This window comes from Amblyomma mixtum, chromosome 5, assembly GCF_055824585.1.
Source record: "Amblyomma mixtum isolate Tamu chromosome 5, ASM5582458v1, whole genome shotgun sequence".
NCBI classification, from domain to species: Eukaryota; Metazoa; Arthropoda; class Arachnida; order Ixodida; family Ixodidae; genus Amblyomma; species Amblyomma mixtum.
Window position 1 is genome coordinate 117,999,384 of NC_143016.1, and position 144,179 is coordinate 118,143,562.

General features: G+C 46.4%; 3 protein-coding genes and 1 pseudogene across 3 annotated transcripts in view; 3 read left to right on the top strand and 1 right to left on the bottom strand.

The window, feature by feature from the left end:
* Positions 1-2,724: 2,724 nt before the first annotated feature.
* LOC149343452 (cystathionine gamma-lyase-like) lies at positions 2,725-78,109 on the bottom strand (annotated as a pseudogene).
* Positions 78,110-84,797: 6,688 nt separating this feature from the next.
* Positions 84,798-97,645, top strand: LOC149343453 (cystathionine gamma-lyase-like). Its single transcript, XM_089542395.1, has 11 exons — positions 84,798-85,128; positions 86,715-86,796; positions 89,890-89,985; positions 90,133-90,242; positions 91,454-91,585; positions 91,906-91,963; positions 93,293-93,370; positions 93,869-94,021; positions 94,712-94,886; positions 97,207-97,345; positions 97,454-97,645. Exons 1-11 carry the CDS (start codon positions 84,937-84,939, stop codon positions 97,463-97,465), a joined length of 1,227 nt encoding a protein of 408 aa, XP_089398521.1. The 5' UTR covers positions 84,798-84,936; the 3' UTR covers positions 97,466-97,645.
* A 16,190-nt stretch (positions 97,646-113,835) lies between these two features.
* On the top strand, positions 113,836-127,920 carry LOC149343454 (uncharacterized). The gene is made up of 5 exons (XM_089545928.1): positions 113,836-113,985; positions 119,280-119,625; positions 121,341-121,585; positions 123,000-123,501; positions 127,592-127,920. The coding sequence occupies exons 1-5, from the start codon at positions 113,931-113,933 to the stop codon at positions 127,824-127,826; spliced, it is 1,383 nt and encodes a 460-aa protein (XP_089402054.1). The 5' UTR covers positions 113,836-113,930; the 3' UTR covers positions 127,827-127,920.
* Positions 127,921-142,482: 14,562 nt separating this feature from the next.
* The window catches only part of LOC149343455 (uncharacterized), a 14,549-nt gene continuing 12,852 nt past the window's right edge, over positions 142,483-144,179 (top strand). Inside the window, exon 1 of the mRNA XM_089542396.1 lies at positions 142,483-142,823. Coding sequence (XP_089398522.1) covers positions 142,510-142,823 — 314 coding nt within the window. The 5' untranslated portion in view covers positions 142,483-142,509. The remainder of the gene's footprint in view (positions 142,824-144,179) is intronic.

Genomic DNA, 144,179 nt, shown 5'->3' on the forward strand with positions numbered 1-144,179 from the left:
GCCAATTCTCCCGGTCTGAGGAAAGTAACCCAAGTGGAAGGAAGAATTAAAGAGGGAGACGAAAAACAAGGGATGAGCGTTAAAGAAGGCGCCAACAAAACGAGGAGAGATAAGATCAGGCCCTAGAGAAGACGGAAAATCTAATGAATTGATGACAGCTTCGATCTCCGCAGCAGTGAACGGTAAATCTTGGACTGAGTTATTGTAAGGCTGCGCAGTAATGTCCCGAAGATGAGTATGAAAAGGGAGATCACGGGAAGGATCATCTGTAGCGACGTGAGTACGAAGGAGCAACTGTATAGCTTCAGGAAGCGTTTCAGTATATGTGCGATCAGCGTACCGTAGAGGAGGGATAATGGAAGGGCACCTGAGCTTGCCAAAAGCATGTTTATATGGCTTACCAAAGAGAGATTTACGTGTAGCTGTGGAGCAGATCTCTTTTATATAACTATCATGTGTGGTTCTGATGTTAGAGCGATACTTAGCAAGAGCTTTATAATAAATTGAACGGTGAAGAATTCTCAGCTGTGGGTCTGAAATGCGTTGAAAACGACGACGAAGAGCGCGCACACGGGACCTCTCCATGCTCAAATCAGCCGTCCACAAATGGAACCCTCGGGAAAATGTGGTTTAACCAAACGCAAAGTTTTTCTTGTAAAGTGATATAAAGGTGGAGTTAAATTTTGAGAGGACATGATCAAGAGCACACGCCGAATGAAACTGATAATTGTAAAAAAATTTGAACCAAGGCAGTGAAGTTAACTGGGGCAGTTAAGCGGCTGGAACTGGCTCTGGTGAGCCGCTTGAACTGCGACAACGGTTGGGAAAGAAAAGAGTATGTAATAAATCTGTGTTCGGAAAGAGATAAATCAGGAATTACTTCCCAGGAGTAGCCCTTTGCAAGCAAACTAGGTGAAGCAAAACTAATGTCAATCCAACTGGAAGCGTATGGAGTTTCATAAGTTGGTAAAGAGTCCGGATTATTCAGAACAACCAGGGCATTAGAAGCCGCGAAAGCTTCAACATGAGTTCCTCTAGCATCAGTGGTATTGCCACCCCATAAAATGTTTTTTGCATTAAAATCACCGCAAATGATAATTTTGTCAGTGGGTGAAGTCTGGATACAAGTGGTGAGCAAAGCCAGAGATACTGTGATATCCGCACGAGGCGGTACATATACTGCTACAAAAAGGAATTGATCAGTCGATGTCGAACATAAGATGGAAACAACTTCAGGAGAAATTAAAGTAGGGAAGATATCAACGGTAGGATTGTGTAGCAATATGACACACCGAGGGTTTTTAGGAGACAGGATTTTGTAAAAAGTGGAGGGAATTCCTACAAATTCGTTATGGGTAGTAATATACGGATCTCCGACAGTGGTGATTGTGATATTATTGTCCAAAATATATTTAACCACCGGGGCAGTCGCACACCGGGTGCGATCCAAATTGACTTGGAGAAAATTGATGCGGTCGGGCGGAGGACACGGGGTTACATGAGGAGCGCTACGAGCCATAATTAGTGCGGAAACGGATTCTCTCCGTACGTTCACGCAAGAGTGAACAAGAGACATGCCCCACAGAATGATCGGACGGGCGACCGGCGGCCGCGCAAGGGGCGCACTTCCGTTGGGGATCCTGGATAGAAGTTGGGCAGGCCGCCAAGGCATGTGCAACACAGCGGGTGCAACAAGCCTTTGAAGAATCATTTTTCATCGTGCAAGCCGTCAAAGCGTGGCCATATTGAGCGCAATAAGTGCAGAGCGGCACATGCAGGTCTTCGCGCACCTCAACTGAAGTCCACCCGAGGGTAACGCGACGTGCCTCGCATAGACGGACGAAGGCAGGGGGATCCACCTCGAGGACGTGGACGAACTGTCCGGATCTTTGGGAAAATGAAAGTCTAACCTTACAGGAGGATGGGTCCAGATGAAGGTTAGGGTTCCGGCGATTGAGTGCCATAACTAGGTCTTGTGGCCCCACGACGGGGTCGACCCCTGCCACGCGAATGTGCGGGTTTTTCTGTCGCGGGACACGGACCTTGATCGCGGTTATAGTGGCTTCGATGCGGGTAATGGCGGCCTTGAGGCGGTCCAGGTCTGCAGGGTCACTGGAAGCAACCGTGAGGGCACGAGGGGAAGGCCGAAGGGCAACAGCCCCGATACCCTCGGCCTCGGGATCGATGTTTTCCCTAATCAATGCAGCCACCTCACGGCCGACGTCTGCTGAGGCCGCGACGGAAGTTAAAAACATCTGATGCGGCAGGGGATTCGGTCGGGTGTTCCCAGCAGGTCGAGGCTGTGGCGGGCCAGAGGTCGCGTCCAGGGCTGAAATTCCGATGTCCCTCTGAATCGGAACCGGAGCACCACGCAGGGCATCTGCGAAAGTCCGGGGGACCAATGCCTCCTGCCTCAGGTCGCGAACTTCCGCCTCAGCCGCGGTGACCCTAGCAGACATCTCCGCAAGCTGTACTTTAACGGCGTCCAGCTCGCGCTCTCTGGCTTCCAAAGAGGTCTGCAGCGTCCTTGACAATTTGGTCTCGGCGACCGCGCACGGAAAAAAAATGCGCCGTTTGGCGGTACAGGTCGCAAACCAGAGACAGTAGAACTGCGCGAGCTGCAGGACCTATCTTATTGTCTTTGTCCAAGATCGCTGTCATTATCTGTTCGTGAGCCCGCATGGCATCAGCGTCCGTGCCCAACTCCAAGCGGGCGGGTTGAGGCTACTCCGGAAGCCTTGCTGGCTGCAAGAGACCAGGCGACCATAAGACCTGGGAGACTCTAGGTTCTACGGGGGCACAGGCGCCTCCGGAATGGTGGGCAAGGGCAGGATCCTGAAGCACGCCAGCGTGCAAAGGGATGTCCGTGTGGTGGTCCGAGGACTTGTCCGAGGTAGATCCAGGATTTGCCGCACACGAAGAAGAGCCGCTCGGGGATGGCGGGCCATCTGGAGTAACCCGATCGGCCATGAACAAGCTGGCAGCTGGTAGGCCTAACCAGCTAGCCGCCAGAGACCACAAGCCGCCGAAAATGCGAAAAGAAAACACGGACCTCAAAGGAGGAGGCCACTCGGAGGGTCCCCGACGTCTTACAGAGCCCCTCCGAGTAATAGGATGTGCCAAGAGGCCGTGAAACTGCAAAAAAGGCAGACGTGCAAGAGCAGCGAAATAAACCACAGCCTCTTCTTCTTCAGCTCCCCATCCGACCCCCCGAAAGGAATGGACACCACAGTACAGGTCTCTAAAGCAACCTTCTAAGACAGCACCGTATTCGCTACACGCGCGTCTTTTCCTCCGCCTCCGTACAGGCAGTGTGTGGACGTCCGAACGTCTCCACCGTTATCGTGGTGCTCCCAGTGCATTGCGTGCGAACTGCGACAGCCATGAAGTCAAAACAAGCGTAACTGAACCTTTTCGCTTGTATATCCAGGCTTAACTGCAGCTAAGCCAGTGCCAATTTTTTTAATCCCTTATGAGAACAACAGAATGTTCTGTGAAACGCGGAAAACGGCGTGATGCGATCAGCTGCGTCTATGGCTAATTTTGTCAACGTTCTTGGTAGCAGTCGCTTTGAAGATGCTGGCTCACCATGCGACTTTAGTTCAGAGGGCGAAGAACACCCTAGGAGCACGCCCGGAATATCAGTCGCAGCGCCTCGTTCAGTTTAAATGAGCCCATCTTGCTCGACTCAGCGGCCTTTTCGAAAGGGTATAGATTCCTGTTACGCTTCGCAGTTACGTTGAAACACCCGCCAAAGATATAGCTCATACCGAACTCGCGCAACATTGCAGCCGGATTAGGTGCGATGCCAGTGGGCATTAAACATCCCCAGGTGGTCGAAAATATTCCGGACCCTTCCACTATGGCACCTCTTTGTCCCTTTCTTCCTTCACACCCCGCCCCTTTCCTGTCTGTAAGATCGCGCCTAGTACACGACCTCGCTGGCTCTCCCCTTTGTACTTCCCGCGTGGCTCGCGCAGTGCAGCAACAAATGCGGAAGCGATTACCGGCATGGGGAGGACGCCACTTTGGAACGCAGCCGTGACGCCTCGGGCAGAGGGCGCGCGTGCGGCGTGGCCTTGCCGTCCCGAAAGGGGTGGTCTCCCTCCCACCGCGACTGATCAAAGGACTGATCGGCTGACTGATAGTGTTGTAGCCATGCGGGGAGGTAAACAAAGGTCTTCCGGTTGGACACAGCACGAGAGGGTGGCCGCCTTGAGGCAGTTACGCACGTGCATGCACTTAAGATGAAAAGTGCGTTCTTGGGGGAAGGCGAGGGTGTTGCGTGGAGAGCGTTTTACGAATGTTTTCTTGATTTGTTTGTTTTATTTATTCGAGCCCTAGTTTCGAGGCTGTGCCCAGCCCACAAGGCCGTGGCTACTGCGAAATTAAGTAGCGATTGGTTGATCAAAGACTGGGGCGGGTCAAGAGAAATGACCGCCCCAGCGCCTTTGTTTATGTAGGAAATAAAAACAGAAGGAAAAGCCAGGAGTGGCAGTCGCAACGAGGCTCCGTGCTTAGCACGTACGGAAAACCTCTAGGCTCTAACCGAGACCGCCGGTCGATGAGTAAGATTTTCCCCGCAGTTGTATCTCTGTGTGAGATAGTATCTCTGTGTGAGATAAGTACCCTCTAAGTTACAGTACTTGAACGTCTGTGTGACTTCACGCTTCTGCAACTGAGCTTGCCTTGTATATACTCTGTAAATATAATTTCCCTTTCGTACCTTCTGCTTCTGGACTCCTGTACTTCAAAACACCACCGAACTACTCACGTTTGGAGGAGGCTGAACTCCCCCGAAGAAAAGCAAATGAACCTGAAGAAGGAAGAGAATTTACTCTGTCTTTCCTCTCAGCGCAGTTAATGTTTTCATCAAGATCCGAAAACAGTTACTGCCCCCTTCCTTGCTTCAAAAACAACGTTTACTGCGCTACAAGTTTACAAGTTTTCTGCGCTAGCATGCTCGTTTGACTTTTCGGGCACTTGTACTTTACGTTCCAACAGTCAGACGGTGCCTACGATGCCACAACATTGAACTCACGTCAGGCGGAGAAATGGGAAAAGATAAAGCTGTGTTTCCAGTAGCTGCTATCCCGTCTCCGTCGGCACGCTTGCAGAAAGTTGACGAGGATTAAAGCGACGAACCTGTGAGTCTGACTACGACTCTAGTAGACGCGTTGCTCATCACTGCTTTAGATGCCCAGTTAACGACACATGGAAGAACAGAATTCCTTCGTCGCTGGTCGTGCCACTGCCAAAGTCGAAGAAAGAGTAGTAAAGCTGTTGGTCAATTTTCTACATTTCGGGCACTGACGTGCGGTAAATCTGCCAGCTTCTTGCGACTCTTAGTCCTCATTTAGGTCTACCCCTTCTTCCTATCCTCTGCCAGCCGCATTTTTTTAAATAATCAAAGCCCCATTTGAACGGTGCCATATTATATTCTCTTCAATTAAAAGTTCTTTACAGTTTTCGTATGTTGGTTTGTTTGTATGTTCCTCTGTAGTGTTTATCAGTTTTTTTTTTATTTTTGAGGGTGCCTCAATTGCTTCTACGCTGGTTTTAATTGCATATAATTTTGGTTTTTGTTATGTGGAAACCGCCGGGTCTCTTTGCAACAAATTTCCCTGATTGCTCGAGGTGATCCCGACGTCATCATCACCGCCAAATTTGAACATCTAAGGACTAGAATGTTCGAGTACCTTCAATCGGAATATATGAGATTACACTAACCGGTCTAACTCTTCCGAACAGTGTAATGTGCGAGGTCAAGTGCCCGTTAATGAACCTCAGGTGGTCGAAATTTCCAGAGCCCTTCACTACAGCTTCCCTCATAGCTTGAGTCACTTTGGGACCTTAAACCCCCATAAACCCTAAACAACTCTTCCAGCCTAATATACCTTAATCCACCCACTAAACCGCACTAATCCACCTTAATTCTTTTTCTAGGGTGGGCCTACTTCCTAAATTTGGAGAATCCTTTGCAATATTTGAGAGTGGGCTAACTTCCAAATGCTATCAAACTTTCTTTAAGAATGTGGTTAAGAAGGCCTTAAGTTTCTGTTTGGGTGCAGTTTCAATTAAAGAACCTTGGTTAGGGATGGTTGCTCTTGTATACTGTGTCGGTTCACAGTCTAACATAGCACTGAAAGGTATCGCATCTACACCAGATTAGAATTACGCTTTCCAGTCAAGCATTATTTCACTTTCGTCCGTGATGTCACCTGAGTGTGCATTGATAGATGTGCTTTTTTGTCGTACCATGACGTACACATACCTTCTTTTTATACACAGAATTTGTCGGATATTTTTTCCTGTTTTTAAGCTGTATCATTTTCTTGTGACTTACTCCCATTTCTAATGCTTTGGTGCTTCAGAGTGCGTGAAATAAACACAATAAAGAACAATGAGAGAAGAAAGCATGTAGATTTGAAACTAGCCTGATCATAGGTGTCATCTTTTCCGATTTGTCCAAGCGTCTTCCATCATATCTTTTTTCAGACTCGGTCATACTTCGCACTTTTTAGCTCTGCCAGTAGTTTGTGAAATACGCTGCTTTTTTTATTTGCACGTAAAATGCACAAAGCAGCAGAATGGAAAGTTGGGCGAGTTAGAAGCTGTTCATGATGGAAAAGGGGGCGCAAACAAAACGGAGACAAGGAAGGAAGGCGTTCGTCCTGTTGTCTTCTGTCCTTGTCTCCGTTTTGTTTGCGCCCCCTTTTTAATCATGAAGCACAAATCAGTTTGGGCGGTAAAGGACGTCAGCAGGCTTTCATGGCGCATCCGTCAATTAGAGGCGTACCTGAAAAAGAAAGAAAACATCTTAAAGGGTGCGCTCAAGGTCGATATTTGGATTTTAGAAGTTAAATTCCAGAAGGAGTTCGCATTGAATAAACTTGTCGTACTGCTTTCTTGAGGGCTTGATCAATGTCATTTATCAGGTAGTCGCAGTTCTCGATGCCAACAGAGAGCCTTATCAAGTTGTCGGTGATGCCCTGTAACTTTAGCTGCTCCTCTGGCATACTTGCGGAAGCCATTCTTGCACTGAAGAAATCTATTTTGTTTTGGTGACAAAGTGCATCGCGTGCATTTTTATTACTTCCACTACTTTCTCAATTCATACATTTCCGGCGTTCACTTAAAAATATACGGTTTTGTAGAACAGCATGTGCGGTGAATGACAGCGCTGAGCAGTTTCAGATTTTAGAAACTTAGTGGATGAAAGGATATTTTGAATAGACTTCATTCTTGCTCCTGTCATCAATGGAACAACTGACTCAATTGGTGCCCAATTTAAACTGTTAGTTCAAGTTTTATACTTGATTAGACAAACGTTGCATTCACCTATTCTAGGCATGTAAGCATGCTGTGCAGCTAGAGTGCAAGTATTAGGCCCTCGTTCCTTGCGCTGAGCGTCGCTACTGTAGGCATGGACCGTCGGCGTAACCGGCATAGCGACTGCAGGGAGGTCATTATCACAGTAACCGGGTGGGACTGCGTGGTTACCCTGGACGGTTACCGTAAAAGGAGCAAAGAATGACGACAGTGGAGGGGCGTGCCACGCTCCGTCTGCGGCGGCTGCTGCGAAGCGCACCATCCGTGGTGCATGGGGGGGGGGGGGGGGGGGGGCTCAGCGGTGTAGGTGTCGCACGCTTGGCGCTGCTTACCGGAGAGGCGAGCTAGTCGAAGGAGGTGTATGTGTGGAACACTAAAAATACTGCTCTGCTGCTGCAAATATACGTCTATCTCTCTGAAATTATTTAGGTGAATATGACGCAGAATCAACACACCTCTGCAGCTTCACGGAAAATTCGCTTTACTGAGAGTCGTAATCGCCTAGTGCTACTTATTATACTGTGTGCAGACGGGACTCCGATAATGCAAATTATCCTGCTGCAGGTACAGAGTTCCAGTTTTCAATGTTTAAAGAATAGCATCGCGTACTTTGCAGGTACTATACAAACAACTACTGGCGAGAACACGTAAGTGTGTGATCACCGTTACTGTCAGCACATTTAGTGCAGCAACAAGCAGCCAGCTTATACGCGCAATATGCGTCAGACACTCTCAGAACATATACTCGGAATACAGGCAATGCGCATAGACATATGCACACATTTTCTACTTGGTGAAAGACTGAATGGTTCGCAGTTTCCTCTCTTTATTTCATACTTTTTTCAGCATTTTGTTAAGATTAACTTGACCTTAAGCACCGGAAGTAAGTGAAAAGTTTTAATCCCGAAGTGGAGTAGCGTGAAAACAGATAAGCCCGTATTTCCAAGCATACTGCTTGAGTTTGAACGCACTTTTCACGCTTTCAAAAGAACCGCGCGACACACTGGAGGACAGCCAAATGGTAATTCCTCGCTGACGATGAAAAAGACAGCGGCGGCTACGCTAGCTTGGGCACGCAACGTGCACGGCCAATCCTGGAACGTTGACAAGCGTTCGATGCCCAAATCAGCGCTTTTGATGCGAAGAGAACACGGAAAAAAAATTTCATGCTTTTTTTTTGCTGCAAAGCCGCTGCTACACAAATTGCGCGTTTTGCGGTTAGTTTTTGGTTCATTCGACTGTTGGAGTAATACCTTGCTCTTTATGGAACGCTTCGAAAGGTTAATGCATTAGTTTTGAAATAATTAATGCGAGCTGTACTTATTGCACCACAGTGCTGCTAGATTAAATTTCCCACATCTCGTAGTCGGTTTCTGAAATCTTTCTCAAGTACAGTAGCTGCGACTCCCTGTACAGTATTCTTAATTTAAAAATGCGTGAGCGATTCATACAAGACTGGAGCACCTTTCTGGATAAGCAGCTTGGAGATCCTCGTTAAGCTTCCCAACAGTCTGATGACCTAATTTGTTGTATCCAGGCAGTGGTCCTAATGTCCGAGATTAGTGCACTTTGTAACCCTGGTTGGCCTCGAGCGCAAGCGCGTCTGACTCTCCTTAAACCGTAGTGTGAACAGCTGTGTCAACAAACGAGCCGATAGAAGTGAAGACGTGCTGGTTCTTCTTGGAAACAAAAGTTAATAGCGATCGCGGTAAATCGTGCAATAAATTTTAACCTCTTGGTGGAGTAAACGAAAGGCCATTCTGATTTTACTGAGCTAAAGCCAAGATTTTGGAGCGATTAAACAAAACTGAGGGATTCCATGACAGCTCTGTTTAAACAATGTGCGGAGGTTTCGTGCCGTTTCCCGCGGCTGAATAGGAAAATCGCCCGATGAGCACAACTCTGTAGCAAGCCACTCACGGCACTTGTGCGACGCTCTCAGTGGAACCGAGACTCCCGGCCAGGGCGACGATTTTCAGACTTTTAAGGAAAAGGGAGGCCTCCTCGAAGCCACCTTTGATCAGGAACGCCACCATGCCACTAAAGCCTGAACATTGGCGCTTCGCCACATCATGCTGCGGGTGGCTGGCTAGACGTGCGTATTTGAATGGTAACATTATGCGACAACGTTTCACTCAGTCGTTTTTTTTTTTAACTTGTGCTCCAATTTCTGGAAAACTTACGGTGGCGTTCCTTCTGCAATGTTCTGGACTGCTGCGTGATTTTTTTTAGCTTTTCATCTTTGTTTACTTAAATTTCAACAAGCGTTGAAAACTAAGCTATTGGAATTGTTCTGAATGACTTTTTGCGCTTTACGCAGGAAATGTTCCTGTTCGTCAGACCAAATCCCTATACTCCAAGGATTGGTGGATTACTAGAAAATTTGCTTCTGCATTGACGTTATTTTGAAGCCCAGAGTTACATGAAAAACTTTATTGTAAAGATCACAACCAAAAATATCTTACTTGGAGGCTTTCAAAATTAACCTTCTTACTTTAAAGCCGGCATTGTGCTGGCTATTTGGACCGACCAGCCACTACTTCTCTACATAGGCTTCGTGACTCTTAGCATCAAGCTTCATACACAGCCTTCGTACATGATTTTCTGGACTAAGTTAGTGCGTGCAGCGAGTAGGTCTTGCAATCATTCAGCTGTCTCAACTGGGTGGAATACTTTCTCGATCAGAGGGTGTGCCTCAAGGAACTTTGCTACCTTGAGGCCATTCTGCATGTGGCGCTCCATGCGAACCTGCAGAGTCTTGAGGCCACGGATCACAAGGAAGCAGTCGAAGGGCGAGGGAACGGCTCCAGCAGCTGAATATAAATCACAAAATTAAATAGGTTTTTTGCTGACTGCCTTTCACTTTTGCCTCGTGTTCCTTATATATCACCCACGTACATAGTTTTCTGAGTGCAGTTGCATCGCTCATGAAGTCTTTCGCAAGAACATTTCCAACTTTTCGGATCGGAAGGGTGCATACTACTTTGGTCAACCTGATGAAAACCGCTCCTGATCGCTTAATAGCCACATTGTTTTCTTCATTTCTTTTTGCTTGCCCACGGAAGAAGCAGCCTGATGTGTTTAAAAAAGCGAATTGAAAGCTTTGAAACGGAGTTATGTACTCGTTAAAATAAATCTTGAATTCCCTAATAAGCACTTATCATCGTGAAATTACCGCTACTGCGACCGATTAGTCGTGAACTAGCAGTGTCGGTTACTTCACATTGTCGTCATAGTAAGCTTACCTTTTCGAAAGAACCGCAATCTGTCGCAAATTTCTTTGTCGTTTGTCGCCGAACAACAGTCGCAGCTCTGTTTGTTTGCCGAACAACAGTCGCAGCTCTGATGGGAGGTGGCCACTTGGCGGCCCATGGCCGCAAGTGCAACACAAAGAAAGGTGTGCAAAATAGAGGAGGAAGAGTGCACCCCTCTTTTGCGCAGAACTTGCGTGCTGAAGCGATTCGCTAAGCAGGTCGTTAGGGAAATATTTGAGGCTCTTTGTACTCATAAAGCAGGAGAGAAGTGCGTGACCACCCCTTCAGTAGTACTCATGAGTGAAGAAATTGCATACCTGGTAAAAAGCGCGCGCTTCAACCTACTGTTAATTAACTTTTCTTATTTGTATTCTGCGTGGTACGGCGATAACCTGCGATCGTGTTAATCAAAGAAAAGTCATGTCTCGAGCATGCGCAGATGCTTATAGCTAGTTCTTTGCATAACTATAGTTTTCTGCTCGCATAGTTTTTCTGCTCGCTGTCCTTTGTGTGTATTTTAGCGCTAGTAATATGTCGCTGTGAATTTTAAAACCTTTGCTGCGAATTTTAAAACCTTTGCTGGATTAACATTTATTTCGCGATGCTCGAAATTAGAGTCGTGTCAATGGAATTTGACTGCGCCCCATGATACTTACGGCACATTTCAGTTTTTTTGTTCATTTTCCAGGAAGTGTCAGCCTATGCCACAAGTTTCTGCAGTCGTTGCTACATGGCCGGTGCAACAAAGGTTAGTGCGTGTATTTTTTTAGATATAGTTGGCAATGGTAATTTTAAAGGCAACGCTTGCTAACCTTTCTGTCATCAGCATACCGATTGCTGGATTCACCCTTGTCTAAATTTTGCCCCGGTTTCACGACCTATTTCGAGAATTTTATACATCAGTGGCCTGACTGGGCATGTGTTGAGCGGATCTTTGACAAATTGCACAAAAACTAAAGATCGAAATGCTAGCAGAAACGATGTCATTTATTACATGTTATGTTATGAACATTGAAACAAAAAAGTTCAAAAACTATGAACCGTTAACATTCTGTTTCTTTAAGCAAATAATCTACTGAGTACGTACAGCCTAGATAAGCGAAAAAACAAAGGTATGTGCGGCTAAACGGATATGTTAAACAATCACCCACCACATTTTAGTCTTTTAAAATGGTCGCGATGTATTAAGCTCCTTTCCTGAGGGAAATTATATATTTGTGCCTGAGGGAACAATGTGCCGATCTAAATATTCCTGCGTATAACTAATATTTACAAGCTGACAGCAGCATCAATTTAAAGATGCAATTGCAGGGTATTGGGATGGAAAGAAATTTTTTTGTACAATGTTGTCTTTACCAATAAGAAAGCATGTGTACCAAGAGTTCATCGAAAGACTTCCGATCATAAACAATAAAGAAAAGGACGTCATGTGACAACTACTGGCTACATATATGAATGGCCTACAACAGTGAAATGTGAAAGGGGCTACCTCACTAAAGGAATGCAACGTCTCGAACCCACCATTTACTTTTAGTGCGTTTGCTGTCACCTACCGAAAGCCAAGTGAAGGCACAAGACATTAATATTATTACAGGCGCAAAAGCTTTGCTCAAGGTCGGTTCACGCCAGGCGTAGCAGGCGTACCAAGTCGGTTCCTGATGGCGTCCAGCCGACCCCTCATCCACCACGTGGATGTCGGTGGATTCTAAGATCTACCGCGCGTCGGCAGCTCGCCATTCTAAAGCAGAATACGAATTCTGAGGTTGCAATTTTCTCCGCCACTGCTGCACAGAGGGCTGCGAGTGGTGAAAGCACAAATAAGGTTGCTAAGAAGGAACAAACAGCGCGACGAAACACGGACACACGTAGAAAAGACACACAAACTAGCCCGGAACCTTGCTCTTCTGAACTTCATCTCTTGTTCTTCGGGCTCTATTAATTGTTTCACCTCTGACCCAAGTTTCATCTGCTCTCACAGCGCTCGTGTGTGTGTGTGTCTTTTCTACGTGTGTCCGTGTTTCGTCGCGCTGTTTGTTCCTTCAAATGCATTACCAACTAGCCCGGAACCTTGCTCTTCTGAAGGTTGCTAAGGCCAGCTCTAAGCCACATTTAAATGCATCGGGCATCCATTCTAGAAGGGTAAAGTGAATTCCCAAGGCGACGCCGCTGCCAGATACTCGGCGGCGGCCTCGTGTCCGTTCAGAGCGCCCGCGATCACATGATCACCCTGCGCACATAGCCCGCAGCCCGTGTCTTGCAGTTTGCCTTCATCAAGCGGGGCGCAAGGTCGAAAAAGATGCCCCAGACGCCTTGAGAGGCTCCAAACGAAAACAGCCTGCAGTGACTGGGCAGCGCCGAACCACGCGCGCCTGCGCAGTAACAGCCACCGCATTTATCATTAGCTTTACAAAAGAGCTATGCATGAAGCCAAGGCGATGTGCCGTGTTCTGAACACCACTTGCATTCGGGAGGATACAGCCACAAACGTGCGGAAGGCGATGGGAGGACGAACGCTCTCCGTACACTTCCTAGAGACGTGCATTACGACACGATGTATAAATCCGTGCCGAAACGTATCTCATGCATAAATCAGCGATTACAACCTTCCCAAAACTGAAACACAATTGGCATGCACTGATGCGTGGTAGCAGCATTCAAAACAAGTGCCACGGTTGTAAACACACAATGCGGGCTAGATAGTCCTGATCATCCCAATTATTAGGGTGTAATTTTCAATTTTTTCTCTCGCAGTTTCTCTTGAATCATTTCTTTTCCGCCTGAGGAGAAATCTGTAATCTGGCGTGTGCGAACCAGGCATTAAAATCGTTTTAATGGATTCTCGGCATCCAGCAGAGCCTATATAGAGATGTTCATATTAGAAAGGAGACACACCAGTGCTTTTTCTGGATGGACATTGCTTTCTTAATCCAGTACTTCTTTAAGCACCGAGGGATCGGTGCGCTGTGTCGTTGACGAACATAACGAGAAAATGCTGCCAAGCACACAGGTCGTTTATTCACACTGTTCAGCAAAACGTGGTGGCTATGTATAAGACACGCACTGTACTGTGTTTGTTTATCATCTCTTTCTTCCGCGTGAATAATGCACGAAGATCCGGAGCTGTGCGTATCTGCACAGTGTACCAGCATTTTATCTGGTAATGTAGTGGAGGCGGCTCTCACTTTTATTTAAACGTTAATTTGTGCTGTACCCACTAATGGCCAAGGGCTGCTACATCGCTCCAGAGCCCCCATCCTAAAACTTACAAATTAATCCACTTTTTTCTCCTTCGCTCAGCCTTTTTTTGCTTGACTGCCCAGGTGTTAGTAAAAAAAACGATTTACCTGCTCTGTACAGCGAGTTTCAGTAAGTACGCTGTGATCCTCGAGATATGTGTTCCATAAAACGTTTTGCTGGGCGAGTTGGTTCATTTTGCTTGAGGGGATGTTTGTAGCGCGACAAAAACTGACAAGGGACAGAAGACGAACGGGACAAGCGCTATGGAAAGCACGAAAGAAGAAGGGCCCACTGTACAAGAAATGAAGTTCAATAAAACTTTTTGCTGGGCGAGTTGGTTCATTTTCCTTGAGGGGTTGTTTGTGTTGCACTGTGTACCACTCACTGTGTTCCACTCAGGGGATGTGTTCCACTCACTCATTACGCATGCAGAATCCGGCGGTACCGCCATCTCTCAATGAGCAGTACCTCTTCCGGATTAGCGCAGTCCTGTTCACTGCTTTTTTTACTAGTGCTCAGCTTTTTACTAGTGTTCACCAATAAAAGCTCGTTCTCTAACTGCGATACTATATTTTCCTCCGGAAATTGAGTTCGGCTAGCTAAAAATAAAAACACGGTCTGAGCTGCGCGATAGACTCCTGATAACGTCTGCTCCCTACGGTCGGGGATCTCTTTTGTAGCGATGAAAATGAAGCCGAGAAACACTCGTCTACCGGTTAGCGAGAACACGCCAACATCGAACCCGTGGGCCGTGTCCTGGGTCCTCTTGGAGGTGAGAAAGAGCATTACAATCGCATTGCAGTTTTTTATTCTCATTTCACTCCGTATTTTTTGGGCAACAACATCTACTCATTAACGCCTACATATTTTTCGGCACGCGTCCCTCATAGCCTGGGTCGCTTTGGGACATTAAACAAAACAAACCCTGTTACCGCTATTTTGATGCGCTGTACCACTTGGCACGTCTTTAAATAGAAGACTTCTGATTTCAAACCATGTTCGTATATTTCGCAACAAAATAGTTCGGACAAAAATTCTGTTTGACGCAAAATATGAAATTTTCAAACGCCTCTGGCTAGGATTCAGAGCCTTCTACAATAGTGCCACAGGCCAACGCATAGCTGGCGTCTTTATTCCTCTCTTTCACCGCAACATTTTCGAAGATTAAACAATCGCTGCGGCCTAATTTTTTTTTTTGCTGGTTTCGTGCGGCGCGAAAATGATCCCATAAAATTTGCTGATGCCTGCACTTGTTTAAAACCGGAGCCGGTATTTTGGAACCACTTCTTTCCTGCTTCGTAGTATTATACTTTTTGAGAATTGATGACTAACGACTTTACAGCTAACATCTGGCCAACTTTGAGCCCCTTCGGCTTTACTATTCTGAGGCGCTGACCAGTATCATTATAGTAAAAGAATAAATTTAAAAAATCAGTGTTGGCAAGCATTATTACGGTTCCGCTGCCTTCTTCACGGGGATGGCTCTTTTTCATTGTTGACAGTAGCAAACAGGAGCAAAACGACAGCAGTAGTTTCGCATATTCTAAAAAACGACCAAGAGGCACGATGGTCACTTCCTTTGACGACTTGAAAATTGGATGTAACGTTATGGGGTTGAATGTCCCAAAGGGACTCAGGCTATGAGGGTCGGAGTAACGTTAGCGTCAGTTTTTCGCAAAGGCTACGAAAAATGTGGCAAAGTAATAGAAGTTGAATTCCGTGAAGTTCAAAGAAATGGCTCCTCTTAGACGTAAATTAAAGGATGTTTGTAAATAAAAATGCTTCACCTTGCCGACTTTCAAGTTCGCAGTAGCACCTGGTGACGTTGAGGCGCTTTGTAGACGACGATACGTTTGTGACTATTGCTAACCAAGAAAAAAGAATCTAAGCTAAATCTATAAAGAATACTTTAAGACCGCTTGCCTCATTGAATTCAAAGATTTTCTTTTCTGCTTGCTAAGCCAAAAATTGTAATAAATTTTACCCATTTTGCAGATGGTAACGACATGCTCAAAACCGTTAACGTGGCTGTGTATACATTTTTCGAGTTACGAAAAAGAAAAACATTTCACTTCTGTCCGTATTGTCTTGTGAACTCAAAAGCTCGTAACAAGTGCCATCCCATACTGCGACGCGTGCTAAATGGTTTACAGCATGGCGCTGTCTTCTAAAAATGTGCCACATGGGATACGATTTTTCCTTAAAAGTTATTTTGAATCCTAGGTATTACATTGAGGCATGTCGCATATGTACTATTAGGCCGGAATGAAACGCGAACACGGGAACGCATGGCTTGTGGTGGATTCTGGTACAGGGCGTGCCGTCTAGCAGCGTCCGCGATAAGCTCCTAACGTGCTCTCTGGGTTTGTGGCTTCTTCAACAGCCACTCTATGTGCAGCCTTCGCTCAACTTGCAGCAGTTTGGCTATCCCCGCCTAGCGCCGGCATGGCACTAGCAGCACTGCCTATATGTCAGTTCACTGTCTGGGCGAGGGGGATGACGTTGCAACCAGACGTATTTCCATGTAGGCACTATAATTCCTGGAGAGGAGGTACTGTAGCGTTTGAACACATGGTTTCCAAAAGTAGTCTGGTCACTGTGTCATCAGCGACTGAAAAAGGACAGTTCAGAATGAGGTATGCCTTACCAAAAATGCCGTAGCGTTAGTGTTCAGAGCATTGCGAATGTCCGACTTTACGCCGCAAACCTCTAGAGCAGCTGGACTACGCCCGCAGAGAGGGCCAGGCACTGAAACGGTCAGTTAGGTCGCGGCTCAATGGCTTATGTAGCCTACCAAGTAATGCGAAATGCTGTTAAGAGCAAGATACTTAAAATATAAGAATGGTTATTGTACGTACATAGTCAGATATAGAGTGGTCAGATTTTGATATACGCAAAAGAGTGTAGCGTGCACAACATTGGAAATTGATCTCGAACTTTGCGCCACATACTCGAATCTCGAATGCTTGCACACTTGAGTACTCCAAACTTTGTTTTCGAACAAAATTTCCTCTTACTACCAGCCATAAATATAGAATCCGGTTAAGAATGTATAAGTACACTGCTGTTTAAGAATTGCGATGTAGGTACACAAGGCTATGTGGTTACTGTTATGTTTTATGATATGTGCCTTACTATACCCAATAGATGCGATTTGTTTTCCTAATACAGAAGATTCTGGTACAGCCTTGGACTGCGGGCCCTTTCTGCGCAGTATAGTCATTTCGGTTCTTAGGTAACATAAAAATACATTCTCATTCCGATCATGAATAAAAACACGGGGTTGCTGCAACAGATTTTCTGTTTTGTTCGTCTACGCAGTTTTTAGTGCACTTTGCTTACGAATTCCTTCTAAAAGTGCAGAGAAACGTTCAGACGCGGCGTGATATCATTATTCTGGTATTCTCGAGCAAAATTCTCTGGATCGACCGCCCTGGAGACGATTTTTTTTTGGCAATAAGGCCGAAAAACATCGCAGTTATCGTTGCCATTTAAAATCTACGAGTTAGTCAAGAAAGTAAAATTCTGGCTTTAATTCACCACAAAAGCTACATGATTTGAATATAACGCTAGGAACGAAAGTGTAGCTGCATATTTTTTCCTTCGTACTGCGTAACTAGCGGCGTTCTCGTCACGCCTTTCCAGCGCCGTTGTTGGCATTTATGAGCCTCAGCTCTGCACTCGTGTCGCCGAGGGCATTCTTTGCGACGCAGCTGTAAAGGTCGATATCCTTCTGCTGCACTCGGCGCAAGTAGGCGGTGCGCCGAGCTTCGTCGTTTTCATGCATTTCCACTTCGGCGTTTTCTCTCAACGAACCAGAGTGCCCGCGTTTAGTCCAGTAAACAACGGGCGCAGGATGGCCTCGAGCCCCGCAGGAGAGTGTTGCAGTGTCCGAACCTCCTGATTCTGTCCCTTCAAAGTTGATTGCCACAATCTGTGGTGGGTCTAGATGGGGAAAAAGTAAAAAAAGCTAAGTGAGCACATATTGTCTTTGCTACATAATATTATAGCTCTAGAGATATAACCAAAGTCAGTGGTTATTTTAACATTTCTTTTCTACTTAGAAGCAGGGTCCTTTATTTAAGAAAACACAGATGTTATCTTCTCTACTGACAGTATTCTTACTGCCTTCATTCTACCTCATGTCCCTTTTGGATTAGGGCTGTCAGATTTATGCGAGCATTTTTACCTACAGACTCAGCAGTTTGAGGCCGATGAGGATAGAACAGGTTTTTTAATCAGACATATATAGAATTTTGCTGCTTATATGCGGTACAAACTACTAAGCCCAGATCTTGCAGGAATAAAGACATTTCCGCATTATTCGGACTTCAAAATTCGATATAGGCTTCAAGAACTATTATTTATATCATGCTGCTGAGTACACATTTTTGAACTAATAGGATATAAATAGAAGTTTGCTCCTTATAATCGGTAGGAACTACTGCATTCATATTGTGCAGCCAACGAATATTTTGGCATTCATCGGCCATAAATAGTCGTTCGCTGCATATAAACCGTACATACAATTCCATTCGTATCGTGTAGCAACGTATGTATTTACTCATTTGTTCCTAACATTTGATTCCTCAATGCTTTGTATTATTCGTTTTATTGCAGTTTAAATATATCAGGTGGTGGTTCAGAAAATAACCATGCATATTACCATATCTCATCGTAACTGCTTGTATTGCCAGTGATACCTCTGAACATTTAGTGTTCGCGATATATACCCCTATTATGCCAGCGCACGTAGTCACCGCAGTTGTGGCAATCAAACTTCTGGGGGCATTTAGCTTCGAATAAGTTCCCCATTTAGCAGCCGGAATTATTATTTCCCTAGAGGACTGGGTCCACAGGGCATTAGAGGTAATCACTCGAAAGTGCTTTTTTTTTCAAGATATCAGAAGAGTAAGATTATCTGCGGAAATACGTTCTCCATTCTAGGCAAATAATTCTTTTGTTTGTGCTCTGCCACAAATTTAAATTTTGTTGTGTTTTATTGTTGTCAAGCGAAAGTCAGAGCTACTATTATTTCCTCTGTAACTTCTCTCCCTTTTTGCCCACTGATTTTTCTTGTGTAGGTACTTACAGAATATTTCCAGAGAAATTCGTCGATATGCGGTTGCAGAGGCGCTGTTCCCCACAGTACATACGTATAAGCCAGCATCTCCTCTGCTTAGGGTGGTTATATTCAGCCATTCGCCTTTTGCAAGGTCAGCAGCTGAAATTAAGAAATTACAGATCATTAAGAGAAAGCAGAACTTGTGCACCGAAGGAAAAGGTCCACAGGTCGTAGCTACTGCAAATTTCCTACAAGATCCACTTGCCAACTATCTAGCCATGCACTCCCAATCAGGCTGAAGAAAAGCTTAAAATCAAACAGCAAAGCAATGCAGGGTTTCGAAAAAAAAGGAAACAGGAACAGGATCTGAGCAAAGCGAGCCCAGCATGTACTGGCAACTGGGAAGTGGTATTCATTTTTATTTTACGACGCAGCCAGTTGATTAAGCTGTAGGGATGTGCGAGTCTCCAAGATTTTCTCCAAGATGAATGTTAAAAACGTTCGCAAGTGGTGAAGGGAGTTCGCAGCTGGTCGCACTGAAATTCACGATGAAGAAAGAAGTGGAAGACCGTCAATTTCTGATAAGAGAGTCGCGAAGGTCGAAGAAATGATGCGGCAATATCAGAGGATCACACTTGACGAACTCTGCATTTTGGTTCCTGGCGTTTCTAGAAGCACTATTCATAGGCTTTTGACAGCATAGTTGAAATATCGGAAGGTATGCGCAAGATGTGTTCCGCGAATGCTCACAGACGACCATCAGAGGCAACGCGTTGACTCCCCCCGCGAATTTCTTCGGCGTTGTAAAGATGAAAAGGAGACCTTTTTGGATTCTATTCTTACGGGTGACGAAACCTGGGTATTCCACGTCACACCTCAGATTAAACAAGACTCATGTGAGTGGCTGCGCTCCTCTTCGCCCTAGCCGCGAAAATTCAAGCGAACACAGTGTGCCGGCAAAGCCATGGCAACTGTGTTTTGGGATCAGAAAGGGGTATTGTTGTTAGACTTCATGGCTCCTGGCACGACAGTAAACGCGGACACATATTGTGAGAACCTTAAGAAACTAAGACGGGCGATTCAAAATCGCAGAAGAGAAATGCTGAGCAAGGGCGTGAATCTTCTTCACGATAACGCTCGCCCCCACGTTGCCTGCCAAACCGTCGCTCTCTTGCAGCAGTTTGGATGGGACGTCATCAGCGACCCACCCTACAGTCCGGACTTCGTATCAGGTGACTACCACTTGTTTCTAAAGCTAAATAAACATCTCGCTGGAAGGCGCTTCACCGATGATGACGAAGTGGAAGATGCGGTCAAACGCTTCCTCAACGGCATGGCGGCGAGCTGGTATGACAAGAACATACAAAAACTGCCCCAGCGTGTGCAAAAATGCATAGACCGCAACTGCGATTATGTGGAAAAGTACAATAATGTTCTGCCTTTTAAGTGAGGTTTAAATTGCTTAAAATAAACATTTCTTTCGATTTATAAAAGAACTGGAGACTTTAATTTTAGGACGACCCTCGTAGCACTTGCCACAAGACAGTGGTATATGGTAGGCCACTTCAATTATGCGGTTTACAAATATTGTGGTGTGTTTGGTTCCGCAGGCTATGTATTTGGGCTCTTAAATATGCGGCGCATCCTGGACATTTTCAGCGGCACCGAAAAAACGACGCGTACGCCACACTTTCCGGCAATGGCACAGGCTATGGCCGAGGTTGCGCATGTAGGGCACAGACGCAAGACAAGACGTTCCTGGGGACCATCACTGCTGAGGCGTGATGACTTAGGTCTTTTTAGGCCTTAGCGCTTTCACAAGACTCTCAGTAACGGACGTGAGAGCGCTGTCTGGGAAGCCAGAGCTGCTCAGGCGGAGAGCCTGTTCATCAACACTCAAGTTTACCTTGTGTTCGCTGGATTTCTGAAGGGTGGCTCTTAAGCAGCTCAAAGCTATTCGTCTCTTAACAATTGTTGAATGGGCAGAATTGTAGCTTAGAATTGGCTTTTTTTGACCGAGGACAATAGGTCAATAGGTCCAACACACCAAACGATCATTAAAGGATGTGTAGAAGAAAGAGAAGTTTATGGACCGTAGATCTGCAAGGGGACCACCGTCCTGCAGGCAAACCTCAACTGGGACTTCACGAGTAAATTTCAGTCTCACCACGCATTCTTTAAAAATGCCAAAAACGACTTCCACAACGCCATATCTTCCACAGGCGCCACTGCTTTTAACAGAACAAGATAATCGTCAACATATCTAAAGATGTTTGCAACAGAAGTCTTGTCAGTGAACGAAAAAATTTCTTCTTCGATACAGGGTAAAAAAGGTCACTTAAAACACGTGCAGTGCATGAATCAATGAACATACCTTGCTACTGTACGAAGGAGTCCTACTACTGTACGAAGGAGTCGGAGGAGGGAAGAAGAAAATAAAGACGCTGCCTGGCTGTGGCACGTGAAGCCATGGCTAAGAGTTCTGTTCTGGCTTGGATCCGAATCAGCTGTCTCGTTCCTTTCCCCCTGAGGCATAAGCCTGCAACGTCCTTTAAGATGCGCCTGGCGCAACCAGAACTGACGCCTGTTTATATAGGCCGCGTTATACGGGGCTATATAACCGTTGTAGTATGGATAGCCACCTTGCGATAGCATAGAGCGGTACGCGGCTGCGGTACGCTGAGAACTTTACTTTGGGTTTCTGATCTACAAAAATGTATTCATTGAAGTACATGAGGCATATACTTCATAAAAGTGTTTCAGTGTCGCACAGAAAAATGCATAATGGCTGCGTTGCAAGAAGGAGCGGGAACGGTCAGATAACAGTGCACTGACCCGTAAGCACAGAGCATATATTACATCAATTGTTCACAGTTTCGCCTCTGATTGGTCGTGGCTTAAACTGAAAGCTTAGATTTCTCCTAAATCGCACTCTGCCATGACGATATGAAGAATTCGCTTGGTACTTGCCCCTTCACCGACGTAAAAATCAGCGAAATAAACTTCCACGCCTTAGGTCCTAAGGCACCTAATGTCGCTATTTGTGCGCTTAGTTTCTACTGTATGTTTTATCAAAAGATAGTTTTCATTCTCAGATGACACTGCGAAAGTCGGCGCACGAATGCACCTCTCTTCGAACGCGGGGTTCGAGAAGAAAAGACACTTCTTCGCGGCAGTAATTATCTCATTGCAAACAAATTGTCGCTGCAGGTCCAGCACTGAGAAGCTGACTTCAGCAGTGGCGCTTGAAGGGTGCGACAGGTTTGGGGATCCTGGTTCGTGAACACCCCAGCCGATAGTTATTAGCGTCTGTATTTTGTAAAAACAAAACATGAACCCTGCAGGGAATATGCGTTCATTGATGACCGCTCCTACCGAAGGCATTTGATTCGCCCTCCCAACTCTGTTGGCAGGAATCTCGCTGCGCACCACCTCCCCTTCGCGCCTCTTGTTTCTGAATACAAAAAAAAACGAATTTGAAAACATTCCTCGTTTCGTCTCAGCTGAAGAAATACTAAAATATACCATGTAAGTGCTGTTATGAAGAGTAACTTATTCCATGGAATCTACGGCAGAAACGTAATGCCCGATTCATATTCCGCTCTTCAGGAAAAGCCGACAAACTGCTGAGCAAAGGAATACGGAAGAGCCGTCAGTGATGATGCAAGTCGCCGCGCACAAACATGCACAGCCTTTGTCAAAACCAATAAGCCAAGGCGGTTTGCCTCCCGGACCCGATATCCAACTCGTTATGAATGACAGCGTTCCAAAATTTAGAGCTCGGGGCCTCAGCCTTGCGAGATTAGGATTTCCACCGACGGCTAACAAAGAAATCTCTTTCAAAGTGAGATTCTCAGAAAAGCTGTTTGCACTGCTTGCTAGTGCTGTGTTAATTTTTTTACTCAGCTCGATATCGGCGCCGAAATTTAAGGTAAACCTCAAGTTAATACAAGTTTCAGGCTGAGAGCAATGCCCTGTCTTAAAGGGGCACTGCGATGATTTCCTCAGTGCCGGTTAATATTATTAAATGGATTCATCATGCGTTCCACATACCAGGGCAAAAAGAATTATTGAAATCGGAGCATGCAAACGAAAGTATTTCCACTTTGAAAATTCACAATGAAAAGCTCAGATGAAAACACATTTCACTAGCAAATTTCACTCACCCAGTACCGAGATTGGGCGGTACCAATCATAACCGCGCCTAGCGCACGCGCAGCGGAAGCGTGCGTGCAATTGTTGCTTTGTCGGGGGTGCAGACAGCCGCGCATTTTGACGGCGTCTTCCCACCGTGTACGCGTAGTCAGGGCACGGGTGACTGAAAACAAAAGAAGCACCCCGATGTTTCTTTCGTAGTCGGCCTGCATGGCTGTCGGCAGTATCCCCGTCCGCCCTCAAACTCGCCTCCCGTCTCCTGTCCGGCCTTCCTCTTCACAATTTTGGACAAGGTGTGTCGACTGAGCTTTTTTTTCGGTGCCCTTTTCGTGTGCTTTGAACCAACGTTTTTTGAACAGCGCTGTCCCCCACGAAGGTTTGAAGCGGAATGGGAAGTGTCGCCCCTAGCTTTATTCTTGTAAGTTTTCGCTCCCTTTCCCTGCTTCTTTCCAGTTTTTGTGGCATGCGAAAAGCTTTCAGTACTCAGAGACATAACATTTTGGATCCATTTCCCGAGTATAAAGGAACAATATGTAAGCTGGACCCCCAACCAATGAGAAAGGCAGCGCCCAATCTGGATGCCACCCCATTTCCGCTGCCGCAAATGGCCGCCGCGTTGCGACACCATCGGCTCGAAACAAGCATTTCTGGCGAAGATTAAAATATCAAATATCAAGATTTCGGCGAAGTGTCCCTTACTCTGCATACAAAGAAGAAAGTTCTCGTGCTTTATCTACGTCGCAGGGAACCTTTAAAGCATGCCGCCATTACTTAACACAGTGAACATAACGTCCTCTCAAAAACATGTGCATGTCGCATTCGAGAAAGGCATGCCGTTGACCTTTCTTGATAAATGCGACACTATGACAGACGTGCGGTCATAATTTTGACATAGTGCATAATTAGAACCTTATTTGTCCTTCTTTTCAGCACCGAGGGGGCTACAATTCCACGTTATCTTAAGAGTGACTGGCGACAATATAATGCAGTTTTGCAGTTTTGTCTTTTAAAGCAGCCGTGTACGCCGAATGACGGAGCTTGTGTGATCATGCAGCGCTCATTATTTCCTTGCGCTCTACGCATATGTCTTCTTTTGCGACTGTAACCAGCGATTAAGGCGTCTTGTACACCGATGCCATTAAAAAATTCTAAGAAAGGTTACGATACAAAGATGCGATACGATGCAAAATTTCAGCTCAGCTCTGAAGGTGTTGTGATTTTGCGATATATTGAAGGATAGAATTTCAGAGGTACGTATATGCATGTACAGTTATCAAGCACTCCTTCGCTTCCACATATACTATTTCTTCAGGTAATTCCTTTCTCAGTCTTTCAGTGTCATGAAGGTGGCTTTCTGGTCGGAGAAATGGATGGAGATATGTTCAACCTGCTACACAAATGCACGGTTCTCTAAGAAGAGGTCTGTACAAGTGTTTTGCGAGGTGATCACAGTAGTGAGAATAGTTACGAGGGAGAGGAACGGGATATTCTCAGACTGTTCATACCAGGAAGACAACGCTGTGCGTGGCGTAGCCGACGCGGCCAATCTGTACGCAACCTGCAATGGCCAGGCGGCACCACTGGAGGGCATCATTCAGCGCCACCAACGCCGGCGTTGGCAACCTTGGACTGGCCGGAGGGGCTAGGTTGGCTTGGAAGCAGCCGTCGGACAGTTGAGCAAGGCGATTCATAATGTTGCGGTGATCGTTTCTATAAGGTTTTAAGGCCACTAAGGGTTCTTTCGACCGTCATCAACCGCCGTTTTTGCCTTCAGGACGTCGCCTCGTTAAAAACGGTCACATATACAGCGTTCAAGAAACGAATTCGGCAAGGGATCCATAATGAAGAGCTTGTCGCAATGAAATAAGCACACGTGCGATGTTGCACTTAACAGTGTATTTTATTTACGCTATTATATTTCCACGATTTATGTCTGTAGCCTCAATAGCCTCAATGTATCAGTATGATGTTTACCTCAGAAAATATTGGCAGTGCGAACGAAGTTAAAGCGATAGTAATTGCTTCTTCTTGTGGTGTTTTTCGCTACAGCATATACAGTTCCTCGCAACTTCTTCCTGTAATTTAACATCATCACTGATATTTGAGCTCACTTCTCCCAGCTTGCGACAACGACGCAAAGGTCAGAGACAGGCAAGTGCAGTTGCGTACACGCTTGCTTTGACTGTAATCACTGGATGGAATTAGCGTGCTCTGTTATTAAGCCCGAACGGGTGCCTTGAACCCAGCTTGACGCAAGCGTTGGAGAAGCCGGTCGATACGCAAAGGCTCACTGATAGAGCGTTCACCAGAGAGCTCTTTGAAGATGTGATGAACATGGTTTAACGATCGAGCGCAGAATCACCCGCCGCGAGGCAATATAGAATATTGCCTGCTATAACACAGCTGTGCACCTCCTCTCTCTGCTGCATCTTCTTTTTGCACCAGGTCGCCTGCTTATGTCGTGATTATGATTAGCTTGCCATCAAATCTCAGTAGCCTCTGACCACTCGCTGCACACTTGACGCCTCAGAATTCACAATATAAACATGATAGAGGACGTTACACCACACACACCACAGCAAACCAACCTATGCCTTATACTTATTGACCAGTTATCATCTTAAACCTAGCTTTAGCAATAATTAAGGCCTTTCGTAGGCAGAAGAACGGAGATGAACTATCGCCACGTGACGTACTTAACCACTGCAAGGGTATTGAGTCCTTTCACAGCTGTTTTAAGACAAGGAGTAAGAAGTGGGTAAACCAGGCAAATGACGCATAGCCGCACTGCAAATCTGTCGCAAGCACGTTGGTTGTAATCACGGCCTCATCGACGTTGTGCATGACTGCGCACCCCTGCTTCGTCTAACGCTAATACTACTACCCCGCTCCACAAACCACATCACTTGTTACTGCACCGGTAAATTCTAAAACCTCCAGCAAAACACACAGTGTTTTGTTTACGCGTGCTCTAATGCGGGTACAATTTACGCGTGCTCTAATACGAATGGGCAGAGACAAAATAAATAGGCAAGATTTACATTGCTTTGCCTGAGTATTGCTACTTATACTTCAAAGCCAGATCACACTCAATAATACTTTTCTTTTTCCGTGTTTGTACAATCTTCCGCAGCATGCCTCCCCTGAATACCTACACCTGAAGGTTTGCGCGAGTGAAGACAAGCTGTAATATATATTTTTTTTGCTCGGCAGGTTGAGTTGCTCAATTATGGAGAGAGAGAGAGAAGCCGGCGTTTGTACATCGCTGCATGCTATTCTCCGTAGGGCAGCGATTTCGGGAATAATCGCAGAAGGAGAGCGTTGCGTAAAGGTTAAAATAAAAGGAATAATAAGAGATCTAACGTGGATTGGTGAAGACCACTGGGGGTTACAGTTTGCATTTTGCCATATAAGAGGAGCATTTGTTGCAGTGAAGTTTTCTTTGAAGTCTGAACAAACAGGCTGTCTGTGGGCACGTTTGAAAGGTATTTAACCTTAAGGCTTTCTGAAGATGCGAAATCTATTTCCAGGCATTGGTATCGCTCCGGCCTCATACTTTTCTTTGTTTTCGGCTGCATTTGCAATGCGGATATGATTAATTTTACTCCTTGTTCAACCACCCATAGCCGTTTCTTATTTTGCGCCGCGGGCGAACGCCATGCGCGTCAAGTCACTGAAATTGAATTTAAGGTGCGGATGCCTGGGAGGTCGCTTAATCTCATATTTGACCTTCATGATGATGCCAGTCTTCGAGAGATGTTCGAGTCTAGTTGAACGCGTGCAAGAGCTGGCTGCTGCTGCAAAAGCACTGAATGTACTGTGGAAAATATAAACTTTTCGAACGTGTCAATGCTCTCAGTGCAGCCATTAAAAAGGCCTGAATTGTAGAAAGGAATCAAGAATAATTTGAGCTCAAAGGCGCCTTATATTCACGTTCAGTGAGCTTATCCATACACTTTTCTACATTGTTACTTATCACATCTGAAGAACGAGCCGGAAAATGTTTTGCTCAGGTATTTATTTTTCGAAATGACTGCCTAATCTGTCTGTTGCAAAATGAATTCTGTACGAGAGAAATCAGTGCGAAATCACAGACTAATTTGTAGAGGATACCAAATAATGCCCTGTGCTTTCCTTGCCACCATGTTTTTACCATTCTTAAAGGTTAAGGAAAATTTACTGAAACGGCGTTTTTTTTGGGATATTCGTAAAAGGGTGGCTCCTCATATATCTGGCTAAAAACATTACAGTTGAGCAGGGAGACGCAAAGATTGAAAGATGTGATCGTGATCATTTCAACGTTCGTGCTCTTAAAAATAGAGCAATCGTCTGAGAAGAGTGCGACACACAATCAGAGGCAGCAGTCTGCAAATGCTTAAAGTAAATGACAAACCCAGCGTACGTAGCACACTCCCCTGAGGTAAACATGGCGTATAATGAAGCGCCTAGAAAACAGCCTGCAGCCATTACACTACCGCACCTTCACGTGAGATTCAGATAGGCTTTAATGCATATAACAGGACAAGGAAGAACACCAGTGTATTAAAGTTTATAGAGCATACTTAGGAGCTCTCTGTCAAAAGCTTTGCGAAAAAAGGAAAGAAATACATAAGCCTACGCTACTTCATCAAGAACTTTTGCCAGCTCATTATCTGCCGTAACTAGTAGTGTTCTCCTGGACATTTCGTTCCAAAAGCCCTGTTCAAGAGCAAAAGGAATACTTTTAATAAAAACAATTATGGCACCTTCTTTTATTCAGTACACCAAACAAACGAGGACGGAGCACGGGGACGTACGGCGACACACAAGCATTGATTATGCTTTTGTTGTTATTTTTATTCTGCGGAACCTTGAAGCACATACTCTTGGACATAAATACTTAACTGTTTTTAGAAACTTCTAAGACTTCAGAAATTTATTTCTATTTTATTTACTGCCATGTGCCTTGTGTCAAGAACGCAGTTAGTTGTGCTTTGCAACAAATAGGGATGTAGTATTCGCCCACTTCACTTGAATACACCACAGCATGGCATTAATGCTATGCTCTGACGCTCTGAAAATGCCATGCTCAGAAATTACAAATAGCCCAACTCGACGGCAAACTTTCCACACCATTTAAACGAGCCTCCCCAGATGGGCCATCCCTTCAAACACGAATTTTTTTCTTATTCTTTCTCTTTCGCTATAGCGTACGCTTCGTGGCAGAGTAAAAACTGACCTCCAAAAGAAAAAAAAAGCCCACAGCTGCATAAGTCTAAAAACTTGCCATTATCTCTGTCTAATCTATTCTCGACAAAGGTCATTGGGATTAGGCGTAAGCTCTGACGAAGGCCTATAATTAGGTATTAACCGTTAGATAAACCAACGCAGAAATCCGGCCAAATGCTTATTTATTGAGGGTACAGTGGAGAAATAAGAAATCTATTCAGGGCGTGAAAGCAAAGTCACATGCTCACCAATTCAGATTCATATATCTGGCCGCCTAGAAGCTGGTGGACACTAGAATGGGTAATCATCAGTCACGACATTCAGCACAGCCTGGCTGTTTTTTGCCGTAGAGCGAAGCTTTACTGGGACAAGGTAAAAGTGAGCGGTACGATATACTTATCCCTGCAACTTACACGCGCAGAGGGAGACGAAATGTAATTTGGTTTGTACAACGTAAGATACTCTAGCTCGCTGTAGCGGGGTTCAGTGTTCAAGGACTCAGTGTTTTAGCGTTTGGCTGTTTACCTCAAGGTGACGGCTCCTATACGGGCCACAGAGGGCGCATTGCAGTGGAGGTGAAATGCAAAAAAAAAAAAACGCTTTGTGCGCTTTCAGATGTCAGCGCACGTTCATGGCAGCCCAGAAGGTATGTAATAACCTGGTGCCCACCACTGGGCGTCCTTCAGAGCCCATGAGTAGCTTCCGGATTTTAAACTCCAGATACCACCAGCACAGCCGGCATTGCATTATTCGTGACACTTCTGCCTTTGAATGCAAGTCACGTTATGCCACAATGACAAGAAGGTTTGGGACCATTGTATTTGCGAAAAAAACGGCAACGAGCAAACCATGAAATCGAATAATAAGACTGTTCTGATGAAATAAACATTGAGGCTGCAGTGCCGGTAGGGCAGCACGTTAGAATATTAGGTGCTGATGCGGTAATGCAGCGCTACATGTCGAAGGCTAGAGTGGTTTTATATGCACAAAAACGAATACATGCACCTCTCATGTGTATTTGATAGTGACGGCCGGCCCACGCCCGTTGTAAAAATGGAAATATTTTGTCACTGTCTGCAAACTGCACTCACTGCAAGATCTATTTTTCATGCCAGCTCTTAGGCAATGCAACTGCGTTTTGAGCTTACTGATGTCCGGCTCAAACAGAGTTGTTCAGGGAAGTCGCGACTGGGTGGCAACGTCCTACACGAGGAGCCCTGCGAAGGGTTCGGTCAAGGGCCTTTCACAGGTTCCGCTGCAACTGTGTTGACCAGGTGGCACTTTTGTTAACTTCCAAATGTGCATACCGACGGAAGTAGAAAGGCACCATTCTCTGTGGAATTGATACCTTGGCACTGTCTTAACAAAGGCGAAGAAACACAGCGGGGCCCAATTTTCTGAAAATTGATAAGGATTCCTTTTTTCCCCTGCACAGCTGTAGCACTATCGTTCACAAAATTTTACAGGTTGTTTACCGATTTTGCATCCTGAATTCCTTATGAAAATACTTGTGACAAATTTTGTTTCCTGCGCAGAAACCACTCTAAGCTAGTAAAGGTAGTAAAAATACTTACTGTAAAACAGTAGTCTTAAAATACGCGTGAGCGTGTCAACTTCCGGCGCTCACCGTTTCGGACGCCGGATGTCAAGAAAATTGCCGCCATTGCTAGTAATCAATTCAATGCGCCTCTGTCAGGCTTGTCTGTTCTTAGCGTGAGTGCTGAAGCTGGGTTTCAGCACTGTTTAAAGGCATTATAGCCCTCAAAAAGGGAACCTTGCTTCATTCTTCCTCCGGAAGTGAACTCGCCTCTAAGCAAAGATCGGTTTAGTTTGATTTATAGGGGCTTAACGTCCCATAGCGACTCAGGCTATGAGGCACGCCATAGTGCAGGGCTGCGGAAGTTTTGAACACCCGGGATTCTTCACTGTACACTGACATCGCACATTACACGAGCCTCTAGAATTCCGCCTCCATCGAAATTCGACGACCGCGGCCGAAATCGAAAGACCTTGAAGGTGTGCAGAAGCACTTCAGCATGGTTCAGTTTCTTGCAACCATAGAAGAAACGAAACTGCGTAAAGCTCCTGGTTCGAATGGGCATATAGTGCAAGATGAAACTTCAAAGTTATTTTTGTATTTAGCTTTGGTGCTATTTTGAGGAATGTGCAAAAATTACAAGCTTTTGCAGCAATACCCCCTCCTAAAGAAGCATCGATGTGATCCTTTAAAACAGAATGAAAGCCGGCCAGAAATAAACTCGCACAATGCGAAGTAAACACTCAAAGCGAAAACACAGAGCGTTCATTACTGCGCATGGCACGGACAATTTCTGGGGTGCGTGTCGTAACTGGGATGCTGTCATTCGATGAATAGCAACTCCATAGTTCAGTTTACCAAGTCGAATAAGGATTTTAGACGGGCCGAAAGAGCGGCACAAATGTTTTACACTTAATCTGCGGCGGTGACTTGGCGTGCAAACCAAAACACAGTGTCTGTCCTGTTTTGTATTCGATCTCAATATTCGTGCGATGTACCCTCTGGCGTCGGCCCACTGCTGAGTGCTATTTCGTCGTCGGGCTGCTTCTGCGCACTGCACGTAGGTAGCAACGTCAAAGATGTCTTCTGCGGCAACATTGAGCAGCATGGCGTCAAACGCAGCTGTTGATTCACTGACGTGGAGTAGCCTAAAAGGCGTCATCTGGATTGGCACCATCGTATTGTAGGCGAACACCGCGTAGGGATTGACGAGATCCCAGGTCTTGTGTTCAGCACCGACATGCATAGCAAGCATGTCAGCAATGCCCTTCTTCAAGCACTCTCTGAGGCTATTTTGCCGATCGCAAGCTGTTTTCCTTCGATTACTTCTCGGACTGTAGCGCAAGATTGTTTGATTTAGCTGCACTGTGAACGCTGTTCCCTGTCCGTGATGGGGGCGCCGCTTCGGGGTCGCCGATTCGTAAGAACATAGGTACAGTCTTTGTCAAAAGTAACCAGGCTGCATGGTTTGCTTCTGGCTCGTACAATGGAGCCCTTACAGCTCCCCTGAAGCTGCAATGGTCGTCAAAGGTAAGGACTGGGGGTCTTCTTACCTTCCAACACCTTTTGATCTTTAGGAAAGCCACAAAGGCTCCCCTATACAAGCTACAAGCAAACCATGCAGCCTGGTTACATTTGACAAAGACTGTACATGCGGTCCACGGAATACTTCGCGCCTTCCTCCACTGTGCCTTTAAGTAGGGCTTTTGTTTCGGAGTAGCGGGTCAGTCGCCACGGTGGTGCATTTGTTCCTAGAAAACGACTTGGGGAAGGGCCAGTCTGGTCTATGCCGATCTGTTGAAAGCGCAGTGATGCTCGTTCAATAGGTCGGTGACGTATTTGGTTGCTTAGAATCTCGAACAGATACAGATACAGAGACAGGGGAAAGGCAGGGATGTTAACCAGTAAGGTTTTCGCTTGGGTACCCTGCACAGAGTAAGGGAATGGGGGGTTAATTTTACGTGCCGTGCGACATTGGTGCACACTTCTGGCCAGTAAAATTTGACGTGAATTCAGGGTGCAGGTAAATCCGAGCTGCCCAGCAGTCGGTTCGTAGTGAGAAGTGTGCCGGATTTCTTACCGAAGGATTGCAGGTAGAGCAAGAAAGTAAGGGCTTGAGTTAGGTGCTAACTTCTTTACGAGAACGTCATTCTTTACACAGAAGGAAGGCAGTCCGTGCGTGAAAGGCGCTGGGGGTGAGGAAGCCTTGCCTACTAAGTAATCGATGACGTTTTGAAGGTCGGGGTCTGAGCCTTGGTGCTTCGAGAAGTCAATGCTGCTTATCGGTTCTAAAAAAATGTCCGCAGCGTCCTCAGAATACCGATTGTAGTATTAAATGTTCGATAGGAAACCTCATGCTCTAATTTTCTGCAACAAGAGAAATATTTTTTGAGGTTGAGCGCGCTTGGCAAAGTATGAACCCATTCTGTGCTCCGCAGCTTTGAATGACGAATCAGACAGCGGACGCCTCGAGGTTTTCACAGGGCTGAATTAGCATGCTATTAGAAGGATTACCAACTGAACAGCCGTATTTAAATATACTTCGAACGATGCTCAGAAAATCGATGCGCTTATATTCACATGTTAAATTCTTAAATTTGCGTGAATGCCTCACTGCTCTACGGGAGAATTTTTGGGTGACCTGGTTCGTGATCGCAGCAACGGAACGGCGAGAAAAACGGGACAGGAAGACAAGAGTTTACAGACACAGCGCTGACGCTTCTTGCTTCCCGTCCAGTTTTTTCGCGCTATTCGACTGCTATACTCTACGGGTCTCTGAAGCCTAGCTGTCTGCATCAGTGATCTCCACTAGGTGGCTGGATGCCTCATTCCCGCTTTCCGAGACGAGCGTAAGTGAAGCCACCGGAAGTTGGAAGGCTTGTCCCGGAAGCCGGTATCTGCTGTGTATTTCAATGCAAAAAGCCGCGTTTTTCTCCCTTTCGTTCTCAGTTTTTTGCGCTGTTCTCGTGTAATATCTGCTGTTGTATGAAAGCAACAAGCAAGCTGAACGCGAGAAATGTGAGCATTGTGTGCAGAACACTGAAATTTCTGAGAAACCGAAGAAAACAGGCATGCAGGTCTCACCCTGCCGCGGCCAAGGAGTACGCGCATTAAACACTATGTTCTTGTCTGGTTCTTGTCTTTCGAACGTAAATGAGAATAACTGGAATGCCGATGAGGCTAGCTCACCTTAAAACCGTATTTTTGTGTAGCAAAGAAAAGGCGAACAATGGCGCGGAAATCCTTACTCTCTAGGAGCCACTCGTTCTACAGCTGTAGGAGTTTCAGTTTAGAGTTTGTGGCGGACGATGACTGTTCTCACCGATGGTTGGTAATGTTTATCGCTTCAGGGTGTCATTTACCTTTCAGACGTGCTTTGAACTTAATTCCAAAGCCCAGCCACGTTTCAACCGCGCAGCGCAAGAGAAATGGCTGGCAAGACGAATGCTGCAGCCCGCGTGAGAAGCGCTGTTAGAAGTCAACTGCACCAAGCATCACCAATAAAATCCCATTCAGGCTTACCTTCCTGCAGTAAGAAACAGTACATAACACGCTCCGTCGAAAAAGCAGTATCATACCTTTCGGAGGCGCTAGTGTGAACCAACTCAACATCATCGACACTTATTCAGGTAGTAGCCTAGCCCTCGCTCCGGTTTTGTCTAAACATAGTTCGGTTAAATGGTCACTGCCAAGTCTGCTTCCTGGTGAAGGTTTCCACCTATCTTTGTTTTTAAATTTGCCTCTTAGTGACAGAATAATTTGGGCTTGAGCGCGGGAACAAGCATCACAGTAAGTAGCAAAGTTGGCGACGCTAGTGCAACGGAATGACACCTAGCTGAGCAGACGAGGTTCCATACTTGCTGCGTGTATCGACGTCCTGTCTTCTGCTAGTGCCGTCCCATTGCGATGCAATGGACCATTATTTTTTAAACATCTTTCCTGAATACTTTGCTGGTCTCCTCACTGAGTTGATAGCGCAACAGGCAGGCATTATCATAGAAAAGACGAGAACGGCGAAAATATGAAATGCTGAGCGGAAAACCATAACTTGAACTGAAAAACCGTTCTGAGGTCTAATTTCGTGCACTGCCTAAGGCTGACTTCCGCGACAAGGCCGCTTACTTCCGGTGGCTTCACTTTAGAGCGCTCGATGCGCCATCCTGCCGCCCAGTGGAGATCAGTGGTCTGTATGTGCTGTACATTCATATCATCATCATCATCAGCCTTACTATTCCTAGTGCAGGATAAACGCCTCTCCCATGTCTCTCCAATTAATCCTCTCCTTTGCCAGTTGCGGCCATCGTCTCCCATCCACCCACCTAACTTTCTGCCGCCCTCTACATGAACAACCGAAGCTAGAAGTTCCGAGATATATATGCAGACCTGCAGAGCTCAGCTTGACTTTGCGGGCCTGCCAGTTGAAAACTCAAGGACCCAGTCTCCGCAGAAGAAATAGTCTTGTGGGCCAGCGCTGACCAAATTATCGATGCATGATGCAATCACATTTCCATCGGAGTTATCAATGCACGGCTCGCCTGCAGATGTCATTCTGTACGCCATCTGGAAAAAGAAGGATAAAAAAACTGGTGCTTCGGCGGAAGGAAAAAGACGAGAATAAAGTAAACGAGACGTATTACTGTCCGAACAATCATTCATTTGCGAAAGAAAAGCAGGGTTAGGATAAGTCATCTGCTCTTAGCTTCACAGTTGCTGATCCTGCTGTTTTCATATGCGCTTCGGAGCGACTTATCCATACATCATGCAGCTCTCGGACAGGCGTGTAACATTTTGCATTAAGTGGTCAGCTGCGCTCGAACAGACGGCCAGAATTAAAGCAAGCATATGCACGGGGAGAATAGCATAGCAGTCCGAAAGTAGAAAAGGCTTACGCTCTTAAAGCTGTGGTTTCTTCTGCGCCCTTTTAACCCTTTAACTGGATGAGTACACGATCTTCTGCTTTTTACGTCAAAAGCCGTCGGAGCCATAGGTCAAAAGCCCTTCATTGCACAGTGGTGACATTTAGTAGCGAATAATCAGCCACGCCTTTCACGGACAAATATAAACCGGCAGCCACTAGTCAGTTCCCAGGTTACCAATATGGACCGCTTGTACTTCTTCAGTGCGATTTGCGTAGCCACATTGGCCGCCGGCTTCGACGTCTCTCTGGTGAGTAAGAAATCGCGGAGAAGAAACCCCGCCATGTCAGTGACCTCTGCCTCAGCGACGCGGCTTAGGAGATTGTCCGCAGCTTGCCACTTGTTCTGTCGACGAAATGATTCATACATAGAACCCGTTTCCGTGAGTGCATCTCCTTTGTCGTACCCGGGCCTGGTCGGCCCATCTCCGATGCACCCTCTTGGTTTCCATGGCCACTGCTAATCTGCAAGCGAAGTTCGTGGCAACCGGTGTCTGCGGCGCAACCGCCGCTAGTCAATCCGCTTTGCTTGTCATTTCCACGGCCGCGTGAATGCTTCCCTGCCGACGAGCCCCCTAGCACCAAAGGGAATTACTGCGACCAGGCGCTGGCACTAGACACTCTGTCTGCCACGCTGCCGCGAGCGTACACCGAGATTTACAATGCGTTTTATGATGTGCATAAGAAACCAATACAATTAGTGTGGTGAGAATGATGATGAAATACCCAGACAAGCTTCTGCGACCACTGGGCTTCCTGCCTTGTAAAATTTCTTCGAGACTTGTCTGGACTCTAGGTATTAACAGCAGCAGTATTAACTATTGTGGAAGCGTGTATGCATGACTTCTTAGAGCTGTCTGATCACAAATATGTTCCTGGAATTTCCCATCTTAATTAACAACTAAGTGTGGCTACAATGAAGCAATGGCCGCTAAAATAATCACAAGACTAATCACATCAGCGGCTTGTAACAAGCTGAACTACCCTTAGCGAAAACTAATACGTTTGGAATATACGGTGCCCTATTTAAATTGTATTTTAAACATATTTTGTATTCCTGAATGCACCAAGAATATGTAAGAAACACGTTCCTGAAATATCCGGCTGGGTATTCGAAATATATTCGTAAAATTGCCAAAAATACCTCACTTAAAGCATACTTCGAGCACTTTTCAAACACGTGAAAAATATGCATGCAGTTTTAGCATCTTGTCAATGTATTAAAAGTGCACTTTCGTAAATATAAAATTAATTCATTCGAAGTACACTTCAATTCTAACAAACGGGCAGTCATTTTAAACGTACTTGCAGCACACTTCTAGCTGCCGTTGAACAGTCGAGGGCTCGAAATCGCGTTTCCGGAAATAGCATTTGCATTTTGTCAATGTAATTGTAGTGTACTTCCGTAAATACGCAATTAATTCGTCCAAAGAATAGTTTAATTCTTGCAAACAGGCAGTCCGCATTAGCATATTTGCAGCACAATTGAAGCTGCCGTTGAAGAATCTAATGCTCAAAATCGAGTTTCGGGAAATCGCATTTTGGTGCTGGCAATGTATTTAAAGTGTACTTTCGTAAATACGCACTTAATGTGTCCAAAGTATACTTAAATTTTAACAAATGGGCAGTCCGCGTAAACATATTTGCATCACACTTCAAGCTACCGTGGAATAATCTAGGGCTCGAAATGACGTTTCAGGGAAGAGTGAAAAGTCTCCCTTTCCTGTCGTCCTTTCGTTTATGGTAACTTCTCGCAGGAAGGTAATCACCACTTATTTACACTACGTGCGGACAACTCGATAGCATTATACCGGCAAAGGCGCCTTGGGTACTTTCGGGCCCGAAAATGCCAGCGAAAAGGACCCCGACTGGCAAGGCCGACCGCCTCCCTTAGACGCCCGTGTATCTGTTGGTTGACAGTTTGACTCCTGACCTATACCTGACGCAAGTTTCAGCTAGCAATTCGGTTCTAGATTGCCCCCAGATTCGAAAGGAAGCAGTAGGACACTTCTGCTATAATTTGGGGGCCCACAGTCTTTGCGTAAAAAACGCCTCACCGCTCAAGATAGTGCGTCGCACTCGGTGGGTATATACAGGGTGTCCCAGCTAACTTGGAACAAGATTTATAAAAAAAACTAAGTGTTCTTCAGAATTGAAATCGCATGGGTGTTGTTAAGTTTTACCTACAGTTATAGTACCATTTTTTTCGCTCCTCGTATATGACTAATTAGTCGAGATAAATAAGTTAACTTTTTAAATATAGCTTGAAACGTTCAGGCGTCAATAGGAAAGTTGTGGAGCTCCACAAATATTGTCCAACCTAGGCACTTCCAACGAGATTGATTTAGCGTGGCCGTTTTTATTCAGGAAAAACGAAAGCCCGCGGAGTTTACAAAATACCACGTGACAGCGCACTGCGTGCGCCTGAACTTGCCGCGATAACAGCGCTCTCATCCGTGCTTTGTAAAAAGTAAACTCGCTTCGCGCCTTTCGGGCTGCCCAAGGCAGACCTTCGCGTTGAGCTTGGTTCCAAGATAAGTGCCAGTGGGCACGGGCAGCAGTTGAAAGAAAGCGCGGCTCCCGTTTCTGCGGCGATAATTGCGCTCTCACGTGAGCAGAATGCATGCGGAGGAACGATTACAATCTCATGAGTTCGAATTTGGGAGCAAGATCCCAACAAGCAAAGACACATTATAAGAAGCTTGATAACGTCGTGTGAATCACGATGAAAACGGAAGCCGCGCTTCCTTTCAACTGCCGCCCGAAACCACTGGCGCTTATCTTTGAACCAAGCACAACGCGAAGCCCTTTCTCGGGCAGCACGAAAGGCGCGAAGCGAGTGATGCTTTTTACAAAGCACGGATGAGAGCGCTGCAATCGCGGCGCATTCGGGCGCACGGAGCGCGCTGTCACGTGGTATTTTTTAAACCCCGCAGGCTTTCGTTTTTCCCGAATAAAAACGGCCACGCTAAATCAATCTCGCTGGAAGTTCTTCGTTTGTACAATATTTGTGGAGCTCCACAACTTTCGTATTGACGCCTGAACGTTTCAAGCTATATTTGAAAAGTTAATTTATTTATCTCGTTTAATTATTCAAATAGGAGGAGCGAAAAAAATCCTACTGTAACTTTATATAAACCCTAACAACATCCGGGCTATTTCAGTTCTGAAGAGCGCTTAGTTTTGTTTATAAATCTTGGGCCAAGTTAGCTGGGACACCCTGTATAAGACAAGACATGCATGGCACTTGTCGGAGGACTTCTTGCTTGCTGCGTCACTTTCGTCATGATTTCTTGTGTGTAGGTATATTTGCTGTTCCCATTCGGTCACGTGATCCGATAGTCTCATACACCTCTTGATTGATGATATTGTCACCAGGAAGCGGGAAGCACAGCCGTATTCTCAGACGAGGCTTCGAACCGCCGAGCACAAGCTAGACGAAGACGACGCTCCGCCATGCGCTGGCAACCAAGTTTTGGCCACCAGGTGGCGCCTGCAGAGTGTCAGCAGTGTGGCAATATCTACGCTTGTGCATTTTGATCTGCAGTTGAAGCATTAACCTGTCTCATTCTGTGAAGCCGACCAGTAGACCTTTTAAGAGCAACTAAATATGTTTGCAATGTATTCAATACGTTCTTTTAGTCTATTTGTAATGTATGTAATGCATGTCTGTAGTATATTTTTAATGCACTATAAATATACTAAGCGGGCAAAAATGTGCTTTTCATGTATTTTTAAAAACGTTAAAAAAATTATTCCTAGTATACTTAGAAAGCATTCGCAGTGCAGTTTAAGCATGGGGACAACAAAATAGGACATAAATATGAAGTTAATACAATATGTTTGAAATGCATTTTCAGCTCATCCTCTGTTTCGCTAAGGGTAAAATTACGCTATTTAAAGCACATAACGAATCTCTCGACTCAAACAAGGGCGCGTATACATAGTGGTTCATTGCCACGCCTGAAAAACATGATTTGGCCGATATTCTACCACGTGTTTATTTTTGAGAAGGAAAGGAGCAGATATAAATGGTACATTTAGTATGCATTTCCAAGTGAAATTCGCATGAAGACTGTACAACTGTTGCGACAATCTGCTGACGGAAAAGAAGAGTGCCTAACTTTGGAGCAAGTAAGAAAAAACAAGAAACGAGAGCTAAGTTGATATTAACGCAACGCGCTTGAGAGAGAGCGGGTAAAAATACGCACGCATGGGCGCTTTATGTATTCATGTTTGCTTGCATAATGCACACTTGAAGGCCAACTCCCGTCTGTGCCTACCACCTTTTCACTGTGTGCGCGTCCTTGTGTTCTGCTGGTGTCTTCTAAAGACTTCGCGGTGCACCAACTCGGCCAGCAGTTAGCGTTATTTCACCTTATTACTGCAAGCTGATACCTCATTACTACCTCGGCAGAAGACCGATTGATCCTCTCCGACTAAAAAAAAAAAGGAAAATGTAGCCGATCGCAACAGGGTCTTCGACGTCCTTCAAATTCTCGGGGCGAGACATAGTTTTACGCTATGTGTTCTTATGGGTAAATAGCACTTGCTAGCATGTAATTTGTTCGCCACCGTGGTTATGTCATGCGAACATTTATTTAGTTATTTTACAAAACTAGCAGCCACCTTTTAGCGGCCAAAACAGAAGTGAACAGAGTATAAGGTTCGTGTGCAAACTGGCGCCAGTTAAACCCAAGAAAAGGGACAACAGAATACATCAATATTCGGTTGTAATACATATAATTCATAAATTAGGTGTTCTGGGCCTACACGGCACAAACGTAAGTTCAAAAAAAGTTGAGGGGCGCTCTTACTGTCTAAAGTGCGTAGAGGCGAAAGCGTTCTCCGCAGCACATTAACTGCCTCAGTGGCGCTGGTGACGTCACCACTGGATGACGTCACGCATAATAATGACTAATTACTAAGTAATGACGAACTACGAATAATGGCTAATTACTGGTTAATTACTACACACTGATTAACTGCTAATTAATGACGCTGAAGCTTTGCCTTTAGGAGTGGAACGCGCCAGCGTGTTGAGGCTCTGCCAGGGAGTCCTTGGAAAGCCACTCCCCGTTCGGCGCGATGCTTTGCCCTTTGAACGTAACGCTTTTTGAGGAAAGGAAACCGCACCGTACAGGAAGGGAGGAAGTGGGATTGAAAGAAGAAAGAGAAAGAGGGGCCGTACTGAAGAAAATGAAAATTGCATTTGAGGAAAGGAAATTACGCAGTAACTGTCTCACATATCTCGGTGGACACCCGTCATCCATTTGTAGACGAAGGGAGGAAGTGGGAGTGAAAGAAGAGAGAGAAAGATGGGCTGTAATGTAAGAAAATGTAATGTAATTTAATGTAATGTAAGAATATGAAAGTTGTATTTGAGGAAAGGAAATTACGCAGCAACTGTCTCGAAACCGAAATGCGTGACACCTCTGCTGACAAGCTTCTGCTGACAACCTTCTGTCGACAACGATGAGGCATTAAAGGCTTTCGCCTTAAAAAACAACTTATTCCGCCTTTTAGCCGTGCACGTGAAGTATTACAACAGGTGTGCTTTCCTAAAGAAGCGCAGCTGGTTCATCATTTCTGATGAAATTGCGTAGCATCATTTTCGGCCGTTTATTGGGCACCTTATCTAGCTGACGGTTAGGCTATGTCAGTGCTTGGTATAGACTATATACTTACACAATACCGTAATATCGCCCTTGTCTACTCAAATTCAGGTTGAACTACTTTGTTAGAAATATCCTGCCTTCCACGGAGAAACGCATCAAGTGATACAGAAATGCTATTATATTTTTCAGCGAGCAGATGCGCTCCACCGTGTACAAAGAGTGTTCTTGCCCCACTGCCACTTTGTTGAATGTGTATCTCAGTGTTATTGCTGGGAGCGTAAAGTATCACAAAAACATATAGAAGGGCTGTACAAGAAATAAGGTACATTACTTTTGGGGCTTCACGCTGCGCGACTAGATCACTCGAATGAAAGGAATAACGCGAATGCCAGTTCATTCCCTGCATATTCTTTCCGTTTATGGGCTTGCACGGTACCTTATTTTCAGATCGCGAAGACAAACTCGAAATCATATGTGAAGTTTAGGAACTTCGGTTCTAACAGCGTGCACCAATGCCAATCTGCGCAAATTCTTTCTATGAGAGGCGATACCTGGCAGGTGCGTCTTCGCGCGGTTCAAGACGGATACGAAGATTTGTAAGCGAGCAGTTTTTTTCCCCTAAATATAGGAAACCAGAAAGAGATTTGAAAGGTTAAATAAATTGGCTCCGTATTTTCTAGGCAATGTTTCGATACTGAAATAAATATAACCACGGATGGGTATGGCACAGAAAAGAATGTTTTGACGTACAAGCTAGGACCTGGTAAGTGCATAACTGTTGCCTTTCCGTAGGTACGTAAAATAAATCTTCCCTTCCTACTCCTTTCATCCTCTCAGTATGGGGATAAAAGACTGCTGTAATATTTTCTGGTAACGTAGTGCTGAAAGGCACCTGATACCTGTTTTTCCGTTCATTAGAAAGCTTCTACACTCAAAACAGGAATACACCTATATGGAAGTAAAAAAGAATAAGCTTTCTTCTAGCGCTCTTCTTTTTATGAAAGGGAATGTGCTAGAGGACAGCTTACTAAAATTGGTAAATTGGTTTTCGAGGAAAGGAAATTGCGCAGTATCTGTCCCACATATCCCGGCGGGCACCTGAACCGCGCCGTAAACGAAAGTATGAAGGTAGGAGTGAAAGAAGAGAGAAAGAGATGCCGCAGTGGAGGTCTCCGGAATAATTTTGACCACTTGGGAATTTAACGTGCACTGATACTGCACAGCCCACGGGCGCCTCTTGCGTTTCGCCTCCATCGAAACGCGGCCGCCGCGGTCGGGTTCCAACCCAGGTACTCCGCCTCGGTAGACGAGCGCCTTACCACTGAGCCACCGCGGCGGGTGGCAACTTACTCCCTTTTTACCCATTCCGTTTAGAGTGTGGGGTAGTTCACAACAGGTTTTCAGCATTTCTTTAATCGTATTGAAAGAATTATTGGCTACAGCAGGAAATCAGAAACACATTACGCCAAAACTTCCAAGGCAATCACGTGACTGTCATTGTTTCCAGGCCTATTAGCGGATAGCTTTTGTTCAAACTTTTATTAGAGAAGGACACGTTGAGCACAACTCACGAGGTTATTGGTCGGAGAAAAGGACGTCACTTCCGGGGTCCCTACCCAAGACCAACAGAGCACTATCACCTAGCGGAAGTCCGCCCATTTGCCACGCATTTTTATCACCATTTATGCTTGCGATGATAGGCTCTTCGGAGAAAAATATGCAAAAATTCAATAACGTGGCAGTGCCCATTTTAAACCGAATGTCAGAACTGGAAGGACACAATTCCATTAGGCATGATCATGACGTTTGGCGTACCTTTTTAATGAGAGAACAATTACTGTTTAAAATGCACCCAAGTGCAGTTATACGGCTACAAAGAAAAGTTTACAATTTTCATAGTAATTTCGTAGTTGAAAAATTCGGCCTCGTCCGGATTCCCTGTGCAGCAGGTACGCGGGCCTCGTTTAAGTTGTCACATTTTTACATGAAATGTTTTCTGCTCAACTAAAATTTGTAACCCCTTCCTGCTTAACCTATCTGAGCGAGAAGTTTTAATTGTAGGAAAAACATTCCACGAATAAACATTTGTCCATGAGATGGGTTTCAGTAGGCCCTCCCACAACATGAGTTCCTTGTTACCAAGCCTATAGAAAGCACGAGATGAATTTGGGAAGACAAGGGGCGGGTTAATCCATGTATATTGTTACGAGGTGAATAGTCAATACCCCATAAAAACACACTACACACCTACACACGGAAGTTCCCGACGAACGTACATTCGCCATGTTCTAAGAGCCGCGCGCGCCCTCACGCTTTGGCTTTGTCTGCGCCTCCCGTGCAGGGCGCCACATTTGTCGCTCGCCATTCGCCACATTCGACGTCACACGTCCACGTCACAACAGCGGTAGCTCAGGACGTACTACGTCCGCCGCTTATGAACGTGGGTGGCGCTGATGAACACTTTCAAGGTTAGGTTATTTGTAAACATAAATATCCCCGAAAGCAGAAGATTTGACAGCCGTCGCCGTAGCTCAAAGGTAGAGCACCGGATGGGTAATTCGGAGGTCGCAAGTTCGGATACCACCGGCGGCATGTGGTTGTTTTTTCTTGTACTTTTCTAATCAATTAGCTTTAGGCGATGACATATTCAGTAATATTCTAAATTGATCGACACCACAAAATATATATATATATATATATATATATATATATATATATATATATATATATATATATATACCCTGAGGAAGGACGGTCCTCCGTCCGAAACTGTCGGTATTAAATTAAGATAATTGCAAGGTTGTGAACCCTTCTACAAGTCTTCCTGGCCCATTGAACGACAAGACCTCCTGCAACTACTATATATATATATATATATATATATATATATATATATATATATATGAGAAGCCATGAGCCACAGAAACCAAGGGACAGAGGGGATTTTTAAGTTATTTTGTGCTGGTTGTTCGATTTAGAATATTACTGAATATGTTATCGCTTAAAGCTAATTGATCAAAAAAGCACAAGAAAAAACAACCACATGCCGCCGGTGTGATCCGAACCCACGACATACGAATTACGTGTCCGGTGCTCTACCGCTGAGCTACGGCGACGGCTGTCAAATCTTCTGTTTTCGGGGGTATTTATGTTTACAAATAACTTTACCTTGAGAGTGTTCATCAGCGCCAAACACATTCTTAAGCAGCGGACGTAGCACGTCTTGAGTTACCGCTGATGTGAACTATATATATATATATATATATATATATGTAGCACAATAAGGTAAACGTACTTGGTTGCTAGTTTAAAATAAGATGCGAAATTGAGAAACGCTTCCTCACCAAGCAAAGATATCCCCCCGCCATTGTCGATGATGCAATTGAAAGGGCATCTAAACTCAACCGAGATGAAATACTAGATGTACGTCTACGCAGCGAAGAAACAGATCACCGGGCAAACTTGGTACTCACCTACACAGGTAATCCCCCCAACGTAAACAAAATCCTTAAAAAACATTTCAACATTCTCGAACAAAAGCGAGCGCCTCGCAAAAATTTTCACTACTCCCCCTCACGTAGTCTACAGACGACCGAAAAACATTCAAAACATTCTCGTACACTCAAAAACACATAACCACCTCGGGTTGGGTTGCCGACCTTGCGCCAAAAGTAGATGCCACGTCTGCAAACATATGCAAACAACCAGCTGTGCGATAAGCACAGCCTCAGGCTTTAAATGGAAAATCAATGGCGACTTTAATTGTGACTCCTCCAACGTTATCTACCTCCTAGAATGTGGTGTGTGCAGTATGCAGTACATTGGGCAGACGATTAACCCTCTACGATTTCGCTTTAACAACCACCGCGCTCATGCCCTTTCTCTACCTAATCTCCCCTTGTCAAAACACATTAATGACAAAAAACACCGATTTGAAGCACTTAAATTAACAGTCTTACAGGGTGTGTTCAACAACACCCGGGAACGGGAGCAACGCGAGTCGTACTTTATTTATAAGTTTGGAACAATTGCCCAAGGCATTAATGAGAACCTGGGCGCTTTGTCTTCAATACTCCCCCTCAAATCCAGTACTGACCTTGGAGTGCCGGCCTGACAGGCCTCGCAAGCTTTCTCCCATACGCTTACACCGATGGCCTCATCGCACACAGCGTTCTTACCTTCCCCCGTTCGACCATCTTGACGAGAGCGGCGCCGTCAAAGACCCTAAGCACCCCCGCCATTCATAGTGGCCCCACGCGACGATTCTTCCCCAAAGTCGCCTCCATTTCCGGCCTTTTCTTTTCCTTTTTTTTTGTTGCCTCTGTGAATGTGTGCAGGTACACCCCACGTGTGTCTCGTTAAATTCCACTCTGCCCACCTTGACTCATCCTGCCAAAGAAGTTTCACATGGCGGAAGTCTTTTTTTTTTTCCCCGCCCTTTTGCTCCATTGTATCTTGTTTACTCGTTTAAGTGGGCAACATTTGAGTGCATCTCAAATCTATGCTGTGCGTCAGCCACTGTTTGTCTCTATACACTTTGCTAGCTGTCCGCTGTGTTAGGACTCAGTTCTCTGTCCATATTCCCCTCCCGCTGTTCTTTTTTTTTTTCCTCCCTTTTTTTCCTTTTTTCTTTTCTCCCCGCGACCGCATACGTGGGTGGCGGGCGACGACGTTTACCCTCCCCACTCCCTGTCCCGTTTGCGTATTTTTTGTTCACTTTTTCTTTTTTTCTCTTCCCTGAGCCGTTCTTCCTTCTGCAGCGTCGGCTTGTTTTGGCTCAGGTGTCGAACACCTGTACAGATGAAGACCCTTTAAGAAAAGAAGCAAGAACCATGTAACTTCAGTCTTGAAAAAGGACAGGCTCTGTCCGAAACGTCGACTCCCAATAAACGAAGCGTTTCTCAATTTCGCATCTTATATATATATATATATATATATATATATATATATATATATATATATATATATATATATATATATATATATATATATGCAGAATTAGTCATCCTCTGCTTTGCATTCATAGACCGCGGGGAGCCGTCATAGTGGCCCAGCGGTTCAGCGATGCACTTTGCTCTTCCCGAGGACCCTCTCGCGAAAGGTCTTTAATATAGCTGCCACTGCCATAGTGCGCTAACATCACACAGCAGACGGGCGCCTTTTGCGTTCCGCCTCCATCGAAACGCGGCCGCCGCGATCGGGTTCGAACCCGGGCATTTCAGGCTCGAACCCGACCACAGCGGCAGCGTTCCGATGGAGACGAAACGCAAAAGGTGCCCGTGTGCTGTGCGATGTTAGCCCATGTTAAAAATCTCCAGGTGGTCAAAATCATTTTAGAAACCTCCACTACGGCACCTACAGTATTTCTCTTTCTTTTTTCACTCCCTCTTCCATCACTTCCCTTGCGGCGCGGTTAGCGTGTTCACCGAGATATGTGAGAAAGTTAATGCAATTTCCTTTCCTCAAAACCAAACTTTCATTTTCTCACAATCCGATGGGCATGTTGCCAGCGGCAACTGTAGGAAGGTTGTGATGACGTCACAAAACATGCGACTTGGGTGACATGTGGGCCACCTGATTATAAAGAGATGGCGTTAAGGGCCCCATTGTACAGAGCATTCGTTGTCGGCGCTGTCGGTATTGTGAGCGAGAAATCACGGGCATGGCTTTGGTAGGTGTACCCCAGAGAGCAACCTAGGATGCCACCTGGATCATGGGACCTTGCGGTATAGTCACAAATCGCCCACCGGATAATGAGCGAACTGTCCAGCGTGGCAGGTGGCTGTCAAATTCATCATTTGTCACTCAGGAAGAGCAACCGGAGCCTTACAATACCCACCGCCGGGAGCACCTGCCATTGCTAGGCAGTGGAGCATCCTTTAACCGCTCCACCACTGCGCGAAGAGGGATATGAGGACTTCCAGGGATCTATGAATGTAGAGCAGAGAATGGCCATCTTGACTACAAGAGAATTCACCCAACGCTGCCGGGTCATATCCTTAAGGCGGAGCTTATCTGTCCTCGCCATATTTTCTCGATCCGCTGCTTTGGAGTCTGTTAGGATTATCAAAGACTTGTTGCTATAGGAACTATATACAGGGCAAAATAAGCAAGGAAGCGCTGAGCATCCTCCTCGAAGCAAAGCTTCCAAATAAGACCTTAAGACACAGGATTTTCTGGATACCGGCACACACCGGGATAGAGGGTAACTCGAGGGTACACAGCCTAGTTCGCGAGATCACGAGCCGAGCAGGGCAGTCAGAAACCCTGGAGGACCCCATGACGGTGGAACCAACGTATGCAGAAATATTGAACTACCACAGAGGGCGGAGATTCAAATACCCACCGCCCCACACATCATTAACACAGCACGAGGCGGTCTGCTGGCGGAGACTGCAAGCAGGGACTTTCCACAATTTATACATGCTACATAAGATGTTCCCTACACAATGCAGTGACACATGTCCGTGGTGCGGAGCAACCCCCACGCTATATCACATCACATGGGAATGCGAACGGAACAGAGCATTTTACAAGCTAAATGACCCGAATGCGGAACAATGGGAGGGCCTGCTGACCAGCAGCGAGCTCACGGCCCAAAGGGCACTGGCGCAGCACGCCTGCGAAGCAGCAAGACTCAGCGCTGCCCTGGAATAGGGGCGCCGACCTTGTGAAGAGGCCGAAGACATGAAGACATCGGCCTACCGCTAAAATCTGATTTTTGGAGCTATAAATGTTTTTCACTCACTCATTCACTTTCTCGATGCGCCGCCTTCGCCAATATTTATGCCGCTCAGGCTGTTTTTTTCTTGCCAAGTTAGGAATTCTCGAGAATCTCTGCTGTGTTTAAAATGGAGCGCACTCTATTGTAAAAGCAGCTGCATTTAAAAGGTATCTCTTTCATATTCATCTACCCTCTCGAGATATTCAGGTTTCTTTTAGGTCGCAGGCGCAACTTTAAGAGTACGCTGCATAGACTATGAAATCTTAAAGTGCGAACCCATTGAGATGCTGGATGTTTCTAAGGTGTTATTCCGAAGAGATATAAGGCCTTATTCGCTCGGACTCAAGAAAATGAATTCAGTTGAGTCAATTTGTTTACTCATGCAGGCCAAGAGGCTCGGCAACGCAAGCTAATCTACGTGAACGACAGCGGCACGTGCTTCATTTTGCAGGATGTTACAAACAAAACGAATGAAAGTAAGTCTAATTTTCTATCGACTGTCCTCCTTAACGTTTATTTTGCTCCTTTGCACTGATGGGATACTCATTACTGCCATTACTTGCTGCAAGATGCTAATAAGGGACATGCTCAAGGGTGAATGCCGTCGGCGTCGTTGAATGCTGCAAACGAAATCTCTCCCATTTACCCACTGTCCAAAACGACGCTGCTCATATCGACTGGAGCCACGAGGCTTTGGGCAAGGAATGGGAGCATTTTTATTTTTGTGCCGCCAGTTGTCGCGTGGTCGGGTCAGGTATTAAGGTCGGTCACAGCTGTCGTTTTCACTTCTATCGCACCAAATACTTTGCTAACGTCACGAAGAGCTGGCTGTGTGGTAATTAATGCAAGGTAACTGCGCTTTCTAGAGTAAATAACCTATATCTTTCCAACTGCAAGCAGCAGCTGAAATCTAGCTATTGGTTAGGCTTCAGCCATAGTTTATAAGCAAGAGCATGAGGAGGTTTGCACTCAGCTGGTCATAAATTTAAAAATTTTCTTCTTCCCACACCTGACTAAATATGCGAAAAGAAGCTTCTATCATATTTTTCTAACGAACTCCATTTCTACATGCGGTCTTCTGAGCATAAAGTTGTAAACTTTATTTTGGAAACGACCAAGATTTCTGGTCTCCTTAAGCATAGTAATATGATCTCTGTGCGATCCCAGTAAAACGCTCGGGGCGGCATAAATAGATGCCAGCTGAGGCGTAGAGACTGTCATAAGTTGCACAGACATTTTTTCTAATAGTGACAGTTAAAATTTCTCTGGAAAACGCGGCTTAAAGGGACTATGCAATAAATAAATTAAAATTACGTAAAGCAGATGTGAGATAGGCCTTCCATCACTCGCCACCCCAGTGCAAAAATTTATGACCTAGCCTCAATAACAACGAAGTTATAGACGATTAAAAATGGCCCTCCTCCTCTCCTCCCTCAACTCGTACACGCGGGGCACCAGAAAAAAATAAAGAAAACAGCTCTGGGACTCGGCCCCGCCCATGATTACGTCATTCGCTGACGTTTGGCTTGCGACTTGCGGTTGTCGCACCCAACACCCCAGTAGCAGCGTCGGCAGCGTGTCTCCGGTCTCTCTTCGCCTTCCTGGATCGCGGCGCGCGTCGTATTTATTTGCTTGTCATTGCGACCAAGGCACTGCGAGTGGCCCCCGAGCTCCCGACAGAAACAGGCGGCAGAGGCAAATTGAAACCATATGCGCGAAGGCAATGCCCTGGCTCACGCTTGCCGGAAGGGGGTCGCGCGGCGGCACGAGCAGACAATTTTCACGGCCACCGGAAGTGTGCCCGTGACGTCGTGGCTGCCGTGGCTCCAGTGAATGACAGCGTGTGGTGGCCTGCGACGTCATGGGACTAGTGACGTCTATTTTCCCGATTTTACTTTCAAAATCGCTGACTACGAAGACACCAACCAGCCCGCGAGTTTTAAAAAACACGGTTCTTAAAAATTCGTAATAAATTGCCGGCTCAGCTCCGAAGAGTCATACTTGGTGTGTATGCTTCTTAGCATCATTTCTAAGCACTGAAAACATTGACAAGCGGCTTTTAATTCATTGCATAGTCCCTTTAAATGTTCGATAATAAAAAAATCTTGACTGCGTGAGAAAATGAACTTTTTATGTGCAGATAAGCCCTTGTGCCAGCTGATAATGACTGAAGACACCGTCGGAGGAGACGTGCCTGCGTACTGCAAGAAAAATTATACACACTACTGCGAAAAAAGAACGTCTGGAAGCTACAGGTTTAATTGCTTGGAAGAAAAAGATGACCCAAATTCCTGCCCGACAATGTCACTTCAGGGATGCTGATTCTGGATGGAGACGTTCAGGGCTCGGTATTTTCCGGGCATTGCAAGTACGGACAAATTAAATAAAACATAATTGAACACCTGGAATTTGAGCTTAAGCACCTAACCGTAAGCGCAGTGTTTGTTTCAAATCACGTGCAACACAGTAGCCGAGAAATGCATAACGTAAAATTTTATTTTAAAGAAACACAGAATTTGCCTACTTTAGCATCCCTGGTGTGTAAATATTATATTTTATTACGAAATAACTGAAACAACAAGGTGACCAGAAGTTTTTCAAAATAGCATTCTTTTACCTGTCGGGCTATAGAGTTCTTCTAATAATAACAGTTTACGAGGAAAGGAGCGGAGTTCCCAGCTCTCAGCGCTTCATCTGGCGGCGCCGCCTGCAACCAACCCAAGGTAGGCAGCTGGGCGAGGGTCGCCTCCTCTCCTTCCCCTCCTCCCTCCTCCCCCACCAGCACCGCCGAGACACAGGAACTCAAGCGCGAGCTCGCCCTCTTGCGAGCTCAAAACGAAAAACTAGCCAGCGAGCTTAACTCGCTCAAATCCCAATTCCATACTCCGCCCGCGTCGAGCGACGAGGCAGAAAACATAACAGACAGGGAGATCCCTCCTCCTGTGGAGAGTGGCGCCGCGGCCCTGGAGACCCGGGTGACCGCAATTGAAACACAATTGGCTGACCTCCCCAAAATTATCCATGACACCATCGCGCGTCAGGTGGAGAGTGTCATCGCACAGGTGACACAAGCCGTAACGCACATTATCCAAAAATGGATAAAAGATAATCCGCGCGTCCTTAAACGCGTAGGACCCATCAGGGACGCTAACCGCCCCTCAAAATTCAATAGAGCTATTCCCGATGAGTTTGACTTTTCGGAAGACTCCTGCACGTCTGCGCCGGGCACTAGCGGACTGGGGAGTCTTAACAACGTGACCCCACCCTCCGCCTCCGACCATGGCCCCCAACCCTAAGTCGCGAGCAAGAACAACTCAGCCGCTTACACTAACGCAGTGGAACTGCCGAGGTCTCAAGGACCACAAGAAGCGGACTCATCTCCGCCTCTATCTTGAGAACCTTGAGTTCCTCGTCGCCGTGGTTGCCCTTCAGGAACCCGGCGCCGGTGCCAAACTAGCAAACTACACTACATTTCAACACAACCCGCAGACATGTATACTTGTTCACAAGCGATACACTGCGCAGGAGGTCACACTTCCCACAACACCGTCTTTCCCATACACGATGGTTTCAGTGCTGCCCCTAAAGCGGTCTGACCCACCTGTACACATTCTAAATATTTACTGCCCACCGAAACTTAACAACGTCACGTTCAATGAAATTTTCACTCAAGCTATGCAGGTGGCGGGTAGGGATCCCCTCCTAATCGTCGGCGATTTCAACGCCCCGAGCAGGCTATGGGGATACCCCCGGGAGGACAGGCGTGGGAGGAAGCTTGCGGAACTTCTTTCCACACTTGGACTCACCCTGCACACTGACCCCGCCAACCCAACACGTGTCGGCAATTCCATTCAACGAGATACTTGCCCGGACCTCACATTTACACGCAACATACGACATGCCGACTGGCTGAATACAGAGGACACTCTAGGTAGTGATCACTGTATAATCAACACAACCATTTACATGCGTCCCCTGAAACGCCCACTAAAACAAGCTCGTATCCCTGACTGGACGACTTTCCGCACCTCTCTACCTATTGTAGACCCCCTCCAGTCGGGATACGACGCCTGGTCCAGATCGCTCACGTCTACACTCACACAACACGAACAGCAGATACAGCTTACAGAAACACAAACAGACGTGGACAACCACCTTCTCCACCTTTGGGAGGCCCGTCGCAGCCTCACGAAGCGATGGAAGAAACAGAAACATAACAGACGCCTAAAGAACCGCATCCTCGAACTCACACAACAGGCAGCGGAATATGCTACTCAGCTAGCCGACACTAACTGGGTGGACCGGTGCAACGCGGCTGCTCGCCAGATGTCTAGCCGCAACACGTGGCGCCTGTTCCGCGCTCTCATCGATCCAATACAAACACGCACGGAAACCCAACGCCAATTACATAGGGCCTTGCACAACTTTACAGGAACGACAAAACAACTAGCGCACACGCTCAGGGATCGCTACCTGTGCACCACTAAGGACCCCCGGCAGGCGGCGTACTCGTATGCAGGCGAAGAGAACACGGAGCTGGACAAGCCGTTCCAGCTCCACGACCTCCGGGCGGCCTTGAGCAAAATGAAGCGGGGCACTGCACCCGGGCGCGACAAGGTTACGGTCAAGCTCTTGGCCAACCTTCCCGACGCAGCCTACGCCGCGCTCCTCAAATACATCAATAGCATTTGGGACGGAGAGACTCCTCTCCCTCTCGATTGGAAATCGGCTCTCGTGACCTTTATTCCGAAAGCCGGCAAACCTATTGATGTGGAGAACCTTCGCCCCATCTCCCTCACGTCTTGTGTCGGCAAGCTGATGGAGACGATGGTGCGCGACAGACTCTCCGATTTTCTCGAAACACAGCACACTTTCGCGGACACCATGTTCGGTTTTCGCCCTCACAAGTCTGCACAGGATATACTTCTGCAGCTTCACCACGACATCTTAGATCCTGTCGAATGTCCCCACAACGACAAGGTGGTCCTGGCCTTGGATCTTAAAGGCGCATTCGACAACGTCAAACACGAAGTAATCCTGGACCACCTCAGTAACACCAACTGTGGCCACAAAACATTCAACTACATAAAACAATTTCTTACAGACCGTCAAGCCTACATACGCATACAAGATGCGGAACACGGGCCATACACCATCGGCTCGAGGGGAACACCTCAAGGCGCGGTCCTGTCTCCCCTCCTCTTCAATTTGGCAATGCTTCATCTTCCCTCCAAATTGTCCTCTTTGCCCGGGATACATCACGCTCTTTATGCGGATGACATTACAATCTGGGCCACGCAAGGTAACCTGGGCCACATGGAATCCTGCCTGCAAGCAGCGGCGACCCTAGTCGACGACTACGCGGCCTACTGCGGACTCCAGTGCGCCCCGTCTAAATCAGAATTTGTGCACATACGTCCCTCCCCTCGGGACACAACTCCGCTTTGCATCAGTCTCCCCTCGGGACCGATCCGGGAGTCCAAGGAGATCCGCGTCCTTGGTCTCTTCATACACCACCAACGCAGAGTCGACACCACCCTAGCCAAACTTCGCACGGTGGGAGACCAGGTGGGCCGCATGGTCCGCCGGGTCTCCAACAAGCGGGGCGGATTACGAAGCAAGGATGCACTGCGGCTTGCCCATGCTTTCGTAACGAGTAGAATCCTCTACTCAACCCCCTACTTGCACCTGGGCAAACATGATGATGACCAACTGGAGGTCATCCACCGGAAAGTCATCAAGCGGGCTCTCGACCTCCCGGTCACCACGTCCAACCAGCGACTTCTGGCCTTAGGCGTGGTGAACACATTTCGGGAGCTTCGAGAGGCCCACTTAGTCAACCAATACACGCGTCTTGCACAGACCACGTCCGGTCGCCGCCTCTTGGACCGGCTACACATCAAACATGACTACCATATTGAGGAAAGGGAGAGAGTGCCAGCACCCTGGAGACGCGCCCTCCGGGTCCGACCCCTTCCCCGCAACATGTCCAGAGAAGACCATAGCGGTCGTCGCCAGGCGCGCGCGGAAGCGTTGGCGCGATACTATGGTAACCAACAACATGTGTATTACGTGGACGTTGCCGGCCCACACCACGGGGTGTGGTACACGGCCGCAGTCGTACACAACACAAACACAGTCAACGGGCTCACTTTCAAAGCCTACAGCGCAACACACGCGGAGGAGATTGCCATTGCTCTTGCTCTCACTACTCCCAAGTCGAAACACATCATCACCGACTCGCTAGGGGCCTGTCGGAACTACGAGTTGGGCTGGGCTCCCCCGCTTGCCTGGCGCATACTGGAATATAGCTGTCGATCTGAAGATCCAACTCCACGCAACCTGATTTGGGCCCCCGGTCACCAGGGACTCCAGGGAAACGAACAGGCCGATCAGGCCGCCCGCGCACTCTCTCCCCGGGCTATCTCCCTGTCCTCGGAAGGGTACTCCCAATCAGACAATCTGGCCATTACATTCAAACAAATCACCGATTACTACAAGGAGGAGCACCGGCGCTACCCGGCCCCTTGTAAGGGTCTGGATCGCGCTGGCGAGCGCCTCCTCATCAAAATTCTTACCAACACTGTACTGTGCCCGGCGGTGCTTAAACATTTCAATCCATCCTTTGATGGTGCGTGCCAGTTCTGTGGGGAGGTGGCTGACACCTTCCACATGGTTTGGGCGTGTCAGTCAAACCCATCTATCCCCCCCAACCCCAACCCCACCAGAGAGGACTGGGAGGCGGCCCTGCTCGGCTGTCAGGACCTAAAGACCCAAAAGGCCTTGGTTCACCGGACGCGGGCGGCGTTGCTTGCCAATGGGGCCCCGGAATAGGGGCTCCACCTAGTATTGTTAGGGGAAAGGGCCAATAGGGCCTACCCCAATCACCTCTCTGTAAATATTTATTGCATTATAAATGTTTTTCACCACCACCAGTATATATAGTTCAACGTCATAATGCGGCTGAAAGGTGAAGAGGTACGCCGTAGTGGATGGTGGTGGTGGTGGTGAAAACTTTTAATTACTGAAATAGAGTTTGGGAGCAACAGAGTGGCCCCGCTACATGGTCGGCGTCCCTAGTCCGGGACACCGCATGACAATGCCCCGTCTCTAGCCCGTTCACCAGAGCCCTTTGGGACTCAAGCGAGGAGCAGTTGAGAAGGGCAGTCACCCATGCCTCTCTGGAAGGGGTAGGGGAAGGGGGGAGTTTGGGATTTTGAGTACATGCCCACACCATGTGGAAGATATCCCAGGTCTCCCCACAGTGTGGGCATCGCCCATCCGTGTTAGGATCGTAATGCTTTAAGATTGCAAAACAGAGTAAAGTACCTGTCTGCAGGCGCCTTAAAGTTCGCTCCTCCGTCTTACTCAGCCCTTTTGCAGGGGCCGGGAAAAGGCGGTGGATGTCGCTATAATGCGTTATAATTTCCTTGAATCGCAGCAGCGGCTGGTTAGTCTCCGAGCCAGAAGAGCTGGGATGAGGGGCCCGGTGAGTAAGCGCTCGGGCACCCGCGTCAGCGGCCTCATTACCTCGTAAGCCCTGGTGGCCAGGAGCCCAAATGATTCTTTTGGGTGTTGGATCAGTGGCAGTCCGTCTTAGAATGCAAGCAGCTAAGGGGGAGATCTCCCCTGCCAAGTAATGATCGCATGCTTTTTGGGAGTCCGTAATGATGATTCTCGAATTGGCGTGGGTGGCAGCAAGCGCTATCGCTACTTCCTCGGCTCGCATTGAATTCGGGGCTCGAAAAGAGAGTCCATCAACGTGCATTTCCTGGTGAATGACAGCGGCCGTGTAAAATCCCGTGGGCGATGGGCCTGCTACGTCTACATAATATACACCGGGTCGGGAGCCGTGCTGTCTCTCAAGAGCCCGAGCCCGCGCTTGTCGCCTGTTTACGTGCATGTCGGTGTCCATGTTACGGGGGAGCGGGGAGAATCAGAGCATATGGCGCCACAGTACTGGGATACGCTCCGCCTCCTCTGGAGTGCAGTCGTGTTGGATGTATAAGCGGTTTAGCAGGCGGCACCCAGGGGCCGTCTGCATGAGCCGCGTGTATTCGTTCACGAGGTGGGCCTCCCGCAGCTCCTGGTAGGAGTTTAGCACCCCCAATGCCTTGAGTTTGGCATTAGAGGTAGCCACCGGGAGATCCAGGGCTCGCTTAGTTGCCTTGCGGATGACGGCGTCTCTTCGCGCCTCGTCTTGCTTAGTAGTGCGGATATATGGCACGGCGTAGAGGATCTGGCTTGTCACGAAGGCATAGACGAGCCGAAGCGCGTCTCTGCCCCGCAGACCGCCCCGCTTGTTGGAAACGCGGCGGATCATGCGCCCTACCTGTTCGCCTACTCTCTTGAGTTTCGCAATAGTGGAGTCCGGTCTGAGTCTGTGGTGAATGAAAAGGCCCAGAATACGGAGCTCCTCCACCTCTCTAATAGGACCTCCTGACAGAGAGATGTGTATTGCTGTCCTATCCTTTGGGTTCGCTCTGACATGCAGAAGCTCTGATTTCGCTGGAGCACATTGGAGCCCACAGTCATTGGAGCACAGTCATTGGAGCACAGTCACAGGAGCACATTGGAGCCCGCAGCCCACATTGGAGCCCACAGTCATAGTCGATGCATACGCATCGACTATGGAAGCTGCCTGCTGAAGGCGGTCCTCCATGTCCCCAAGGCTCCCCTGAGTGGTCCAAATTGTAATATCATCTGCATATAACGCGTGTTCAATGCCTTCCACCCGGGCCAGTTGGCTTGGGAGGCGCATCATAGCTATGTTGAACAGGAGCGGTGATAACACCGCTCCCTGAGGGGTACCCCGTGTTCCCATCATGTAAGGGCCGTATTCCTCGCCCTCAATCCGAAGAAAGGCCTGGCGATTAGTCAAGAAATCTCTTACATACGCGTAGGAGCCCCACAATTGGTAGAACTCAAGTTGGCCAGGATGCTTCCGTGTTTAACATTGTCGAAAGCCCCTTTCAGATCAAGGGCGAGGATGGCTTTGTCATTGTGTTGCATAGTTGTGGGTCGTATTACATCCCTGTGCAGCTGGAGAAGGATATCCTGTGCAGACATGTGGGGGCGAAACCAGAACATGGTGACTGCAAAGAAGCCCTTACTCTCCAGGTATGGAGAGAGGCGATCCCGAACCATCGTCTCCATAAGCTTGCCCGCACATGAGGTCAGTGATATGGGCCTCAGGTTGTCCGTATTCACGGCCTTGCCTGTTTTAGGGATAAACGTCACGAGTGACGTTTTCCACTCGGGAGGGAGTGGACGCCCGTCCCAGATCTGGTTGATGTATTCTAATAAATGGAGGTAGGCTGAGTCCGGTAGGTTCGCCAACAGGTTCACTGTTATGTGATCCCGTCCCGGAGCCGTACCCCGGCGAATTTTTGCTAAGGCCGCCTTAAGGTCGTGCAACTCAAAAGGGGCATCAAGTGTTTCATTAGGCCTGCCAGAGTACATGCACTCAGGCCCAGGCGGGTCCTCCGTACGACAAAGATATCTGTCGCACAGAGTGTCCGCAAGTTGCGCCGTCGTACCTTGATACCCTTGCAGAGCCCGCCGGAGCTGCTTTTGCGTCTCCCCTCTCGTTTGAGAGGGGTCGATTAGACTGCGAAAGAGACGCCACGTCCCCTTCGAGCTCATCTGATGAGCTGCGGCGTCGCAGCGTGCTATCCAATTTGAATCTGAGAGTTCGGCAGCATACGCTGCAGCTTGCTCTGTGAGTTTGACTATGCGGTCGCGTAATTTTCGATTAGTTTTCTGCTTTTTCCACCGTTTAGTTAAGCTCCGGCGCGCCTCCCACAAATGCAGGAGGTGGGTGTCCACTGCGGGGATCTCTTCGGTGGTTTGTAGTGTTGTGACGTGTTGTTTCTGAATGTTGTATATGTGGTTAGCCCACTCCGCGTAGCCGCTGGAAAATAGTACGGGAGGGATAGTGTGATTTCGGAATTTGTGCCAATCGGTCAGCTTGGCCTGACCCCATTTTTTGCGCGCTGCCTTCGCCATGAGTGTAATTCGGAGAAGGAGGTGATCGCTGCCTAGAGAAAATCCCAAGTTCTTCCAAGCAGCCGCTCTAGCATTTTTAACGAGAGAAAGGTCTGGACACGTGTCGCGGGTTACCGAATTCCCCACTCGGGTGGGATACGCCGGGTCCGTGAGCAACGTGAGGCTGAGGGTGGAGATGAGCTCCGCCAGCTTACCTCCTCTTGCCTGTTCGAAGTGGTAGCCCCAATGAAGGCTGGGAGCATTGAAGTCTCCAACGATCACTAGAGGCTCCTTGGCTTCCATTTTTATCGCGCGAAGGAAGAAAGATTTCATTAAAAGTTACGCGCGGCTTATGCGGAGGGCAGTATATGTTGAGGATATGTATTGACGGGTCGCGGCGTCTGAGAGGCAGTACCCGGACCATTGTATATTCTTGCTCGGTACTCAAGTCTAAGTCGACCGGAACCCCGGTGTAAGCCTTATTCACCAGGTTGCACGTAGAGGGGCCCCCCTGAAAGGTGCTGTAGCCTGATAATTTAGCGTCTATGCCGGGCTCCTGCAGGGCAACGAGTGCCGGCATGTCACTTAGGGACTGCAGGTAGAGCTGGAGGTGTGACCGTTTTTTCCAAGCCCTGAAACCCCTGCAGTTCCATTGGATGATTTGGAATTTTTCAAGGTTTTTATCATTCCTATTAGATGTGCTAGCCATCTTGTTCTATTTATTTACGGGGGAGCGGTCTAGCTCTGGCCGGGAGCCAGCGCAACCCCAGCGAGGAGCCGCACCGACCCAACAGCTGCCGAGCCTGAACCGTGTTCCTTCGCTGCCTGGCGGGAGGCTGTCTTACGTTTGAGGTGAGGGGAATCGGAACTAGTGGCGTTCTGAATTTGGGTGCTGACCCAGGGCTGCACGGCTTTAAGGACCGAGTCAGTGACCTGGGCCATAAGGTCGGGAAGTGCTTGCGTTAAAGCTGCCTTGAACATGTCCTGGAAGGACTCGCGGACTGCTGACATGATTTGATTCGGGAGGGCCGCCACTTGCTCCTCCAGTTGCTCGGTTTGGCGCTGCAGTGCTTCTAGGCCGGCGACGCGACCAGCTGATCCAACTACCGTGTCCCCGCTCTGCCGTGAGACGCTAGTGAGGCAAGATGTTACGGATGATCCGTCATCTTCGTCATCTGGCTCAGCTTCTTGCATTAGTTCGGATGACCCGGCCTGTTTGGCCTCTAATTCCTGAAGTTTGCGCGCTAGAATTTGGTTCTGGCGCCTGAGATCCTCTACCTGCTGCTGTAGGGCGGTTTCGGTAGGGGAGGGACGGGTAGGGGAGGCACGGGTAGGGGGCCCAGAGACTGCCCTACTCCAACTGCTCACCTGTGATTGGACGGGTGCCAAGGGCGGGAAGTCCCTGGCGTTGAGGACCGGGGGCACCGCCTGGGTCGCGGACTTGACAGGTTTCGATGTGCCGGGTTTGGCCTTGATTTCCTGATCGGCTGGCGCTTTCTTGCCCTTGGGCGGAGGAGCCTGCTTGGGCCCCGTCGTTGTCTTCGGTTTCGATCCGGATGGGGAGCTCGGTTTGATGGCTTTCCGGAACCGCCCAGCACAGCCAGGAGCTCCGGTAGGGTGGCCGCCTCCGCAGATGAGGCAGCTCGGAACACAGTCATGTTCCGCCAGGCCGTCAGGAGTGGCATCGGGAACCTGGACTCCGCAGCGTTTGCAGTGTCCCGGCTGCGGTCGCGGGCACGCATCGGCCCGATGGCCCACTGTGCCACAGCGGTGGCATGCTGGCACTGTTTTCTTGTACAGGCGAACAGGGAGCCGTTCGTAGCTGTACAACACCGTCCGTGGCACCTTGGTCCCCGCGAAGGTGATCACCGCAACCGGGGTTCCCCCTAGCTTGTACACAGACACCACATTTTGTTCCGCACTGAGTTTTCTTTTAACGCTTTCAGACGTTTCGTCTGGCGAAACAGTCACGACGCCTCGACAGAACGCACCGTAGAGTTTAGGGTGTCCCCGGAACGGTAGCTCACGTAGTAGCTTCTCCGCGGCGTCGACTGATTTCAGTGCACATACAAGGACGTTTTGGTCCCAAACGGGCGACACCGCAAGTCCAGCATTTGCGTCGTCCCCGAGGATGCTGCGGACTGCAGCGCCGGCTTGTCCAGGACCAAACGTTGCCTTTGGGGTCGACCGTGTTTTTGGCTTCAGCACCACAACGATGTCATCTTTTTCAATGCGCGGCGTGTTCTGCGGCCGCCACCGGAGTTGCTTGGAGATCTTCGAGGCTGCGTTCAGCGCACTCCGGCCCTGCGTATGCGCAGAGCTAGCCGGTGCCTGTTGCTGGGTGGCACCAGCACCAGCGTCCCTCGATGCCGCTGCCGCGTTCTTCTTTCCGCGCCAGACGCGGACCATATCTTGTAGGTAGTCGTCCTCGGTTGGTAGAGGATCTTCGCCTTGAGTCGTATCCTCGGATTGTTGGGTATCCATTGTTACGATCTGCAAGGACTGCGGGTCGTATCCGGTGACTTGATTTGGAGCCGCCAGAGCCGAGGGATCCCCGACCGGGGCCATCGCAGGCCCCGGCGCCATTAGGCTTAGCACCACCGCGGCGTGACGAAAGCTTCAAATGACCGAAAAGTGGTCGAAAATTGGCCCCACCTTAACAAATGTGGTGTAGACGGGTGCCGCTGAGGTTCTTGGAGACGATAATACCAGGCTTGCAGGGGAAAAAGTCGGTGTATCGCAATTGATTGCGATTTGTCACGGAGCCGACGCGGTATGCGACCGCTCCCGTCACCGACGCTAGCGCCCCCCCCCCCCCCCCCCCCCCCCGTAGTGGATGGCTTGGGGGTAACTTCGAAAACCTCTGGTTCTTTATGATGACGATGATGAAAGGCATTTAATAATATCTACAGAGAGGTTGACAGGGAAGCAGCCTCTAGTAGGCCGCTGCTCGTATTATACTAGGTTGAGTCCTTTATTCAGGGACCCCACTGGTCTGTACCGCCACACGAGCTCGCTGAACCAGAACTTATTGGGCCGTTAGGTCCAGGCAGCCGAGTAGGGCGGCCTCCCGGTCCTCTCGACAAGGGGAATGGGCTGGGGACGGAAGAGAAGGATTTTGCTGGCATGCCATGACCATGTGGAAGGTGTCAGCCACCACCCCACAGAAAAAGCAGAGGCCAGAGAAGGAAGGATCGAAATGTTTGAGTACTGTCCAGCACTGTTAGTATAGGGTCCAAGAAGTATTATTTCGCCCGCTTTTCCTAGGTCCTTGAGAGGAGCCGGGTACTAACGGTGCGAGTCCTGGTAATGAGCGGATATATCTTTGAATGTTAAAAGAGGAGAGGTGGCCTGATCCAGGTGGGGAGGGTCCAGGTCGGGGCCCGATTAGTGAGTGCGCTTCAATACCGTGATGTGAGCTAGTTGGTACATCTTCACAACTTCACCAGCGCTGCGACGAGGAACAAAGACAGAGAAGGAAGGACAGGGACAAGAGAGAGTGAGTGCGTGGGTGGCCGAGTTGGCGGCCTCGTTCTCTTGTAAACCTTGGTGACCTGGTGTTCAAATGAGAAATCGGATTGTGGGGTCGTGATTCCGAGCTGCTCTTCGAAGCACTCTTTGCCCTGTAGGCGTTATCAAGCCCAGCTCTTAATTCCGACAGGCCCCTCGCGAGTCGGATAAGATGAATTTAGATTGAGCTTGGGAGGCAGCCAGGGTGATTGCTACCTCCTCTGCGTAGGTTGTGTTAGGGGCTTTAAAAATGAGGTAATTCACCTGTCTTTACTCATGAATGAGTGCGGCCGTGTAGCATCCTCCCCTGGAATGGTATTAGCCCGCAACGCCTACTTAGAAAACGCTGTGTTAGGAGCCATAGTAGTGTTGCAGGTAATTCGCCCGCGCCTGACGCCGTCCATTGTGGTCTTCTCTGCCCATTTTGGTAGGAAGGGGTCGAACACGGAGGGCGCCTCTCCATAGTTTTGGCACTCGTACCATTTACTCATTGTGAAGGTCGCGTTGTATATAAAGACCGGTGTATTGATTAGTGAGGTGCGCCTCGCGCAGCTCCCGACAGGTGTTCACGACGACCAATGCAAGGAGCCTCGCATTGGAGGTAGAGATCGGGAGGTCGAGCGCCCTTTTGATCATCTTACGACGAATAACCTCCAAGATGTTTTCTTCATGCTTGCACAACTGCAGGTGCCGAGTCGAAAAAAGAATTTGACTCGTCCCAAAAGCATGGCCGAGTCGCATCGCATCCTTATTTCTGAGGCCCCCACGCGTGTTGGAGACGCGGCGGACTATGCGGCTTACTTGGTTGCCAACCTTGCGAAGGGTTCTGTCAGTGCGACGATTTTGGTGAATTTCCCCGCCGCGGTGGCTCAGTGGTTACGGCGCTCGGCTGCTGACCCGAAAGACGGGGGTTAGATCTAGGCCGCGGCGGCTGAATTTCGATGAAGGCAAACTTCTAGAGGCCCGTGTACTGTGCGATGTCAGTGCACGTTAATGAACCCCAGGTGGTCGAAATTTCCGGAGCACTTCACTACGGCGTCCCTAATAGCCTGAGTTGTTTTGGGACGTTAAACCCCAATAAACCAAACCAAACCATTTTGGTGAATGAAGAGTCCGAAGAATCTGATCTCAGTGGCTTCGGGTATGGGTCCACTAGCCAGAGAGAGAAGTTTTGGGGTCTTGCATCTTGGCGAGGGCCGGAGATGCACGAATTATGGTTTTTGAGGAAAGCACTGGAGGCCATAGTACGCCGCATAGCGATCCACTATGCCCGCCGCTGTTTGCAGGCGGTCCTCCAGTTGACCAATTTTGGCCTCTGTTGCACAAATGGTGATGTCGTAGGCATACAGTGCATGCTGTACACCTCCAACTCCAGCTAGTTGAGCAGGGAGGTGGGGCTTTGACAGATTAAAGAGTAGTGGGGACAACAGTACGCCTTGCGGCATGCCCCGCATACCGGTAGTGTAAGGACCGTGCTCGTTGTCTTGAATGCGAATAAAGGCTTCACGGTCCTTTAAGAATTGTTCGATGTAATTAAAAGTGTTGTGTCCGCAGTGCGCCTCGCTGAGGTGAGCGAGGATGAGTCTGTGTTTCACGTAGTCGAAGGCACCTTTCAAATCCGTGGCGAGAATCATCTTGTGATTGTAAGGGTGCTCGGCTGGTTTGAGTACCTCGTGGCTGAGTTGAAGCAGAATGTCCTCTGCCGACATTTTAGGCCGGAATCCGGAGATCGTGTCTGCGAACGCATTACGGGCCTCGATATATTCGCAGAGGCGATCTCGAACCACAGTCTCCATAATCTTGGTTGCACAAGACGTTAAAGAGATAGGTCGGAGGTTATTGGTATCGATGGTTTACCAGCCCTGGGGATGAAGGTGACGAGAGCCGTTTTCCAATCTAAGGGGAGGGTTATATCTCTTAGCCTATTCGCAATACTTTCAGGCTTTTCCGCAGCCTCATAGATCCAACTCACACCCGCCCAAAAGCACAGAAACATCTGCAACGAGCAATTCATAAAAAGTAATACGGACAAGCTTGCGCAGACTCTACCAGATCAGTAACTATATCAAGTCCAAGACACCCGTGGACAGGAATATCTCTATGCAGGCAGAAATAATCCGGTTCTGGATGACCCGTACGAGCGATCTGCGGGCGGCTCTTGCTAAAATGAGACGGGGTACCACGCCGGGCAACGAAAAGGTTACGATCAAGCTTTTGGCCAACCTTCCTGATTCGGCGTATGAGGCCCTGTTAGAATATATTAACGCAATCTGGTTCTTTAAGGCGCTCTGTACTGCATAGCACACGTGTGCTTTTGCAATTTACCTCCATCAGAACGTAGCCCCCACAATCCTGATTTAATCCAAGGGCACTGGCGCACAGCTTAACCCCTGCACCGCTGCGTCAGGAGCGGTATGAAGACTCACAGGGATCTATGAATATTAAGTAGAGAAAGACCAATTCTGAATATATAGGCATTAACCTATCATCAATTGCTTGATACACTTAAGGCGGAGAGCCAGCCGCTATACCGCGGCGACTGCGTTCACGAAGTTAACACGATGATCAGAAGGAGTGCGGCTGCGTCGCGGCAGCTGCTGCGTAGAATCACGCAGACGTAGAATTGCCAGCTGCGTGGCATCGGACAAGATCATATGGCAGTGCGCGGCGGCTGCGTTCACAAAGTGAGCGGGCGTGTAAGTAGTCTTAAGCGCCTCTGCCGAGTTTTTTTTAGTGCATCTGCCTCATTAATGCGCCCTTGCATTATATAGAGCGCAGACGTTTTTTAAGCATCGAGTCCTTTATTGCGAGAGCGTTATATATACGGCTCATTGGCAATGGAACCTGCTGACGGGGTTGAACAGCAGCAGTGGTCCAAAAATATTAGCAGATGGCGGCACCATGATTAAAAAAAATGTAAAATTTCTTCCGAAAGTGCGAGAAATTGATCCCAGGACATTCAGATTGCGAGGCGGGCATGGCAGTCATAGGGTACATACCATTTTGTTTTCTTTATTGGCGGTCCATAGGGTACAAACCACGTTACTTGTTGGTGAACAAAAGCAAACCTAGTATATGCGTTGCCTTACGATGTATGCTAATGAGCAGATGTGTCCCTAGAAGGAAGACAAAAAATAATAAAATGAAATATTTCTAAATATCAAATTAAAATAAGAAAAATAACCCCCGATATACTTCGTCACACTAAATACGATGTAGGTAAGCTAGGACCTAACTTTGCTTGAGTTTGTGTATTTTTTTAATATTAGCGAGTGGGCTGCCGAGGTTAAATCGGGGTTTACACTTAGGGCAATAAACTTTGGTGATATGGAGGAAACGCAAAATCGTGCGCCCTTTCGGCTCCAACGAGGCAGTAAATAGAGAGGAAAGAATTTTAAAGCGAGGAAAGGAGGATAGCTTGACCGGTTTTAACACGGCCCTGGCCTACCTGCTACTCTACACTGGGGAAAGGGAAGAGGAGGGAAGGGAAAGTGCGAATGAAGGTATACGACGGCATAATACAATGAGTTACATCGGTGATGTCCACACACGCACACACACGCACACGCACACACACGCACACGCACACGCACACACACGCACACACACGCACGCACACACAAGCGCACGCGCACACACGCACACGCACGCGCACGCGCGCACGCACGCGCACACACGCGCACACACGCGTACACACGCGCGCACACACGCGCACACACGCGCACACGCGCGCGCGCACGCACACGCACACACGCACGCACGCACACACGCACACACGCACACACGCACACGCGCACGCACGCACACGCGCACACAGGCACACGCGCACGCACGCACACGCACACGCGCACGCACGCACGCACGGACACACGCACACACACACGCGCGCACACACGCGCACACACGCACACACACACACGCACACACGCACACACGCGCACACACGCACACACACACACGCACGCGCACACGCACGCACGGACACACGCACGCGCACGCACGCACGCACACACGCACGCATGCACACACGCACGCACACACACACGAACGCACGCACACACGCGCACACACACGCGCTCAGGCGCGCACGCGCACACACGCGCGCACACACGCGCACACACACACACGCACACATACACACACGCACACGCGCACACACGCACGCACGCACGCACACGCGCACACGCGCACACGCGCACACGCACACGCACACGCACACGCACACGCACACGCACACGCACACACACACACACTGGCTGGCCCTCGCGTCGCGGTGAGTAGACGCACGTGAAACTCATGTCTTTGATACACACACCAACAGTGTCAATAACACATACTGTAGTGGTGGATTCGTGAAAACGTAAATGTGCACTCTCTCGCATGTCAGACCGTAAACCAAGCAAGCAGTGTGAACTGTGTAAACTGTGTAGGTAGTGCACAGGTGGTCACAGGCGGGTATCCAGGCCTGTTTCACATAAAAACCTGAGCACGGCCTTTGTCACACACCACATCAAGCTATGGTAGAGAGAGGGTGGGGTAGATGGTCCTTGGCGATCACAAAATGAACAAGGGAGGGGAAAACCTCAGGTTGCTGAGAGCCAACGTTTCGACAAGGGGACTTGTCTTCGTCTGGGCAAAGCGTTCATCATTGGCAGATCGGTCGTTATCACAATAACCGGGTGGGGTTACCGTGGTTACCATGGACGGTTACCGTAAAAGGAGCAAAGTATGACGAGAGGGTAGCGACGTGCCACGCTCCGTCTGCGGCGGATGCTGCGAAACGCGCCATCCGTGGTGCATGGGGGAGCTCAGCGGTGGAGGTGTCGCACGCTTGGAGCTGCTTACCAGAGAGGCGAGCTAGTCGAAGAAGAAGGTGTATGTGTAGAGCACTAAAAACATTGCTCTATTGCTGCAAATATATGAAGTTCTTTAGCTGAATATACCCCAGAATCAAAACACTTCTGCAGCTGCGGTCAAAATTCGCTTTACGGAGGGCCGTAATCGTCCAGTGATATCTCTTTATTTGCAAATTCTCCTTCAAATCCCTACTTATTATACCGAGTACAGACGGGACACCGATAATACAAAACATCCTGCTGCATGTATAGAGTTGCACTTCTCAATCCTTACAGAATAGCATCGCGTACTTTGCAGGTACTATACAAACCTCCACTAGCGAGAACACGGAAGTGTGTGATCTCCGGTACTGTCAGAACATGTAGTGCAAGCGCAAGCAGCCAGCTTATGCGCGCAACGTGTGTGGATACTCAATGAACATATACTTGGAATACACTGAATGCACACAGATATATGCGCTCATATTCATCTCAGTAAAAGACTAAATGGTCCGCAGTTTTTTTCTCCTTATTTAATACTTTTTTCAGCGCTTTGTTAAGAGCCTCTATTGCCTAAGAATCTTTCGCATTAAGTGAAACTTCTCACTTACCTGTAGTGCCTTTGAGTCGTAAGCACTAGAGGTAAGTGAAAAGTTTCAGTTCGGAAGCTGAGTGGCATGAAAAGAAACAGATAAGCCTGTACTTTAAAAAAAACTGCTTCATTTTGAATGGTTTTTCACGCTTTCAAAAGAACCGCGTGACACACTGGATTAAAACCAAATAGTAGTTGATCGCTGACGATGAAACAGACTGTGGTGGCTAACTTGGGCGCGCAATGTGCACGGAAAAACCTGATGAACTAAAGTGGCTGTTTGGGCTTATTGGTCAGTGATCATGGTTAAAGAATGCAGCGCGAAAAGACAAGGACAAACGCCAGTCCTGTCCACTTCTTCGTTTGTCCGTGTCTTTTCGCGCTGCATTCTTTAACCATAGACAAACCTGGAACGTTGGCAAGCGTTCGATGCCCAAATAACCGCTTGTGGCGTGAAGATTTTGCACTCTTTATTCACAGGCCACAGCAAAAAAAATTCATGTTTTTTTTTGCAGCGTAGCCACCGCTACATATCTTACGCAATTCGCGATTAGTTTTGGGTTTATTCGACTCTTGGACTAACGAATTGCTCTTTTTAGAACGCGCTGAAAGGTTAATGCATTAGTTTTGAAGGAATTATTGCGAATCAGTAGGCATTTGTTCTAGCTGTAGGTAGTATTGGGCCGTACTGCTCGATTATATTTGCCACATCTCGTAGTCGGTCATTGAAATCGTTGTCTGAATATTAATCGTAACTTAAAAATGCATAAGCGATTTATTTAAGGCGGAAGCGCCTTGCTACATCGTCAGCTTGGAGAGCCTCGTTAAGTTTAAAAAAAGTGTGAAGACCTGCTCATTTTTTGTAGACAGCCAGGGGTCGTAATATCCTATACTACTGCGCTTTTTAACTCTGGTTGGCCATGGGCTCATGCTCGTTTGACTCTTCATAAGCCCTGTGGTGAACAGCTGTGTGAACAATCGAGTCCATAGGCGTGAAGAGGTGCTGGTTCTTCTTGGAAACAGAAGTTAATAGTAATAGCAGTAAATAGCGCAATAAATTTTGACCTCTTGCTGGAGCAAACGAAAGGCCATTCCGATTTTACCAAGCTAAAGCCAAGATTGTGGTGCGATTAAACGAAACTGAGGGATTCTATGTCAGTTCTGTTTAAACTATCTGCGGAGCTTTCGTACAGTTTCCCGCGGCTGAACAGAAAAATCGCCCGGTGAGCACAACTCTGTAGCAGGGCACACTCACGGTACTTGTGCAACGCTCTCCGTGGAACCAAGACTCCCGGCCAGGGCGACGATTTTGAGACTTTTAAGGAAAAGGGAGGCCTCTTCGAAGCCACCTCTGATCAGGAACGCCACCATGCCACTAAAGCCTGAACATTGGCGCTTCGCCACGTCATGCTGCGGGCGGCTGGCTAGACCTGCGGGTTTGAATGGTAACATTATGCGACAACGTTTCATTCAGGCTCTTTTTTTCCCCTTGAGCTCCAATTTCTGCAAAACTTTACGATGGCGTTCCTTCTGCAATGTTCTAGAATGGTGCATCATTTTTTTTAGCTTTTCTTTCTCGTTGAGTTAAATTTTAACAAGCATGGAAAACTGTGGTATTGAAATTGTTCTGATTGTATTTTTGCGCTTTAAGCAGTAAATGCTGTTGTTCGCCAGACCAAAACCCTATCCTGCAAGGATTGGTGGATTACTAGAAAAATCGCTTATCCGCTGACGTCATTCTGAAGCCAAGAGTTACATGAAAAACTTTAATTTCAAGATGAGAGCCAAAAATATGTTACTGTGAGGTTTTCAAAATGATTTTCGTACTTTAAAGCTGGCATTGTGCTGGCTATTTGGGCCGACCAGCCACTATTGTCTACACAGGCTTCGTGACTCTCAGCGTCAAGCAATGGCTTTCATACATAATGTTCACGACTAAGTTAGTGCCTGCAGTCAGTAGATCTTGCAGTCATTCAGCTCTCCCTCCTGGGTGGAATACTCTCTCGGTCAGAGAATGTGCCTCAAGGAACTTTGCTATCTTGAGGCCATTCTGCATGTGGCGCTCCATGCGAACGTGCAGAGTCTTGAGGCCGCGGATTACAAGGAAGCAGTCGAAGGGCGAAGGAACGGCTCCAGCAGCTGGATGTAAATCACAAAAAGTAAATAGGTTTCCTGCAGACTGCCTTTCACTTTTGCCTCGTGTTCCTTATATCTCACCCATGTACATAGTTTTCTGAGTGTAGTTTCATCGCTCATGAAGTCTTTCGCAAGAACATTTCCTACTTTTCGGATCGGAAAGGTGCATACCACTGAGTTCAATCCGATCTAAACCGTTCCTGATCGCTTAATAGCACATCGTTTTCTTCATTTCTTTTTCCTTGCGCAGAGAAGAAGCAGCCCGATGTGTTTAAAAAATTGCCAATTCAAAGCTTTGAAACGGAGTTAAGTATTCTTAAGTGTAAAATAAATCTTGTATTCCCTAATAAGCGCTTCTCATCACCGTGAAATTACCGATACTGCGATCCATTACTCGTGAACTAGCATTGTCGGTTACTTCACATTGTCGTCATATATAGTAAGCTTACCTTTTCGAAAGAACCGCAATCTGTCGCAAATTTCTTTGTTGTTTGTGCATACAGCGCCCATCAGCAAGTCGCCGTGCCCTAAGATTTAGAAAGGAAAAATCTTTGTACTCTCGAGTAATGCTAAAACGGGATGCAGAAGCACAGTGCATGAGATTTTAAGCAGGCATAAATATGCGTTCACATCGACTACCCACCGACGTAGCGCGACCGACTTTGGTCCTACAAGAAACCAAGACACCCAACCCAAGAAACGAGACGCCCAACTTCCGTGAGTCGCCGCTGTGAATGCGCCTTACAATAGTGAAGGTAGGTGCAATCTCTAGTTATTGTGGCATAGAGAAAAAATGACGTATGACCAAATCCCCCACTTCTGCCTGCCCATTTATTTAACAGAATCAGTGCACTATAGAAGCTTCAATGTACATTTTCTTGATCAAAACGGAGTGAAGCTTCAAGGGACGAACCATAAGTGAATATTCTCGAAAGCGGTACGCTCAGCTCTGAAGACCACTCACGTTTCAACACGCAAAAACTGTTCTTACCATTCAGGCACTTTGTAAGAGACTGAACATAAACATAAGCTCCAAGAAGTAGAGGCTTCTGTGAGCAAAGAACGAAGAAATAAAATTAGTATTCGTTTCTACTTTCTGCACGTTAGGAAGAGGAGAAAGCCAATGCGTCGTTTATAACAGAGTTTTGTAGGAGAAGCACACCCACCTGAAAATAAGAAGTCACGAATGTGTTGTCGACGGCTACAGTTGCCTTGCATTTGCTTTTTACCACCTCGCAGACCGCTTTGATGTCACCACTTTCAAAGCCGGGTTGCTGGGCGTTTCCTACCATACAAGCTTTGCAAGGAGAAGGCAACAGGAGAGTGACAATAAAGGGGAGAAAGGATGATGAGCCGCATGTCATGTTCCGTGGGCTGCAATGTACACTAAAAACTAAAAGCGACGAATTAAGAGGGCGAAATAGCACACAGAGATTAAAAGTTTTGCTCTTCATGGCAATGGTCGTAGGTTCGTAGCAGGTTAGTAGAAATTTAGCCTTAATTCTGTCTATAGGAGGCGCTCAAATTTGCGTTTTCATATATGGAAGCTGCTTTTAGTGCGCTTAGGTGCTACTGCTCACGACCCTGTCCTGAACCTAAGCTTCATTAGTAGACTGGATCCTATCAGTGTAGAGCTGCTTTGATGGACACTTATTGAGTATTGAAACATGGATAGTAGCCGAGTAGGTGCCATGTTCTTCCTTTCTACAGGTGTTGTCGACGGAGGCGCTCCGGTTTCTTGAGACAAGTGCACAGGCGACGCCGGCCGTTCGAGTCCTGCAGCGGCCGCCATTCTCCGAGCACCGGCGACCACGCTCCCCTTCTTGGAAGAGCAGCGGGAGGCCCAAGAGGCGCGGAGCCACATCTGGACACCGCTCGCCGGTTGCCGTGGCCCCCTCGACATCCGGTCGGAGAGAGGGACACGGACAGTGCCGTACGAACTCGCTTGCGGAAAAGGACATGCGTGCTGTGCTCCGTCTTTTCTGTGTTCTTATGTAACCTTCGCAGGCTAATAAACCTGCCCATTTATTTGTTTTATCTGGACGTTTGTTGTGTCGACTACATCAACTACATCTTCAGAAGTGGGATTGAGACTGCCTTGCAAGACTGGCGCCTTCACCGAGAGCTTCGACCACGTAAGCCACGATGATGCTCCGATCGAAGCCAACGACGGAAGGTCCTGCGAGCAAGGTAGCACCACGACCGGGCCTTTCAACGGACAGCGACGCACCCAACGATGTGGGAGCAAGGGAGGCGGCACTCAGCGAAAGCGATACTCTACGAAGCGACGAGGGGCAGTCTAATTCAGGGCGGGGATCCATGAACGCCGACACGGTAGACGGCCACGGACTGGACAACCCCAACGGAAGAGCCCCCGGGGCCTTCGACTTCCAGGCGCTGATGCAGGCTGCGGTGCAGACGGCGGTACGTGAGGCCTTGCAGGGAGCAGCCCAGCTTCTGCAGGCGGCTCAAACGCCACACCACCCACCGACGGGAACATCAAGCGTCGTGGATGGACGACTGGCCACGGCAAGCGCACAACTGGTGCCAAGTTATGACCCGTCATCTAACGACCAGCCAACAGTCGAAATGTGGCTGAACAAGGTAGACAACCTGGCTGCAGCGTACGGTTGGAGCGACCAGCAAACGACGTGCTTCGCACTCACAAAGCTGCAAGGTGTTGCCAAGACGTGGTACGACGGCCTGACGAATGTCCAGCGCACTTGGGCAGAGTGGAAACACGAGTTGGAGAAGGCCATCGACAACATACGCCGGGACCAAGAAAAGCAGAGAAGTAACTACAACAAACGAAGAAAGACCGCGCCGAGCTACCAACCGGGCGACATGGTGTTGCATGGAGAGGGAACCAGCTGCAACGGGGGAGTCCCGTAAATTGTGCCAAAAGTACAGAGGCCCATATCCCAGGCAGCACAACAACATTGGCCTAAGGTCGGTCAACTGTTGGCAAAAATTGGCACGAACATCGGTCCTACACTGGCATTTGGGCCGAGCGCTACCACTTCACACATTGGACCTACTTTCATGCCAGTTTTGGGCCAATGTTCGGACGATCAAGCGGCCAACGCAGTACCGATGTTCGTTCTGCAGCATGGGCCAGCAAGGGTCTCATACTGGTATCCAACTTTCAAACATTGGTAGCCAGCTTTCAAACATTGGTAGCCAACTTTCAAACATTGGTAGCCAGCTTTCGAATAATGGTTTCCAGCTTTCGAATAATGGCATCTAGCTTTCGAATAATGGTTTCCAGCTTTCGAATAATGGCATCCAGCTTTCGAACGCTGGCACATGCAATTAACCCACTCGCCAATGACCGGCAATGTGGATGGATGTACATACCATTCTACCTAGCAAATATTCATAATAGAGGGTGCGAAAGAATTCCAGAAAAAAGACCCGTTTATTGCTTTGAGTTACAAGAATCACGCTTTTAGCCCCCACAGGATGGTTTGCGCTACCACCAGCCACCCTGGGGAGTAAAGAAAGGGGGCCCAAGAGCATGGTGGCAGAGGCTGTGGGAAAACAATTTATTTTCAAGTTTGGTGCGTGCCGATCAGGTTGGGCAAAGCATCTGGGCAAGCTGCTGCGGCACGGCTAAGGCATCCATAAAATGCTCAACGGAGCTGTCCTCCAGTGAACTGATCAGTCATATCCGAAGTAATCGTTGCACTCCACTTGCAAGAGGGCTGCTGGACTGCATTCAAACAAATTCCTCGTCCAGCTCTTGCACGATGGCCTCACGAAGCGCCAAGCCTGCAACGATCGAGATGCATGATGTCATGGTAAGTTGAATTATGGCCATCACAGAACAAAAACAAAAATGATTAAATAACACCGAATTTTGTGAAACACAGTCATCGTGAAGACACTAGCAACATATTTTACAGGATAATTTTAAATTTATTCTTAAGAACCAGCACCACATTAGTTGCACAAAGTGGAATTTAATTTACTAAACTTCTCTTATACCAAATGGTTTAATTTAGTCCAATGCGACGTGCCGCCCTCCCAGTAAGTATATTCAATGCGACATAAGCAAATTAATGTGATATTGAAAACAGATTAATGTATTATTTTGTTTTAATATCATAACTCGTATCGCTAAATTGCGAGCTAATTTTTTATTCAAGTAAATATGCACAGGTTGTAGCGTCTCTTCCACATGGACGTCAAAACAACATTTTTTATTAGTTTTTTTTTAATAGGGTTAAAAATACGGTTTGCGATTTTTTGCGAAATACGCTGAACGCAATTAAGGAACTCAGGGCACCTTTGTTTTACCTTAGTCGCTTCGCATGCATGCTATAATTGGATTCGAAACTGCGACTTGCAAACCACACAAAAATACTAGTCTGATAGTCCAGAGTAATGCCCTTTTTCATTGCGAGAGAACTTGGGCAAAAGCTTTAACCAGAAATTGCGGGTTTTCTATTGAGTCTGCAAGTGTAGAAGGCAAAAAGAAACAGTACGGAAGTATTACACATATTGTTACCAATTGGTCTGCAGTGGAAAATTAATTAAGCGGTTCTGATTTCCGTCGTGCATAAGCGGTAAAGGACATATTCCCGAATGCATCTCATCTCAGGTCATATGAGTTCAAACCCGCTGTTAGCCAAAGTAGTGAATATTCAGTGAGTTCATCTTACCAAAGACGAAAAATTAAATTCTCATCATTCGGCCACAACTCCACTGCGCACGACGTCAAGCAAGCCATTTCGCAATGAGAGTGGGTACACAGAAGTCGTCCTCGTGCTTTTTGGCTGCTCTGTTTTCCTGCCGAAAAAATAAAGGCGCATGTAGTCAAAGCGACGTTTACTACAAAAACCACTAACTTCCAGACGTGTATCAAGATAAAAGAGTTTTAGTACTTACAAATAAGATCTTGCAGGCGGTACGAACAGCGTCGGAGCTCTCCTAATATATGAGCGTGGCTTTTCGCGTGCACAGACTATGAACGGTGCTAGCTCGAGTGTGCATGCATTTTCGTCGTGTTGGTCGTGCACGTGGTTGGGCTCCGCCGTGGAGTCAAGAATGTCTTATTGTGATGCGTCGCGCGGTTCCAAGACGAGCAGTGGAGACGATGGTGCGGGGGGGGGGGGGGGGGGTGGAGGGGTTGGCTGGAGGGGATAGTCATTTTCCTTTACACAGGTTTTGTGGTTCCGAGAAAAGTCCTCGAGCTGAAAGGTGGAGACAGGGAGATCGTGGAAGGGTGCACGAACAGCGAAGCGCGTAGCTGCGCGCGAGGGAAAATAGCTTTGAGGAAGTGACAACCAAAAATAAAAAAAGCGCTTCGCGGGGTGGGGGGTTAGCCCGCTACCTAAAAAAAGGACGCGGCCGGGAGAACAGGTGGGGAGATATGGGAAGACTTGAAAGAGAGAGGGAAAGGGGCCAAAACACGTGAAAAGGGTTTGGAATTTTTGGAGAACGAGTCACATGGCCACAGGCAGTACGGAAAGCAATACCTACAAGGAACAAGTGGATGGGAAACACGGAAGCGTCAAAGTATTGCTACAAAGCTGCAGCAAAAGCCCGAAAATTTTGAAGTGAAAAACGTGCAGCTTCAAGATGAATTTCGCCAAAACGACTTCAGACACTCGCGTATTTTGTGGGGCCGCATGATGTGGCTTCTGTTAGTTCAAGATAGCTTAAAATTTTACCACATAATAACAAAAATATAAAGCAAAAAAATATCCAAGCAAAATGCGCGCTCTTTCATAGTTTCATGTACAGTACATACGCCAAACAAGCTAGGTTAACATGCGTCTAACGCCAGTTGTCAGTCCATTTATTCAGTGGTCGTCGAAGAATCCTCAAATTGTTTGTTGGTGTGGAAGTTTCGCGCAAAAAAAAGCAAAAACAAACAAAGGCAGGTTGAATTGTGGTTCGCAACTACTTTCGATGGTTTTCATCAATAAAGTTCATGTTCGAAAGAAAAAAAAAACTTGCGAGTAAATATGCAAGGACGTGAGCAAGAGCTATATTGCCCCCAATGCAAATTACGCAACAGAAGAATAAAATGGTCAAAAAGAACAATTTCCAACACTACGATTTGCAGAAAAGGAAGGAAATAGTAAATCAGAAAACACGGGAAAGGCGCGATCACAGGGCACGAGGTAGGGAAGCGTAAGAATCGCTTAGCACGTGTCCGCGTGCGTTTATGAAGCACCCGCCTAATATTTCACGAGCGCAACGCATAATTCGAAATTACGAGGCGACTGCTTCGTTTCTGGACGTTGCCAAAACTGAGCACAATTTCGGTTTAGCGTATGCACTTGCGCTAATCTATTACGTTTGTATCGCGATCTCCATGAAGCAGACACCAGCTGCGCACTGCGGCAGTGAATTCCTAGAGCGAATAAAAAAAGTGATTTTTTTATTCCACAAATTTAATCAAATCAAACTTATTTGATTTTTGTTGAAGGCGCCTGTTGACAATTTTTGTTGAAGGCGTCTCGGGTGTAATCAGAACGTTAATTCTGATCAACAGGACTTCGATCGCAATTCTCCTAAACGTATTATTGCTGCTCACTGCGCAACCAGAGTGCAGCTTTTCCAACGGAATCATGGGTAGCTTTGCTCACAAACTGCAAAAGTGTTCGGTTAAAATATAATAATAAATAAAACCAAATCTTTGAACTCGCATGTTTTAGCGCGTTCGAAAATTATGAACTGCCGATATGGTACTCGACAATAAAAATAATTTTGAACCCATTTTAATGGATGACACAATGTTTACCAACGTTTGCCAGTATACTTTGAACACTGGATAAGCGGTGGCAATCCTAGGCCAATATAGCCAGCTCCCGGAAATGGCATAGCCAATTCTTGCAAAGAGTGGAACAACACTGGCTAACATGGGCCATGATAGCCAGGATTCGATGATGGCACAGCCAGCAATGGCAAACAATGGGGCAATCCTGGCTAACCTGGCCCATAATAGCCAGGATCTAATTACGGCTCAGCCAATACTGGTAAAGCGACGGACAACCAGGGCCATTGTTGGATGTGCTAAGGAGTGGCACAACCAATATCGGATGCTCACTGGCAACTCTGGGCCTAGTTAGGGCCACGCTTTGCCATTGGATTTCCAATATTGGCCCGCTGCCGTGTGCTACCTGGGATGTCGTCGTGGAAACACTTCCCAACGACAGATACAGGGTGCAAGACTTCCCAGAGGTCCAGCGGACGCAGCGGTTCTACGAAGGCGTCGTGGCGGCGGACAGGATGAAGCGCTTTGAGCTGGGAACGGTGGCAAGCGAGGATCATTCGTCGGACAACGACGAGGGTGAGGAAAGTGAGGTTTGAAAAAAGAAAGCAGATGAAGCGAAGATGCACACCAACCGAGGGCGGCTGGAAAGGAAAAGGATGGCCGACTGTTGTCGACGGAGGCGCTCCGGTTTCTTGAGACAAGTGCACAGGCGACGCCGGCCGTTCGAGTCCTGCAGCGGCCGCCATTCTCCGAGCACCGGCGACCACGCTCCCCTTCTTGGAAGAGCAGCGGGAGGCCCAAGAGGCGCGGAGCCACATCTGGACACCGCTCGCCGGTTGCCGTGGCCCCCTCGACATCCGGTCGGAGAGAGGGACACGGACAGTGCCGTACGAACTCGCTTGCGGAAAAGGACATGCGTGCTGTGCTCCGTCTTTTCTGTGTTCTTATGTAACCTTCGCAGGCTAATAAACCTGCCCATTTATTTGTTTTATCTGGACGTTTGTTGTGTCGACTACATCAACTACACAGGTATGCGCAGGTTTTTATGCTGGAAAGCTAATAATTCGTATTAAAAAAGAGTAAGGTTTATGGATTGCCATTCCAAACATGAAGCGACTAAACATGGCTGTTTCCCTGTATTGCCGGAAAAATGAAGACCTTGCACTACAATCTGGGTCTTGCCATTTCTTTCTTTTTGTATGATTTAAAAATTACTCTGGCGTCAAAAAACACTTCCTCTTGCGCTTTACTAATGAATGCCGGTTCTTAAGGTTTTAAAGTACTCAAATGCATAATTTATACGATTTATAAATATTTTTGGGGCTTCGCTCGGCTTTATTCAAAATCATATTTCTGAGTTGTTCGATGTTGCCAGTACTTGTCATTTTGCCTTTAAAAAGCCGGGGCTTGTGCATTCAAGTTCTCCTGAGTCGACGAGCTCATCACAATATATTTATTGATGCTATTTATATCTAAATTTAGCCTTTTTTGGCGCTCGTATGTGATGAACTGAAGAAGTGGAGTAGATACAGACAGGAAACCTCTGTTAGTACTGGTTTCAACTCCTTCCGTGCATCTTGTGCCTGAAGAAGAACTGGCGTTTAAGAATGAATAATTATTGCGCTTGCAATCTGCACAAGAAGCTACAGTGGTGACCGATTTATCTGAAGCACCGGGCAACTATGCTGCTCTGTTTTCGCCGGCGTTGGTTTGACTGCAGCTGGGAGATGTTTTTTTTTTTTTTTTACGAGGTACCCTTGCCACAACAAGCGCAAGACGCTAGAGTTTGCTTTCTTCAGGCCGCTATGGGAGAATTTGGCGTTGACGTATGGATTGGCTGATAACTGTTATACGTGAAATGTGTCAATAAAATTATCTTTTTTTTTTCGACATTCTGTTATATATAGCCTCTTTAGTTGTCAAGACGCGTAACGCGCCTTAGTATTCGCGACTGCATAAGGGCTTTTTTTATCCTTATTTTCATTACGTCGATCGGAAAAGTGGATGTTTTCAGAGGATTTATTCGCGTGTTTCTAAGAACAGTTTTTGAAGCTTTATGTACCCGTTTATTAGGGACTATTAAGCGTATGCAAGGAATATTTTCCAGACATTTAAACAATTCCTTTTCTATAATTGGTGCCAGAATAATTAACCTAATTCGGTTTGTGTTTTTATGGCCTAGAGAAACATACCAAAAATGAAAAACATCTAACTGCATCAAGAAATCAAAAATATTAAATTTATTTTTCTTCAAAGCGCGTAATTTCGCTATTACTTGTGTACAAAAGCAGTTTCTACTCCCGTACAAAATTTAAACACTGCATCGAGTCAATTTTAAAAAAAAGGAATACTAGTATAAACGTACAGAAAGCAAAAAGAAAACTACTAAAAAGCATTTTGGTCCAGTTTTCAGCTCTAATATAAGCTTCATCTGTTCTGAAGATTGTTAGCAAGTTTCATAGCATTAGCCTTTAGTAAAACCTCCCCAGAGAATTTTTTTCAAATTATTTTTGAAGTCTTGCCTCTGTCTTAAATGGGTGCTGAGCGAAGGGATGCCTGCCTTCTGCTTAATATAATTGCTTTTGTGACGGCTGGGGCCCGCCGATGTATACAGAAGTTGTGCGCTAAATTGGCCCCTCATTTACATACATACATACATACAGGAATTTTATTGCAAGATATATATACACAGTACATAGCGTGTGCCCGCAGAAGCGCAAGCGCTTGTGGGCGGGCCACGGCCCGCTCTCAATTCGCTAATACGAATATTCGCTAATACGAATTTCAATTCGCTAATACGAATATCATCTGTTATTAAGCCGCATGCCAACAACTGCGCCGAAAACTGATAGCGGTGGCTGACTTTGAGTCTATTACATATGCGCCTATTCAAAAATTCAGAATAAAAAACCGCCTTTAATAGCGAACGCAGACCAATAGTATGGTGCATACATCATCGCACTTACCATGGTAAGTGCACTTAATGCAGCCTCAACTTTCTTCAGGTACGTAGCGTCTACAAACGTCACATCAAATCTCTGAGTCTTCACCAAGTTTGTGAACAACTTGTAGTATGTGCCTGAAAGAGGGATATATACAAGTCGCATGCGACTAAGGCGCCATACCTGTCGACCGGTCGCAGAGACCATTGCGGCTAAAGAAATTGTAGTTGGTTAATCTCATTACCTCGGTAAATAGAGTCGACGGTGAACACGTGGTCGCCTGTATTTAGCAGATGCGTCACATTGTGTATAGCTGCTATGCCTGAAACATACATCAAGGCTGAGAGAAAGATGAATTTTTAACAATTCATACATATTTTCTAATTTCAAACATTCACTATTTTACTTCGCTTTTTTCCCGCTTTTATTTTTTTTCCCCTTGGCATTCACCACCGTACCTTGGCCAATCCCCCCGCGTGGGTATGTGCCATGTTTACTGTGGAGAAGAAGAAGAAGAAGAAGAAAAGAATCGACAGCATCTTGGTGCCCGTAGATTCCGCATAGAAAATGGGCAAGTTCTACTGATACGCATTCAGGACAAGTGCATGTCGTAATATACTTGTCATAATAAACATAGGCCGTGTCATAATATAGCTTGGTTACGCCACTGAGAGTGCACAAATTGGCCTTCGGATTGTCAGCGCTTGCGACGATTATTCCTGGCCATCCAGGGTACTTTTTCAATAGCAGGGGTAGATTTACGAGCTCTCAGAAGGTCTTCCTGGGTCTGATATGATCCCGACAGGCCTAGGTACCTCTACGTTTAAAAACATATTGCCTGGAGCTCTTGTCGGTTACAGCATAGGTCTTATCTATTATTTCAACTGCTCTGATTGTCTAGACCATGGCCTCTCGCTAGTCAGTCTTATCCACATAGGCGGGCAAACAGTGAAGCTCGTTTATCTGGCTTTTTATCAGAGACTTTCAGCTAACGAATAACCGACAATCGTAGCACGCCTCTTGTACCACACGCAGTACCTGCCCATGCATCCGGCTTTTAGCTTTCAAAGCACTCAAGATGGCGCCGTGATCGTAGTGTGTACCTTGCGTGGTTCTGGCTCTGCGATAGTGATTTTATGCACTGTAGTTCAAGGTGAGGTACCCACGTGTGGAAAAATGAAAACGGTACATGATAGGAACATTTATTTCTAGCATTTAGCGAGAGAACTGAAATATCACGTGCCCGTACTAATTAATAAAAACTCAAGCGACCCGGATGTAAGCTGCTTATGTCACTCGCATTCTGCCACGGCATTCTCTTGCGAGCACCGCGTGGAAATAATCCTTAATTCGTAGCGTGGTAAATTAAGTTCCACCCGGCGTCGCGTCCATGTTCGCACACCAGCACATTCTATTATAAACCGGTTAGATTTTACGCGAAAAATTAACGGCGCTCATCAAAAGAAAGATAACGTAGTGTTTCAGCTCCAACACGAGAGCCATGTTCAAGGCTAATGAGTTTTATGTTCAGTAATCAAGACGGCACTTGGCTCACAAGCAACGTGAAAGGGATAAATCCCTAACGCTCACGGCACTGTCGAAGTTGACCGCTTCACGCTGAAAAAAAGAATTGACTTCCCTATGCATGATCACATGGTGAGCGCGATTTAGGACATTTTACAGAACAGCTGCTTGATTTTAGTGTTCAAATTGAAATGCAAACCGTGCTTATTGGAGATTGCGGTTTTTTTTTCAAGTACGGTGTAATAATTGTTTGCAGTCCAATGTACTTAATATTGTTTACTTTTGTTCTTTCCACTTTGTACCATCTTTTGTCTGCTAAATATTGTAACCCCTCCCCTCACACAATTTTCCAAGTGTGGAACCTGTGAGGTATTTGTATAAATAAATATAAATAAATAAATATAAATGCCTCACTGGACAATGCAATTTACACCAAGTTCCAAGAAATCTTCCAATCCTATGCATGCACGAACACTATACATTCACCCACATGTAAAACAGCTGAAACTGAAACCACCATTGACCTCTGCATTACAAGCTTTCCTCCAGAACAAGTTCAATCCGGGACGATAATGTGTGCCGTGAATGACCACTTACCAATATTTTCCATACTTCCTTGTAAAGTGCCACATACACCGCAACATGTTTTTCTATCGATGTTTTTCTATCGCGGTCATAGTCACAGAAATATATAAGGGTTTTCATAGAGCAGCTTTCTGCCTATGATTGGGATTTAGTGAAAAAAGAACTAGATCCAAACAAAGCATACAACATTTTTCTTTCCATTTTTATAACTGCGTATAACAATAGCTTTCCACTTAAAAGCCAGAAGGAAAATAGAAAAATCAGAAAGCCGTGGATAACTTATGATCTGTATGAAAGAATCAAAGAGAAAAACAAGCTCTTTCAAGTATTTTTAAGTACAAGGGATCCAAACGACTTTGCGATATTTTTAAAAAAAGCGTAACAAACTAAATGCCGATATCAAGAAAGCTAGATGCGAATACTATGAAAACAAATTCTCAAGTATAGTTGGCAATACGCAGTTGATCTGGAAAACCATAAGTGAAATGATTTCACCAACCAGTCCTGAAAGAAAAGTTTTGTTCCCCACAAAAGGATTAACTGACCAGAATGTTGCAGATCTTTTCAATGCCCACTTTCTAGAAGCTGGAGCATAAAATCTTTCTCCTACTACAACTCTATGTGAACAATACACAACATTACAATGCCCCCAAACAATATTTCTCGCCCCAACTTCCCCAGAAGAAGTTTTTAACATAATCATGTCATTGAAGGAAAACTACGCAGCAGGCCCTGACGATATTGAAGTTGCCCCCCTCAAAGCCGTAGCTACTCTGATAACTCCTGTTTTCACGCATATATGCAATTGTATACTTCAAACAGGGATATTCCCCGATCAAATGAAGATCGCATGCGTTTCAGCTATTCACAAAGGTGGCTCTGTCGATGACTTGAACAACTATAGGCCAATTTCAGTTCTTTCGGTGTTTTCCAAAATCCCCGATCACATAATAAACAAAAGATTAACCGCTTTCCTTTCCCTACATAACTTAATTACAAGCGAGCAGTTCGGTTTTAGGAAGAACAAGACAACAGAAACTGCATTACTCTACATCAAAGAAAGAATCCTTGAAAACATGAAAAAACGAAAGCTTACCTTGGGGGTATTTCTGGACTTCAAGATAGCCTTCGATTCTGTCCAACATGACATACTACTAACAAAGCTCCCGTTTTACGGAATCCGAGGTACAGCACACATGCTCATAAAAAGTTATTTATCTTTCAGGGAACAATACACAAAAATAAATGATACCAGATCTAACCAAGATGCTATCAAATACGGAGTCCCGCAGGGATCTATTCTAGGCCAAACATTATTTTTACTTTATATCAATGACATTGTAAACATCCCAGGCTGCTCTGAAATCGTATGGCATGCAGATGACACAAACGTATTTTTTTTTCAGGTTACGACGAAAGCTCAGTTTTTAAAACAGCAAATAAATGGCTTCGCCATTTAGAATCGTGGTTAAGTTCATGTAAGTAAGACCTAAACTTAAATAAAACAAAATACCTGATTTTCAAACCTAAAGGCAGCAAAAGAGAAAATGACTTCAATTTAAAATTCCGAAATAGTGTCATAAACCAAGCCACGACAACTCGCTTTCTGGGTGTTACCTTTCATGAAAACCTACTCTGGGACAAGCACATAGATGCTCTCAGAATTGAACTCTCTCGCGTTGTTGGAATATTAAATAGGTTACGATACAATTTGCCAATATCTGTAAAAAAAACAAATTTACCACGCCCTCTTTCATTCGCGCCTAACATACTGCTTTCTTGTATGGTCAAGTACAACGCAAAAAAACTTGACTTGTCTACAGTCTCTCCAAAACCGTTCAATACGTGCTATTGGAATTATTCCGAAAATGGAAAATTGCTCTCCACATTTGAAAACTTACGGTATACTGGATATTATTAAGTTTATGAAATATAAAATATCCCTCGAAATAATGCGGAATAAGTTGGATAGGTCAACATTTGAAGCTAAATACTGTAACAAATCTACCCCCTATGAACTTAGATAAGATACAGTGCAAATACCCAGATTACGTACGAACTATGGGGACCACAGGTTGAGTACACAAATTCCAAGACTTTTGAATCAATATCCTGCCATTTCTGAAATACTGTCTGCCAATCTATCACAACACAAAATAAAGAAAACAATGGAACGTATGTACCTTATGGAGGTATAGGTGAAATTTCCATGCATCATATGTATGCTGTTTTTTTGTTCAAATGTAAATATTATTTTAAATGCGTAAATGTTATTACGCTATTTCTTATTTTGTCTGATTTATTTTTACTTCTGATGTACGTAAGCTGGCATTTTCTTTGTTTGTATTTCAACCTATTGTATCTTTTTTGTCTCTTGCAAATATGTTGTGCATACATGGTTTAAATGCATTGTCTATAATTGCACTGTTGTCATCTGTTTGTATGTACTTTTTACACGCGTCTTCAAACCCTGCAAATAGTTGCCTCTGCTGTCAAAGGTGGGATGGCCTCGTCAGGCGGGAAACCGCCTTTAGCCTACTCACCCAGGACAGAATGTTTTGTAAATTTTGTCCCAAATAAAAAACTTACGTACTTACTTACTATAATAAACTTAGGCCGTGTCATAATATAGCTTGGTTACGCCACTGCGAATGCACAAATTGGCCTTCGGATTGTCAGCGCTTGGAACGGTTATCTCTGGCCATCCAGGGTACTTTTGCAATAGCAGGGGCAGAATTACGAGCTCTGAGAAGGTCCTCCTGGGTCTGATATGATCCCGACAGGCCTAGGTACCTCTACTTTTAAAAACATATTGCCTGGAGCTCATGTCGGTTACAGCATAGGTCTTATCTATTATTTCAACTGCTCTGATTGTCTAGCCCATGGCCTCTCGCTAGTCAGTCTTATCCACATAGGCGGGCAAACAGTGAAGCTCGTTTATCTGGCTTTTTATCAGAGGCTTTCAACTAACGAATAACCGACAATCGTAGCACGCCTCTCGAACCACACGCCGCACCTGCCCATGCACAGAGCCGGCTTTGAGCTTTGAAAGCACTCAAGATGGCGCCGTGATCTTAGTGTGTGCCTTGCGTGGTTCTGGCTCTGCGACAGTAATTTTATGCACTGTAGTTCAAAGTGAGGTACCACGTGTGGAAAAATGAAAACGGTACATGATAGGAACATTGATTTCTAGCATTTAGCGAGAGAAGTGAAATATCATGTGCCCGTACTAATTAATAAAAACTCAAGCGACCCGCATGTAAGCTGCTTACGTCACTCGCATTCTGCCGCAGTATTCTCTGGGCGAACACCCTGTGGAAATAGTCCTTAATTCGTAGCGTGGTAGATAAAGTTCCACCCGGCGTCGCCTCCATGTTCGCGCACCAGCACATTCTAATATAAAAAACCTGTTAGATTTTTTGCAAAAAATTAACGGCGCAGACCAAAATAAAGATAACGTAGTGTTTCAGCTCCAACACGAGAGCCATGTTCAAGGCTGATGAGTTTTTTGTTCATCAAACTAGATGGCACTTGCCTCACAAGTAAAGTGAAAGAGATAAATCCCTAGCGCGCACGGGAAAACTACAGTGTCGAAGTTGACCGCTTCCCCCTAAGAAAAGAATTCACCTTCCGTTGCGTGATACACATGGTGACAGCGTCTGTCGGGATATAGGACGTCGAGCTGGCGTGGGGAACTACTGCGCAATTAGCGTGTTCCAGAACGTCCACAGAAAGAGGAGGACACGTAAGCGCACTGTGTCTGTCTTTGTATTTTTGAGCGCTTTCATGACCTACGCATGGTTAACCAACTAGCCCAAACGTTACCGCTGCTGAATAACTAAGTACGCGTCGTTCATTTTGAATGCCAAGTTTCTTTTCAATAGAGAGTAAAGTATTAATCAATAATTTGCGGTTATGTAAACTGTAAGAAAAACGTTGCAAAGTCATTGGTGACTATAAATGTACGCACATCCCAGGTGCAAAGAGTGGAAGGGGGACAAAAGGAGGGAATACTTGAAAAGCAGAGCTCAACTATGACGCGGTGAGGGCACGCCAATAAATGGAGCGCATAATCAGAACAGCGCTCCGAGATATGCGAGGGCTACAAGATCACCGATGACTCAAGGATCACTAATGGCAACTAACTCTCCAGGGCGAATAATAATCTTGCTGAGCATGGACTGAATAACTTTCCTTGCTTCTGATCGGGAACAAAGTCTAACCATGCCGCTTTATCTCTTTGCTGCTTGCTGCTAGGAAATTGCGTAATGAATCAGATGAGAACGAAACAAATCCATAGTTTCTGCGGTGCAAACTCAGATGTAGGGACGTAGGACACGTCTTACATGACATAAAAAAGAGTCATGGCATGCACATATATTTCATGAGCTACACTTGGCAGGAAACACTTTCATATTAGTTAGATAAGGTCACTGCGCTTCAAAACCTAATTGCCGTCGTCTATACCTGTTACTGTCATAAAGTCAGCAAAAGCAACGCTGAGAACACAGAGCTGATGCTGGCAAGCGCCATCCAAGGAATTTGCAAGAGCGTGAAGTGAACGAATTACCAGAATTTGCTTTTTTGTGACATTTTCTTCAAGTGAATTTGTTTGTTCAGACGAAGAATGAAATCCGCAGATTTCTGCGGTTGTCATTTACTAAAAAGATGGTAAAGAGTGCAGAAAAGAAGGAAATGAGAAGGAAATGCACAGACGGAGTGTAGATGCCACGAGAGCCAAAACCTAAAGGAGAGTAATCGGAGACATGGGGGGCAAGTTCAAGGGTGAGGGCACGCCTGGAAAGTGTCCTACTTCCAGCTCAATGCTCTTATCTCACTCGACAAAAGCATCCCTTCCCCGGTCCTCCTCGCGCAGAATTTATCTTTCTTTTTATTTTCTGGTGTTGCAGCACATGGGAGTTTCTAGATAATCGAAGCTTTGGCGCCTCAGCTGGCGCGGCAGCACACAGCCTCGACACGCTCCCGGTCAGAAGAGACAAGCAACACAGTGTGAGCAGTGGTAACGGCAAGCGTGTCCACCACTTTTCAAGCAATGGCTACCGAAGAAAGCAGCAAGGGCACCATCGAGGGTCTTGACGATTACCGGCTGGACTATGCCGAGTTGCACTTCGACACGAACGCCATCCATGCTGGTCAAGAGCCGGAACAATGGAAATGCCAAGCCGTCGTGCCGCCCATCTTTCTGGCCTCCACGTTCAAGCAGCCGGCTCCAGCTCAGCCTCTAGTGAGCGAAATTTCATTTATTCTCGTCTGTTCTACGCAACTAAGCTCGGAGGGTAGGTATGGAATAGAAGTCCGTTGCTTTCCCAAGTTCGTAGAAGCTTGACCCAAAGGAAAAATGAAAAAAAAAAACAAATTGTTCAGTGTGACTGCGCTATATATAGGCAAAGCTGCAAAATACAATAATCTAAACAGGGTGCAAGTCATGCAAAATATTGCAATGTATGGAATGGCAAGCTTTGTATAATTCCCAGCGCTGCTTTAATCTTTGCATAATGAAACCTTGAAAGAAAGTAACGAGGCACACAAGACACCTTTCGAATAGCAGCTTTCAGGCTTTTTGAGTTTGCGCCAAGTGTTCTCGACAAACCTTTAAGTTTCCGAAGTCAGGAACGCAGTATGTTTCTAAAACGAATCCTGCAGCTTCTGCGCAAACAAAAACAAGATAGCGGGACCAGAGAAAAAACAAGGATGAATGAAAACATAAACAAAGCCAGGTAGCAAAAAGTAGAGCTTAAATTGAAAAGAAAGACGCCTGTTTTCGGTACTGGAAGACAGACCCAGTGGTAGCGCCACAGACTTCGGTACAAAAAGGTAAGGAGTGTTACGGGACCCTTTCTTTGACAGGCAACAGGTGTCTCTAACGCTTAAATTTTTCGCTTGGCCTGAACTACTCTGCGACTTCCTACGGTTATTTGCGGATCAATAGTTAATGGGGTAGCTGTGTATCTTATGCAGGTGGGAGACTTAGCATTGTCTTTGAAGCTGGATTCGTTGCAGGCGACATAGGAATTGAAAACTCAGTGCAGCCGGCTTCCGACGAGAGCGTTACTCTAGTTTACCAAGAAGCTGATACTTTTTAACTGTCCGTTACTGTCCTGCAATCCTGACTGGCCTTTCCTACGTGGGACATTGGCTTTTGGGCTGTAGAGGAGGGTAGAGAGTGTACAGTTTTATTCAGTCATTTCATCTCTTATAAAGGAAACAAAGTCAGCGAAGTTCTTGTTTTCAGTTCCATGTTCAGTTCCATGTTCAGTTCCATGTTCAGTTCCATTTTCAGTTCCATGTATTCACTAGCGTGAATACATAGCCAGGATATTAAAAAAAAATGTTACATTCTTGTACCACGCGCCTCCTCAAATTCTCCGTTTTTCGCGACATTACCACAATTGCGAGTTTTCTAAGGTCGCTGTATGAGTTGGCAGTAAAGTTGGAGCTCGGCAAACCAGTGACCGAAGCCTCTAGAGAATGCTTACGCTTCTTTTTGTTCATCACTATCTGGGTGCTCCTTCACTGACAGCCACAACTAAAACTCAGCTGCTGTTCTCACAAGGAAGCATTGCACAATTGAGGCGAAATACATGCAGAAAGCAGGGAAAATGTTGGTTGCTTGCAGCAAGGTGCATTACTTTCAATTAAGGGTACAGCAGCACCTCATACACAGTACACCTGTGTTGCTAAGAAAATTATTTCATTAATAACTACAGGAAACCCGCCTGACGCTGCAGATGCCTTGACAAGCGTTGCTGAGTGTGCGCAATCTGCGGGTGAATCTCTCGGTTTTGAATGCATAGTTATTTCACATTTCAGCAATTCCTCTACTCAAGGTGTGGCAACCCAACACGCAGATGCCTTGAAGAATGCCTGGCCACTCTCGAGCACGCCAAATACGGTACGTGCATATCGCCGAAGACCGTCGGTATCACGTTAATAGTTGGGTCACTTCAGCACCTCAAGTGACTTGGCCAACACGAAAGCGCACGTATTCTCTCCAAACTAGGGTTCAGTGTGGTCTTTTCAAAGTATTAGTGCGTTCTGCAACCCATCTAAATTTCTTTTGAAACGTTCTAACCAAAAGTAGTCTGATCACCTCTCAATTGCTCATTCATACCTTGGAACAAATCTTTGTTATGTATCCAGAGGGCGCTGAACACAGGCAGTCTCCCACGTGTTAATCCCTCCCTATCGACATCGTGATGCCAGTAGGCACATCAGAACACCTGGCGGTCGGAATTAATCCAGTGCTCTCCACATCGGAGTCTCTCAGTGCCCACAAGCGCGGCCTCTGACCGCTAAACACTGCACACCGCAGACCGTAACGCCTTTGACGGTTTTTATACAACACCGTTAGTTAGGTTACTAGATGCTTGTTCGCTTAATTATGTGACCAACAGAGGACAATATTTTAAATAAATAAGCAGCTATACAAGCCACATGCACAAGTTCATTCTGCCCGCTGCATAAAAATGTCGCTCGGTTCTGTATTCCATTTATTCCGAAGCTGACAAAATGGCGGGTGCGATGTACTAAGAAGCTAATGTCATCTCTATCATTACCCAGCTTCCTGAGCTAACCGACCGAACCAGAGCAGGCCTCTGCAGAGTGGCGTTCTTTAAGGCACGACCCGCGTCTGTTATGTCACTCCTCAGCGGGCCTAGTCCGAAGTTCAAAAAGAGCGCAGTAGTGTAAGTTGTTCCACAGAGAGCGAGCACCTCTAGTGGAACGGAATTTCAGTCTTCATTTCGTGTCCCTTGACGAAAGCACCTACTGAAGCTCAGGGGTGGACTGTTCTACAAAGTTACATCATTGCGGCTGGTGGGCGCTGGAATGCGTTTGCCGCACAGAACAGAACACTCGCCCAGTATCAAACCACGCCATCTAGATATTCTCAAGCTTGACAGACGGCCATACCATCTGTTTCGCGAAACGAGAGGTATATGCTTTCTTGGGCACCACTAAGGTTAGAGTCTGCGTAAGTTGATGATGCATGACTACTGTAATACAGCACCGCACGGAAGGAAAAATATGACACACAGACAATTTTATACACAAGCTCTGACAGTGCTTGTCAGCGCTTGTTTGTCAACTTCTTCCGTCGGATGTTTGTTTCTTTTTTTTGCGTGCAACGTTATAGTAGTGCACAACTGCATTGCTGAGCTTGAATCGCTGAACGTAGAAAGGATAGGTTTTCTGTGGGCCTCCACACTGTCCTCACTCCGCTTATGTCCTGTACACATTCTGTACTCAAGCAACACTGCCATTAGCTCTCCTTAGTTCCCCTACCCCTCCCCTGCTTCCAGGAGTGCTTGGCTTCAGTCGGGCTCGGTAGGTTAGAAAAATTCAGGGGGCGCATTGTTGACCTAAAGTGCGGTGAGTCGGAAGCCTTAAGCGCTGTGGTGCTGCTTGTGTCACTGACGTATGGTTAAGATCTCTGAGTGGAACGCGACAGCGTCTTGCAACGCTGCCAGGGAGTTTACAGAACGCCATCGCCCGTTGGGCTATGCGCCTTGCTAGTCCGTAAATTGTTATTTGAGGAAAGAAAATTATCGGCCTCGCATATCTTGGTGCACGCCTGAACCTCGTCGTAATAGGAAGGGAGGAACATGGGAGTGAACGAAGACATCGTATTGAATACACGCGCCTTTGTTCATTCCAAATCATCGTGCTGGCATGGCGGAGTGGTAGCGTGCTCGTCTCGCACTCCGGAGACCCTGGTTCGATTCCCAACTCGACCAATTTCCTACTCGGTTTCCGGCTTAATAGAAACATTTAGAATAGGGTGATCTTTCGGTTAGGCGCATAATGGCAGGGCGCCATTTCGCGGGCGCAGGACAATAACGACCCCGTGAGTTGTCCTGCGCATGCGCAGTGTTCACCGATATTCTCGCATGCACCTAACTGATAGGTTTACCCTATTCTAAAAATCCGTTATCAACGGGCATTATCGGAGCAAGCGCCCCTCTTCAATGGCCACTAGCACAGACCTCCTAGCGGTGCACTTCTGCAACTTTTCTTCCTGGCGCGGTACCTGACAAACTGGCTCCTGAGAATTAAAACGACTGGTTCTCATTAAGAAGCACTCATGGTGTGATATGTACACCATATGCACACAGCTGAAGTTGGCAGAGTGAGGTGACAAAGAATATTACGGGACAACCCTTGACTAAGTGGGGTATAAATTTACTAAGTGCGCAAATACGTACAGTGTTTTTCAAGGAGAATCTTACAGGATATGTGGGGACAGAGGCGGGTCACTGTAGGTATCTTCGTCCGGCTAGTTCGTTTCTTTTTAATTCCTGCAGGCGCATCATATTCTACTCCTGTTGCTAGATATTTGGGAGCAATATTGTTCCTCTGTTTTAATATTTGGTTTTTCTTCCAGCGTTGGCGCGAGGCCTTCAACTTCACGACATAAAATCACGATCAAGAGTCAGAACCACAAATGGTACTAAGTACGATAACAGTGCCAATCGTGCCTTGCCAGGCAGCGTGCTGCGATTCCCGGTTGCACATTACCTGGGGACCGGTTCTAAGGAGTTAGTCGAAGCTCTTTGTGCGTCTACGTGCACAAGACTCCCTCACGATAAGCCATACTCTAGACAATCGCACTAACCGAAGGAACGATAGATAAGTTGTGTGCTGTAACCCACCTGAGCGCCCGGCAAACATGTCCTTCACAGCAGAGATATGTAGACCTCTCGATAATATGACGGGCATAAAAATACATCCGTATAGAGGCAACTGCTGCCCCCGCTATCCATAACACAACTCCCCTTACGGCCAGAAATGATCGGCGAATGCGATGTGGATCCGAAGGTCATGTTGTGCATTTCTAGCAGCGAAAACTTGCTGTTATAACGACACGAGGCGCCACTTTAACTAAATGCACATCAGTAGAGCATGCCCGTTTTTTATGCAGAATATTGCTGACATCCGAATGCATTCGATTGTTTTTCTCTCCCCAATCTCTTTTTTTTTTTCGCAGCCCTGACGTACGCTTCAGGCCTAGCAGCTATACACAATGTGACGCATCTGGTGAATACAGGCGACCACGTGGTCAGCTGCGATGCCATATACGGAGGTAATGAGCTTAACCAAGTAATATTTTTCATTGCTGGGCTTTCTGCCGTGGCTTGCGCTAGGGAGAATAATACCCTCAATATCAATACCTTCAAGGAGGAACGTGGTGCCTTTATTGGCCTGAAACAAGTACCAATCACTCTTTCAGGCACAGACACGTTGTTCAGAAAATGGCTCATGCCTCGGGGTTATGACGTGACGTTTGTCGACGCTACAGACCTCGAGAAAGTGGAGGCAGCACTAAAGTCTAGCACAAAAGTAAGTATTCGTCACATGCATCATGGAATCGTGGACTTTGAGCTAATAAATATTTTTTGCTTGGCAAAGTTATACTGTACCTAAAACTGGCTACCATTAGTAGACCGCCTTTTACCGCGAAGGTTACAACGAGCCATTATAACGTAGCTTATATTTGTACAATTAAACTCTCCCGAGGTACAAGTTATGTGCAGAGACTTTGTAGAAGTTTATTGTTCACAGCTATTACAAGATCATTCATTTTCATCACAATGGCCCCATCCCGGTGCTTAGCACCCATTTAAAGCGGATATTTACCTTCGGCTCAACTCTGCTTCTTTTTATCAGTTCTGACAAACAGCAGCGTCTTCATGATGAGATAATGAAATGGGATATAAATTTTTCACATAAAAATATTGTAATCTGCTTATTGCTGTAGGCAGAGCTTATATGCCCGCGCGTAACGTTTTGCAAAACAAAATGACGAAACTAAATGGTTGCGAAATGCGTGAAATTTTAATTTGAATAACTCCTATCAATGCAACACAAAAATAATTACTGCAGATCGTGGGTATTACAGCGTTTAACGTTATAATAACTGATAACCCTGATTAGAAGGTACGGGAAACCATTTTTCTATGCGAGCCTAATTTAAAAACAATAAAGAAACCAAGAGCACGAGGGCGAACAAAGCGGAAGGTCTCAGTGTTGCCTACATTGCTGGGAAACAGCTCTCTTTGGTCGCCGCATGTTCGAAATGGTATTCATTAACAGGTATTGCTGTCAAATTCGGGTGATTTGCTTTCTATCGTGCTACTCCTCTTCCTGGAGAGGAACAAGTGAGCCCCTACCTGCCCACTGTCGATGCTTCTCCTTCAAAAAGCGACTTCCAAAACAGCATTAAAATGGTTGGCTGCTTTCAGTGAGGAACGTTAACAGCCAGAACCTCATCGGCACCAAACGGCGTCGAAGCCAACTACTGTGTTCAAAAACATAAAATTGGAATGCCCAATCCATCGAAGGAAATAAGTCAAAATTGTCTCCCAGTAAGCGATGAACGGGCATAACCATGACGGGCTCAACGTATAGTTTGTTCTCCGCTTTTTCACCTCCTTCATTCCTCTCCTTTTTTTTAAATATGTAGAACAACCCACCAAACATGATAGGTGTTTGATCTTCCTGTCTTCCTTTCCTTGTCTCTTTCTCTTGCCTGTTCCCGTCTCCCTGGCAAGCTCGTATGGTTGGAAACTCCGAGCAACCCGGCTTTGAAAGTACTCGATATCAAAGCGGTCTGCGAGGTGGTGCGGCGGAAATGCAAGGCAGTTGTCGTGGTCGACAACACTTTCATGTCTTCCTATTTTCAGGTAGGTGCGCTTCTGTGACAGAGCTCTAATATAGACGTCGCATAGGCTTTTGCGTCTTCCTATCTCGCAAAAAGGAAAAGTGAGTGTGTCTTTGATTTTAAGCTCATAGTGTTTCAGCGCAACGGCACACGGCCAAAGAAAAAAAGCAGGAAGAAAAGAAGGTCGAAGGACTAAGGACGTCCCTCTTCTCTTCCTGCTTCTTTTCTTTGGACGTGTGCCATTGCGCTGAAAAACTATGAGCTTAAATCAAGAATGCCAACTAGCCCAAGAACTAACTCAACTGAAGTACATGTCTTTGATTTTGTTTTCTTTGCTCGCAGAAACCTCTCCTGCTTGGAGCTGATGTTTCTGTTCACTCTCTGACAAAGTATATGAACGGTAAGAACTGTTTTCATATGCTGAGAAGTGGGTGCACTGAAATGTTCAGTCGATTATTTTGGCCTATGATCATTCCTGCTGCGTGCCCTGACACTTATAACACTTATAAACGGAAATATACATGGCGTAATCAACGTAAGAGAGCAATAGCGCAAAAAAAAAAACGAAGGACCAAGGAAAGAACGAGACATACAGCGTCTGTCTACAATGTGTAAATAGAGGTGCAGTGGTTACAGTGCTAAATGAATAAGGCGGGAACTTCTGTTGTCTGCTTCGCCTTTCACTATATTCTTCCGAATTGCTGCATTAACCCTTTGAGGGTCGAATTATTTTGAAGAAAACTTTCGCAGGTGGTCCAATTACTTTCTTGCGGTTCTTGAATCTACAAAACGTATACAATCGAGAATAAATAGTAAAAAAAAAATAGGAACAGTACTTTGGTGACAGCATCACTCACAACTGGAAAATGTTCAATAGAATAGAATAGCAACGGTGATAAGCAAGCTAAGAGCAGCACCAATAAAGATAGAAATCAACTTTCGCCGCCTCTACAAAACAGTGCCCACAAAGAGAAAACACGTTTCGCGCGACTCCGTTGCGATCCCGCGGCGGAATCGAAACCGCGTAGGCGCTTTGCCACAGAAGGCGAGAATACCTCGCGAGCAACGGTGATAACCAAGCTAAGAGCAGCGCCAATAAAGATAGAAATCAACTTTGGCAGCCCCTGCAAGATAGTGCTGACAAAAAGAAAACTCAAAATTTCGCGCGACTCCGTTGCGATCACGCGGCGAAACCAAAACTACAAAAGGGGTGTTGCCGCAGTCTGTGCCGCCGCGCTAAAGCTAGACATAAGTTCTGCTTATCTCCGTAAGAAGGCAGCACAAAATTCAAACACTTCTTCTAAGTCCTAAGAGGTGGCAGCACCCCCCAGTGAGCACGCCTTGTTCTTTTGGCGCAAAATTTCAAACGGAAGATCGAAACCGTAACCGTACGGCAAAGACCTTGCGGGACAGAAAACCACCGCCGTACATATACGGCAAAAACCTTCAAAGGGTTAAAGGGCACTGCCCCTACTTTCATATCCGCAAGACAAGTTCCGAACCGATAGTCCCGGAGGTCGGGTGTTAGGTTTTTTTTTTTACTTCTTATGGCTGCTTGCGACTTTTTGACGTCTGTGGTACTGTAACGAATCACCCAAAATTGATCCCGCTACGCCTTAGGGCCGCCGGTGGGACGCGTCTTTAAATATGCTAAGAACCGCATGCGCGGCTTTCTATGTCTAACTCATCATTGCTAGAGAGTACAGAAATTTTTCTTTTGAAATTTCAGGACACTCAGACGTGGTCATGGGTGCTATATGTACAAACGACAAAGAAATTTACGACAAACTGCATTTCCTTCAGGAAGGTAAGATTGCTACCACGGCAAAGTATAATCACTGATAATGTGCTGATGTTGCTTCGCTGCGTAGAATTTATAGCGAAGCCGAATCTTTATTTGAACTGAATTAAACTTCAAATCATGCGACAGTAATAGATCGCTGTACCAATAATAGAAGGATGAAGAAAAATCCTAATAAAGGAATGCATCTTATTTTTTTGCCCGAAGGAAAATGTAGCTTTGTTTACGAGCCTTTGAATTGGCTCATATATGCAGAAATCAGCCTTGTTGTTCCGAATGAAAGCAGAAAATGGTTAAATATGTGAGCATTAAGGGATCAAGATTCATCTTCAATGGGTTGCCCTCAAAAGAACGCACACATTTTAACAGCTGAAAACAGAATGTATGTTAAAAGACAGTTCATGAGCACCGGTACTTTCCTGAAGTAATGTGTATGAGTCACAAATAAGCAACATAAAGAAAAAAATATAATCATCAGAAAATCTCTGCGCGACTGAAATGCAGTTGCTGGAGCCGTTCCGTCGCCCTTCGACTGTTTCCTTGTCATGCGCGGCCTCAAGACACTCCACGTTCGCATGGAGCGCCACATGGAGAACGGCCTTAAAGTGGCGAAGTTCCTTGAGGCCCACCCTCTGGTCGAGAGAGTGTTCCACCCGGGTAAGAAAGTTAAATTAATGCCAGGTCTCACTTTGCAGGCTCTTGCTCGATCCAGCAATATTGTGTATTATGGCAGTCACTTATAACTGAGAATCATGAAGCCATTGCGGATTATTCATGCGTTATCTTTCTATTGCCTTTTTTCAATGCCTCTTCTCATTGTCCCCATAGTTTTCACTGTCCTTATTGCATGCTTGAAATAGGTTTTATGCCTGGTCGACTGCTTGTCTGCGAACGAAACCCACTCCTGTAAAAATCACTTAAAAAGGGATTGGCAGTATTGATAAATAAATAATAAGTATCGGCTGCTGAGCCCAACTAGCCAGTATAGCGCCGGCTATGGAGCAAGGAACTAGATTTTGGAAAGCCAACAGGCGGATATCTTATAGCAACGTTTCCCTTGTTACCTTAGAGTAAACAAGTCCGCAGGGTATCTTGCTTGCAACATAAAGAACTGCCTTGACTACAAAAGAATTAAGAGCTGAAAGTGTAAGATAACAATGAAAACATTTACGAAAGTTAAGTTTTTCTATTCACTACACTGCAGCGAGCAACGACGAAAAACTAAAGCCATCACGCACTGTCCCTGAACATTGATGGCACAAAAGTGTTGTTGAGTCAACAAAGAAAGGTCATGTGGACAAAAAGTGTCGGTGGGAAACTACGTTACATTGCCACTATAACTCGCAGGTTTGCAGAGCCACCCGCAGCATGAGGTGGCCAAGCGTCAATGCTCGGGCTTCAGCGGCATGGTGGCGTTCCGGATAAAGGGTGGTCTCAACGAGTCCTCCCTCTTCCTCAAGAGCCTTAAAATTGTCGCCCTCGCCGAGAGCCTCGGCTCCACAAAGAGCATTGCTCAAGTGCCGTGAGTATTTGGCAGCAGGGTTCTGCTCAACGAGCTATTATTTATTTATTTATTTATTTATTTATTTATTTATTTATTTATTTATTTATTTACATATACTGCACCCCCGATGGGGCTATTGCAGGAGTGGGAGTAAGAAAAAAAAATAAAAAAGAAAAGGCAGAGAGGGACAACATATTCAGACGTGAACACCATTAAAATACAGAACAGTAATTTAGCAGACTAATCACAGATTTGCAGCAACGTTGAAAAATAGGCTTGGTTCCAGGGAGCGTATATCACCCGGTAAAGAATTCCATCGTTCGCTAACACGAGGAAAACAACTAAATTTGAACATAGTAGTGCGCGCGTGAATGGGTGTTACATTCAATGGGTGGTAGCTCCTTGTAAATGAAGAAGCTGAAAAATGCAAATGCTCAGACAATGAAGCTGAGCTGGACGTATTAACAATACCATGAAAATATTTTAAACGCTCATTGACACGGCGAGTACAAAGAAGGGAAAGGCCTATGGCAGGGAGAGTGGATGAAGGTGGAAAATTTCTGTCATTCTCAAGTTCAGTCGAGCCGAATGACATGGAAGCTCCCCTCGTATTTTGAAAAACAGTGACAAAAAATTCTTCTTTGTTTTATCGCTTCAAAGTGTCTGTTTCAAGCAGGTAAGAATGGCATGGGCTGTTTTCGTTTCCTCCAGCAGCAAGTGAAAGTTTACAGCGCCCATACTTCGATCCCTCTGAGCTTCTATTTCTAAGAACACCTTGACGTCTATCAGCTCCCTTGTTGACATACAAATCCATCCCTGAACCTCAGAAGCGTCCGACACGCATGCGCTCAAAATCAGCCTGAATTATATTACCCTAAACTTTGACATCACAAGATTTGGCTGGACACTGGAAAAGGTTGTGAGCTTCAAGCTGCTTGAAGAGTTAGCGAGGTTCGCGATTATTAGTGAGTGCGTCATCAGGTACTACCCCCTTACAGAGATCATTACCGCTGCCCTTAAATTATGTCCGTGTACTGTTTGTCTAAGCTACTGAGAGCCAATGGTTTCAATAACTGAGTATGAAGTATGCGAGTCATATTCCAGCAGTACTGCTATATAGTGAGCAGAAAAAATACGGATCCACACTGATTTTGCCAGAATTAATTCATTAGCCTTTAAGACTGTTCAAACAATTAAAAATGATCATCCAATAGTCCAATCTGTGCAAAACCTACAGCGAAAGGTGTAATTTTTATATATCTAACTTTACACCACCAAAGAGCTAAGTTGTTCTTGCTGCGCTTTTGAAGAAAACGCGCAAACCCTGAAGTGTTCCCAGCAGGAGCGCGTGGTATGAGTATCGAACACTTGTCAGCGCGCCAGAACTGGCCACTGGCGTGGGCTGCACAGATTATCGAACGTGTAGAACTGGTAAATGCAACATTTCTTTATTCAATATAAAAGTTCAGCCACAAGCCTAGACTGGCACCAAATGGATCATTGGTCTATTTGAGGACAGCAATAACGAAGACTGCAGAACTAACGCTTCCATCCGCTTCTTGACCGGGCGTTTCAGCGAAAACTTTTAAAAATTTTCAAAAATAGGGTTTTGGGGGTGAAAATATGGCTTTTGGCCCATAGTATTGCCAGCGTTGGCGAACACCAGAAAAACGGTTAATCGTCGCAAGTGTTAAGCTGCTTCACTAATTATTAATAATCAACTTTTTAATTAGCAGAGTTCAATGCCAAGTAGGAATTAGAGATTCGTAGCCGATCAGTTTCTAGCGGTAAGGCAACCCCGCTTCGAGGAATGGCTGTGCCTGCGTCCTTTCGAAACCGCAGGTATTATTTTCGCACCATGCAGCCAAATTTCGTCGGGCCTCAGCGGTGAAGGTAATCGCATTTTCGAAATTCTAAAAACTGATATGGCTATTACTAACGACCGCCTACAAATATGTGATGGAAACTAGGCGCCTAACTCTACCAGGTAAAATGTTAATTATTAAAAATCAGTTAAACAAGCTTACTGCTTAAGAGGATTCGCCGGTTTTTTGGTGTCCGTCAACGCTGCTAATAATATGGGCCAAAAGCCATATTTTTACCCCAAAAAGCCCATTTTTGAATATTTTTGAAAGCGTCCATTGAAACATCTGGTATATGTTTTTAGACTAGTCTGCACTGCCAGTCATCGTATCCACATTGGTGCAAAAGCGTAAATTTTGAGGTTAGCGCCAGGAAATTCTTGATAGTAGATGGAAACAGATAGAATAGATGGAAACAGCAAACATCCAAGGCATACAATTAGACCACTGTAAGAACAGTTTTTTTTTATTTCCAGTGCACTTATGGCTTCCGCAAGTGTGCCAAAGGAGCAGCGAAAGCTACTGGGTATCACCGACAATTTGATAAGGCTGTCCGTTGGCATCGAAAACTGTGACGACCTCATCAAAGACCTTGATCAAGCTCTCAAGAAAGCAGTGAGACATATTCATTGACAGCGAAGTCGTTGTTTAGCTCCGCAGAAAATTCAAAATCCGAGTCTACACCTTGAGTGCATCCTCTAAAGTATTTCTTTTCTTTTTCAGGTACGTGCCTAGTTCAACAACTGAATTCCCTGGTGTCGTTGCTTTTCTATTCAAACTTATTTTCACTTCATAATGTAGACAAAAAAAGAGCCTATCTGAGAAACTCTTAGCTCACCTGAAGAATGCAAAATTATGTCTAGTCTGGGAAAAAATGAATACAAGACGCTTCTGCTAATAAAAGCAGGCAAGAAAGCTCCTGTGGTCTTGTTTGCTTTCTAGTACAATCCTTGCCCAGAGTAACCAGGCTGTGTGTTTTCCTTTTCAGTCGTATTTTAAAGCGCTTGAGCCTCCACTAAAGCAATCAACTGCTGTAAGCTCAGGAAACCCCTTGTCCTTATGTCTGAAGACCGTTTATTAATAGGGAGGCCTTAAAGGCCCCACAATACTAATGAGAAACAAGCCATGCAGCCTGGTTACCTTTTACAAAAACGAAACATGTATTAATCTCTCGAAAGCAGGCGCTTTTTATTTGTGATCGCATTAGTCCCAGATGCATTGTAGAGGGAAGTCATTTACAAGAATAAAATTCAATACAAAAGCAGAAAAATAAACGATTAAAAATAAGAAGTTGGTATGCCACAGTGCGAAGGAAAAGAAAGCGCAGAACGTTCAGGCCTCATCACAAAAGGGGACGAAAAGTTATTGCCTGAAAACGCGTTATAGATGCTCTAGAAGCTACATCCGTTGAGGCACAGTTCCTATTTGAAAGAACATGGTACACAAGAGCAACTAATTACTGCCGAGGTTCCTGAATGCCTTTTGGGCCCAAAGAAAAATCAGCCGGAAAGGAAACGTTACGCTCTTAAAAGATGCACTATTCTATCACTATCACTAAGTCCACCAATAGAACCAACACAAACTAAAAAACTGCTCCAAACTTTTAATTTAATAGGAACACAAAGTGAGAATAGTTAGATGGCATTTGACCAGGCCATACATGAGACTTCTACAAGCAAAAAAAAGTGTGGCTAACCTTAACAAAGGTAAGCAAGAGCAAAAAACGATGTTTGCAAAGCGACCGACAAGGATTTTCGCTGTAAGCTGTACATCACTGCCCAGGATGTATAAAACTCACCAACAACTGTAAGGGGTGTTTTTCAATTTAATGAGTGACGCAAACAGCGACGTTTTGATTCCATTTTTCCGCGTGTGACTAACTACATCTCTGAAATAGCCATAAATACTGTGTTTACCGGAGCCGTTTGAATCATTATTTCTTTGTTTTAATTTTCTACAAGTAGTCGCTAGCCTGCCGAAGGAGACAGAATCACAGTGTACGACAAACCAGCTAGTTCCCATATTTCATTGCTTGTACGCCTCAAGGAGCCTTAACGTCCTCACGTCACAGCCTCTTTCTCGCTTTTGAACCCGAACGCTCAGGTACCCCAGATGTGAAACAGAGCACGCTAGCGCAAAAAAACTTTCATCGCAGTGTGCTTAAGCTGAGCATGCGCACGATCATAGCGAGGCGCAAGTGACATTTACGGCCGACCCATGCTTTACATCTGATTTTCTCCTTATCCGTGGTGCGGGTGATGCAGCGCAGTATTTAAACAGACGCATGCTCCATTTTACTTTTGGGGCGCCTGTACTTTGAAAAGACATTGAAATTTAGGTTGCTTTCTTGACACAGGCGAACTGCACGTGGTGATCCATGCTGGCTAATGTACGATGCGCACATCGAGACTTTACCACACTCTGAGCATCCACTTCCAGCTTAAAATACGTGCCCAGCCATCCTCTGCAACAGTTCACAGCGCTTGAAGCAGCTGCAAGCAACCACCATGATCTAAGCCGTCAACTCAGCCTAGATATGTCACACGACGGCCTTATTTTGCTAATATTATCTTGAGCTCCTGGGTCGGTCTGCTTCTGTTGTTTACTGTTGAAAATGGGCGAAAATCATTTAACAAAACTTGCAAGGCGCTTGCAGAAATACCTTCACCTTTTGTGAAGGAATTGGCTGAGGTTCTGGCTGCTGTTATTTTGCGCCTCCAAGTGATCACTGCATTGGGTCAGAGCAGACATCGAAAGTATAGCTGATGAAGTCTGACGACAAGAAGTCTTCCACCGATATTGAAAAACTTGAAGATTTAGACGCACGGGGACAAAACATTCGAGGAACTTAGGACTGGCGAGTAGAGCGTGTGCAGTGAGCTGGCTGAGGTATAGAAGCAACAGTAAAACAATAAAAATTCCAGGGGTGCGCTTAAGTTGCTTAGGTGCAGTAATGCGAAATCATTTCTCTTACTGCTGCCGATTAAGTTGCTGCGTGTTCGTTTATTTATGCCTTTGCTGTTCTAAACCGTGTTCTCACTCTAACCTTAGTTTTTCCACCCGAAGACGCGGGACCCGCTGCTAGAGAGTCTAGTAAGCAAACCAAAGGACTAATTATTGTTCGTTATTTAGTTAATAATAATTAAATAAACAACCAATTTAGTAATTAAATAATTCATATATTCGATTCAGAATCGGAATCAGTTTATTTAAGCGAACAAAGAGTACATGCTCATATTTGTTAAATAAAGGAGGAGGTCCCAAAGCTACAGGCTACACAGGGGACCTCTTGTTACAAACTTGCAAAAAATCCCTTCGTATAAAAAACAGCGGAAAAAATTGAAACAGATTACAAAAAATAATTAGTAAAACACGCAGAAAATTAACAAGATGCAACTGTATACTAGACATGAGTAAGGTAAATGTACATAATGGCATAAATAGAGGAGAACAATTCAAGTGAGTTCTCCATATGCTCTGTGGAGAAAAAAATTGAGTTTCCTATGAACCTGACCAAATGTTTCGGGGAATCCCCCAAGGTGGAGTAGATTTGTAATAAGGGAGTAATTACTCATTGACGTCCACCCGAGCGCAGCCATACGGCTACAAAGCAAAGCTATACAGCTTTCTCAGAAACTTCGCAGTTAAAGAAAAATTCGTCCTGGCCCGGGGTTCGAACCCGGGACCACCGCTTCACCGGAGCAGTCGCTCTACCAATTGAGCTAACCGGTACAAATCTACTCCATCTTGGGGGATTCCCCTAAACATTTGGTCAACACTGTTCCCACTTCGAGTTATTGATCAATTCGCTCTCGCCCTACCATAAGCTTGCCGTCCCGGTTAGCTCAATTGGTAGAGCGACTGCTCCGGTGAAGCGGTGGTCCCGGGTTCGAACCCCGGACCAGGACGAATTTTTCTTTAACTACGAAGTTTCTGAGAAAGCTGTATAGCTTTCCTTTGTAGCCGTATGGCTGCGCTCGGGTGGACGTCAATGAGTAATTACTTCCTTATTACAAATCTACTCCACCTTGGGGGATTCCCCGAAACATTTGGTCAACACTGTTCCCAGTTCGAGTTATTGATCAATGCGCTCTCACCCTACCATAAGCTTGCCGCCCCGGTTAGCTCAATTGGTAGAGCGACTGCTCCGGTGAAGCGGTGGTCCCTGGTTCGGACCCCGGACCAGGACGAATTTTTCTTTAACTACGAAGTTTCTGAGAAAGCTGTATAGCTTTCCTTTGTGGCCGTATGGCTGCGCTCGGGTGGACGTCAATGAGTAATTACTCCCTTATTCCTATGAACCTAAGTAGGAATTCACTAACTAGACTATTTAATTCTGTCAATGAATTAGTTAAGCAATTAATCACTTTGATGCCTTATTTGCATGTATAAATTGTATTTGTTTATTTATTTAAATTACAAATTAACTAACTCATTAATTTGTTTAAATTACTGAATAATTAATCAAATAGTCAAACAACCGAACACATTAATCGGTTTACCCAATTAATTGCAGGTTTAATTATTGTTTCGGTGATTTAATACTTAATTTATTCAAATACGCAGCTATTTATTCAACTACTCTATTAATTATTATTATAATTAACTGTCCCCATAATTAATTATCCATATAATTAATTATCACTATAATTATCCCTATACTCTATTAATTGTCCCTGTAATTAATTATCTCTATAATTATCACTGTAATTATCCCTATAATTATCCCTCGAATGGCAGTTCGTGCGGACACGCTCCTCCAACACCCTCTGCCGGCAGGTCCTGTACACTCCCGTCATGAGACAAGAAATGCTTTCGCATTAAAAAATGCTCGAGACATGAAGGAGTTAGAAGGGCTAGTTAGATGCATGGGGCCCCAAATGATGGCACTAACGCAATATAGCCGCCGGAACAACTTGTAAATCAAAAGCATGCCTTAATCTTCGGAAGGGTATTTACCCAACATTATGCTAAAGATTGTCACATGCCCGAAAGAAGAACTTCGTCTGCAAAACTTTGATCTGATTCACCTTGTCCTCAAAAAATAGCTGTGAAGGCGCTTTCGAAGCGCTTCAAGGACTCAGGGTTGAGTCAGACGCTATGAACTCCCAGTATGTACCCTGCGCTCCCAATTAGTAACGACCTACGGACACGTGAAAGACTGATCTCTCATTCCTCTGTCCCCTTTGTTTCTCTCCCTCCGTTCCTTTGCTCGCGTGCAGGGTAGCATAGGGGGCTTCGCATATTCAACCTGCCTTCCTTTCTGTTTCTTCTTGTTCTCTCTCTCTCTCTCTTTGTTTTCCGAACAGTGCGTACGTGACCAAGTACTAGAGAGTGCTAAACGAAACAGGTTAACTACATGCTCACATGAGCTTTGAAAGGATGAGCCTGTTTATATCATTGAAAATCTCTGCCCCGATAACATGTTCTTGGTCGGCAAAGCAATGCAAACTAAGGGGAATAAGAACTGATGGTTCGCCGGCGTTTCACAAGATATGATCAAGATAAGGAATATTGAAAATACCACAATGCCGCATATAAGAACTGAAGGAGACCTTGACAACGTCGTCTAGTTTTGCTAGCTTAACCTTTTCTACTGGCTTCCCGCTTAAATCAATGGCTGGATGGTTAGTTTATGGGGTTTAACGTCCCAAAGCGACTAAGGCTATGAGAGACACCGTAGTGGAGGGCTCCGGAAATTTCGACCACCTGGGGTTCTTTAACGTGCACTGGCATCGCACAGAACACGGGCCTCTAGAATTCTGCCTCCATCGAAATTAAACCGCCGCGGCGGGATCGAACTCGCGTCTTTAGGGTCAGCAGCCGAGCACCATAAGCACTGAGACACCGCGGCGGCTTTAATCAATGGCGTAGCCTGTTAGTGAAATTAATGCCGAATTTTGTGAAAAGCCGTGCACATCTGTATCTTAACTATCTCACTGCACCAGCAGAAGTCTGCGTCTGCGTAGAAAAAAAGATTGGTTTGCTCTATCTAAACGCGTCAAGTTTCCTACCATATCATTGCCCTCTTAAAAACGTGGCCGAGGACAAGCGGACTCATTTCGGGTTTCTGGTTATACTTTTCTATCTAAACCGAGACATACTCAGTGTCGTGGTGGAGGCGTTGCTTTATATATATCTGACCGGAATTAACCCCCTGTGAAATTCCTCGAATGCGAGTAAGCCACAACATTGAGTCACTTTTTTTGTACAGTCTGTAGGCATGGCAGTGGACATATTATATCGACCACCCACTTGAGCTTTAAAATTTTTTTACAATACTCTGAAGACGATTTCTTCTACTTTGAACAGCAGAAATGCTAATTGCGTAATAATTGCCGGTAACTTTAACATAGACACCTACGGAGACCTAATCACTCATTACACATTTATATAACAATCCGACAATCACACAACTTGACAGCTTGCAGGGTACAGTGAAGATCACCCCGCAACTCTCAAGTCTTGGCGCTCTGGCCAGTAGGAGTTCGGCAAAAAAGCCCGTTTGCAACATCAAGCACCTCACCAAGTTCTTTGAGTGTACTGTGAACATTGGTTAGCAAATCTCGCTGAGCTGCAGGCTTATGTACGTAGGGCAAACCGGCCGGGGCCTAAACGGCTGATTAAGCGAACTTTAGCCGCCGCGGTGGCTCAGTGGTTATGGTGCTCGGCTGCTGACCCGAAAGACGCGGGTTCGATCCCGGCCGCGGCGGCTGGAATTTCTTTGGAGGAGAAATTCTAGAGGCCCGTGTACTGTGCGATGTCAGTGCACGTTAAAGAACCCCAGGTGGTCGAAATTTCCGGAGCCCTTCACTACGGCGTCTCTCATAGCCTCAGTCGCTTTGGGACGTTAAACCCCATAAACCAACCAACCATTAAGCGAACTTTCTATTTCCGTTCGGGGTTCCAGTGGCAGGCACATGCCGAAACATTGCAGGGGCGGCGGTTGTAATCCTCTGTTGTGGCATGCGAAGGTGATAGGTCGTTCCAAAGATAAGTCGGCAAGAGAAAATCTTGAGGCGTCATTGACTCCCAAATTCGGGAAGGACACGTGCATCAGTTATACGTCGCCCCCTCTTCGACAAAGAGAAATTCAGTGGCTTAATTCAAGATAATCTTGTCTGATTTGCCCTCTGCTGTGTTGTACGCCTTTGGGTTTTACCTTATCCCGGCTGTCTGCTTCATTGTTTTCTATGGCGGTAGTGGCATTCCTGTTTTGCTTTCTGTGTTCACAAAATCTCTGGTCACGTTTCTCGCCGTGTGGTTGGGCATGCGCTTTGCTCTTTTCTGCAAGTGGTTTCTTGGAGTAATCCTTCTGGTGTCAGTTAGTGCACGTCTTTTATGCTCCTTTTCTCTATCCCATTCTGCTGCGCTATGTCTTCTAATATGCAACCCCAACAAGCCCAAAACTACCACTTTTAAAAATTAGAAAGCATTAACAAGTCTTTCTTCAATTACTCGCCAAGATTCAGAACAAACTTCAGGTGTGTCATAAAACAGAAGATTATCACGGCGCTGCCTATTGTTGAGCCCCGCCTGACTTAACCTCAATTCACTGTTTTCATTAGCTTAGTTCTCGTCAAAGCATCGCAGTCTCTGACATTCCTGTTGAAGCAATTCACTGGCAGCACTTTTGCCTTCCACCACAGTTAGACTTCTATTAACATCTGATAAGTGATTATGAATAGCGTCCTGACTTTTTAAGCATGAAATGCTTTAGCTCCCGTTGTCGGCAGTGTGGTGACGTCACGCCGAGACCGAGAGCCATCATCCGGGCACTGAAATCCACTCATCCGGGCACTGAATTCCAGTCATCCGGGCACTGAAATCCACTCATCCGGGCACTGAATTCCAGTCATCCGGGCACTGAAATCCACTCATCCGGGCACTGAATTCCAGTCATCCGGGCATTGAATTCCAGTCATCCGGGCACTGAAATCCACTCATCCGGGCACTGAATTCCAGTCATCCGGGCTCTGAAACGAGAACATCCGGGCACCGTACGAGACTTAACGAGATTTAACGAGACTCTCTAAGCCCTCCTACGCGACCGGCATGCAAGCGCCGGTTGGTCTCCAAATGAGACAAAAAATAACTGCTGCCAGTGCCTCCTCAATGTTTATCAAGATATCAGTGGAGGTGTGGGTTTGATAATGCACGGAATTATAATTTTCGATTTCTAATAACGCGTGCAAAAAGCACATAAATGCCACGTTACACTTCGTTGTCATACGTGATCCGGGGGAGAGTGAGTGAAGAAACTTTATTTCCGCCAGAAGAAGACCCGTGCCCCTCCGGGTCCGCACGCAGGCGTCCGGGGAGGGGCAGCGTCTTCATCGTTAGCAGGATATGCTACGCAACCCCATTCCTGAAAATAAACAAAACCGAAGAAAAGGCATTAGACACAATCATCAGAAAATGTGTCAAACGAGCGCTAGGGCTGCCCATTTCCACGTCCAATGATATACTGGAGAAAATGGGCCTGCGTAACAATTGGAGAGAACTGACTGAAGCGGTTAGAACATCGCAAATCGAAAGGCTAACATCCACACCCGCAGGAAGGAAATACCTAGAGCTAGCGAAATGGGCAACCGTAGATAGCACAGTGAACACCAGAACAGATCTGGGAAGAGAAATAAGAGAGCATCTTATTATCGCTCCCATACCTAGAAACATGCATCCCATCCACGACAAAGGCAGAAGGAAAAGCAGGGTCGCACAGCTGACTGCTAAGCTAGGCAAGATGCCACAGGGAACCGTGGCCTACACTGATGCCGCGGTAGGCACACTAGGAGACACCGTCTCCGTAGCCGTCGGGGACTCAGGCAGAACGTTACGCGTTGTAAGACACCTTGACTTAAAACCCCTTGTGGCGGAGGAGGTTGCAATAGCGATCGCTCTAACTCAGCCAGGTACCAAATACGTAGTAAGCGACTGCAAAGCCGCAATTAGAAATTACAGCAAGGGACGCATCCACGAAATGGCGGCTAAATATCTAAAAGACTTTATCCCGGGGGAGAAGCGCTGCGTTCAAACGGCAAGGCATCGCGCCGAACGTGTGGTGGCGTTCCTCCCTTCCTTTACGGTGCGGTTCGGGTGTCCACCGAGATGGCAGAGAATTACTGCGCCATTTCCTTTCCTCAAAAAACCTTGCGTTCAAATGGCAAGGCATTGCGTTGAACGGGTGGTGGCGTTCCTCCCTTCCTGTACGGTGCGGTTCGGGTGTCCACCGAGATGACATTAGGCCCGTAAACATTTCATGCTTACTCTACTCTCGTTTACGGGAGAGGCAGAGATTTTTTCTTTTTTATACACGGTGCTAGTGTTGATTAAATCAACCTGATCCTTCTCCATTTTAGCGGTTCGGGTGTTCATATCCTGTAGTAACGAAAACATATCAGCTGCTTCGCCTGAACATAGGCGTCTTCGGCATGCGTATTGTGTCCAGGATTCTCTTCCACTTCAGCGCAAAGCAGAAGCAGCTGTTTAGCAACAGCAAGACATTCGCGTAGCAAAGACAACACTATCCCCTGCCGTGAAAACAACAAAAAGCAGAGATTGCACGATTTATTTTCATATAGACAAGAACCGTGACTTACCTGGCCAGAGAAACGGACGAAACAGAAAAGCCGCATCACGAAGTCGTTCCCACGAGCCCTGAAAAGTTCCGAAGCATGCCAGCAGTTCCCTATCGACAGTGGGTGCTGACGACATGGCAGATCCGGATCCTTTGTGCCACTGGGGAGCTATCTAGCACGGCCGTGCATCCGAAGAAGCAGGTAGGACGCCAACAAGTCGAGATGAAGAAACCTGGGCAAAGAAACAAACGAAATTGAAGAGCTGCATCACGAAGCTGCTTCCACGTCCACTCAGGCCAGAGGTGTAGGCTATAATTTTAACTTAACCCTGATATAAAAAAAAAATCTAAGCCTTAGTGCACGGCAAGCATCGCCATGATGTTCTGCTACACTAAAATAAATATACAGCTTAGACAAAAGTGTCATCAACGCATATAATACAAAACTGGCAAACAGGAGAGGATGCTCCTTTCTCTTAAAAACATAATATAGCCTGGCATACAGGTGAGAATCATGTCCCTAAAAGCACATTCCGATTGTAGCTCGACTGTCGTAATATTTCAAGTATTATTAACCTCAATGCTAGACTCTCAAAGGAGGCCAGCGTTGATATTCGAACATTTCATGCGATTATAGTCGACAGCCGTTGTTCCGTTACAGCCAGCGGTCATGAGTTGAACAATACAACCATTGGCTCCTACCGAGCCCAGAGCCCTTCACTACGGCGTCTCTCATAGCCTGAGTCCCTTTGAGATGTTAAACCTCCATAAACGAAACTAAACGGAGAGAAAATAAAGATTATACAAATTTCGCTTTAGTGTGAAGCGTTTGATGTACACTACAGTCTTCGAAACAAGGTCTCAGACTATCTTAATGAATACTTCAGGATGCCTTCAGCTCGCGGCAGCCAGAACCACGGTTGAAATTTACGACTCACGCCAAAGTTTAGAAGATTTCCATAACCTATTTGCTGAGCAATCGTGGATTCGTGTTTCGCATGATTATTTCGGTAGGCATATTTATAGCACATGCTTTTCATCAATTTGATCCACTTAACACTGCGTTTAAGAATCTTTAGGCTGCTTGGTTGCTGTCACATTTTGAATGGGTGCCCCATGTAACACTCAACTGCCAGATTCTATGACTACATATAAGTGTAATAGAGTTGGGGTTTGCTACCCCACCGGCTAGCGCCGACGAAGGAGACGAAGAAGATAGAAGACGAAGCTGACGAACCTCGGGAGCGCGCTTGCGAACGCTGGCCTGCTGAGCAGCACCGCTTGAACAAAGACCGGCCGTTCACACTAATTGTGCGAGTCGTCTCATTACACTTGGTGGAGGTGCTGCCTGCTCTTCCCTTGCTACGCCACGAGGTCCAGGCTACCAGGCTCTACCACGACGACCGACTCCTCGGCCCAGCCCGTTCCCACCGCTGTCATCTGTACCGGTGCCGTCCGTCAGCGCGACCCTACGCTCTTCAGCGGCACGGACGATACCGACGTAGAAGATTGGTTGGCTTCCTACGAACGCGTGAGTGCTTACAACAAGTGGGATGACGTCGTTAAGCTCACGAACGTCATCTTCTACATGACCGATGTCGCCAACTTGTGGTTCCGCCACCACGAAGCGAATTTTACTACCTGGGCGGCTCTAAAAACCAGCCTGACTGACGTCTTTGGCAGCCCTGCTGTCCGAAAACTTCGTGCCGAACAACGTTTGCGCAGTCGTGCCCAGCAGAACGGCGAGAATTTCACCAGCTACATCGAGGACGTAGTTGACTTGTGTAAGCGGCTCAATCCATCTATGAGCGAAACTGACAAAATACGACACATTCTGAAAGGCATTGAGGACGACGCATTTCAAATGCTGGTCTCAAAAGATCCTCAAACCGTCTCCGACGTAGTCTCTTTGTGCCAAAGCTACGACGAGCTCCGCAAACAGCGTCATGTCACCCGACGTGCCATTTGCCCGGACGACAGCCTTTCCAGCTTGGCGGTACGCGGTCCTGCCCACGATCAGCCGACACTTCTTTAGCACATCAAGCAGTTTGTGCGGGAGGAGGTCGCTCGTCAATTATCGGTAGTTACCTGCCAATCCACCCCAACGCCATCGCTGCCGCCATCTATTCAGCGTGTCATCCAGGAGCAGGTAGCTGAGGTCCTGCCGCCCACTAATTCACCCCCTCTGGTCACTGCACCGCTGACATATGCAGAAGCAGTCGCCCGGCCACGTCCTCAGCCCGTTGTGCCTGCTTATTCACCACCTGTCACCGTGTACCCTCAGCGGCAGCTCGCCCCTGCACTGCCACTCACTCACCATCCTCTGCCTCGTACCGGTCCCCGCCCTATGAATCCGTGGCGTACCCAAGATAACCGCCCGATATGCTATGCTTGCGGTCTCGCTGGTTATGTGGCCCGCTGTTGCCGCACGCGCGGATCCGGTTCTCACGACTACGGGCGCCCGCCGACGTACGACTTTCCGTTGCCTTCCGTACCTGTCTCTTCTGCTCTCCCTGCTGAGAATCCCTCCCCGTCTAGCTCCGACTCCTACAACCGCAGCCATCGGTCGCCGTCTCCTCGGCGCCGTTCGCTCTCCTATGCGCCGCCGGTCACCACCCCTCCAAGCGGAAAACTAGGCGCCCCAGTTCCGGAGGCAAGAACTGCGCCGTCAACGACGGTCTCAAGCCCTATCAGCGCTCCTACGAATGTTATTGAAGTGATCGTTGAAGGTGCTACTGTTGACGCGCTCATTGACACTGGTGCTGCCGTGTCCATCATTAGTCGCAACTTGTGCCCCAGACTAAAAAAAGTGATGACGCCGCTTGCGGACCTTTCGCTTCGCACCGCGAGCGCTGACCCCATTCGCCCTCTGGCAGCCTGCACTGCCCGCCTCGTCATCCATGGCCTCTCCTACACCATTGAGTTCTTCGTTCTCACCCGCTGCTCTCATGGCATCATCCTCGGGTGGGACTTTCTGTCCGCGCATCACGCCATCATTGACTGTGCACGTGCTGAATTTAATTTGTCGCCGTTGTGTAATGCTCTTCTGGACGCCTCCCCTGTTACCGCCGCGCCTATTCTCGCCGCTGACGACGTCGACATGCCAGCTTTCTCATCTGTTCTCATGCCGCTGACTTGTGCTGCCCTCTCTGACGCTACTGTCCTTTATTCACCCTCCCCTCTTTGTGCGCACCGAAAATCTGTCATGCTCCCTCATGCCGTGCTCACACTTTCTGGTGGTTGTGGTGCCCTGTACGTCACGAACCCGTGGCCTTTCCCCACCACTTTACTTCGGGGAGAATCGCTTGGCACAGTTGATGTCATCGATCTCGACGACGCTTCTCCTGTCCTTGATGAGCCTGCCGCCCATGACATCAACGCCCTCACTCCTCCCGCCGACATCGCAGACCCGTCCTCCTCGAATATGTCTACCCCCTGCCTCGTATAGATGACGCGCTGGATTGCCTGCAGGGAGCGGAGTACTTTTCTTCGTTGGATCTGCGCTCTGGGTACTGGCAGGTGCCGATGGCCGAAGTCGATCGCCCGAAAACAGCTTTCATCACACCTGATGGGCTGTATGAATTTAAGGTGATGCCCTTCGGTCTCTGCAACGCGCCTGGCACTTTTGAGCGTATGATGGACAACATCCTCCGTGGGCTTAAATGGCAGACCTGCCTCTGCTACTTGGACGATGTTGTCATCTTCTCCCAGAATTTTCCTTCTCATCTTCTTCGCCTCGAGAGTGTTCTTCGCTGCCTCAGTGACGCTGGACTGCAACTAAACTTGAAAAAGTGTCGCTTCGGCGCTCGACAGCTGACTATCCTAGGCCACGTCGTGTCCAAGGATGGTGTACTCCCGGACCCTGCTAAGCTCCGCGCAGTTGCTGATTTTCCGAAGCCCACATCCCTGAAAGAACTAAGAAGCTTTCTTGGCCTTTGCTCCTACTTTCGCCGGTTCATCAAGAATTTTGCTGCCGTTATCGCCCCGCTGACGCAACTTCTCGCTGGTAGCCACGACTTGTCGGCTTGGTCCCCTGCATGCGACGAAGCTTTTGCAACGCTGCGCCAGCTCCTCACCTCTCCTCCGATCTTGCGCCATTTCGACCCTTCCGCGCCTACAGAACTGCACACAGACGCCAGCGGCATTGGTCTCGGTGTCGTTCTAGCTCAGCGGAAACCTGGTTTCAATGAGTACGTTGTTGCTTACGCCAGCCGTGCGCTCACAAAAGCGGAGACTAATTATTCCGTCACAGAAAAAGAAGGTTTGGCGATTATTTGGGCGATCACAAAATTTCGTCCTTTCTTATATGGGCGCCCGTTTGATGTCATTACCGATCACCATGCCCTTTGTTGGCTGTCGTCACTCAAAGATCCATCTGGCCGCCTCGCTCATTGGGCTCTGCGTTTACAAGATTACGACATTCGGGTCATTTATCGTTCCGGTCGCAAACACTCCGATGCTGACGCTCTCTCGCGCTCCCCTGTGACCACTGAGCCTGACCCACCATCTATTTCCGGCCTCACACTTTCTCTTGACTCTATTGATATAGCTTCTGAGCAGCGCAAGGATCCTTGGATTACTTCTCTTCTGGATTTCCTAGCCAACCGCTCAGCGCGCCTCCCTTCTAGAGCGCTCCGTCGTCAAGCCCATCACTTTGTCGTGCGTGACCAGCTGCTGTACCGTCGGAACTACCTCCCCGATGGTCGCAAATGGCTGCTCGTGATTACAAGGCATCTCCGCTCCGCCATTTGTGCCATTTATCATGATGAGCGCACAATGCGGTCATGCCGGTCTGCAAAAACCTTTTACCCGCCTATGCCTTCGGTATTATTGGCGGGGCATGTACCGTTTTGTCCGCCAGTACATACACTCTTGCCTGGAATGTCAGTGTCGCAAGAACCCACCATCGCACTCACCTGCTCCTCTGCGACCTTTACTGTGTGCCGCCCGGCCATTTGACCGTGTTGGAATTGACCTTTATGGCCCTCTTCCCTTCACTGCCGCCGGCCACCGCTGGATCATCGTTGCCATTGATCATCTCACGCGCTATGCGGAAACTGGACCGTTACCAGCTGCGACCGCCTCTGAAGTAGCCGGTTTCATACTTCAGAACATCATTCTTCGTCACGGTGCGCCTAAGGAATTGCTCAGCGATCGGTGTCGCGTCTTCTTGTCCGGCGTCGTGGAAGCCCTCCTTCGGGAGTGTCATATCGTTCACCGCACGACGTCTTCGTACCATCCGCAGACCAACGGCATGACCGAGCGCTTTAACCAGACCCTCGGCGATATGATGGCCAAGTACATTTCTGCCGATCACTCAGACTGGGACCGAGTTCTCCCTTTCGTTACCTACGCTTACAATTCTGCAACGCAAGCCACTACTGGGTTTTCCCCGTATTTTCTTCTCTACGGACGCGAGCCTTCCTCCATCATGGACACCATAATCCCTTACTGCCCCGATTCATCCAAATTGACCACCGTCTCTCCAGCCGCTGCGTACGCCGAAGAATGCCGTCAACTGGCCCGTTCCTTTACTTCTGACGACCAGCACCGTCAGAAAAGCGCCCGCGCCGCTTCCCCGGTCTGCCGCCGTCTTATGTTCCTCAATCCTTGGTTTGGCTTTGGGTGCCCTCCTCCAGCTCGGGGCAGTCTACAAAACTGCTGAGCAAATACCAATTCCCCTATCGCGTTGTTCAGCAGACAACCCCAGTTAACTACCTGATCGAGCCCCTCACGCCTTCGTCTGACAATCGCCGCCGCGGCCGTGAAATTGTGCACCTAGACCGCCTGAAGCCCTACTTCGAGCCCTTAGGCCGCCAGGATGGCGCCTTTGCACCCCGGCGGTATTGTAATAAAGATAGTTGGGGTTTGCTGCCCCAACGGGTAGCGCCGACGAAGGAGACGAAGAAGATAGAAGACGAAGCTGACGAAGCTCGGGAGCGCTCTTGCGAACGCTGGCCTGCTGAGCAGCACCGCTTGAACAAAGACCTGCCGTCCACACTAATTGTGCGAGTAGTCTCATTACATTAGGAACAATGACAGTGAAACAGGCCCGAGTAGAGCTGGGTGTCCATACCTAATACCTGCTTGGTGCCGATCGAGTTATGATACCAGCTGCTCTGCAGCTATGCCTAGTGGCGAGGTAGCTAACACAGAAGCTTCCACAGAACGCAACGTTAACCTACCTAACTTACCTGGTCAGCTGCTGGGTACGAATTCCCGAATGTTGGACGTAATCTTCAGTGCTTTTCTTGGTTGCTGGCCCGTGCCATTGTGCACAGCAGCAAGAAATTCCTGCAAGTGGATTCGTACGCGACATCATGAGAAGCGGAGCCTGCATAAAGCGCTACAATGTGTGAACTGCATATGCCTCCTCCCACACAAATCTGCCGCTTAAAGACAAGGACCTCTTATGTGAGACACGATGTACAATTTTCTGTGAAGTCGACCCTCAACACACAAATTTTGCAGTTACCTGAATGAACCAAGGCCATAAAAGCGGATTGCCAACACCAGGAGCATTAGTCTCTAAAGAAAGAAGTTGGACTAGTTGCGGCTTGGTAGATAACTAAGACATGGTCACTAGCGTGAAGATAAAAATGCAACAGACGGCGCAAAAATACAAATATATGGGACACAGCGGGAGCACTGCGCCGTCAGATCATTCTCGGTGTCTCCTCTTTTTTCCTGGACGCTGGTAAACATATCGAAGAACATCTCTCTTTGCTTTCCGACCTGTGTGCATTGCACTGAAATATATAAAATCAGCAGACAACAGGCGTGTCAATGAAGACGTGCCAAATAAGCAGACGTGCCAATGACCCTGAATATAGTGTCACTCCGAAGACCTCAACATTATATTAATATTTATTCTTCCATACTGTTTAGCTCGATCGGCTAGCAACTACGTACTTTCTTTTTGTCAGCTTGTGACTCAGTGATATTCATTAGTACTTATCGTACGTATCAATCATGTTGTTCTTGCCCCCAGTTCGGTTCTAATGCACACTTTATTGGGGTGCATTAAATGAGGCTGATCGCCGGCGACCTAGCACCAGGTAAGCACAAACAATTCTGTTTTTATTCAGCAGGTCGGGACTGCCTTCGGAAAACCTGAAATTCACTCCTACAAAACTGCTTCCAGCGCATATCTGTTCTTGCCACCGATCTGTGAGTACAGAGATCTTTAAATTTATAGTGAAGTGCGTTACATGTGCTTTTGTTTTATTGCTACCTCTCAATCGCATTTTAGTAGACCGCCACGCTACGCAATACACTCCTGGTGACGTGTTTTACATTTCCAAATGTCGTCTGATAATGGTAACACTTTTCCCCAAGCATTTCGTTTTCACGTGGCAAACTTCTCGACCCCATAAAAACACGAGTAACTGGAGATGCCGCATCCGCGCGTTACTCAACGCCGACTGCGCGTAATCTTCGAAGAACTTAACGCCGCGTGCGCTTTCGTTGTTATCACCGCTCTTCTCAGACAAGATCAGATTAGCACGCGCGACTAGACCCAGTTTGTCGCTGAGTTTCGCTGAGGGCATCTCGCGTGAGACGAGTTAACGCGGGAACGTGTTTTCTAAATAATTTCTAGTAAGCTATACTGAAGGTAAGAAAATGTCCTATGGATTACTGTTGATCCTACTCCTTCAGTTAATGGAAACCAGAAGCGGTGAGCAATTTTTTGGTTGTTTACTTTTTGCATTTCAACTGACTCCTGACCTTTCGCATTTCCTTTGTTCCGATGCGAGGTTTGCAGGCGCGTCATAGATCAGATGACCATTTTTCTGCTGAAGTATAAATTACGTTCTGCCAGAAGGATTCAGAATATTTTAAACCATACAACCTGCTGTAAAGCCAATATTGGGGCGATGTTTGTTCAAAAGTTCGGAAAAGTAGAAACCCCTACAGAGTAGACAGAAAAGTGTATTAGCCACTGCTAGTTGCTTGCGTGGAACATAAATTAATATTTACTAAACATTAACTCATTGTTTTTACCTACCGGTATACAGTTACTTCCGAAACATTTAGAGTATAATGATTATTATTAAATAATTAATTTCAATTATTGTACCGCTACGTCTCAGATGTGAGCGCTAAAGGCAGGTATGGAAAAGCAGAAATAATGTTAAAAAGGGAAGTATTTCAGTACTATTACTAGTCCATAATAAAACTTCTATTTAAAAAAAGAAAGGGGGTTGATATAGAGATTGTTAACACAAGCCATTAACTCGACCCCGGGAGAAATTACCCAGTCCGCATGCATTACTGGAGGCGGAACTTGTTCGTATTTGGGCATGGTGCCAAAACGATGGCATTGCATTACATCTTGCAAAAAAACGCACAGCTAACTTTGTCACCATAGAGTGAGGCCCTGGTCGTTATCTAGGACATGTTACTGTGACTTTATTTTCCTGTCAGTTTCTATTTAAAAATGCAGTCACTTAAGGTTGCGGACAGAAGCATATGGACCGTGGTTCGGCCCTGAAAATCCTCTCACGGGTTAAGCAACGAAACATAATGATTTCTTTACACATAATTAAGTAAACTATACTTTTGCTCTAGCACACAAAGGTAGCAAGCATTTTTATTTCTATTCCGCAGCGCAACAGAACAGAGTGAACGCGGAAGCGGGGTGCTTGCTGTTCTGTCCGGGGCTGTACGCTTTGTACTGCGGACTGATAAACACTGTTCTCTTACACGATAGAAGTCTGCACACAGCAACTGTTAAATGTATGTGTCACCCTGAAAAATATCCTGTAGATACTTATCCACCTACGCATATATATATATATATATATATATATACGTATATAAGAGATACTAAATTCCTCAAGGCAACTAATTAAAAATACAGTAAGTTGGGGAATGCATATTTAAAAACTTAATCCATTTATTCAACATGTCGACTTGACAGCGGTCTTAGTCGAGAGTGATCCCACAGCGCATCACGTGTCTTCTAATAGCATTGAACTGGGCTCACAGAGGGCTTAAAAACAAAAAGAAAAGAAAACAGAAAAGGAGGGACAGAGGAAGACAGCAGAGGCACCGACGCAAAGACTCGGGAACAAAGCTGCCGCCGCACATGCCCATGAACTCACTGCACACACACTTCAAGTGAAAGAGGCAGCATGGGTGGGCATGCGACTACGTCGGGGAGAAAAAGCGTGGTAGGGGATTAACTCATCGCCATTAGTGAGCGTGTGTAGAGCCTCTGGCCGCGTCTGTGTGGCCCAGTGAGACGCTTAACGATAACCGAAAATGGACGCGCATGCTGAGGGACCAAAAGTGACCGTGAGCCTCGCAAACCAGCTAAGGTACGCTTATGAGGACCACATGGAAAGGCTCCTTTACAAGAATGTAAAAAAAGAGACACAGTTGTAGTGTAGTGGCACACAGAAAAAAAAGGGTTTACGAATATGTCATTGTTATAGCCTTAAAGAGAAGCAGGTATGCTGGAAGAGAACACAAGCCCAGAAATAATTTCATAGAGCGGAAGAGTGTTTGAAAGCATCTCAAAAAAACAAATTTTACCACAGGGAACAGTGCTCAGAAATAGCACAAGAATAATAGTATTAATACAATAGAGAAGAGGCCCCGCCGCGGTGGCTCAGCGGTTATGGTGCTCGGCTGCTGACCCAAAAGACGCGGGTTCGATCCCGGCCGCGGCGGCTAGAATTTCTTTGGAGGAGAAATTCTAGAGGCCCGTGTACTGTGCGATGTCAGTGCACGTTAAAGAACCCCAGGTGGTCGAAATTTCCGGAGCCCTCCACTACGGCGTCTCTCATAGCCTTAGTCGCTTTGGGACGTTAAACCCCTTAAACCTAAACCTAAACAATAGAGAAGAGGAAGCATAGCCGCTCTTCACCTCCTGCTTTGTCGCAGTAACAGAATCATAAAACGTAGATTTTGTTTTGGTGCACGTATATTATAATTTTGACAAGTACACTCAAGCTGATTATAACGACTGCAGTTGCTAGGAGCGCTCGCCTATTATGAACAAGGGTGGTGCTACCGTGAAGGTATGTATTACAGCAATGACACTTCATCTCAGATACAACGATTAACCGTGGGCTCGTCTCTTGTTTATAACTTGTCCCAACCTCCAAAACACTCGTTCTTCTCAACAGCGTGGATACCAGTGAACGCCTTTAAGCCGTCACTACCTCACTTCAACGTGACCACCCGTAAAAAGCAGTAGTAAAGGGGGCACTTAAATGGCAGTTAACCGCGGGCGCAGAGCGGACTGGAGGTCTGCAAGATCGATCAGCGCGCGTGTGCTTGATGGCTCGGCAAAGCGAATAGGTTAGATGGAGAAGCATGGTGGGCGCAAGGTGGTGGCAGCGTTAAAAGGGAAACTACTACACATGGACAGGCATCAACCATCGGCAATCATTTGAGAAATTTTAATGTCAGTCACGTGGTATGCCTTGCTATCCAATAGGATCACGCGGCGTGATTCGCGTGCACAATCGGCTCCGCTCCTTATGCGCTGCTGGGGCATACAACGCACGTACGGACGACCACATACTGCGTACAGTCTCACTGCTGTAACTTCGTTACGTCATTACTGCAATTTCCCACGGCAGGTGACGACCAGGGGTGATTACAGATGTGCAGGAGGTCGGGACCGCACCAAGCGCAGTACTGGGAGAGGGGGATGCAGGTCTAGAATAAGGGCTGGAATGGGGGATGGGGAAGGAAAGGGACGCGGTGGTCCACAACCCGTGTGCTGCTGGCCGTAGTGATGTCTAGCTCTGCGAAAAATGCTGCCTGGAGCGAACAAGTCGTGGCTTCGACGAAAGACTGTAGAAGCAACAGAGGAAGGTTTCAGCCGTTGTGATATATGGCTACCTGGCCGAAAATTGCAGGCGGTGCCCTTACAAATCAGCATGTATACCAGTATGGAAGCTTAGCAATGGGAAGGGCGAGCACGACTGAATACTCATCAATTAATCGTTCCCCTTACATCATGCCAACGTCGAACATTGCTCACCGCACCAGCCACACGCTTCAAGTTTTTGTCCACGTGCCCGAAATGTTGCATTTTAAACCTCATTCTACCCACGTGCAGCTAAAGATTACAACGGCCCTCCCAAACATATCGTCTACATTGCCTGCCCAATATTATTGGCTGATAATTAAAAACAAAACTTTACATATGAGCACATGTGGCATTGTCATTTAAATTTTCTGCTGATTCTACCCCGCATGTAATGACCCCCCCCCCCCCCCTAGTGTGCTCTTTAAGGAAATGAAATGAAGTGAAATATTTTATGCCCTCCACACAAAAAAAGTATGAAGAAAAATGAGCGACCACGCCCTGTGGAACACTCAGGAATAAAGAAGGGCGCTATCTTAATCAGTAGGCAACTTACTGCAACCTATAAATGTGGGGCTTTTGGTAGCAAACAGTACAGCATTAGTTATTCTGTATGCCCTGTGTCTTTTTTTCATTGCGTTTTAAACCAATTTCGATGCCTTCATCACTTTTTCCATAACTTCCACCTCTAAGCATGCTCTTGTGTACCTCGCGAAATTCTTTTGATTGTACCTCCTTTCAAATGCACCGTTTGCAAATTTCGCACACCTCAACAGGTTAAGCATCGCATTTGTCTCATCGGTGTCTACTTAAAACGTGTCCTTTTCCTTGTTCCATGTTTACAGCGGTGTTATCTGGTACGTTTCACCGATTCATCTATTAGTTACCCTGCCCCGCCGTGGTGGCTCAGTGGTTACAGCACTCGGCTACAGACCCGAAAGACGCGGGTTCGATCCCGGCCGCGGCGGTCGAATTTCGATGAAGGCGAAATTCTTGAGGCCCGTGTGCTGTTGCGGTGTCAGTGCACGTTAAAGAACCCCAGGTGGTCGAAATTTCCGGAGCCCTTCACTACGGCGTCCCTCATAGCCTGAGTTGCTTTGGGACGTTAAACCCCAATAAACCAAACCAAACCATCTATTAGTTGCTCTATAATTCTGAGTGTTTTTCGTTTCTTATGCCTGTCCTTTCAGTGTGTCTATAAGTGCCTCTATCGTATCAGGATTTGATGACTTTTCACTTCGCTCGCGGTTTTCTTTTGTTTCTTTTTTCTTTTTCCCAAATGATTGTCTTCCAACTATCCTTCATGTCACACGTCGCCATATTAACCAATGTCAGCTTTTCGGAGGTTCATTTATGTACGCGTGTTACACTGCTCACGTCAATCGCCTCGGGCTTTTTTTTCTTCTCATTATCATAATTTGACGGAACTCCAGCTGACAAGACAATAGGAAGAAGGAAAATTGAGTGTATAAATATTCGCTTTCCGTAGTAGAACTCAGCTGCAAGTATAGCATGTGTCCTGCCGCATCGCTACTGTCCGTTTATTTTTCCTCTAGGTACTATGTCTGGACCCTCAACGGCGTCGGCCTACAGCCACTTTGTATGAACACTTTATGCCTGACTAGTTAAATGGCATCGCTAAGTAGCTCGTAGGCACCAAGCGCCTTGGGAAGAGGCTGGAGTGCTTGCAAGGCGCCATTATAGGGCCGTCTTTGAAGAAACAAGCATATGAAACGAAATAACCGCTAAATTTTCGAAGTACATGTTCTTGCCGCTAATATGGGAAGTACATTTGTTACGAACTTCGGATACAGCAAACAAAGTCAGCGTGCCAGTCCGATTTATTATAAGTGGCCTCCACTGCAATACTTTTTTTATATAACGGTCGCACTACTGCAAAAAAATACCTTTGTAATTCCAGCTTTCCTTGCGCACGTAAGTTTCCAGCGTTCCCTTAGCGCGGTCTCAGTATTATCTACACTGGAGCTTTTAATAGCATTCATTAAAAATGTTTAGCTCTTTTTCTACTATCAGTTTTATAGGTAAAAAAAAAAACCTTGTTAAGAATTCTGCGTATAACAAAAAATAGACGAGAGCGTGCTACTTTACACCGCTTTTAATATGTATCACTCGCTTCCTTTCAGAAACCTGCGTTCCGCTTGACTCTCTGTTTGACAAAGGGCTGAGAAAGGTGCTGCGTTCCAACCGATTTGTTGAGATCCCTCTACCCGACTTCGTGAATAGCGAACCGGAACAATACGGCTTCAGCATAGGCTTTTCCGATGGCACGCTGCGTGGCCTTAACACAATCCAAAGGCGCGGTCATGCCTTCCTGAACGTTGACAACGCCGGCAGCCAGCTCAGCCTGCACGTTCAAGGAGGGCCCATAAGCGTTCGCTATTATGCCGGCTTCAACTCCTCGTTCCTGCGACACAAATTGGGTGTGGTTGCTCACGTCGCTCAATTCCGGGCTTCCTTCACCGCGGAAGAGTGAGTGCATTTTGTCTGTGCGAAAGTTTTGTTGTGCTGGCGCTCACCGACGCTTCATTGTGGCAATCGCTTTGGCAACTTTTTGTTTTCATTGCCTTTTTTCTCTGCATCTGCTTTTTCTAGGTGAAACGATAAATCATGCAGTCCACTGAAAGGTGCTTGCCCCGCCGCGGTGGCTCAGTGGTTACGGCGCTCGGCTGCTGGCCCGAAAGACGCGGGTTCGAACCCGGCCGCGGCGGCTGAATTTCGATGGAGGCGAAATTCTAGAGGCCCGTGCGCTGTGCGTTGTCAGCGCACGTTAAAGAACCCCAGGTGGTCGAAATTTCCGAAGCCCTTCACTACGGCGTCCCTCATAGCCTGAGTTGCTTCGGGACGTTAAACCCCAATAAAACCAAACCAAAAAAAAAGTCCACTGAAAGATCTAGTCTTTATCTCATTTGCAGCGGAGTTGTGTTTGACGTGTGTGGCAGCGTTCTTAGTTCCATTCGTATTAAATCGCAAAATGCTTACGCGAGAAGTTTTTTCGGAATTTTGATCAATTCGCGGAACTCTCTGCAGTATTGTCCTAGATAGGGCCACGTCTTTTCCGTTAGATCAACACCAGTGCGCATGATGTGCGATGCCACTTATTAAGCCGTAACTGTCACGTATTTTTTTTTGTTTTTTGAAGCTGCCTCTTAACACAAAAGCATCCATATTCGTAGCACACTTATTATGACAGTCTTGATATCATGCAGCATGCAAGAACATGTATTTTATTTGGTCATTCTTGACATTTAAGTTCCTTCAGTGGACAGATCCTGCACTGTTAAGACTGTTCACCACCTAGTATACATGTGCTCTCTTTCGAAGTTGTTTTTCGTTCATTTACGTCACCTCAAATTCCTCAATCTGCTGCACATGATGCACGCGAAAAGAGGGTAATGTTGCGCGTTATGACAGTTTAATGGCAACATTATCGGTTTCGGGATGACTTTGGGCAAAATACAATGTGATGATCTTCAAGCGAAGTATGGGCGCATCGTGATAATGAACGTTTTTATGAACGCTTGCTTTCACTTTGAGCTCAAGCCGCAATCAACCTCCTTAGTAGCAGTGAACCACCTTTCGTCATCGCTCGAAGGAGACCGTAGTTGTAAGTACACTCTTACGGATAAGGTAGGAGAAGCACTACTTTTATTAATTTCATTAGTGGCTATCCCACGGTAAATTTCTACTTTACCACACAGAAAGATAATGGACTGGCAGGTGATGTTTTGTTTCCGGCATATGGGCATGATTTCCCTAGAGCTTTGGTGAGAAACAAAGTTTTGTGTCAAATAATTCAACGTTCATGCCAGAAAGCTGCTCTCGAATTGGCTGTCTCGCCTTTTTTTTTATTCACATTTTTTGTGGTGGCTCGGGACAGTTTCAGTGAGGGGGCGCGTTCACTCGAGTAGCGATTTATGCAAACACCCGTCACCAGACGTAATATTTGGTTTCGTTTATAACAAACTACCGCACAGTTTAAGCATAACTCGTCTTTCTGTGAAAGACATAAAGGTTTTACATCAAATCGTTTTACTACGCCACGTTCCGTTCATGTTTACTACGAAACAGAGCATGACTACTTGTTAGGACAAGCAACAGCAGTACAATCTTACAAGACTGATGCAGTATGTTGCAGAGTCTAAAAATATAAGAATGCTTTAAAATTATTGCTCATTTCTTTTCAGACCCTCACCCAACCACCTCCAACTTGAGGTATATGGCCTGCGTATGTCGAGAATTCGTCTCCATCTCAACAATGTCACTTTCAACGGAGGCGTCTACGACTACGTTATCGACTACTTAAGACCTTACATCGAAAAGAAGGTTGGCCAGCTACTAGCTCGAGAGCTCCGCAACATGGCTGTCCAGACTCTCAAGGCAGTCAAAGTTTACGCCGCAGGCAACGAGGAGAATGATATCTTCGCAGAAGGTAAGCGGCATGACGTTGCAGATAAGCTTAAGATGAAGGATAACAAAAGCAGTGGGCCCAAAGACCGTATTGTGAGCAAAACAGGTTCGTACTTTACTCAACACACTTTAATGTGATTACATGTGACACGACGACCAAGGAAGTCAAGCTCCGACTTGCCGAACTCACATTTTGCTCTGTTGATGATCAGGCCGTAATAAGAGAGGCGTTGAAACACACTCTTCTCTGTATTCATGGAAATTGGGCGTGGGAATGAAGAAATGAAATCTAGAAGATTGTGGTGAGGGGCTTGTTGATACGGCATTGTAACAAAAAAGAACTTCACAAAAAGCGCTGCGCTCATCCCGTGTGATTCTTCTCTCTTGACCCGTCATTTTTCGCGCAGTTCTTGTTTCTTTTTCATAACGTTAGAATGAAGGCCTACAAAAACTTTGTACGGGCAGCGTGCAGGTGAGACGTCGAGTTAGTGAACACTTTTCAGCAAGGCAATCTGCTTGAGGATTTACGGACATCGAAAACGACCGATGTAGTATTAGAATTTAGGTACAAAACCATTTAGCCAACTTTATTCTGCCCAAACAGAGCTTGATGGATAATAAGACGTGTTTATTGGCTTGCATCTGAGTGAATGACAAACGTTTAATTTTTTCAGCGATTGCAGCCGTGGATAATAAGCAAAAAGAAGCAAACAAAGAAAATTGCAGATAGTTCGTGCCAGATCGGAGGAGAAATTCTCGTTACATCTCATCAGTACGCATCAATAAATTTGAGCGTGGCACGCAGTACGTAGATGAGATAGATTTAACTGACCAATGAGGTACCAAGGACGGATATTCCGCGCTTTGGGTCGCAAAAACCACGTGGATTAGTCAGGTAAAAAATTGAAATCATTCATTTCCTCCAATAAGCGGAAGTAGAACTAAGTGCGGATCTATTGAGAAGCTCTATGAAATGTGCGTTTTGCTCGTGTAATGACGGCGACAAAAACCATGGTGGCGCTGCTCAATTAAAAGATCACATAGGAGCAAGACTCAACCACTGCCATCTTCGGTCCTCAAAAAATAATGATAATTTCTTCATTTTCGTGATTCATGCGACGCGTTTTTAGTGCCGCCTATTTCACCTTTCGCGGAAGAGGTGCCGCCTACAATATTTATCAGTGGCTTAAACATGCAAATTTAACTGCAAAGGTTAACGTGCCCAAGCTCAGGAAAACGCTTTTTTTTCTTCATTGCATTATTTGGTAGAAGGGCCAGCTATCATAGCGGTCATGTAGTAATCGCTAGTATTTATAGTTTCAAGTTAATATTTCTTTCAGCAGCAGCGGCGGAGCGGCAGCAGCGCAAGTTACACAGTACTAATTGTAACGAAGGTCAAAAACAATAGCAGGAGTTTGCATTTCACCTTTCGTCAGAGTCGCAGCTCACACGCGCCTGGAGGAAGGCGCTTGGCAGCGCCTCCAGCTACTTGGCCCTGATACGCGGTCAGCATCCCGGCGGTAGCAGTGGTGGTTCTGACGAGGACTCAACGCCAAGGAGGCGGTTACCGGAAAGGCAACGGGAGCCTCGCAGCGCGGAAGTCGAGCGTGAGCGTGGAGTGTTCGACAGCTGCCTTCGGACGCTCGTCCTGTCTATAGGCTCCGACCCAGCGCCGCTTCCGCGCGACCTCCAAGAGTTCACTTTCTCTTTCGGGAGGGTCGTGGTGTCCGGCGGCAACGTGTCCGGCCTGTCCAGTGTCCACAGGAGTGGCGACTGCGCCGTGACGCTGGGAGAATGCGGAGCTGCCATTCGCATGGACCTGGGATTCGAGGACCTGACGATTAAGGCGGCGGCGCTTGTGGGAGACCGCCATCACCTCCGCAATGCAGTCTTGGACGTTCGGGTTCCTGCCGTGGAAGTGGCCTTGGACATCACGGAGTACGCAAGCTTTTGCACATATAGCACGGCCGCTAGTTTTTAATGGACAGCGTATAGAAGGTTTGCTGCACCAACATATGTAATTAGTTATTTGTTGGATTCGATACGCTTGCCTGGAGGCGAGGACATCCCAATAAAAGGTCCCGTTGGAGGAAAATCAGTGCAGATAAACGGCGACCGCTCACAGAATGAGGGAATATAGATGTGCCCTTTGGTGATTTGTTTTTCTAGCATGTTTTACAAAGCTGCTGTGGAAAGCATACGCAGATCTGTTTCATCAATAGACTTCATAGTGGAGAAATTTTCAAAACAAACCAAAGAAGTTCTGTTCTGGAATGTGCTATAAAGCGCAGAATGCACCATTACAATCAAACCCGCCATCTAGAGGGCGGCGAGGTGAGCGCCTTCGGGAACAGCTTGCTTAGTGCGCCCATTTCCGCGAGTGACATTCACCTTCTTACTAAGAGGAAGTAGTACAGTTATACTGTACTTAACGGTTTATTCGAGCTCTATCCAGGCAAATCTTACTGGTCTAAAGCTCATTAATCGTTGCAAAGTGAAAGTAAGTCTTAGGGCATTGCTTTTTAGGGCACACTGAAGATGCCTTTCAATTATTTCGTTAAGCGTTGCTTTCTTTAATATACAGGGCGCTTCACCTAAGATTTTACAAACTTTTAAGAATAGGCGGATTAGAAGACTGGTTTTTCCGGCATCGCATTGTCAGCGGGGTAGTACATCAGAATTCAGCTCAGATATGCTATTAAGCTGGTTAACTAATATTAAATAGTTAAGTTTTTAAAGCGTTGGGATGCTTAATTATTGAAAAGCGTGTAGCCCATAGTAAGTAATGTTTATATCCGTTGATAGAATTTCGAGAACGCGGTTTTCCTGGGTGCTGTGGCCCAACAAATTTTGGCTATTTTGACCTGCACTGGAGAGGGTTCTTCGCCTGCATGTTTCTCTAAAGCGCATGTATTTTGGCAGGATGTTTCAAAAATTCTAAGGCCACAGAGCCAATGATAACCGCGTTTCCGAGATTTTAAAAACTGATATAGATATTTACAGCGGGTTAGACTCTCTTTAGTCATTAAGGAATTTAAAGTTAATAGTTAAAAGCCAACTATTCAATATTACTTAACCAGCGTGCTAGTTAGCTCGTCTCAGCTGTACTGTAATGTACCGCCGACATCAAAAAAAAGCCACTAATGCCAAAAAACGGCTGTTCTAACGCAAGAAGACTTTTTTAAAAATTGTGTAAAATCTTAGATGAAACACACTGTAGATCTAGGCTTCTCCTGCTACGCAGGCCATTTTCGTTTTTTTGCTTCTCGCGAGTAAGAAATTGTATTCTTCATGATGACGGCAAGCCGCAAAGTGCACCGAGATGTCATGTGTTATTTCTCCTGGCTCTCGCTCTATTTATTCCTTTTAGAGAACCAAATAACTGCTGGCGTTTCAGAGCATATTCCATTCGAAGAAAAATCAAAACTCGGAGTGACCTTATGTCTGCAAGGCTCTTGCTATTATGGTTATTTACTTTTACTGTGAAGAAAGCTGGTAGAAAGCGCAAAACAAACATAAGTCAGCGCTTGCACGTTGGTTTAACTCACGTTGAAAGTCGTCCGAGTGCAATCGCACCGGCAGTCAAGAAATAGACTAAGTCTATAAAAGCTAAAAACCATCACCATCCGCCGAACACCAATATAAAGAGGAAATTCTCGCTATTCCATGCGAAAAAGGGGACGGTGGTGCGACGTGCATAACAGATTAGCCGAACACCGACTGCAGCAAATGCACTGCTGTCTTAGACGCACTTTTGTGGGACGAGTGCTAGCACTCAGCATAAGCGGACCAAAATTAAATTTCAGTTTCCTGAGCTCTTTAGCACGCGCGTTTGAGATAAGAAACGGTAAAGTAAAACGCGTCCATTGCCCTCGCGTTTACGCCTAAATATATACGGCTGACAATAGCCGCAATTATAAAGAGCGTTCTTCAGGTTAGGAACGTTGTACTGCCAACTGGATGCGCTTTGATAATTGTCATGTAAATATCTTTCGACATTTATTAGCATGAAATTCTAGCTTAGCGTTACACTTTTGGTGTGGATGATTAGGGCCCACATGTCTGTCGTTGTAATGTCGTTATAATACCTAATATGACACATAAATGCTCAACTTTGAAAATAAATACACAGGGTTGTAATCTCTAAGCTGTCCATTTTCCATTCACTATTTCGGGTTCATTCGTTCCTCTGTCAGTGGTCACTCAGCTATATACCCGCGGTTCACAAGCGTATGCGGGAAGCGACCGAGCCATTGGGTGATCGGCGATCATACCTCCCCATTGGCTGCGATATGCAGCCAATGGCAAGGAAGCGACGACGCTGACCGTAAGGTGGGAGCACGTGGTTAATGTTACGAGCACGACCTCCTTGTGGCGGCAACCGGTATTATCGATGAGCGCGCATCGCGAGACGGCCAGCGGCAATGCAGTGTGAGCGTGTCCAAATTTTCGAAATTTTCAACTTTCGTCTCACAGTCGTGCTGAGAGAACAGCTACCCAAAATTCTGAAGAATGCTCGCCAATTATAATAGCCCCTGATTACGCCTCTTGTTGGTACACAGTGAATAAACGGCTGGTTGACTCTTACATTGCTCCACGTCGCAATTAAGAAAGGCTGCAGCTAGTCGTTCGGGTTGCGACCGAAGTGACACGAAGTTTAGGAACTGTGAGATGCGCTCTCCTCACTCATAACCTTTTCTATTTTGTTCAGCCCACATATAATAGCAAGACAGACGCACGCCACGTGTGCTTTTCGCAGAGCGGGGACGGTCGAATGTGCTTCGAGACATGGTCTGTGGGATAACGTCGTGAGAACGCGGCATATCCTGGCCAAGCCTATTTCGTTCGCTGTAGAGATGTGCGGTGTATAACGGATTTGCTACTGGCATCGAAATGCCCAGCACAAGTTTCGTGTCACACTGAGCACATTATGGCACGTTTTTCATGCTTCTCATTTCAAACATCCTCTTTGAAAAGGTAGACGCACAAGGTGCTCGTAACCGGTGCACAGCTTGCGATGTGCATGCATGCATAACATCCGGTAACGCACGTGGATGTACCGCGATGATGCTAAGAATATCGGTGGCTATGTGCTGCTGTGTTGCTATCGGTACTCGAGGGGCAGTAGAGACCTGAAGTGGTTGTTTTAGAAATTTATACGTCTGGAGTTCATTCATCGTTGCTAATACGCGTACACTATAATATTGGCGACTTTCCAGAAACAAGAAGCCGGAATGCGGTTGAAAAAGAACGCTGTTTTGCTTTTATCTGCATAAAGTTTGAACACAAACACATGGTCGCTGTTAACTTTTACTGCGCCGCCCCTTCCCCTCGCCCGATAGAATTTTTTTCGCCACGAATGAGAGCCGTTATGTTATAATTACGACGTCGCGAGAGTGCGTCGAAGCGATGGACGTTTTCGATTGGTGCTGACTGACTTCCATTTTTTTTCTTTGCTGACATCATTTCACATGAAAAGAAAAATATTATTACCCCTTTCAGCACCCAGGGACATCTGCAGGAATTTTGCAGGAAAAGTATTCCTTAGAGTTCATAGTTGGCTGAAAGCCTTACGACAGCGTTACCCTATTGTTCCTTACGTGCAACAGTGGACATATATCCCATGACGTTAATAAGCTGACAAATGCTTAAGCCACGTTATGATTTAAGTGCCCTCAGTGCAGGAGTGCATAGTAGAACTAGTTTTGGCGAATTCTGATTGGTTGCTTGTGAGTACAGTAAAAAGCTACCTCCCGACCAAGCCGTGCCACTTTCGCCTTCATGGCCTGCCATTTATTGCCTTAATGCACATAAAATACTAATGTCGCAATTTTACTGTTGCAATATGCAAATGTAGCAGTGTAGGTATCACCACAATCTCGCAAAGCTGCACAGTTAACTATTTCGTTTTGCCCCTTGCTGTAATGGCCGCCGCTGCATCCTTTTGTTACTCGTGCTTGGAACGCTAAAATTGGTTAGTTTCCTGTCCCAACGAGCTTCTAAATTACATTGTTCTAATTTATTACAGGACAAACAACCAGTTCCAGATTATCACCTATCGAATGGCCTTCACAGCGCCCGTAACGGTCACCGAACTGCCGCCGGCGCGACGTTCTTTGGAACCGCTCACCAATGAAATTACAGAGATTACGCTACGAGAAGAAGACTTGGAGCAACTGAAGATGTCTTCGCGCAGATACATTCAAAGACTTATCCAGTCTTTTGAGCGCTTTGTTTCCGATCCTCCGCTTTTAGAACCGTAGGGTACGAGAAAGTTGGCACCTGTGATTGTCCAATAAATACTCCTTGTCTAAGGAACGTGTGTCAACACTAAAGGTACTTCGGCAAATTCTGCAATGTGCCAGGTGTGCTGAATGAGTTATTTCTGTTTCTTTAGTGACCTTGACAAGCTGCTGAAAGGTACTCGCGTTCAACATCATTTCTGGAGAAATATGAGGTCTGCAGCTGGAAGGTATTGTGATAACTACAGAATCAGAACTAACCTACACGAAGCAATTCTTGCATTAGTTTACCTGCTGGCTATATCTTTGCTGGTGGCATAGCATTCTCACATTTCGCAAACAGCCTGCAGTGCAACAAATTAGACTTTTAACAGATTTTTATCAGTCGCTTATACGGTGCGTTTATTATATAACCGTTACGCGACCAAACGCGCCATTCAAATGCACTGCCACTTAGACTGATGCGTGCACTGTGCTGTCCTCACCAATGAAGAAATGTGTCTTGGGAAAACTACACTGATGTACCATTATGCTCTTTTTTCTCACGAGAAATATCACAAAATGCAATGTAAAAAAGATGCCCCTTCCACCCTCACCTTCAATTCCGTGTAGAATCCGCCCCTCCTTGGTTCGCACTATTAGTAAACACGTAGACGTGGCTTGCAAGTTGCAGCAGTACATAACCCGGAGGAATCATGCACGGACACATTAGCAATTACTTACACGTTTCAAAGTGTAGGGAGTTGTTAGTTAAAATGAAGAGCAGGTAAGGACCTGCGAATCTTCGTCGAGAAAACATACCGCGATGCCTTACAAACAGTACAGGTGCTACATATCCAGAAATCAGGCACCGCGAGTCTGAAGCCCTAATTGCTCAATTGAAGCTTATGAATGAGTAAGCAAATAATTATTCAAACTGTTAATAAGTTTCTAAGTAAAACCATCTCCAAAACGGTCCACTCAGAAATCTTAGCAAGCCCGAAAAAGAGCAAGTATTCATACTGACTTTCAACATTCCAACACCTAAATGCAAAATAAATGCAAGCACTCAAGTACAGATATTCTTGAGCTGTCTAGAATTCACGCATAGCAGAATAAACTGCTATACATCTTAGAAAAATGGGTATTGAATTTATGTTATCCTGATATAATCGTGGAGTGTCATCAGAAATTAATCACAAAGGCCACATATGTTGTTTTTGCATCAGGCCGAGATCATAAATTCTAAATGAGCTTTTCCATTTTTTGTACCAGAGTGACATAAATTATTAAGGAATTTTCGCAGTAACTTTCTGGGACCGAACTGCGAACATAAATTCTTGATGTGTTTTTGCATGAAGATCTCTTATGAAAAAAAAAGTTCTTATGAGTGAAGACATCAGATCGGTATCTTTTTCAAGCACCTTCCGACCTTTTTTTTATTTCTCGCGCAACAAGGATGCATATCAACTAACACACCTTTGTGGTTAAATCTCTTTAATTGTACCGGCCGGAGATTGTATATATGAAGCCAAAATTACCTTAGAAAACCAAACTTATTAACAGCTCCTCATGAACACTTGTTAGGAGGCGTCTTTCTGGAAGTATATAAGCATTACCCGTGCTACGAAGAAGTACAAAACAGGTGAGTGTACTGCTGTGTCATCTACTTCCAAAGGCTGTAGCGCCCTATTCTCGATGTTGTTATTTACGCCTTTCAGAGGGTCGATAGAAGCTGTTAGCAGCAGTGAGTGGTAGATTATGTTCCTCTACTCTTTCACGTTTTAGCGAGCACATAGAATAGTTTAGCAGATGTCTACAGTGCATGTGAGAGAGCTTCACTGCAGCGTTTTCTGTGTGGTGTAAAAATGCAATTCACTACATTTTTTTTTGTCCATAACACAAGTTTCAGTGCGCCATAAACCGTTCAAAAATGCATCATGAATTCAAAATGTACTCAAAAGAAATTAATGAGAATCTCAACCGAAAAAAACACATAACATCTTAATCAGACACTTAATCACTACTGCATCAGACATTCAACTCTGAAGTTGTCAGAAATACCTGAGGACTGTGATGCCTTAAATCATTGACTTTTTACCAAAAACTCTTCATAAACTTCTCTAAGGGCTTACGCGTGTAAAATATTAGCAAATAAATTTTAGAGCATAACAGAACACTTTTGTTGGCACATAGGTCATTCGGAAGCCTCCTAAAGAATACCCGAAAAAGGTCTTTGAGGTTGGCTCTAATACACTTTCTTTATGCAGAGTATAGGCCACCGATCGTTCATGCCGTGACAAGAAGCGAGCCGGTCATTTACAATATATTTTTAAAAAATCGCGTTTCTACGCCTCGGAATGACCAGCGGTGCCGGACTTTCTCGAGAATCCACGCGCAGTGCATGTAGCGGTCGTTATGTCAGTAGCAGAGAGCTATCACTGCTTCGCTTTGCCAAATATATCGCATATCACGCAGCTGCCATGGCCGCGGCCAGAAGCTCCGCCCTCCGAGGAACGCCCGCGCGCGTCGGCAGCCTACGGAGAAGCCGATTGGGTGACACCGGCATAGGAGTACCAACATTTCAGTGCGCAAAAGTGACGTGAGGAGAGAGAAAGGAGCGAAAACGCGGAAATTCAAATTTAAACTTCAGATAACTTAGTTCACACAATACGCATTAAAAAATTCTTGCTGGAAAATATTTCTGACGCGTCATCCTTTTAATTAACACCCTAGGCATACCGAAACTTTATTTAGAGCCTCTTTCAGAGCCCCTTTAACAGCGTTTTTGACATTATAACAGTAGTCTGATGTCACACAAAAATGTCGAGTGGGCAGCAATCTGGCTATGAGTCGGACGATAGCTTCGTTGTTATTAGAATACTGATGCATTAAAACCTCAACCGAAAAGCTCCGAGTGGTCCTGCCTTTCAGTGAACAGGTGAGATCGTCCGCATAAGTACTACCTCTCTCCGTGACCCTCGCCTAAACGTACGCGTCTGAGTGCCTGGGGCAGGCGCCCGAGACAGAGAGCAAATAAAATTGGCCAGCGTCAGTTCTCTTTTCTACCCGATAGCCCCCTCAAGCTCCGTTACCCTTCCGACGTGATTCCGAGGGCTGGTAACGTGTGTTTATCTGTTAGGCGCACAGCCCCTCTAAAACACCCTCAAACTGACACGCGGCGCGGTTTTTGCTTTGGTTCAGTCTTAGGTTTTTTTAAAATTCCTAGTGACAGCAGCGCACGTGCAGTCAGGTGTTGAGTTTCAGCAGCATGGCACCTCCAAAAGTTGCATTTGTACATTTCAGAACTAACAACTGTGTCCGTTATCGAGAGCCTTCTATTTTGAACAGAATCTTAAGCGTTTTCAGAAGTCACGTTTCTTCAATCCTCATCTTTATTCCTAAAAACATTGGAGCTTCTTCAAACTGTTCTTTAGCCACTCTGGACAAAGCAAAACAAAAAAAGAGATGCTGCGCTTCCAGGCTCCCAGGCAGCTAAGAGCAGCAACCCTAGCCATTACGAAAAATGAAAGATCGGGCGAAATGCAAAGTATATACGAAGCGCATGAGCATCTTGTTGTCACTCTTGTAAGCGTAACAGGTGTAAGCGTAACGTTACTGAAGTGGCGGTTTTAACTGGCGAAAGACACTACAAGGCAAATGGCAGGGAATGACCGAACACACAAGGATTCTATATCCGAAGCAGTCCCGCCTCATGACTGCCTGTGCGTAATCATCGGGAGGCAAGGGGGATTAGCCGCTCAGACAATCGAGTTGCTGCTGGCGATACCCTCTCTGCTTACCATCTCGTAGCTTTGATTGGGCTGACCCCACCCTACTACTCCGCCTTCGGACAAGGCAAGTGGGGAGTGCTAAAAGCATATACCGCACGTCGTGCCCCCAGTGAACGCTGTACTAAGTGCGATAACACACTCTGCCTCAACTCTTCTGTGAGTGTACCTGATTCATCAATGCTCACGTTGTGCTGAAAGCGGCTTATCAGAAATACGGCTCATGTAACAGGTGTGCCAGGGAAGACGTTAAGTAAATTTCAAAATTAGGCTTTTTAGGGTAAAATTATCGCTTAGCATTGCTGGTGTTGGAGGACACCGAAAAACAGGTGAATTGTCTAAGGTAGCAAGCTGGTTAACTAATTTCTTATTATTAACCTTTTAATATTCACAGCTACACAATTTCTTGCAAATACAGATTTGTAGCCGGTCGTTAGTAATAGCGATATCAGTTTTTAGAATTTTGAAAACGCGATTATTCTAGGCGCTGTGTCTCCCCAAAATTTGACTGCATCGTGCCAACATACATGCGCTTTCGAAATTCATGCGGGCAAAGCAACCTTTACACTTCATGTAACCAGTCAAAAAAGCCAAAATTTGTCGAGCCACTGCGCCAAGGGTAATCGCGTTTTCGAAATTTTAAAAACTGATGTGGCTATTTCTAATGACGGGCTACAAATCTCTATTTGCAACTACTTTTTTTTACTAGTCGCCGAACTCTAACATTTTAAAAGTTAATGATTAAAAATTAGCTAACCATGCAGCTTACTATTTTAAACGATTCTCTAGTTTTCTGGTATCCATCAACACTGGTAATACTATGCTAAGGAAGCCATTTTTTACCTCAAAAAACATATTTTTGCATGTTAGTCTTCTCTAAGGCCCCTGTAATATCGGCTGTATGTTGTGCTTTCCGAGTCTTGCCCATCTTCGTCGATGAGGCGGACCTGCATTCAAGACTAAGCCCTCAGCTGTGGTCACCATCTGTATGTGCTCCTACATCCCCTGGATGACTCACTCCTCTCCACTGTTTCTATTATTGCCCACTCCCTGCGCAATTTCATTGCGCTGTTTTTCAAAGAAACAGTTAAGCACTGCGCTGCACCTCATTCTTCGTACATCCATCCCCCCTAAGACAAGAATGCGGGTTTGTAACTATATATAGAAGAATCGCTGTCCACAAAAAGGTCATAGCGTTCCTATCTCATTGTGCTTCATTACATCTAAGGGCCGAGACCTAACTCGGCCTCAAAACAACTGCTTCATTCAATAATTCACGTCTTACGAGTTTTCCGAAAGCTGTGTCTCGTTGCAAAAATGAGGCCTGAATGCAGTGCAGCCACCAGGCTGTTCGAACAACGGCTACACCCCCGCCGCACGAGCGAATATCACAGTGACCTGAATCTGTCGATTCTTACTCTGCAACTCATATATCATTTTTTTATGAAGATAAATTTTTCCCTAATAATCCACATTTTTTTCTTGTCACTTGAATGTAAAAAATTAAAATTTCTATGCCCCTTACACTTCCGCTTGAGGAAACAGTTCAATTATTGCGATTCATCAGTTAGCTGCACCTGTGTTTTTCTGTTAGCTGTGCTTTAATAGAATTTCGAGACCACTTCCTGGTAGGTAAAGTCTTTCGGGGCCTCCATTGTTTACTAGAACTAGTGTGTCACCCTCTATAGCACGGCACGGTTACTAGGATCAATTATTTCTCGCCGGCACAGGAAGCCACTGCAGGGCAGAAGAAGTCGAAGTCGTTGGACATACTGTCTAGCCACCAGGTAGAACAAAGAAGAAGAATCGCAAACATGAAGGGCGCCTGGGCGAAACGAGCCCGCTCGCTGCATTACAGCTTTTCTGCGCCACAGCTTTCTTCCACAACAACGTCGACTACAAGGACGGTGCGGTATCCATCGACGGCGTCATCAACTTGCGCGCTGCGCCTGAGCGACGTCGAAGACAGCGATCCACGTGACGAAACTTCACCTCCGTCATTAGCAGCGACTGATCTCGCCCATCCTGAGCGATCGCCGGAGCCCAAGGCCCACGACAATCACGTCGGCAGTCCCAAACCGGATGAAGAGGCACTCCTGGCGCGGGTCGAAGTCAACCGCGCGGCTTCACCACTGCACCGCGACTTCGTGTCGGACGTGAGTGTGCCCAAGGTTGTGGGCGTCTCCATCTTCACGGTGGTCTGCTGCGTGGTGGGCATGCAGCTGGTTGTGCACAAGGTGTCAGGTTTAAGAGAGGACGCAACCGCCACCGGCTCTGACGAAGGCAACAGGACGGAAGTCGTACTCGATCTACAGCATAGCAAAGACCATGAACTGGGAGTGGTGGTGAGAGCCTACAAGATATTAGAGGGAACGGTGAATGAGACGCGATTTAGAGGAATGTGGACCACGACACTGCCGTCGCCTGTGCCCATTAATGACCGAGGCAACAAGGAAGAACGAAGAAAACTGGAGATCGCTGCCTCTGATAAAGCTACTGGACTCACAACTGGCGTACAAATAGGCCCATCAGAACCGCTGCTCATACAAAAGAGTACACCAAGCAGTCAAGTTTCCGTTGCTGCCGATGCAACCTTTGACATTCTCGGGCTCTTCTCTCATCCTGAGAAGCATCGACAACTGGCAAAAGGACATATTGCGCCCCGCTTTCCGCACTCAAAAGTTATCACTGACTGGAATTCATCACTTAGGAAACAGCATCGCGGAAGCACTTTACCCGCCAATGATACCATGACCACTCCGAAGAATAGCGCAAGTTCGACCAGCCGCGGTAGCCGCACATCTTTGCTCGCTGTCACTGAGAACAACAACTCTGCTTCCTTGTCAACATCATCCTCTACAGTTAACGCGTCGGGCAGTGGGCACCATTCCGCTAGGCCCTTTCACCAAAGCAGCCCCGACGCTGCAACAAACGTTTCGGTATTAGACGACGCGCGCTCCCAGCTAACGCAGGCGGCCGCCATTGCTGCTGAGGAACGGCGTCGTGAGGTAGCACTTGCATTGAAGGCCTTGAAATACAGCGATTAGATTTGCTTAGCGGATGGTGGTAAACTTCCCTGATTGATTCCTACTCACGCCCGTGTGCGTGCGCGAGTGTGCATGTACCGCCGCTCACACGCTTAACACGAATGCCTGACCAAGTGCCTTGGGCTAACATTACCGACGCTGAGTGCTGAACGCTGGGTCCGAGACCATCATGCATTTTGTGTTTACGGCGGCTTACGGTAGCCGGTGGCCTGCTGTTAAACTACCATGTCCTCAGACCCACCGGCCAACGTTCAGTGGGAATAATTTTAGTTCGGCCACGCGCTCGAGCGTTCTTGTAAAATGTGCGGGCAGCGGTACGTGTGTATGTACATGTGTGCGTGTCCATGGAAGGAGGGAGGGGGGATGTGTATGCGTCTGTGCGTGCATGTATAAGTGTGTGTGTGTGCGCGCGCGTGTGTATGTGTGTGCGTGCGTGCGTGTGTGTGTGTGTACAGGAAAGCTCTACAAGCAGCTTACAGTACTGGTGTTGCCCAGTGTGCGTAACACCTCTATTTGTATGCAAGCACGGGGAGTTATCTCGAGCACATCTTAGAATTGCTCCATTGGCGAGATTTTTTCTTCAAACTCAATTTTTGTGTATTACAATTTAATTATTCTCGTCCGAGAGCTGCAATTTTTTTGTGTGTTAAGCGCTTATACAGCGGTATTCAATATTAGACAGTTTTTTTTTTAATCTTAAAGCCGTACGCCAATGCCTCTTTTGCGCGTTGATAATGCGGCTAGGTGGACACAAATTGGTATAATAATTGTCCCCGCAAACTCAGTAATTCACTAAAATTCATTGATTAACTTTTTATTCACTGAAGTTAGCCTGCATATTAGCATCGACAACTTATGTCTAAAGTTATGTCCGAGTTCGTCTAGTAACGCGTGCGAGACAGCCGCTGTCGGCGTACACCACTTCCCTCGTGTGACGTAGTGTTGCGTAGGGCATTCGGCTTTGCAAGAGTGTGCAGCGAGCAGCGACGCAGATGGCTTTTCGTTCTGGGCCAGCGTTTTCCTTCTTGGCCATCGAAACAGATGAAACACTGTTCAAACGGCAAGAAAGGAGAGCTATTTCTTTCAGCGATTGCTTCTTCAGCCGGTTGAGAGACGCGATGCCGCTCGCTACACACTCTTGCAAGGCAGACTGCCATACGCAACAGCTGCGTCGCACGAAGGAGACACTTCACACCGAGGGCCACTGTCTCGCATGCCTAATTAGGCGAACTGGGACGAAATTCTAGACGTGCGCATCTCTGGACACATGAGCGTTACTAAAACTGTACAAAACAAAATAGCCCTCAAAAGCAGCTGCCTCCAAGATGTAATGTAAATTTTTACGCTAATTTCAGCGAATAAAGAGTTAATTAATGAATTTTCGTTAATTACTGAATTTGCGGAGACAACTATTACGCAGATTTGTGTCCGTCTGGCCCCATTGCCAAAGTGCAAAAGTGGTATTAGCGTACGGCATTAAACATTAAAAAAAATCAGAGAAGTCTAATTTCGAACACGCTGTATTTACACGCCACAGCGCCCTCACATATTTAATATTCCTGAAATTTTTCACACCTGTTTTGTTCCTAGAGCAGGGAGAGGGGAAGAAGCAACCTACACTTAAAGTGCTCATTGCCTTCTCTCTTCTAGTAACCACCGCTGTAGTAGTGTGCATCCATAACCATAAAAACACTCGGGTAATGTTATCGTACACGTCCATTATGCAGTTCAAGCACTCAACACAGCGCAACACTCCGACATGTAATCGAGGCCGCATTTGTTTCTTTGTTCTTGGTCTTGCGGATCGAATCGGCGTCGCGTTTTAACATAGACACTAAATTTGATATCAGAGAAGTTGCGAAATACTATAGTTGCTTACTAGGTGCGTCACGAAAGGTTCTGGGCGGATAGAAATCAAAATGAGTGAAACTTTCATATTAATTTTATTTTCTCAACATACTCCCAATTTCATTCTATGTTCACATGCATTCCTGTACACCCTTTTGGCATTTAATATTAGAATATATATTCTGTAAGTTCAACAACGTCTATCGCGGTCGGAAGAACCAGGCATGTGATATTTGACAGTGGAGAACGGAAATACATAGGCTTGCTTTGATTTGAGGAGTATAGTAAACGCAACCTTTAGCGGTGTTGTTGGTTTGTTTGTGGGATGGCTGTTATGACAGTGGTAGCTTAACCAGACCAGGTGACCGGTGAGAAGACAGCTGCGCTCGGTTTTTGGTATAGAAAGGCGAAAAGGCGCGCGCTCCCGCCGAGGTATCCTTCTCTTCAAACACACCTTTTCCTCTCTGCGCATATCCAGGGAATACAACAAGAAATAAAATACCTAAATATCAAAACAGCTGCTCTATATAACGCATTACCCTGTATCTCAATCGTCCAACGAGTATTTTTTTAATTGGTGAAATACATAAACTTTTTGCATGGGTACTTTGAGTGGACGCGCCATTACTCTCCAGCCTATAGTTTTTCTCACGATTTTGACGACGAACCGTTTGACGTAATTTTGTTCGGACGAACTGAATGGCTTACAACTTCCGCATAACAGGTGACTCTAAAAAAACTAATAGACCGATTACCAGCTGTAACGCGAATTTTAAAGACACCTTAGCGGCACACAGCGCGTTTTGCCTCGATGTTGGCAGCAAGTATGCATTTAGATTCTGGGATCTGCGGGATCCCGAGACAAAGCGCGTTTCCAGCCAGCATTCCCGATGTGTTAATCCTTGAAGATGTAATAAAACGGCGCGACAAACGAGCACAAAAGCGGAATACAAACGACAATGCCAGCACCACTTGAACATCAGTATTACGCATGCGCGCCTGACGTGCCCTTAAGATGGCTCAATAATTCAGGGGGGCACTTTGTTGAAATAAAGTGCGGTGAAGCGAAAGCCTTAAGCGTGATGTTGCTGCTTGTGTCACTGATGTGTGGTTAAGATGTTAAGCTTCGCCTCTAAGAGCGGAACGCGACAGCGTGTTGCAACGCTGCCAGGGAGTCCACAGAACGCCATCGCCCGTGCGATTCTACGCCTTACTCGTCGGTAAATTGGTTTTTGAGGAAAGGAAATGCATCTGTCTCTCATACCTCGGTGGACACCTAAACCTCGCCGTAACGGGAAGGGAGAAAGTTGGGAGTGTACGAAGACACCGTATTCACTAGACGCGCCTTTGTTCATTCCAAATCATCGAGCTGGCATGGCGGAGTGGTAGCGTGCTTGTCTCGCACTCCGGAGACCGGGGTTCGATTCCCGAGCTCGGCCAATTTCCTACTCGGCTTTATTTACTTATCTGGTCTGACTGGAAAGGTTAATCAGGCTAATTGATAAATTAAGCAATGAACTATACTCAGTCTCACTTACTTGGAGCATCACTATACGATCCCTTTAATTGGTTGCATGGTTAGTAGCCAAAGTGCAATTGGCCCCGTTTGAAATTCGCGCACTGTGACGTCACGACTGTTTCGACCAATTGAAAAGCGTGACATTTCTGTCGACAACTGCTGCTTACAACGATGAGGTATTAAAGGCCTTAAGAACGCCCAAGATAGACTGTACTTCCCATGGCACAAGTTTTCTTCTTAAGCAGACAGCACTCGAGACTAACAGGTTGACACTGCGAACAGGTCTCAACCTGCCGCGCACCTCGCGCACTGGGAAATGAAACGAATGCAAAACAAAAACGTTACAGGACAGTTATCGTTGCGGTAATTCGCATTGCCGCGATAGCTGTAGTGTTAAGAAATGTTGATACCAGAAGGCCGCTAGCGTATTAGCATGACGCTGCAGCGTTGCTCCGAGCGTTGAAGCTGGGGACAGTATCCCCTCACAGGGCGCGGGTGCAGCACAGTGGGGGTGCGGCGTGTGTACTCACGCAAGGCCACTCAACCGTCCCTATTAGGCAAATGTAAGGAATAACAAACTGAACAATACATATTAGTATGATGGTGTAAGGTGGGGTGTCGAACTATGGAGTTACGGCTGCCACAATGTTCGAATAGTCTGGTCAAGTAGCCTCGCGCGGTGTGTAGGGCGGGTGGTACATACCACAGTATCGAAGAGTTAGAGAAGCCCAGACGAAATTGCTTTCTCTGGTGAGGCAAGAACGAGGGGGGAAATTTGGAAGTATTCATTGATATTTTACTTCATGGAGGTCGCTATTAAAGACGGCTGAAAGGTTTTAACGAACCAAGAAGCTTGAGCAAAGAAATTCAAATCGAAAAATAAAAGAAACTTAGCCTTCTGCAAGTAAGTACGAGGAGTGGTGAACGGCTTGTCACAAAAGGCGGCAACAGCGGTCTGATTTGACAAGCTTTATGACATTGTATCGATATTTGTGCATCGCTTGAAACGCGGCGCAGGTTAGGTCACCCGGTGGCTCCTTCTTTTCTCCAATATGGAAGATTACGAAACAGCACGGATGTTTCTTCCTTTCACAGACCCCGTTTCCTAAAACTGGTATTCCCTTCTTCGCTTTTTCTCTCTTTCTGGCACATAGGAAAATAAAAACATGCTCTGTTTACCAACCCTCGTTCTCAGAGACCTCTGTCATTTCAAAGTCTTGCTTTACCAACCCTCACTGTCAGAGACCGCTGTCATTTTTAAGTCCTGCTTTAGTGCATGTCAGGGTAGTAATGTTCTCAGATTTTTTTTTTTGCTTCTCGGAATGTACACTTCCAGCTTCCATTGACACTTAATTTGCAGCTTCCACCAACGTTTAACATCCACAGCTCGAACCACAGTCTTTAAAAGTACACTATAAAACTGAACACTAGGGTCGGCTAGTTCCACACAGTGGTGATCAAATATCGCAAATATGTAGTTTTTAGTCTGAAAATGACTAGGATAAGCCAGAAAATCACGTAAAAGGCAAACACATGCAGCGATACGCCTACAGAACTCCGGTAACTGCTCCAGGCCCAGGTCGCCACTGCTGGCTCATCGCAAATGCAACGCAATTTCATCCGGAACCGTCGTAAAAAGAAACCTATACAGCCTGCTTAAAGCTGCTGAGATTCGGATGCGAACCGGTGCCAGCTTCGCATGTCGCCCAGTCGTCCTGCGCTTAGCAAGCGTGCGCAGCAATTTCAGAAGCTGCAGTTCAGCAAAGCTCTCAGGGTATTCGCGCTCTGTGCGAATGGCTAAGTCACCACTAATGTAGCGGGTGACAAGGTTTGTTACATAGCAGATAGTATGGTGGCACCATCTTTTGGTAAGTGTTACAACAATGGCCCGTCGGATAGACATGAAAGGCGACTTTCCATTCGTTCGTTTGCTCCGATTCGTCAAGAGATTCGCGGTTTTCACTGAATCACCGGTTGAATACAAGCGAAGAAAGAGTCGCAGTGGCACCTGCGTTACTGGCTGGTGGCAAACGGAGGTGGGAATCGAGAACTTACATCGCAATCTTCACAGCAACTCTGATGCAGTTCGCGAGCAGTAATTTATCAACCTAACTTTACTGCTTCATCAGTTATTTCCCATTAATGTACTTTTAACTTTGGCTCTTTAAAGTTTGCGCATAGGCCGATATGCATTTTTTTTGTCGTTCTGCTGCGAGTAACAATCGCGCGTGACCGCCTTGTTTCAAGCTAAAAGACTGCACCTATTGTGCTCTCAGGCGCGTCGGGCACAAAGACACGAGATAAGAGACGGCTACGCTCAAAGGCTTGAGATTCTTGTTATCAGTGATACGGTCTTTACCCTTTTGCAAAAAGACAGCACTTCGGCATTGAAAACCGCATTCCTGGGTCTACATTTATACCTCTGAGTATCGAGCACGACCAATCTGTACCGTCTAAAGCGGCAAGGCTAGTGTTTCTACCAGCGCGCAATAATGAACATATGCGTAAACACCTTGTGGTTGTCGCTGCTGGCAATTACACGCACGGTCGCCACAGATGGTAAGCTAGAGAATTTTTTTCATCCTCACCTCAGCGTAAAATGTCGCCGTGAGGCCATTCAGTCCAAACCCGTCGCATGTTCTTGAAATTTTAAATGCTTAGACCTCCAGTCTCATTTACATAAAAGCGCATTCAGCAAGCAATGAGGTTCCTATTGGTTCCCAATATTTTTTTTATGGCCGACGGACAGAGTTTGCTCGAGGTTGTTACCTCGTCATAATGTGTGGGCTGCAACAAAAATTCGATAACTTCACAAATGTAGTTGCACTAGGCTTGTTTGCGTTCAGCAGTCGGAAAAAATTGCACTTTTAATTGCGCGTTGAATGAGAAATTTACACTTGCTGTAATGTGGTCCATGCCAGTGGTGCGTAAAGAAAAATGTATGTTCTTTTAGGTTAACAGGAAGAGAAGGATTTAGTTGTGGCTACTACATTTTTCTTAGAAGAGGTAGATCAGAAGAGAGAGAGGGAATAAACTTTTCTACTGTCTACTGTACTCTGCGATTCTGTGTGCTAGTGTTCTGTGCGATGTCAGTGCATGATAAAGAACCCCAGGTGGTATAAATTTCCAGAGGCCTTCACTACGGCGTCCCTCATAGCCTGAGTCGCTTTGGGCCGTTAAACACCATGAAACCAAACGAACAAACTTTTACTATGAAAAAGACTCCGAGCGGATTTTGGGTGCGTTCCTCAGTCCAGGACTCCGATAGCTTCCGCCGACGGAGACTAGAGCCTCCTGGTCTCTCAGGGTGCCGCTGCCTAGCGTTACCTCCCTCCGCTCGAGCGCCATGTTGGACGGCTTTAAGTGGTTGGATTTAGCTGGACATGTGCACGTATCGTGTGTGAATGTAGGGATATCACCACAGCAGGGACATGTATCTCGGTGAATGCTGGGTGAGCGCGGTGCATGTGGTGGAGATTGGGGGAAGTGATTATTCAGATGCGTCTTAGGTGGTGGGAGTCAGCCGGGGAAAGCTATTTAAGAGAGAGGGGGGGGGGGGGTAGAGGCGCCCATTTGTGGTATTAGGCGATGGGTCTCCAGCCGAGTGGAAAAATAGGTTGAGAGGGGGCACAGGGTAGAGTCGGTCAGCCCACCTGGGTAGGTATATTATCCAGCTAGGGCGTCGGCCCTGATATTGCTGTCGAGGCCTGCATGTCCTGATATCCAGGTGATGACGTCATCTTAATGGACATGTATCAGAAGAGTCAAGAGCTGGACTCTATTTTGTACATGGTGTCAGGAATAGCAACAGCTGAACAAATGCGACAGTAAAGAGCACAGGTCTATCGTCATCCTGTGTCCTTTAGTGGGCCTTTGTCGCTTTCGCTCGTTCTGTTCCGTGTGAGCAAAGAGCTATAGTTGCACTTTTATTACACTTTATCTCTTTTATATTATCAAATGAGCTCACTTTATTGCAACCCTTAATATATTCAACTACTGTGCTATTGTGTTCTTTAGAAGAGGCTACAATTCGATTGTTAAATTATTTATACATTGTTTTCAGCGCCTCAGATATTTTAAAAGCTGTAAAAGATTTAAGGCTCCTAAATAGATAAAATTTATTATCACATCAAGTCTGCATTTAGCGTTGAGCGTGTAAATATTTTCTGTTCACATAGATTATACTCGCCAGGCGTACAGCTCCGATTCCTTGAAGTATCCTTCCTATTCTTTTATTTCTTCCTTCCGTTTGATGTTTTACTTCCATGCTTGCCAACACGAAAGGAGCCTCCTAACGCCTTCACAGTAATTCAGATATTACCGATTAGTCCTGTGACAAGAAGGCGAGTTCTGATGCAACTTTCCTCCACCGTATTCTGCTCGGTGTAGATGGTTTTTTTTTTGGCGAATTTATCTTAAGAATAAATTAATAACGTACCGAATAATGATGTTTTCTAAAAAGGCTGCGTCTTATTACCATTTCAGGTGCTTTGTGCCGTTATCACGATACCCTGGCTGACATGGGAATACAAAAAATTCTGGCATCTCCTCTGCTCGAGAATCTTCCACTTGACGATATCTACGAGAAGTTTGGCGACTTTTACACCGTTCGAGTCTCCCTGACCAAGGGAAAACTCCACGGATTAGCAAACCTTCGCAGGGGCCGCCGGAATTTCATGAACGTCACGGACTGCGGCTTGTCCACCGTGCTTCAGATAGAAGGAGGACCATTGGTCATCAGCTACTACGGCTTCGCGAGGTCTGCGCTGCTGGATGCTCGATTCCGGCTCCGCATCGTCATCCGCCACTTCAAGATGACGATATACGTGAAAGAGTGAGCACGTTAATTTTTTTGTCGAAGAACCCATTCTTTGTGCGAATTGCGGTCACTAGAACAGTGGTTCGGCACTGTAACTGCGTAAATAGGAAATATGTGGCAACGACTCATGACGATTTTGGCGACTGCGCATATGTAGAGACGTACAGCATTTGTCAAAAGTAACCAGGCTGCATGGTTTGCTTCTGGCTCGTACAGTAGAGCCCTTACAGCTTCCCTGAAGCTGAAATGGTGTTTAAAGGTAAGGACTGGGGGCTTTCTTACCTTCCAACACCTTTGGATCTTTAGGAGAGCCACAAGGGCTCCACTATACAAGCTAGAAGCAAAACATGCAGCCTGGTTACTTTTGACAAAGACGTTACATACATATTTTGCTGATAACGTATAGCTCAACGCATTCAAGTGTAAACTATTTTGAGTGGCTGTGAAGCATAGTAAAAATAGCAACCCGGTGACTTGTGCAAGGACTGACTTGACAAAAAGGACACCGCAGCACAGGCGTTTCGTACGAGGAGTAAAAAATAAAGAACTCACGACCAATTTTTGTGTTTTTCTCAGCAACGCAGGACCTTCTCGCACTTCAAAACACTGGTTGTTTTCCTGATGGCTGACCTCTCAGCCTAGCTCGTTTTCGTGCTTCGGTAGATTCCCCCTTCTGTGCCCCTTGAAGAAAGTTATACCTTTTGAAAAAAATCATTTTTTTTTATTTTAGACGGTAGAAGAGTGGAGAGAATGAGAGTATGATAATATATGGGCAAAACGTTATCTTAATTTTTTATTAGTTTGAAGAATTCAATACGGTTGAGAGCTTGTAGCGTATAAAAGTGATATTAAGCGCTCTTTTAGAGTCTGAAATTATATAGCAAGAAAACGAAAGCCCTGTCGAGGGCAGCTCAGTGACACTAATGTAAAATCTCACGAAATAGCGTCGCCACGGACGGCACGAAAACTGGCAATAATAGGAAATCTTTGTCCTTTGGTGGATTCAGCTCAGATGAGGAATGAAGACTTTTGCATTATCCCATATAAACCTATTCTATTTGACTTTCTTTGTTGTGCATTTCTAATGAAGCTTCTACAAGAAGTAAGCTACCGAAATTACGCGGAGCGCGGCTATTCTTAGCATGCATTCCAATATTATTCGTCTTTTACGCGTTAGCCGCCGCGGTGACTCAATGGTTCTGCCGCTCGGCGGCTGACCCGAAAGACGCGGTTTGTATCCCGGCCACAGTGGTCAAATTTCGATGGAGGCGAAATTCTAGAGGCCCGTGTACTGTGCGATATCAGTGCACGTTAAAGAACCCCAGGTGGTCGAAATTTCCTTTGCCCTTTACCACGGCGTCCCTCATAGCC

What these genes read in the sequence shown, in the direction of transcription:
- LOC149343453 (XM_089542395.1), top strand. Translation starts at nt 84,937, where the DNA reads ATGGCTACCGAAGAAAGCAGCAAGGGCACCATCGAGGGTCTTGACGAT. An exon ending in CGAGAGAGTGTTCCACCCGG is followed by an intron (nt 94,022 to 94,711) that starts GTAAGAAAGTTA and finishes TATAACTCGCAG; the next exon opens with GTTTGCAGAGCCACCCGCAG. An exon ending in AAGAGCATTGCTCAAGTGCC is followed by an intron (nt 94,887 to 97,206) that starts GTGAGTATTTGG and finishes TTTTATTTCCAG; the next exon opens with TGCACTTATGGCTTCCGCAA.
- LOC149343454 (XM_089545928.1), top strand. Translation starts at nt 113,931, where the DNA reads ATGTCCTATGGATTACTGTTGATCCTACTCCTTCAGTTAATGGAAACC. An exon ending in GAATGATATCTTCGCAGAAG is followed by an intron (nt 121,586 to 122,999) that starts GTAAGCGGCATG and finishes ACCTTTCGTCAG; the next exon opens with AGTCGCAGCTCACACGCGCC. An exon ending in GTGGCCTTGGACATCACGGA is followed by an intron (nt 123,502 to 127,591) that starts GTACGCAAGCTT and finishes AATTTATTACAG; the next exon opens with GACAAACAACCAGTTCCAGA.